General features: G+C 38.2%; 4 protein-coding genes and 1 long non-coding RNA gene across 14 annotated transcripts; 4 read left to right on the top strand and 1 right to left on the bottom strand.

Moving 5' to 3' along the window:
* The first annotated feature begins 7310 nt into the window (after nt 1-7310).
* GBP5 (guanylate binding protein 5) lies at nt 7311-30194 on the top strand. 3 transcript variants are annotated; one of them, XM_012464816.3, is made up of 12 exons: nt 7312-7581; nt 12395-12665; nt 20306-20514; nt 21013-21140; nt 22345-22454; nt 22718-22914; nt 23280-23522; nt 24574-24854; nt 25589-25801; nt 26672-26774; nt 27062-27243; nt 28634-30194. In XM_012464816.3, exons 3-12 carry the CDS (start codon nt 20325-20327, stop codon nt 28745-28747), a joined length of 1761 nt encoding a protein of 586 aa, XP_012320239.2. In that variant the 5' UTR covers nt 7312-7581; nt 12395-12665; nt 20306-20324; the 3' UTR covers nt 28748-30194. The 3 variants fall into 3 exon arrangements, with proteins under 3 accessions (XP_012320242.2, XP_012320239.2, XP_012320238.2); XM_012464815.3 differs by lacking the exon at nt 12395-12665; XM_012464819.3 differs by lacking the exons at nt 12395-12665; nt 25589-25801 and having other exon boundaries at nt 7311-7581.
* Nucleotides 30195-47886: 17692 nt separating this feature from the next.
* On the top strand, nt 47887-68502 carry GBP4 (guanylate binding protein 4). Of its 2 annotated transcripts, XM_064372600.1 has the most exons (12): nt 47887-48033; nt 49504-49698; nt 52095-52222; nt 54699-54808; nt 55010-55206; nt 56595-56840; nt 57784-58064; nt 59313-59525; nt 62802-62904; nt 63360-63553; nt 64421-64656; nt 68209-68502. In XM_064372600.1, the coding sequence occupies exons 1-11, from the start codon at nt 47910-47912 to the stop codon at nt 64637-64639; spliced, it is 2010 nt and encodes a 669-aa protein (XP_064228670.1). In that variant the 5' UTR covers nt 47887-47909; the 3' UTR covers nt 64640-64656; nt 68209-68502. The 2 variants fall into 2 exon arrangements, with proteins under 2 accessions (XP_064228670.1, XP_012320234.2); XM_012464811.2 differs by lacking the exon at nt 68209-68502 and having other exon boundaries at nt 64421-67372.
* Nucleotides 62700-73742, bottom strand: LOC105725680 (uncharacterized). 6 transcript variants are annotated; one of them, XR_001109334.3, is made up of 4 exons: nt 73715-73737; nt 73191-73248; nt 68653-68784; nt 62700-62980 (listed from the first exon to the last, which is right to left on the bottom strand). It is a non-coding gene; the product is annotated as an uncharacterized LOC105725680 (long non-coding RNA). The 6 variants fall into 6 exon arrangements; XR_001109335.3 differs by lacking the exon at nt 73715-73737 and adding an exon at nt 70182-70332 and having other exon boundaries at nt 73191-73250; XR_002477726.2 differs by lacking the exon at nt 73715-73737 and adding an exon at nt 70182-70310 and having other exon boundaries at nt 73191-73250.
* Nucleotides 73743-73841: 99 nt separating this feature from the next.
* On the top strand, nt 73842-113475 carry LOC105725677 (guanylate-binding protein 7). Of its 2 annotated transcripts, XM_012464813.2 has the most exons (12): nt 73842-73966; nt 80290-80498; nt 84293-84420; nt 90308-90417; nt 90619-90815; nt 92478-92723; nt 93464-93744; nt 97696-97908; nt 100264-100366; nt 107430-107623; nt 108479-108701; nt 113361-113475. In XM_012464813.2, exons 2-11 carry the CDS (start codon nt 80303-80305, stop codon nt 108695-108697), a joined length of 1887 nt encoding a protein of 628 aa, XP_012320236.2. In that variant the 5' UTR covers nt 73842-73966; nt 80290-80302; the 3' UTR covers nt 108698-108701; nt 113361-113475. The 2 variants fall into 2 exon arrangements, with proteins under 2 accessions (XP_012320236.2, XP_012320235.2); XM_012464812.2 differs by lacking the exon at nt 113361-113475 and having other exon boundaries at nt 108479-109782.
* Nucleotides 113278-140513, top strand: GBP2 (guanylate binding protein 2). The gene is made up of 11 exons (XM_012464814.2): nt 113278-113542; nt 119230-119436; nt 119956-120083; nt 120936-121045; nt 123468-123664; nt 124005-124247; nt 127248-127528; nt 128816-129028; nt 138288-138390; nt 138683-138876; nt 140292-140513. The coding sequence occupies exons 2-11, from the start codon at nt 119247-119249 to the stop codon at nt 140406-140408; spliced, it is 1776 nt and encodes a 591-aa protein (XP_012320237.2). The 5' UTR covers nt 113278-113542; nt 119230-119246; the 3' UTR covers nt 140409-140513.
* The last annotated feature ends 3666 nt before the right edge of the window (nt 140514-144179 follow it).

Genomic DNA, 144179 nt, shown 5'->3' with positions numbered 1-144179 from the left:
AGTCCCTAGGCTACACACAGCATGAGGACCCCAGGCCTAGCCCAGGAACCCACTTTTTCCTCCTAGGCTTCAGGGTCTGTGATGGGAGGGGCTTCCATGAAGACCTCTGGCATGCCCTGGAGACATTTTCCCCACTGTCTTAGGGATTAACATTCAGCTCCACATTATTTATGCAAATTTATGCAGCTGGCTTGAATTTCTCCTCAGAATATGGGATTTTCTTTTCTCTCATATTGTCAGGCTGCAAATTTTTTCTGAACTTTTATGCTCTTCATCCCCTGTAAAACTGAATGTCTTTAGTAGCACCCAAGTCACCTCTTGAATACTTTGCTGCTTAGAAATTTCTTCCACCACGTACCCTAAATCTTCTCTCTCAAGTCCAAAGTTCCACAAATCTCCAGGGCAGGAGCAAAATGCCACCCATCTCTTTGCTAAAACATAACAAGAATCACCTTTGCTCCAGTTCCTAACAAGATCCTCATCTCCATTTGAGACCACCTCAGCCTGGATTTCATTGTCCATATTGCCATCAGCATTTTGAGCAAAGCCATTCAACAAGTTGCTATGAAGTTCCAGACTTGGTACAGCAATCATAGCATTGTGTTCAGAGAATTCATGGCCAGGGCTCCAGTCCTTCAGAGGTGGGCTAGCATGAAACTAGCCAAGCTAGGGCCAAGTACAAAGATGTGGTGAGAAGCCGAGATGCCATTACCAGTATGTGGACTCAGAAATGGGGAACATGGAAGCCAAGTCATAAGATGTGGCTGCTCGCTGGGTTATAGGAGTTCAGGAATGAGGTAGTAGTCAACTTGTTAATCTTGCAGAACTATAGTGTGTTGGCCTTCAGAGGCTGAAGTGTTGTCTACAAGTCACAGTGTACTTTGAGAACAAATGGTGGCCTGAGGAAGAGACTGGGGCCAACTGATCCAGCTAGAGAAAGTTCAGTTGTGGAAGGGAACACAGTGAATCAGCAGAGCAGGGCTTCTCAGTGAGACCACCTACTTCAGTATCCCCTTTTGCAGACAAGGAAACTTAAACACTAAATAGACATTTTCTAATAAAAAAAGTATTTTTAGCATTTGTGACATATTTCCAAACACATTATCAGGGGTTACTTAGGTTTTATCATACTTTTACTGCCATCAATAGTGATCATATGTTTTTGTGTTTCTCTGTCAAGAATGTCATATATCATAAGCTTTGTGAGTTCTTCATTATTAGGAAAAGTCTTTATTTTGCATGTATCTACAAATGGCAATTTTTCTTTATGTAAAATTTGGCCAGGTGTGGTGGCTCATGCTTGTAATCACAGCACTTTGGGAGGCCGAGTGGGCGGATCACCTGAGCTCAGGAGTTTGAGACCAGCCTGGTCAACATGGCCAAACCCTGTCTCTACTAAAAATACAAAAATTACCCAGGCATGGTGGTGTGCACCTGTAATCCCAGCTACTAGGGAGGCTGAGGCAAGAGAATTACTTGAACCTGGGAGGCAGAGGCTGCGGTGAGCTGAGATAGCACCACTGCACTCCAGCCTGGGTGACAGAGCAAGACTCCATCTCAAAATAATAATAGTAAAATACAATAACTTTCTACATCACCAGATCATTTCTATAACATTGTTTTCTATAGTGTTAGGGATGAGAAGTTTGATACTCCTTACACTATAAGTAAATAGTAGTCCACTGAAAAACAATTATTTTTGGACTTTGAAAACTGCACCAGGATACATATAAATATTCATCTTTTAAGATAATGTTCTTATAGAATTCTTTAATTATTTTTTAGAATCCTTTTGCTTCTATTACTCCACCTGGAATTCCTATAAGGCAGATAATGCACCTCCTGGATTTATTCTTTGTGTGTTTTCTTTTGTGGTGTGTCTATATTCACTTGCTATGCTTTTGAGGAGAATTTCTTGATCTAATTTTCTTAACATTAATCAGTTTTGAGCAGCGTGGTTTAAGTGCACACCATTGTACCAGTGAACTGTGGTCAGTAGGGAGATGATCTGTTACAGTTAGTAACTGAATTAAGTCTCCATCTTGACTTTGTGTTGTATTTTACAAATATTGAATAGACCACAGGTTATTTGTTCACTCACCTGTTTGTTAATTCATTTAAACAGTATTTATTAAGTATTTGTTTTATGCTGTGTAGCATTTGAAGTGCTAGAGATAATAGTGATGAATAAAGCAGGTACAAAGACCCATCACATGAAACTTTCTAAAGGAGCTACAGAGGAAATAAAGAAATAAATAAATCAGTAAAATACATCAGATGATGATAAGTGCTATGGAAAGAAGAAGGAAGAAATAAAAATTTGGGTCAGAGGAAGACAGAAATTTGTGAATTTGAGTGTTCATACACAATACTACACACCATTGATGTCTGGGGAAAAGTTTGAAAGAAGAGAGTGAGTAGCAGTGTATATCTGAAGGAAGAGCTTTGTAAGTACTACAAATAGCATGTGCAATATCTTGGACTGGGAACATCTTTGTCCTGTGAAGGAATAGCAAGAAGGCAGCAACATGCAGCAGGAGGTGAGGTGCAGAAGAGGTTAGGTTGCCTGGTGGTTGCTGCTACTGCAGTTTCATCACTTGAAAAAACAAGCAATGCCCTGTGCTCTAAAAGGTTAAAATCAGCTCTAGTTTCTTCTTGTGGTCAAGGTAAATTATACTTGCCTGTGCTCTGGTTACATATTGCTACTTATAAATACATCAAAATTTAGTGACTTGAAATAAAAATTATTTTATTGTAGTTTTATAATATAGTGTTATGCATACAGTGATTTCATTACTGTGTCAGTCAGAAACTCGGGTTAGGCTTGACTGGGTGATGCTTTAGCACCAAATGGTTCCAGCTGCAGACACTGTGGTATTTAGTTAACAGATGCTCTGATCTGGAGGGGCCAGGATTGCCTCACTTACATGTCTGTGGCCTTGATGACAATGGTTAGAGGCTTGAGCCCATTTGTCAATGTCAACTAAAGTGCATACATTTGGTCTTGTCTCTTCAGCACGATAGTCTTAGGGTAGTTCGACTTCTCACATGGCAGATTAGGGACCCCAAGGAACATTCTTAGCTTATTATTACCTTTTTCTATGGCTTTTCAGGCAATTAACAAATGTCAGCTGACTCTAACATCCTTATAATTACCAAAGACCCATACTGTTTAAGTCCCACAGCCTAACCCATGCTTCATTTTCCACTTCATCTCATTCCAGTTCACTTACATGTAGGAAGTTACCACCTTTCCGCTTATTGCTGCCAGTATAGACTTTATGGATCTTTGGCCAATTAGTGATCCACTCTAAAATACCAATATGCAGTTTCTAGGAAATCAGGTCAAATACATCCAGCCTATCCACACTAGGCAACAGTTGGGAAATTCCCATTGTTATCTAGCTTAGTCACTTAATTTCATTTTCGGTTTCTGTTTCCCACAGAGAATTTTTAAAAATCCCCCTTTCTGTTAGATCATCTTTTGTATTCAGATAGTCTACTTTCTAGAGCAGGAAAAAAAGGGATGTGGAGTTGCTTGCCAGGATCTCCATTACCACCTTTCTTTTTCTGTGTTCTCCCAAATTCAGAGCCTGAGAGAAAGGCCTGACTAAAAATAGTTTTCATTAGAAAAATGATCCTAAGAGAAAATATAAAGGAACAGGATAGAGGATCATGGAAGTAAAACAAGGAAGGAGGATAGACCAACAAAATAATATTATTGATTTGGTCACCACTGTGGATGACTGCTACTCCATTTCACCACAGGTTTCTAAAACATGTTATGAGAGGCACATCAGAATGGAACACACAGAAAACAAAAAGGAAAAGCATTTCCTCATTGGCTCCTGTTATGCATAATAACTTTCTCACAATTCTGTGTTGTATATGAAAAGGTGTTGAACAAGTTCTTGCTGGCATGCTAATTGCAGAAGCATCAAAAATATAAAGCCAGCAATGCCTGTGCAAAGCTGCTGAAATGGTGATATCAACAGAGGATATAAGAAGATATGAGGCCAGTGGAATTTTCAAATTTTTACAAGATGTTTTCAATACACCTGAGAACCTAACACCGGGCATAAAATTATCTGACTGTTCTAATTCCAGTGTTTGGGTTTTCCTATTTTTTTGTCTGAAAATATCTTTATTTTTAGTTTTAATACTAATTAATTTTTACAATAGTTAGAATTTTACTTGGATTTTTTTTGTTTGCTTTTATTTATAAAATGCTATTTGTATAGAGTTAGGGAGTACAAATGCAGGTTTCTTACATGCCTATATTGTGTAGTGATGGAATCTTGGCTCTTACTGTATCCATCACCTATATAGTGAACATTGTACCCAACAGGTAATTTTTCCACCCTCGCCCCACTTCTACCCACCTATCTTCTATAGTTTCCAATGTCTATTATTTAAAGAAAGCAAATTGAAATATATTGCCATTGCAGCTAGGGATGGCCTCTAAAGATATCGTTGTGAAATGTTCTCTGTGGACAGATTTTAAATCGTTAACAGGTAAGAAAATTTGTGCAAAGGAAAAGGTGGGCTGAAGTAAGGCTATATACAGAATCTTGAGCAGTGGAGAATGGTTTATGCAGTTGGCCTTGGCTTAGAAGGGGCACAACTGTAGGATCAGATATTAAGAGGTTTATAGGTAAATCTCTAGGCGTGGCTGTTTAAAGTGTGTGGATCTTTACGTCTTAAGTCAATATCAACCAGAGAATATAGGTTTTAAAGAGACACTGAACAACCAGGTGGCTAAAATTACTCATCCAGTAGATTTGAGCCAGCCTTTATCCTCAGTTACCCAGTGTTTGCACAGAATAGATATGGTGGCAGGGATGAAATCTTTGCATGGACTCATCAACCTGGGCTCATTTTCACCAAGGCAGTCTCAGTACATGTTAAATATTATATTGGCCCAAAGTTGATAAAAATTGACATTGAGCCTTCAGTATGTTACCACCCTTCAAGAAGACCAGCCAGACCACTAGATGTCAAGGTAATCACATCAGTCTTTTTGCATCCTGGAGGAGGAGGCCGTTTTTTGTTTGTTTGTTTGTTTGTTTGTTTGTTTTAACAGAAGTTGATATAAATTCTGGGTATGGATATTCCCCTGTTTAGAGTGGTTTGCCCAGCATCTATTCAAGGACTTGTGGTGTCTGTTGAAATGTCATAAAATCCTACTAAACATCAGCTTAGAGAAAGTTTTAAAAGTTTTGACTTTACAATAAAGAGGCACAACAGTGCAAATGTAACCATGGAATCCACTAGTCCTTACACGTTATCAAAAAGCTGCCAGCCTAACAGAAATTGGAATGGCCAGTAGAGATGAAGCTAAGATACACTGTGGGGTTGGGGATTGCCACTCAGTAGGCAGCGTGTAATTGGGTAACTAAAGGATATTCTATGCTAGCTAGAATATATGAGCCTGGGAACCAAAGCTGAGTTAAGAGTATTCTCCGTTGAATCACTTGTGAATTTGTGATCCATTGTCCAGTCCACTGGGCTAGAGGGTCAATTTTCAGGGTGATGTTAAGCAGTTTTTCTACCAGTGATCATAATAAAGTTCTACTAAATCTGAAACTACAGCTGCCACCTGGTCATTTTATGAATTTCATGTTTGTAGACAAACCAGCAGTCAATGGAAAGGATTGATCTACTGGCAAGCTTAAATGATTATGGTTTCTGTGAGGAAATAGTATGTAATGGAAGCAGGGAAGAGTATGGCTGGCACTCAAAGGATTCTCTGGGATACTCTTGGTGCTCCCATGGCCTGTTAAGATGTATTGGCAGTAACCAAGGCTTTATTGAAGCACAGAAATAGGTTTTCTTGTTTCTCAAGAAAGAAGAATTGTGTCTCTCCACTGAGAAGGCAACCTAGACAAGCAGAACTGCTGGTCAAGTATAAGCAAAACCTAGAATGGGTAATAGAGGGGAAGATCTTGAATATCAATTATGATCATAAAATCAGTTGTAGCAGAGAGGACCACAGCTTAACCTTTCCAATCGTGTATATATTAAAACAAAAACAAAAACAAAAAACCTAATGACCAGCCACAAAACTGAAAAAGCCATTAAGGAAAGGTTGAACTTTGCACAAGATAGAGGCAATATGGATGGGACTCCCGTAGCATCTGTGAAGGCCATCTCTCCTCGTCACTCACCCTTGCACATTCCAATGGCATCTCACTGCAAACATCAAAGATCCTTCATCTAAGGATTTTATCTCAGCCCACACGTGAGCCAAGTCAGGAGTGCAAGGAAGTTACACTTTCAGGACCAGTCCCTATCCAGAAGTGAAAGGAAGTTGGAAGAAATGTACCCCAGGTTTCTAACCCATCCAAGAGGGAAATTGGAGGCAGGTTTTACATTGTTTCCTAGAGTCACCTGAGGAGATCTGAGCTCCTGTTCTCACAGCAAAACCTGCCAGATATGTTCCCAGTCACTGGCTTTGTTCCATTCCAGTTTTCACTTTCCTACTCTCCTACCCGGCTTCTTATGAGCACCTTCCAAATAAATATCCCTTGCTCACAAATCCTTGTCTAGGCACTAAACCTCCAAAAATACAGCCGAACAGCCACTCTGTTCATTGTAAAATAAAGATAGAGAAAACTGTCTTGTAGGATTAAAATCAGGATAATATGAGATATTTAGTGTCCAGATCTTCGAATCTATTTATTAAAAAGGATCAATGATAATGATTATGATTATGATTATTCACCCAGCAAACACAAAAGTCTATAATAAAGTGCTTAGCTTTCAACCTTAAGATCCATTTATTAGTAGCTCTGTGATTTGGGGTAAGTTACTAAATGTTTCTGTGTCCCAGCTCTTGTAAAATTGAGAGGAAACATTTGTTGGAAGAATTAAAATAGGAGAATCCACACAAAGTAGTGAAACCTGTGCAGGGGATATTACAAATGTCTAATAAATAATATCCTTGTTATCATTCACTGTGTATGTACTAAGTGCCAAAAACTTTGTCCTTGCCTGTGAGTTAAAGTTGTCAGCTATTGAACCTACTATGAAAGTAATAAACTTAGTCCTGTGTGAGTGGATCTAACATTTCACAACATTAGACTTCAAAAATCATAAGAGCTTTATCCCTGACCTACTGCCAAACTGGCGATTAATGTCAACATATTTCAAGCTAGCTTTGAAATACCACATACTTTGAACAATTGTGAAAGATCTCAAAGTTCTGTTTAGTAACAACTTGTAGTTTCTAGAAAGTCAGGTCAAATACATCCAGCCTATCCACACTAGGCAACAGTTGCGAAATCCCCATTGTTACCTAGCTTAGTCACTTAATTTCATTTTCGGTTTCTGTTTCCTATAGAGAATTTTTAAAAATTCCCCTTTCTGTTAGTTCATATTTTGTATTCAGATAGTCTGCTTTCTAAAGCAGGAAAAAAGGGGTGAGGGGAAATAAAGACCCCAGGACTGAGTGAGGAAAAAGTACATGAGAAATCACCACAGCTAAAGCAAGGGACGAGAGTTCGAACTCTTAGCAAGTTCTCATAGAAGCAGCTTTCTTACTAGCTCTAAAAGACCTCTTCTTCCGATTTTATAGTCAAGGTAAGATTGGGGCAAGGGGGGAAGAGATCTGCAAGGTTCAGCTGGTTTCAAAAACATTCTCAAAGGCTAGGATGCAGCTTAAGCTGATGTGGTATATCAGACTTCAGTAAAAACTAAGCAAAATTAATTATCAGCTGTGCTTGCCTCCTTCTGAATTAGACACCAATGTGTGTGATGATTAAACTAAGAGTTTGAAATGCCTTCAAAATATTTTTCTTCCTTTGCAATTTTATGACTTATTGAGGATTATAATTTCCACTTAAGTTACCTTTGTCCTTCATAAAATCTGATTCAGCTGGTTTGAACTGCAGCACGAAAGTGTCAAGAACTATGATTGTTATTATATTCATGAGAAAGAACAATGAATAAGATGCAAATATAAATAGCTTACTAACATTGTTAAAGACAAAAAAAAGTGTTGAATCCCAGAGAGAAGTTTCATGAAAACAGCAGTATATTTTTAATCATCGTCTTTTACTTTGTTCTCCCTTTAGAAATAGCCCTGACTGAGGTTGCTTATTAGTTTAAGGAGATTTTGGGCTGAGACGACAGGGTCCTCTAAATATAATCATGTCGTCTGTAGAGACAATTTGACTTCCTCCTTTCCTAATTGAATACCCTTTATTTCTTTTTCTTCCCTGACTGCTCTGGCTAGAACTTCCAGTACTATATTGAATAGGAATGGTGAGAGAGGGCTTTGTCTAGTGCCAGATTTCAAAGGGAATGCTTCCAGCTTTTGCCTATTCAGTATGATATTGGCTGTGGGTTTGTCATAAATAGCTTTTATTATTTTGAGATACATTCCTAGTTTATTGAGAGTTTTTAGCATAATGGGCTGTTGAATTTTGTCAAAAGCCTTCTCTACATCTATTGAGATAATCATGTGTTTTTTGTCTTTGCTTCTGTTTATGTGGTGAATTACGTTTATAGACTTGTAAATGTTGAACCAGCCTTGCATCCCCGGGATGAAGCCTACTTGATCGTGATGGATAAGCTTTTTGATGTGCTGTTGCAATCAGTTTGCCAGTATTTTGTTGAAGATTTTTGCATCTATGTTCATCATGGATATTGGCCTGAAGTTTTCTTTTCTGATTGAGTCTCTGCTGGGATTTGATATCAGGATGATGTTGGTCTCATAAAATTATTTGGGGAAAATTCCCTCTTTTTGGATTGTTTGGAATAGTTTCAGAAGGAGTGGTACGAGCTCCTCTTTGTATGTCCAGTAGAATTTGGCTGTAAACCCATATGGACCTGGGCTTTTTTTGGGTGGTAGGCTCTTAATTGCTGCCTCGACTTCAGACCTTGTTATTGGTCTATTCAGGGTTTCGACTTCTTCCTGGTTTAGGCTTGGGAGGGCGCAAGTTTCCAGGAATTTAGCCATTTCTTCCAGTTTTAGTGGTTTGTGTGCATAGAGTTGTTTGTAGTAATCTCTGATGGTGGTTTGTATTTCTGTGGAATCTGTGGTGTTATCCCCTTTATCATTTTTTATTGCATCTATTTGATTATTCTCGCTTTTCTTTTTTATTAATCTGGCTAGTGGTCTATTTTGTTGATCTTTTCAAAAAACCAGCTCCTGGATTTATTGATTTTTTGAAGATGTTTTTGTGTCTCTATCTCCTTCAATTCTGCTCTGATCTTAGTTATTTCTTGTCTTCTGCTAGCTTTTGAGTTTTTTTGATCTTGCTCCTCCAGCTCTTTCAATTTTGATGATAGGGTGTTGATTTTATATCTTTCCTTGCTTCTCATGTGGGCATTTATTGCTATAAATTTTCCTCTAGACACTGTTTTAAATGTGCCCCAGAGATTCTGGTATGTTGTGTCTTTGTTCTCGTTGGTTTCGAAGAACATCTTTATTTCTGCCTTCATTTCATTATTTATCCAGTCAACATTCAAGAGCCAGTTGTTTGGTTTCCATGAAGTTGTGTGGTTCTGAGTTAGTTTCTTAATCCCGAGTTCTAATTTGATTGCACTGTGGTCTGACAGACTGTTTGTTATGATTTCCATTCTATTGCATTTGCTGAGGAGTGATTTGCTTCCAATTTTGTGGTCAATTTTAGAGTAGGTGTGATGTGGTGCTAAGAAGAACATATATTCTGTGGATTTGGGGTGGAGAGTTCTGTAAATGTCTATTAGGTTTGCTTGGTCCAGGTCTGAGTTCAAGTCCTGGATATCCTTGTTAATTTTCTGTCTTGTTGATCTGTCTAATATTGACAGTGGAGTGTTAAAGTCTCCCACTATTATTGTGTGGGAGTGTAAGTCTCTTTGTAAGTCATTAAGAACTTGCTTTATGTATCTGGGTGCTCCTGTATTGGGTGCGTATATATTTAGGATAGTTAGCTCTTCCTGTTGCATTGATCCTTTTACCATTATGTAATGCCCTTCTTTGTCTCTTTTGATCTTTGTTGGTTTAGAGTTTATTTTATCAGAGACTAGGATTGCAACTCCTGCTGTTTTTTGTTCTCCATTTGCTTGGTAAATCTTCCTCCATCCCTTTATTTTGAGCCTGTTGTATACTTGCATGTGAGATGGGTTTTCTGGATACAGCACAACAATGGGTTTTGACATTTTACCCAATTTGCCAGTCTGTGTCTTTTGACTGGGGCATTTAGCCCATTTAAATTTAAGGTTAATATTGTTATGTGTGAATTTGATCCTGCCATTTTGATGCTAGCTGGTTGTTTTGCCCATTAGTTGATGCAGTTTCTTCATTGTGTCGATGCTCTTTACCATAAAATCAATATACAAAAATCACAAGTGTTCCTATATACCAATAAAAGACTTTAAAAGAGCCAAATCAAGAATGAACTGCCATTCACAATTGCTACAAAGAGAATAAAATACCTAAGAATACAACTAACAAAGGATGTAAAGGACCTCTTCAAGGAGAGCTACAAACCACTGCTCAACGAAATAAGAGAGGACACAAACAGATGGAAAAACATACCATGCTCATGGTTAGGAAGAATCAATATAGTGAAAATGGCCATACTGCCCAAAGTAATTTACAGATTCAATGCTATCCCCATCAAACTACCAATGACCTTCTTCACAGAACTGGAAAAAACCACTTTAAACTTCATATGGAACCAAAAGAGAGCCTGCGTAGCCAAATCACTGTTGGTGGGAGTGTAAATTAGTTCAACCATTGTGGAAGACAGTGTGGTGATTCCTCAAGGACTTAGAAATAGAAATTCCATTTGATCCAGCAATCCCATTACTGGGTATAGATCCAAAGGATTATAAATTGTTCTAGTATAAAGACACATGCACACGTATGTTCATTGCAGCACTGTTTACAATAGCAAAGACTTGGAACCAACTCAAATGCCCATCGATGATAGACTGGACAGGGAAAATGTGGCACATATACACCATGGAATACTATGCAGCCATAAAAAATGATCAGTTCGTGTCCTTTGTAGGGATGTGGATGAACCTGGAAACCATCATTCTCAGCAAACTGACCTAGGAACAGATAATCAAGCACCATGTGTTGTCACTGATAGGTGGGTGTTGAACAATGAGAACACATGGACACAGTGAGGGGAGCAGCACACACTGAGGTCTGTTGAGGCGGGGACTAGGAGAGGGGCAGCGGGGAATAGGGAGTTGGGGAGGGATAACATAGGGAGAAATGCCAGATATAGGTGATGGGGATGGAGGCAGCAAACCACATTGCCATGTGTGTACCTATGCAAAATCCTGCATGTTCTTTACATGTACCTCAGAACCTAAAATGCAACAAAATATATATTAAAAAAAAAAAACTGGCAACATAAGGAGACCTCATCTCTGAAAATAAAAAATTATCCAAGCATGTTGGCACACACCTGTGGTCCTAGCTACTTGGGAGGGTGAGGTGAGAGGATTGCTTGAGCCCAGGAGGCTAAAGATGCAGTGAGCTGTGATCACACCACTGCACGCTAGACTTAGTCATAAAGAAAGACAATGTGTCAAATATTCTTGTGCCCCATAATGAAGTATGATAGTGGCACAAGAATAGACAAACAGGACCGGGCAAGGTGGCTCACACCTGTAATCCCAGCACTTTGGAAGGCCAAGGCGGGTGGATCACAAGGTCAAGAGATCGAGACCATCATGGCTAATGTGGTGAAACCCTGTGTCTACTAAAAATACAAAATTAGCCAAGCATGGTGACGGGCATCTGTAATCCCAGCTACTCAGGAGGCTGAGGCAGGAGAAGAAAAAAAAGAAAAAGAAATAGCCCTGACTATTCTGTATGCTATTGGCTGTGAGCTTGTCATAATTAGCTCTTATTATTTTGAGATACGTTCCATCAATACCTAGTTTATTGAGAGTTATTAGCACGAAGGGTGTTGAATTTTGACAAAGGCCTTTTCTGCATCTATTGAGATAATCGTGTGGGTTTTGTCATTGGTTCTGTTTACATGATGGATTATGTTTACTGATTTGTATATACCGACACATCCCAAGGATGCATCCCAGGGATGAAGCCGACTTGATCTTGGTGGATAAGCTTTCTGATGTGCTGCTGGATTCAGTTTGCCAGTATTTTATTAAGGATTTTCTCACCGATGTTCATCAGAGATATTGGCCTGAAATGTTGTTGTTGTGTCTCTGCTAAGTTTTGCTATCAGGATGATGCTGGCCCGATAAAATGAATTAGGGAGGATCCCCTCTTTTTCTATTGTTTGGAATAATTTCAGAGGGAATGGTACCAGCTTCTCTTTGTATCTCTGGTAGAATTCGGCAGTGAGTCCATCTGGTCCTGGGCTTTTTTTGGTTGGTAGGCTATTAATTACTGCCTCAATTTCTTTTTTCTTTTTTTCAGTGTATTCCCAGCCCCGGCTGCTTTACTGCTAAAAAATATATACACACAGGAGCAGAGTTTCCAACTCTTTTAACAGTTCCTTTTTACGTCAAAGAATTACACTTCTTCTGCAAAAAACCCATAGATGCATAAATTAAAAAGCAAGCTACCTTTTGAAATACTTCAAATAATATTCAATGAAATTCTTTTTAACATTATACACCAATGGTGCAATGAAGAATATGCAGGACAGCAAGTAAACACAATGAGCAACTCTTATTCCTACAAGGCAGTAAGTAAAGTATAATGTGAAGGACAGTCTAAGATAATCTTTCTGGTTGTAAGAGATGGGTGGTTTTAAGATAAGTGCCAAGACTGTTACTGTTTAAGGATTGATGATCATGTATTGCCAGAATACCTTTCTTACCCCTAGGAGAAAAATTTTTTTTACTCATGGAATGACATATCATCACCAAGGGAGAAAAAAACCTGAAAACTGTTGGTAACTGAGATAACTATTCTGACTTTAAAGAAGGTTTAGGAGTTCATGGAGAAATCTGTGATGTTTGGTTTTCCAAAATTAAGTGTTTTAATGTGTCTAGTGGAATAATCAGAATAATTTAAAGAAACTCTATTCTTAATCTTTACTGGCCGACAGACATGCTACCAGTAATTGGGGAAGAGAAACTATATTCAGGATATGACATCTCACTTTGTATATTTGAATGGAAACCAAACATCACGATGACAAGAAGTCTATTACCATTCCATTTTATTCATTCCCAAAGTTATTTGTAGTAAAATCCTACAGGAAAGAATGTGAAATAAAAATAGTTTTCAAAAAAAATGTTTTTCAATCATGCAACCTTGAATATACCTAGTGAAAATCATTTAGTCTAATCTTGAGTTCCATTTAGGCTTCTTTGAGACATCATGAATGCCATTTGTACGTTATTTGTCATAATCATTTGTACTTATATAAGAATTATTTTCAAAGACAGAAATTTTCTCAAGGAAAATTTTGAGCTGCTATAGGCTGGGTGCAGTGGCTCACTCAGCACATTGGGAGGCTAAGGGGGACAGATAAGATAAGGCTGGGAGTTCGAGACCAGTCTGGCCCACATGATGAAACCCATCTCTACTAAAAATGCAAGAATTAGCTGGGGTATTAGTAATGGTGCATGTCTGTAATTCCAGCTACTCAGGAGGTGGAGGTTGCAGTGAGTCAAGATTATGTCACTGCGCTCCAGCCTGGGTGACAGAGTGAGACTGTTTCAAATGAAACTCAGCCTTCAGCTTGCAAAATGATATCTTTATAATTAAGCAAACACAAAAGACCAATGCGAGTTGCTTCTTTCTTCCTGGAGAAGTTGGCAGGATAACTGGAATCCTAGGAACTCCTCTGTGTTGAATTTGCCAAGTCCTGAGTTCAGAATTTTGTTTTTGAGATGACTATAAAAGCACCTAAAGGTCAAGGAAAATTTCTTTCTGTGATAAGAGACCTTTGCTTTAGTGTAGATGACCATTTTCCTCAGTAAGGTAGGGATGAAGAATGTTCTGTTAGTTCCTTTCCTCTGGCTGATCTCTTTTTTTCAGAACTTGTTAGTAGTCTATTCAGGGATTCAACTTCTTCCTGGTTTAGTCTTGGGAGAGTGTAAGCGTCCAGAAATTTATTCATTTCTTCCAGATTTTCTAGTTTATTTGTGTAGAGGTGTTTATAGTATTCTCTAATGGTAGTTTGTATTTCTATAGGATCAGTAGTGATATCTGCTTTATCATTTTTTACTGGGTCTGTTTGATTCTTCTCTCTTTTCTTTATTAGTCTGGCTAGCAGTCTATCTATTTTGTTAATCTTTAAAAAAAAAAAACACCTCCTGGAGTCATTCATTTTTTGAAGGGTTTTTCATCTCTTTATCTCCTTCAGTTCTGCTCTGATCTTTGTTATTTCTCGTCTTCTGATAGCTTTTGAATTTGTTTGCTCTTACTTCTCTAGTTATTTTAATTGTGATGTTAGGGTGTCAATTTTAGATCTTTTCTGCTTTCTTCTGTGGGCATTTAGTGCTATAAATTCCCTTCTAAACATTGCTTTTGCTGTGTCCCAGAGATTCTGGTACATTGTATCTTTGTTCTTATTGCTTTCAAAGAGCTTATTTATTTCTACCTTACTTTTGTTATTTACCCAGTCGTCATTCAGGAGCAGGTTGTTCATTTTCCATGTAGTTGTGTGGTTTTGAGTGAGTTTCTTAATCCTAAGATCCAATTTGATTGCACTGTTGTCTGAGAGACAATCAGGCAAGAGAAGGAAATAAACGGTATTCAAATATGAAAAGAGGAAGTCAAATTGTCTGTTTGTTGATGACATGATTGTATATTTAAAAAAACCCATCATCTCAGCCCAAAATCTCTTTAAGCTGATAAGCAACTGCAGCAAAGTCTCAGGATACAAAATCAATGTGCAAAAATTACAAGCATTCCTATATACCAATCGTGATCTCCCATTCACGATTGCTACCAAGAGAATAAGATACATAAGAATATAACTTACAAGGGATGTGAAGGACCTCTTCAAGGAGAACTACAAGCTACTGCTCAAGGAAATCAGAGAAGACACAAACAAATGGAAAAACATTCCATGCTCATGGATAGAAAGAATCAGTATTGTGAATATGGCAATACTGTCTAAAGTAATTTATAGATTCAGTGCTATCCTCATCAAACTACCATTGATTTTGTTCACATAATTAGAAAAAACTACTTTAAATTTCATATGGAACCAAAAAGGAGCCCATATAGCCAAGACAATCCTAAGAAAAAAGAAAAAAACTGGAGACAACACTCTACCTGACTTCAAACTATACTGCAAGGCTACAGTAATCAAAACAGCATGGTACTATACCAAAACAGATATATAAACCAATGGAACAGAAGAGAGGCCTCAGAAATAATGCCATACATCTACAACCATCTGATCTTTGACAAAACTGGCTAGCCATATGCAGAAAACTAAAACTGAACCCCTTCCTCATACCTTATACAAAATTAACTCAAGATGAATTAAAGACTTAAACATAAGAACTAAAAACAAACAAACAAACAAAAAAAGCCCTGGAAGAAAACCTAGGCAATATCATTCAGGACATAGGCATGGCAAAGACTTCATGACTAAAACACCAAAAGCAATGGCAACAAAAGCCAAAATTGACAAATGGGATCTGATTAAAGAGCTTCTGCACAACAAAAGGAACTGTTATCAGAGTGAACAGGCATCCTATAGAATGGGAGAAAATTTTTGCTATTTTTCTGTGGGTCAAGATGGCTAGAGGGAGACCTATGTTAATTCTAGGTAAATAATTATAAGCTTGCTTGGCTTAGAGTACACTGAAGTTTATACACCAAACTAAACTATGTTATTGGTGCAGTTAATTAGAAATCAAGTGGCAACAGGAAGCCTAAGGTAAAGACCATCCAAGAGCACAGTAACACCAGGGAACATCTTGGGGTGGTTGCAGAGCAGACAATACTGCTCTGGTCCCACGAATGTCTTTTCAACATGGAGACTGCATGAGGGTCTTATAAAGAGGGCTTATGCAAAGATCTCTGAGAAGGGAGGTAACCTCAACTCACAAGATCTGGGAGGATATTTGCAGATAGGAGCTGGCAAGGAGGAGAAAAGCCTTGCAGGGCAGAGATAATAAATACCTCAGGCTCTGCCTAGGTTCTCAGAATGTGAAGTGATTTTAATTGCTGTATGTCCTTAATGCTCAGGAGATAAAAGCCCCTTGATGCATTGAGTGTAGTCAGACCTAGTGGCTCCTCATCCAATATACTTCTGATGCAGCGGCACTATGATAAGGTGATAAACTCAGAGTACTAGTTTAGCATGTCTTAGAAGGATCTCAAGTGCTCTCCTTCCCACCCCGGCATCTTACCTACCCCTTCACCCTCCCCTTCCACACCCATAAGATCAATGAGATTATTCACATAATAAAAGTGTTTGGAGCTCAGAACTTGGGGCCAATGCATTTCCCACACTTGTGTTGGTCCCCTGGACCCATGCTGTAAATTATACTCTTGTGTCTCTGTCTTTATTTCCTTTTCTCAATCCCTAGTCACTGCGGGGACTAAGGGCACCCATGTACAGATTTGGGGCTGGTACCCAACATTTATCCATCTGACAAAGGGCTAATATCCAGAATCTATAAGGAACTTAAACTAATTTACAAGAAAAAAAACAAACAACTCCATCAAAAAGTAAGCAAAGGGTATGAAAAGACACTTCTCAAAAGAAGACATTTATGCAGCCAACAAAGATGAAAAAATGCTCATCATCACTAGTCATTAGAGAAATGCAAATCAAAACCACAATGAGATGCCATCTCACACCAGTTAGAATGGCAATCATTAAAAAGTCGGGAGACAACAGATGCTAGAAAGGATGTGGAGAAATAGGAAAGTTTTACACTGTTGATGGGAGTGTAAATTAATTCAACCATTGTAGAAGACAGTGTGGCTATACCTCAAGGATCTAGAAATAGAAATATCATTTGACCCAGCAATCCCATTACTGGGTATATACCCAAAGGATTATAAATCATTCTACCTTGAAGACACATGCACACTTATGTTTATTGCAGCACTGTTCACAATAGCAAAGATTTGGAACCAACCCAAATGCCCATCAATGATAGATTGGATAAAGAAAATGTAGCACATATACCACATGGAATACTATGTAACCATAAAAAAAAATGAGTGCATGTTCTTTGTAGGGACATGGATAAATCTGGAAATCATCATTCTCAGCAAACTAACACAGAAACAGAAAACCAAACACCACATGTTCTCACTCATAAGTGGGAGTTGAACAATGAGAGCACATGGACACAGGGAGGGGAACATCACACACCAGGGCCTGTCAGGGGGTGGGGGCTAGGGGAGGGATAGCATTGGGAGAAATACTTAATGTAGATAACAGGTTGACGGATGCAGCCATGGCACGTGTATACCTATATAACAAACCTACATGTTCTGCACATGTATCCCAGAACCTAGACTATAATAATAAAAATAAGTAAAATAAAATAATACTTTAGTAAAAAAAAAAAGAGGAAAGAAATAGCCCTAACTTAATTCATGTTGGCTTCTTGGCATCTACTCACTTAACTAACCCCTTTTGTGTTGGCTTCTGTTTCTACTACTTCTTGCCTTTACAACTATAAATCACCTAATTTAACAGTTGCCCAACTGGACCCCTCAATACTGTCTGGCAACTTTGTTCACTCCTTGAAATTCTCTCCTTTGAATTTTTTACCATGACACATACTTCAAGCACTTTGTACTTGTTTGATTTCCATTTATATCCTTAGTAAGAGCCTTTTCCTTTTCATCCAAATTCAAACCAAAAACTATGCAAAATAAGCAAAAGCCAGCAACAACAACTACATATACATATGCAGGCACAAAACCCAAACTATAATTGTATGGTTGAAAACAGATGTTTTCTTTCAGAAATTCTTCCACTACCACTTCTGAGCATTTTCTCTTATTATTTTTTGGCAGTTTCCTTCTTTGCACTCCTAAAAATCTCCTGCAGCTCTATCTCTCTCTTTCATAAACCAGCAGTGATTACTGATGTTAATAAATAGTTGTTTATCTACTTTTAGTGTTTTAGAAAACAAGCTAAAAGAGTTGAGTAAAATGCCAGAGAGATACAGATAGCCAGTTGCAGGGCTGGGGTTGGAAATCAAGTCCTATTTACTGAAAGGGCAAAATGTGCATTTTGTGCATGTATTCTGAACCATTCTTGCATTGTTTTTATTTGCAAAAGGTTTTAGGACTCAAACAGGGAGATTGCATCCCAGAGCACTAATCGCAGGCTGTTATGAATAACAGAGCAACAGTTATGTTTGTGGCTTGAACACGTTAAATCTGCAATAATGTTTTAGAAATTTGGCTTCACTAAAAGCATTAAAGATACTATCCAGAAAACATTAGGGTATAACATGTAAGATACTATTATTAATATAGATATACAGTGCTATTGTCATTCGTAAGGAAGTCCGAACAGTCAAATTTATTCCCTTTCCCACTAGTGACATCATCCCAATGCAGAAGATCTTGTAAGTTCTCAATGTCTGCTTACAGATCTGGCTTACGTATCTTCTGTTTTTCTAGCTAATTGCTGTAGATCATCACTGCAAGATGCCCATATCTTTCTAGTGTAAAAATTATTCTGGCCTCTGCTGCATGCAAATCAGGCAACCAGAATTCTACAAATATAAGGTACTAATAGTGCATTGAAAGTGGATTAGAGTGAGAAAAGAGTTGGCATTTGAGTCTAAATTTATTGCAGAATTGCTTCTTTCTGGATCAGGCTAGTACTAGGCATTTTCTGACTCCCATGTCTTAGTGCTACACCATTTGCAAATGGATCTCCTATTATCTGCTGCCAAGCAGCTTCTGTTTTAATGTATGTGTCAACATAATGATTTCCAGGGCATTAGCTATGAGGAAGCAGGGAGAATGGGTCTTTATAATTGAACAATGACAGTTTTTACAATCTGCCAGTAAAGATATGGAGAATCCAGACTTTTTCATTGTAAGATTTTAGTGAAAGAATGGGTCAAACAGATGGCGAAGTTTTTAGCTTCTTTAGTAAATAAACACCTTTAAAATGGAAGGAAACTATGATAAGGCTGTTGGGAGCATTTGAGAGCAGGCCTTAAAGAAACTGGCCATAAACAGAATATGTACAGCACTGTGACATACTCATGATGGCAGTGCCGCATATTGCTAGAGGTTGTTGGTTTACTGGAGCCGGGGAAGAAAGACCTGACCCGCCCTTTGGCGGAAGACGGCTGGGGGGGCTTCTGAACCATCAACAATAGCATGAGAGACAGGTGCCTTAACAACAAATTCCAGCTGCAGTAGATAAGTGAGCCAGAACCTGTTTCTTTCCACTCAAAAATGCTTTGTTCCCTTTGAAGAATGTTTTTGGTTAAATGATAATTATCACTTGCTTGCTGTCAATAAATGTGTGGGTGAGACTCTGTTCCAAGGCTCTCAGCTGGGAATGCTGAGGCCCCCTGTCTGTCCCACACCTTTTTGCTCTCTACCTCTGTGTCTGTTTCTTAATTCCTTCAGCGCCACCTGGTTTGGGGTCTCTGCAACAGAGCTGGTCTTGGCAAAGGCAAAGTAGAAAAACACATTTTTATGACATTTGCTTGTTCTCATATAGCTTAAATTTTTTTTTAACCAGATTCTTCAGGTTATAGGGATTGATGCTCAGAAGTTAGAAAAAAACAAACAGATTAGGTATTGTTAAAGGAAGTTGTTTTATTCGTTCAATCAATCATAAAATAATCATTCATCGAAGTTTTGGTTTAATAAAGCACATTAATAACTATGTAAAAATTTAAGCATATCTCTAAGAAGCAAACAACTGTGATTTCTTAGATAATGCTGCATAATGACTTGGTATTATTTAATGTAATGCAGTTTGACCGGACATAGACCTAACTAAGAAAAAAACGATGTTGACATAAAGTAAAAGGAACAGTGTAATATATAAATAATGTCATAAAGAATTAATATAGCGACCCAGTGTGGTAAAAACTAAAAAACATAAGTAAGCCAAAAACCAGTAGAATAAGAGTTAGATTCAAATTAGTTGATTAATACAGGAAATGGATTTCTGTATGCCTATCAAATACTTAAGAACCAGTAGGGTAGCCATAGTAGACCTATAAAACGCCTAGGACTTATTTTACTGTGGCTCTCTTTGCTATCTCTTTTTATTTTTAAACAATTTCTTTCAGAAACGTAGGCAATGCTGGGAAGTAGTATGTCCCCGGGTTCAGTAAGTAAAATGACTTTCTTTGCTTATTAAACAAACACTAGAAATCCCATCCCATCCCATCTGTTCTGTTGCAGGAAAAGTAACATCCTAGACATGGCTCCAGAGATCCACATGTCAGACCCTGTGTGCCTCATTGAGAACTTTAATGAGCATCTGAAGGTTAATCAGGAAGCTTTGGAGATACTGTCTGCCATTACGCAGCCTGTGGTGGTCGTGGCGATCGTGGGCCTCTATCGCACTGGCAAATCCTACCTGTTGAACAAGCTGTCTGGGAAGAACAAGGGTGAGTGGCACCAGAAAACCTCTGCCAAACCCTTCTGTCCATTCACACAGTCACCATCCAGTACAGGGAAGTGAGGAGAGAAAGTAAGACATGAGGATGAATATTAAAAACCAATATTTAGGCCACAGCTGGTCTTTTTATCTTCTGAAAGATGAAGGGCAGTTCTCTGTTCCTGACAAATCACCTCTTTTTTTTCATTGTCTTAATTTCTTCCTGTAAATAGTATAATACATTCTCCTTGTAAGACATCAATGAATAATTTCCATATACCTAATTATAAACTAGCAGCATTCTATACTGTAATATTTTTTATTTAAATATCAAAGTTCCAACCTATGGTATTTGATATTATTTTTCCATTTCTATATCATCATTCAAATCAATACTGGTTGTACTTTCTGCTACCTCATCTTGCTTTCCTTAAACCCAGCTGAATGATCAAGCAAATCCCCAATTTCCAGTTTCTCTTCTATTACAGCCTCTTACTCTCCCTGGCAGGCTTCTCTGTTGCACCTACGGTGCAGTCTCATACCAAGGGAATCTGGATATGGTGCATGCCTCATCCCAACAGGCCAAATCACACATTAGTTCTGCTTGACACTGAGGGCCTGGGAGATGTAGAAAAGGTAAGGAAGAAGGATTCCTTTTTAAACCTCCTAATCTCCGAACAGTCTTTCCACAGGGAGATTTTGGGTTTATGTTTGTAAATGTGTAGTTCCACTTGACCAATGTATATCCCCCATTGTTTTCCTTTGTATTTTTAATAGTCAGAGTTTGGAAGCATGAAGTAAGAAAATACATTTATAAGCCAGAATCAGAACTGTGCTGATGTTGAGCTAGGCAGTTAACTCAAATTCAGAAAGATGGTGCAGACAAAATTACTGTTACAAACCTGATCCTGCGATTATACTAGTTAATAGTGGGTGCTATTCTTAAATGACCTTGTGTTCCAGTCAAAGCTCTAGCACTTGTAGCTTTCTGACTTTAATAAGAGAAGTAACTCTCTCCAAATGTCCTATTTTCTCTTTGGTCTTTCTTATTCAACTCACTACTTAAAAACAGTAGGTACATGGGCCTTTCCTAGTTATATGCTGGTAAGTACTTAACAACCAGCTCACTGACAAAAAAACAACAACCATGATCTCTGTAGCACTTGACTATTTTCTGAATACTCCCATCATAATTGATTTCAAGCTACCAAAGTGAATTCACTAAACTCAGACTTGGGAAGACATGTACACAACTGGCTGTCATGAGTTGGTATGAGGCGGCTTCAGCACACGCCTGGATCTTTCTCTTGAACTTCCATTGTTTTCTTGTGTTTTTATTTTCTTTGTTTTTGATTTGTCAGGACTCGAAGATGATAAGCCACAATTTGAGCCTCAGTTTCCTTACCTGCAAAATGGAGATAGTAACTATAAACCCATCTCACAGCATTTTGTTAGAATTTGATAAGATCATTAATGTGAACTGCATTATTGATGCTAGTTATTCAATAAAATAGGTATATGTACTGTGTATATAGGCCAATTTTGTTTTATGTGTTGGAAAACCTCAGTTTTAAGTACTCTGATCACCCCACTAACTTTAACTTTCCCTTTTGCAAATATTTAACAGTAGCTATAAGAGGAACTGGTGGGTTAATAAGATATGGATCAGTATAAAATTATCAATGTTAACAAGAGAACTATTCAAAGTTAATATTTCTAACAATCTTTATTTGTCTTGTTTCAAAAAAAAAAAAAGGCTTTATACACCAAGAGCCTATTTTTAAATATTGCTCTTCTGGGAATCCCATGAGACATGACTTAAATTTGGTCTAACTTCTAGGCTGACAACAAGAATGATATCCAGATCTTTGCACTGGCACTCTTACTGAGCAGCACTTTTGTGTACAATACCATGAACAAAATTGATCAAGGAGCTATAGACCTACTGCAGTATCCTTCTGTGGTACGGGGTGGCATCAAACTCCGAGAAAACTTTTCTCTTTACCAGATGCGTGTCTGTGAGACCTTGTGAATCACAAAAATCGAAACATGATAAACATTGAAAGTACAAAGAAAGGAGTCCTTATATTTACTGACAAAATGATAATTTGGTTAAGACTCATAGGGAAAAATAAAGGTTTGGGGAGACATGGAATTAAGTATGGGTTTGGATACAGTCCTATTTCTGTTAGTTTTCTTTAATTGCATCTCAGCAATGTGACAGAACTGACAGATCTGCTCAAGGCAAGAACCTCGCCTGACCTTGACAGGGTTGAAGACGCTGCTGACTCTGAGAGCTTCTTTCCAGACTTAGTGTGGACTCTGAGAGATTTCTGCTTAGGCCTGGAAAAAGATGGGCAACTCATCACAGCAGATGCATATCTGGAGAATTCACTGAGGCCAAAGCAAGGTAACAGGGACTTCAGTTTTGGAAAGATTTATAAAAAAGTATTCTAAGAAATTATCTCTTGTTTGTTTAGGTGGTTAAATTTATGGATTTCTATATATGTTCACCTAGTTCTCCTACAAATAATGAATATTATTAATTTATAATGAACAAGTAGGTTCAATATTAAGTTGCATTACTGCCCGATTCTTAGAAAAAATTTCTTTTCTTTGTGACTTTCCCTGATTAGTTACCTTTTTTCTGTTTCTTAAGATTTATGAAGACATATTAATCTGGGTGACATCAAGTGAAAGGACATTTATTTGAAGTAAATAAGTGAAAATGAATGTAAATTCTATGCTAAATAAATCCTATTTTTTATTCTCCAGGTAGTGATCAAAGAGTTCAAAATTTCAATTTGCCCCGTCTGTGTATACAGAAGTTCTTTCCAAAAAAGAAATGCTTTATCTTTGACTTACCTGCTCACCAAAAGAAGCTTGCCCAACTTGAAACACTGCCCGATGATGAGCTAGAGCCTGAATTTGTGCAACAAGTGGCAGAATTCTGTTCCTACATCTTCAGCCATTCTATGACCAAGACTCTTCCAGGTGGCATCGAAGTCAATGGATCTCGTGAGTATAATTTTTAGGATTTTCCTTCAATTTAATGTAAACGATAATGGATGCTTTTAATAAGATTATACTTGCAGTATCAATAATAATCACTACTGTGAAAATCATATGTATCATATTTATTAAGTTTCTGTGGGTATCACATATTACTAGTGTGTGTTTTTTGTAGTAATACCTTTAAAGTTACATAAAATAGGGATAAAACCTGAAGATAAGATAAAATTAAAGATCTATTGAACTGGATTAATCCACACAGGCTGGCAGCATTTGTTCAACAACTATATTGGATTTTTATTATGTGTCACAGTCTTTGATAGGCACAAGATGAGCAAGACATACATGTTTACTGTATAAGTGAAACTTCATTGATACAAACTTTAAACAAAGGCTCCAATTGTCTAAAACCCTAAAAGAAATCTAAGCAGACTTCTGAGTCTAGTTTTTCTTAAGAACTCTATGTCTCAGAACTCTGTAAATAATTGCTACATTATAGGAGGAAGTTGAGTGGAAACAAAAGCCTGCAAATGACGAAGACATAATATAACAGGAAAGTTCAAACAAACATTAAGAGAAACCTGGTTTAAATTGCTTACTTTTTACTTTTTCAGAGAAGGGTAGCTATCATCCTAGCTTAATTATACTAAAGTAAAATAGAAAAAGGAATTCTGAAGAGAACAGAAAGCTGAGGAAAGAAAAGGGCAACATTGAAGGGACAGAAGTCTATAGCAGTGTATTCAAATGAATATGCTTGACTTTTATATGATCATCTTCTCATTTCTTCATCAGAGAAGGATGAAATGTGGACAATCACAAACATCTTAAAATTTCCTCTTTTCTTATTTGAACACAGTTTCCTTTCCCAAAGAATGAAAAACTTGGCTTCCTGATCACACAATTTCCCAAATAAACTTATTTGGGCAACTTGACTACTGTCCATAATGCTAAAAAGTTTCAGGCAATGTAACTATTAAATGTACATTCTCAGAAATTACTATATTGATCATATTTTCTTTCTTTACAAATCATATAAACATTTCTTTCTTCCATGGAGGTCTGAAGAACTTGGTGCTGACCTACGTCAATGGCATCAGCAGTGGGGATCTGCCCTGCATGGAGAACACAGTCCTGGCCTTGGCCCAGATAGAGAACTCAGCTGCAGTACAAAAGGCCATTGCCCACTACGACCAGCAGATGGGCCAGAAGGTGCAGCTGCCCACGGAAACCCTCCAGGAGCTGCTGGACCTGCACAGGGCCAGTGAGAGGGAGGCCATTGACGTCTTCATTAAAAACTCTTTCAAGGATGTAGACCAAAGTTTCCAGAAAGAATTGGAGGTGATATTTTTGTTTTTAGTTCATGGGGATTATGGTCAATAGAAGACAAAGTATTGCTATGAATGATAAAACAGAATTTAGTTAAGAAAAGAAATTCATACTAGATTGGAAAACAATAATCAATATATAGCCATGATACCACTTTTATTCCGAAAACAAATGAACATGTAACTACTCTGGACTCTGTAGATTCTGACATTTTCACATATGCACACATTTACCATGTTATACTCATGGACTAAATTTTAATTAATTTCTGCCTTTAAACAATTGCATTTATAAAGTATTAAATTTCCTTTATTAATCAAGCATACAGAACTACCAATTGAATCCACTAAAATATGATGCATCCAGGATTAATAGAATAAGTTGTTATCCTTCCAGCCAACTATTCTACTCCACTTTATCATTGGAAATCCCAAGTAAAACACTGAAATAATAAAAGAAATGTTGTAGGCTGAATTTAAAATTAAAACATGAAGCTAGAGGTCTGTGGCATGAAGATTACACCTAAAGCAGAAATAACAAGAGATTCAAAACCAAAAGTAAATGTTATTTTTCTATAGAGTATCATCCTTGGAATTTTTCCAGGTTTGGTGGGAAGGATATAGTCTTGCTTATATGTGTCTTCCTCTAAGTTTCTAGAAAAAAATATAGATTCTTTTTGAGAATTATTGCCAGAAATACTGAAGTATTGCTAACATCTTTTCCATGGGTTTTTAATCTATTTGAAGACTCTACTAGATGCAAAGCGGAATGACATTTGTAAACAGAACTTGGAAGCATCCTCGGATCGCTGCTCTGCTTTACTTAAGGATATTTTTGGTCCTGTAGAAGAAGCAGTGAAGCAGGGAATTTATTCTAAACCAGGGGGCCATAATCTTTTCATTCAGAAAATGGAAGAGCTGAAGGCAAAGTACTATCAGGAGCCTAGGAAAGGAATACAGGTATCCCTGGTTCTACCTATTAATTGTGGAGAATTCCTGAGGGACTTCTTAGAAAAAAACAGTGAAAACAGGAAACATGCCATGTATACGGGCACACAGACGAGATTTATTGCTAACAGTAAAACGGTCCTAGCAGTAACCGTTTTACTGAATAAGCGTTCATGGAAAACAATGTGCCTGGTGTTGGTGTTCCTAGCACGGAATTTATACTCTAATGGTACCAGTGGGATTAAATTGAACAATCACCATAATCACCAGACTTGTTTTGTGAGCATCAACATTCATTGCAACAAAGAGGCCTTTATGTTCATATTGGGCAGAATCCCAATACTTGAAACTAACTTAAGAAGCACCATTGGCTTACACAAACTAAAAGCAAAATATTTAAATAGTTTAGTTTAGTTTCAAGTATAAATACATTCAGGAGTTTAAATAATAATATTCATTTCCTCCTTCCTTCTTTCTGTCATTTTCGTTTCCTTTTCCTGACCTAATTGGCTTCATTTCCAGGCAGGCTCACCCCACATGACAATAAAGATGACACCAACAGGTCCAAGCTTAACTAGTCCTTACTGCCCTCAGTCTCAGGGGAAAGAATAAATCAGCATTAATCAGCCTTTCAAGCATAAATAAGTCTTTCAAGCACACAAGCATCACCAATTTTCATACTGTTTGTGGTGTTTTTCTACCTGTGAACAAGTCCTTTGCGTCTAGTGGACTTACATGCTCTGACTGACCATGGGGTCATGCCCAAACTTGTGACAGGAGAGGGTGTTCCACAAGCCCCTGGAAAGAACAAGACTTAAAGATGTTTACAACGTTCCTAATCACCATTTCCTGCTTCTAACTGCATGTTTTTGGGGTTGCTAGGCTGAAGAAGTTCTACAGAAATATTTAAAGTCCAAGAAGTCTGTGAGTGATGCAATATTACAAGCCGACCAGGCTCTCACGGAGAAGGAAAAAAAGATGAAAGGTGAGAAGAAAGTGGAAATGATGCAAGATAGAAAAAAAACCTCAACAAATTTTAAATTAATTTAGCCTGGTCCTCATAGGATCTTAAACTAGCGCAAGAATGGCAAAGATACTTCTTAGCTCCTCAGGCCATATCTGACTGTGGCGTGATCCTGCATTGTGGTTACCTGGAAAGGAAAAACCACCCCTGGGAATTTTCTCCAGGAAGCTGGAACAATCACAAATAAAAGTGGGAGGCAGAAGGAAGGGACACATTAATCCTAGAGAAGTTTATCTTTTTCTCTTCAGAGGAACAAGTGAAAGCAGACGCTGCAAAGGCTAACGCAAGAAGGTTGGAGGAGATTCAAAGGTGGAACCAGCAAATGATGCAGAAGCGAGAGAGAGTCCATCAGGAACAAGTGAGACAAATGGAGAGAGACAAACAAAATTGGCTGGCAGAGCTACAGAGGACGCAGGAACAACGGATGCAGGTATTCATCAACTGTTTCATCTCTCCCCTCCCTGTAATCGTGAGAGTATGAAGCAGTGGGAAAGGGAGAGGCAGCATGCTACTCTGGCTCTCAGCAAGGAGTCTGGAGCCAGAATGCCTGCGTATGAATCCAAGCTCCACCTCTTAGTAAGTATATGGTTTAGGCAAGTTATCTATCCCCTCTGTGTCTCATTTCTCTCTTACGTAAAATGGAGACAGTGATGATATCTATGTAGGGTTATTTTGATAATGAAATGAGTTAATATTTGTGTTCAAATGGTGCCTGGTACAGAGTAAGCACTATATGTTGTTAAATAAAAACCAAGGCATTTCTAGGCTGCAGTGATTGGTCTCTCCTGTTAACTTGTTAATTGCCCTGGACGATCTTTTGCTTTGGTCATAGATACTTTGTAAATTTGATTTCATGTTACAGTGTCTATGCCCCTGTTCTTGTCTGGATCATCTCTGTTCCGAAGGCCTTTAATCTGCCAGTTTGTTTCATCTAGTCGTTTAGTTTTATTTACCAATCACTGTCAGTAGTTACCACTCTCCAGTAGTTCTTATTTATCAGTTATTGTCATAGCACTTTACATGCATCATCTCATCTAATTCATTCACTGTAAAGCAGAACTACTGCGTCTTCATTTTTCTGATGAGATAAATGGGGTTTCAAAGAGATAATACCTGCCAACATCACACAAGCCTCGTACATTAACAAAACTGCCTTCCAAATGAGTAGAATCTGCAGTTTTACTTCTGCACACCTAGTGTGAAATTCCTGTGTCAGCACCCCAATGAGACAAATGACATCCTACTTCTCCTTGGCTTGCCAGTCTGTAGGTACTAGTTCTTCAGAAGTTACTCTAAAATATTTCTGATTGTAGCTCCTTCTGAAAGAGCAGTATGAGCAACACGTGGTTATTTGTGTCTTCACTCTTTTCTCCTGCTTCTGCTGCCAAAACTGTGGTGACCTGAACAAATTATCTCATCTAAGGATTAGAAAGCCCACCTGATTCCATGTCATTTAGATACAATGTTTTTGTTTCAACCTCTTCTCTTAGAAATATATCTAACATTCTCCTACGTGTGAATGAGAATTGAAGTCAAGATGTGACTAAGATTGCCCAAGGAAATTGCGTGGTTTAAGGGAGAAGGAGCTTTGGTATGCAATCCTAGGGATACCAATATTCCAGGGGTGAGAAATGACAGTTTTGGAACTAAAGAAAGACAAGGGGGATGAATAATTACAGAAATAAGTTAGATGTACTTGAATGGAAGAGAGATATTCAGGAACCGTTTATTGCTACTGTAAGTGAAAAGAAGTAAGTACAAGTGAGTGATTTAGGCAATCAGAAGATGTTTGATCTTACTTTCTATTTATCACACTTCAGGAACAAGCTGCACAACTCAGAGCAACATTCGAAGCTGAAAACAGAAGACTTCACCATGAGCTCCAGTATCTCCAGAGGAATGTTAATAATGACGATCCATGTGTCTTACTCTAAAGTGCTAAATGTGGGAGCTTCCTTTTTTGACTCTTTGTCCCTGATGACACAACGGAACAAGGAACTACAGAACTTGGGACAATCAACATTTAAATAAACTTTATAATTATTTTTTCAAACTTTCATATAGAGTTAAAGATTATGATGCTGGTATCTGGTAAAATGTACATCTCAATAATCCCGTAGTTTAAATGATTATTGCTTCCTTTAAAAGATAATAAGTTATATAAGAGGCAATGAATCGCTGCCTTCATTTATGCGTGATATTGGGATGGTTTCATCAGGAGATGCTTTCTCTTGCATCTCAATGCCATCTGTCTAATTTCTCATATTTGTCTCAGGGTATTTTGTTACCTAGAGCAGCGGTTCCCAACCCTCGGGCCACAGACTGGTTCTAGTGTGTGGCCTTTTAGGAACCCTGCCGCACAGCAGGAGGTGAGCAGCAGGTAAGAGAGCATTGCCACTGTGGGTAACCCCCCCATGGGCACCGAAGAAGAAGAACTGTCCAGACCCCAGGCACAACTAGTCCCTGAAGAATATCTTAGTTTATAGTGTTATTGCTCAGCTGTTTCCTTTATATAATCATTCATGTATAATCATATATTAGTTTATAGAATTAGTGCTTGAAGTGTAACTTACTGCTTACATATAGCTAGCATACTTAGTCCTATGTAATTTTTCTATATAATCATGTAGGTATTGTAGTCAGAGCTGTACTGACACATTTAGTGCTGATTTATATAATCCTTCTATATAACCATATAGTAGTTTGTAGTAGGAGGAATGCCTAGAGCAGTCGCAGAACAGAAGCAGTACATGGGAAAACAGCCAGACCAGGACGAGAACCAAAGATCCAGGCAGTGGCATCCCTGCCTGAAAGGGCATATGCTGTATGGCAGGCTTGGAGCAAGTGCCTCTCCTCCTGATAAAGGAGTTGTAGTACCTTGCATCCAGTTCCTGTGGAAAGTAGGCCTCAGGCCTGAGATCCTGGAAGTAACCGAGGGAGAAGAACCCCTCTGGTGTGACCAGTCACAGCGGCTGTACACCCTGTCAGTCTTTTCTCGCTTCTGTGCTAGCTCAAAGAATCCTCCCATAAATATCTTAAGAACACAAGTCCGTCAGCTCTCACTGCATTAAGCTTACAGTATCCTTCTATTAGAAATCCTTTGAATTCTCCAGCCCCCAGATAAGAAGTGTTGCACACGACACCTGTTGCACACAGCCCCCTCCTTGCCTCGGTGACCTAATGGGGGTGGACCCCTTTTCTGTACATGACCCTCTACTCCTGCACATGGCCCATCTCTCTGCCCAGGTGACATAATGAGGTGGTCCCCTTGCTTGTAACTCACGTGATTATGTTATGCCCTATTACTAAGCCTATAGATGATGACCTCAATCATGACCCTGCCCCCTGCTTGTAACTAATAAATTGTGTGAAAATATCACATTTTCTGTATGCATTTGTCCGTTGATGGATACTTAGCTTGCTTCCTTTGTAGGGACATTGATGGAGCTGGAAGCCATTATCCTCAGAAAACTAACACAGGAATAGAAAACCAAACACTGCATGTTCTCACTCATTCAGGAGCAGGTGGTTTAACTTCCATGTACTTGTATCGTTTTGGTATATCTTATTTGCACTGATTTCTATTTTTATTGCACTGTGGTCTGATAATATAGTTGGTATGATTTTGATTTTCTTGAATTTGTTGAAATATGCCTTGGTGTTGAGCATGTGGTCATTCTTAGAGTATGTGCCATGTGCAGAGAAGAGAAATATGTATTCTGTTGTTGAGTGAAGTGTTCTGTAGATGTCTATTAGGTCCAATTGGTCAAGTGTTTAATTTAAGTACATGATATCTTTGTTAGTTTTCTGCCTTGATGATCTATCCAACACTGTCAGTGGAGTGTTGATGCTTCCCACTATTATTGTGTGCTTGTCTACATCTCTTCATAGATCTCTAAAAACTTGTTTTACAAATCTGGGTGCCCTAAGGTGGGTGTATTTATATTTAAGACATGTACATCTTCTTGTTAGATTGAAGTCTTTATAATTATTTTATGTCCTTCTTTGTCCTTTTTGTTCATTGTTGGTTTATAGTCTGATTTGTCTGATATAAGAATGCACTAGATCTTTTTGTTTTCTGTTTGCCTAATATATTTTTCTCCATCCCTTTACTTTGAGCCTATGGATGTCATTACTTGTGAGATGGGTCCCTCAAATACAGGATACAGTTGAGTCTTGCTTCTTTATCCAACTTTTTACTCTGTGCCTTTTAAGTGAGGGAGCCCATTTACAGTCAAGATCATTATTGTATGTAAAGATTTGATCCTGTCACCATACTGTGAGCTGGTTGCTATGCAAACTTGTTTGTATAGTTGCTTTATAGTGTCAATGGCCTATGTACTTAAGTGTGTTTTTTTAGGTGCCATGGTTAGCACTCCCTTTAGGACCTCTTGTAAGGCAGGTCTCGTTGCAACAAATTATCTTAATGTTTGCTTGTTTGAAAAGGATTTCATTTCTCCTTTGCTTATAAAACTTACTTTGGTAAAATATTACATTCTTGTTTAGAATTTTTTTTCTTTAAGAATGTTGATAATGGGCTCCTAATATCATCTGGCATGTAAAGTTTTGGCTGAAGGGTCCACTGTTAGCCCCACAGTTTCCTTTGTAAGTGACTTGGCCCTTATCTCTAGCTGCCTTTAAGATTTTTTATTTTACATTGACCTTGGACAATCTGATGATTCTATGTCTTGAGGATGTTTATCTTGTATAGTATCTTATAGGTGCTCTCTGAATTTTTGAAATTTGTATGGCAAACTCTCTACTAAGATTCAGAATATTTTCTTGAACTATATCCTCAAATATGTTTTCCAAGATGCTTGCTCTCTTTCTCTTTTCAGGAGTGCCAATGAGTCATAAGTTTGGTCTCTTTACATAATCCTATATTTCTCAGAAGTTATGTTTTTAAATATTTTCCTTATTTTTGTCGGTCTGTGTTGCTTCAAAGGAGCAGCCTTCTAGCTCAGATTCCTTCCCCAGGTTAGTCTATCCTGTTCTTAATGATTCCAGTTGTATTTTGAAATTCCTGTAGTGAATTTTTTATTTCCAAAAGTTCAATTTGGTTCTTTATTAAAATAGTTATGTTCTCTTTCAACTCTTGTATTGTTTCACTGTTTTACCTGGATTAAGTTTCAACTTTCTCTTGTATCTTGATGAGTCTCCTTGACATCTGGATTCTGTCTTCTATGTCTGATATTTTAGTCATTTCAGTGTGGTTAAGAAAAATTGCTGGGGAGTTAATGCGATCATTTGAACTTAAGAAGACACTGACTTTTTTAGTTTACTGAAGTTCTTGCACTGGATTTTTTCACATTTGTGAAGGCTGGTGTTTCTTTATTGTCTAACATTGCTCTCCTTCAGATTGGGCTTTTTTTTTTTTTTAAATGTTCTTTACTGCCCTTAAGGTTTTAATTGTGGTGCAAATTGGGTGTAGTTCAATGGCTTCATTTCTGGATGCTTTCAGCGGACTATGGCTCAGCTACGCATTCCTGGACTGTGTTCTAACACTATATGTCTGGGACTGGGCCTTTTACTTTGTCATCTCAACCCTTGAGTTTGAGCCCTGACTGGGCTGGCATGGCCAAATACTCCCAGACCACTGGAAATGGCACTCCATTGGGGGCTGTGGCAAAAGTACACTGTAGGGGTGACAAGGGAGCTGCGGGCATAAGCGTTCCATCACGATGGTAGGCGAGCCATGGTCAGAAGCACTCCTGTGGAGCAACAGTGGGATCATGAACAAAAAGCTGTCAGCAGAAGCACTCTGGTAGGGCAGTGGGAGCATCCAGTGAAAACACTATTGTTATGGCCACTGGGAAAAGCACTCTGGTGGGGTGGCTGAGGCTACACTGTGAGCTGGCAGGATCAGACAGGGACTCTTAGAGGCACTGGCAGTCAGAGAGGCATGTAGATTAAACTCACTCTGGTGCCATGGCAAAGACATCCCTGCTCTCTCCAGGTTTAGCAGATTACATGGGTCAGTGCCACTTACAGAAGTATAGAGAACCTTGGTGAATGGGCACCTGTGGGCATGTTTGCAACAATGCCCATGCCAGACCACCTGGGCTCTGCACAGATTTATGTTCTTTCTTTGCCTACTCTCAAAGCAGTTCCCTTTGCCCACTCAAATGTACATGAGTGTCATAGAGTCTCATGCAGCTACAATTTTAGAAGTCAAAGGCAAGAGTAGGTAGCTCTGGTTTTATTTCACTCGCCTTTTTCTTGGGAACCATACAGGGCTTAGAATGTGTCCTGATGCTTGGCAATACTGTGCAAGGTCCCCAGCCTCCTCCCACTTCAGTCTGGCATCTAGGTCATCTCTCTATCCACTCTCAGTACATTTTCTCATAAAATCTGTTTGGAGTATGCCTGTTTACTCAATACTCTGGTCTCTCTCAGTGGGAGAAGTTCTTCCTGAATGTGTCTAGTCAGCCATCTTGTCCTCCCTCCACCAATGATTTAAATTGTCATGTATGAATTAAAAACATTAAAGAAAAAATAGAATAAACAATGTTACTAGAAGGAGGTGGATTTTTAAGAAAAGGAAATTGTATGCTACATAGAGTTTTGGGGATTTTCAAAATGCTTATTATAAAATCCAGTAAAAATTTTTAAAAGTGAGTGGTAACTTGACATATACCCTTAAATTACTTGGCTCATTCAGGCCTAGAGTCACTGGTGGTTTCCTACATGGATGCCATCAACAGTGGAACAGTCCCTCGCTTGGAGAACCCAGTTACAACTCTGGCCCAGCATTAGAACTCAGTGATTGCTCAGAAGGCAACCAACCACTACAGCCAGCATACGGCCCAGTGAGTAAGGTTCCCTACAGACATACTCTAGGAGCTGCTGGAGGTGCATGTAGCCTTTGAGAGGGAAGCCATTGCAGTCTTCATGGAGTTCTCCTTTAAGGATGACAAGCTGGAATTCCACAAAGAGCTCATGGTAATTTCAGTATTTCTCCTTCTTGATTCCTCCCTTTCTAAAATGATGCCTAAAATCTGCTTTTCTGATTCCATGGTTCATCCCTTATTTGTGGTAGGAGGTGCCTGGATTCTTGTGAGTGACAAGGTCCTACAGTGTGACAGATCACCCTTTTTCTAAAAAGTAGCCATTTAATTTATTTTCTATTGTTACAAAACAATTTATTATAAATGTAGCAGCTTAAAACAGCAAACATATATCAGCATACAGCTCTTTAGGACAGAAATCCAGCACAAGGTGTCTGTTCAGGGCATCCTGAAGCTGAAAACAAAATGTTGGTCAAACTGAGTCCCCATCTGCAGGCTCTGGGGAATCCTCAAATCTCAATCAGCTTGTTGACAGAATTTAATCCCTTGTATTATAATTTACAAGTCCATCAAAAAATTGTTTGCTATATATCTTCTAAGCGAGGGACTGTTCCACTATTAATGGCATCCACGTAGGAAACCACTAGTGACTCTAGCCCTGAATGAGCCATTGGAAGGATTAATGAAGGGTTCCAAACCCTTTACAGAGGAAACTTACTGAGTGGATTGCTTTCTCATGCCTACATTTTTATCTATAGCAATAGAAATCCACCGAAGAAACTCTACTCTCAGCCATGTCGAACTTTCTATTGCTCATTATTAATGGGTAGATCACTGTTCATCACAATACAGCTGAAAGAACCATGCAGTTTACAGGGTTCAACCCCATCATATTACAGTAAATGAGCCTGACATCAAAGAAATTAAGAGTCTTCACAAGATTATACAAAGAATTGGTCAGAAATGAGACTAAAACAAGTTTCCCAACTCCTATATTTTCCATGTTCCTGTCCACTCTAAGGCCATCAGACTTTTGTTCATTGATTAAACAATGTGATTGCTTTTGAGCTAAGTACAGGGGATTCAAAAACTAAAGTCATTCTTTTGTTATTAAGATGCTAATGATCTTTCCTGAGATACAGATAATTAGTCAATTAAATATAGTGTGATAAGGATTATCTGGCATAAGCATATAGTAAAAATAATGACGATGATGATAATAATAAGACTAATAATGCAGCCACAGATTTAGCACTCTCTTTCTATACCATGTGTATAGTAAGTAACCCAAAGTTAGGTGCTTCACATGAAGTTACAGATTAGCTCTCAGAATATTAGGAATTACATGCTACTATTATCCACATTTTACGGTTGAGAAATGTGACACCCAGAGGTATTAGTGAATTGCAAAATCACAAAGCCTGTAATTAAGAGGACTGGTAGAGTAGTTTAGTGTACTTGACAGCCACTCAAAACTCAGAAGGCAGCTCAGGAAAGCTTTCTATAAGAGGAGACAGAGTGTCAAGATGAAGCAGCAGATGTTATCTGGGCCAAAAAGGTATAGCTGAGCATCCTGGCAGAAGTAAAGAATATACAAATACATTAATGTTTTGCAGAAACACATTAACCTTGTTGGCTCCTGTGGTGCGTAGAACTTGTAATTGATATCACAGTCATGGAAGAAAAGGAAGTATGGAGGATCTTAAGGAAGAAGCAAAATGTAGAAGGTCAGATTTGTGGTTTTACAGAACAATACTTTACCCAGCAAGACAATCTTTGGGGCAAGATATTTTTCTGCTCCTTCTTGTTTCCACTGTAGTAGAAAATTGGGGAACCAGAGAGACCAATGAGGTTACTGGAGGATTAATTTAAGGTGTATGCCGGCTCACTAGATTCGCAGCCAAAGGACTGAGTGCAGGACAAAGAAACCAAGTGTCTTTTATGTATCTTAAGGTGTGAAAAGTAGCCAGTTTACAGAAGCAATAACAAAAGCAGTTAATCAGTACAGTGGCAAGCTTACACATGACTCTTGGTATGCAGGCCAGGTGGCCTTATCTTGAGCCCAGGCTAGTCCAGACTGGTCCTGCAGGGTTCTGTACTGACCTCTTCTTTGATGTTTGCAGCTCTATCCTGTTTGGACATTTCTCATGGCCTTCACTGTGTCATTTAGATACAAAACAGGCAAGCAATACATGGTAAATTCTTAGGCTTACTTATATTGAGACCAGGTTTTGGGGCATGGGGGAGGCTCAGCTGCTGCCCCGCTAGGATGTGTTCTTCCAGGCTCTTGGTCCCTCACTCACCCAAGAATGGGAGGGAGGACCCCGCCAGGTGCAGTGCACTCGTGAGTAAATATAGGACCCCAAAGAGTTTTGCAGAAAGTGATTTATTTAGGCAGAGAGAAAAAGGAAAAAGAAAATAGAGAAAGAGCAGCTCTCATGTGTTATGAGAGGGGATGCAGATATGGAGTCTGCCTGGAGGAGCGAGAAGGGAACTTTTAACCTGGGAGCAATTCCTGCCTCATTCAAATTTTCTGTCCTATGAAAGGAGTTTCTTTAAACTTCCACTGAAGTGATTGATCTTTGATTATTTTCCCATGTGTGTAAAAGTTAAACAAAGACCTCTAAGTTCTTGCATGGAGATGTGGGTGGAGGTATGGCACTGGGAAGTTCTTGCCTTTGAAACTATGGCCCCTTGGGGATCCAGGAAGAGAATGCATGTCCTCAATATCAGGAGGGTGGAGATGTGGGAGAAAATGTATGTTTTTCTCCAGATGGTGAGGGAGTATTGGGAAAGTCTTCAGAGCACATTCCCTTGAGCTCTGGCTTCTGAGATAACGTTAACAAGGTTTCTTGCCAAGCCTGAGCCTGTTGACTATCTTTAGACTAACACAGAGAGCTTGTTTTTCTTCTTTGTATGATTTTATTCTTTTTCTTTTCTTGCATTTCTGCCTCACCACAGGCGAATGAGGCACTCTATCACTTCCTGCAGTCACAGGTAGCAACAGAAGAGTCCATCCTACAGTCAGATGAAGCCCTCACCACTGGAAGGAAAGCCATTGCAGGTATAGGGTCAAAGTTCAGGTCAAAGAAAAGCAGGTAGATTCCTGAAATGCCCTCTGAGAGACCTGACAGGAAAACCTTTCTAAAATGGAGAGCTTCATCTCCTCCTGTGGTTCTCATAATCTGCTAAATCTGAAAATAACAAGAGGAAGCATGTGGTTGTACATCAACAAGACAGTCAGATAGATGTTATTAGAATTAGCATAAGTGTATAATACTATTAGAAATGGCATAAGGCTGCTCACCAAGAGGGGTACGATTATTACAACAACCAACTGGAAAGCACAACATGCCTTTTAACCTTATTTTCATTATGGCTTCTCGATAAGGCCTGGAATAGTGCCTAGGATGGCTTCTAAAGTCTAATCCCATATTTATAAAGTTGGTGAATTAGAAGGAACAGACTTTTCAGGGCCAACTCAACATTTGTTGAATCCTTTCCTGCTGTCTATTGTTTATCTGCTGGGCTAGGATGAACTAGTTGTAATTATGTGAGTTAATCTCTTGACTCTAGGCCTTTGCGCATCGTATACAGACTTCTTTAAATACGCCTAGCTTCCTCAGCCCAACATCTTTTACTCCTTAGCCTTTGTTTCTCTTTAAGTTTTCCTATTTCCTCACTCTAAGCCTGAGTATTGTATCCCTCCTCTGTGCTACCATTGTGCATTCAGTGATTCCTGACACAGAAATTTTTATTGTGAAAGTTGTGATTGTGAAAATTGAAATCATCTGTTTACACTGTCTCCCTTACATCTGTTTATCTCAGGTATTTGGACTTCATCGTTGATCTTTAGCTCCCAGTATGAAGTCCACCACAAAAACACCAAGTGTTCAAAAAATGTTAGTTGAATAAGTACTTGTGACATCATCCAATAGGGCTCCAATTTAGCATATCCTCACTGCATTAGCTGCTCTGTGAGGTTCTCAAAATAATAGATACAATCTTAGAAATTAGTGCAGAGTTAATCAAGCAAAAAGGATATAAACACGCATCTGAATCTGCTGCCTTGTTTTTGCTAAGGGAACAGACTCACCATGTGCTGTTTTCCTCAAGTTTCTTACCCATGGGAATTACCTAGCAATAAGACCCTGTCTTTAACTCACAGCACAATGATTACTTTTAAATAGTAAAGAAAGTACTAGACTCATGCGAACTTTCCATTTCCATTATAGCTCTTCTTTCACTGCAGGGTGTTTCTGCTGAAATAAAACCAAGCTTTTTATATGAATAGAGGATCAATTTCTCACTGAAAATGATGCAGGCTGACAGAGGGGTGGAATATATACGTTGTTCATAAAGCTGCCAAACAGTAACACTGTGATTGCTCCCCATTTCTTCCTTCCTTCTACAGTCTTAAGAATACAGCTCTGCTTTCTTGAGGGTATTAAGGCAATGTATAACTACTTTCCAAGTTTCTCCAACTAAAGTCACTGGAATGAGAAGTCTTGCATCTGAGCTAGTCCCCATCGATCCATTGGTGTCTGTTCCTTGTCTAGTAGAAGGAATGAGGAGGCAGTAATGAGTTCTGCTTCCCTAAAATGTCTCCCCAGCATACATGACGAAAACCTGCAACCCTCATGAGCTTCTGTATTACTCAGTTGCCTCTTCTTCAGGACATACCATCGATGATGTGGCATGAAGCAAATTATATTAAGTTAGGGCTGGATGACGGGAAAAGGCACAGTTGTCCAAACCTGCATTGAGGGACAAGAAAGAGGGATAATAGCAGGGTGTTTCAGAGAATAGCATTAGAGACCTTGTTTTGCTTTGTTTTTTTTTCCAAATCATTTACACAAAATGCTAGAATTCTATACCCTTGTTTTAGAAGAAGCTTCTTTCTCCAACTATCCATTCTAAAAATGTTTTTAAAATCTTATATTCTAATTTTCATTCTGCTTCCTTAGCCTCAATGCTGAACGACAGGAAGCCTTTCTCTATAGGGGATCAGCCCCATTGCGATTACAACAAAGTGACATATTTATTACAGCAAATTCACGAAGCTAGTTCACTGCATCACATTTTGTGCAGTATCATTTTCAGTTTCTTTTTTTCTATATTTCTCTATGACCAACAATATCCAAAAGTGCCTTCTGCATTATTTTTTAGCTTTCTGTTACTGTGGCTATTGACTTTGTTTTTAGTGTAAGACTTTTATATGCCTATAAATCTTGACTCTAGACAGAATTTCTTATGTACCCCCAGATTTATAATGCTGAAGATTTACGCTAAGAAGATAACTGAATTGAAACTGCTTAAAGCCTTTCTTTCCAGGAACCCCATGCAAATCTGGTTATCATCAATTTAGTGTTCCATCTCCTTGTGTTTCATGAGATTCATGATGTTAAATAAGATTCTTTCTATTCTGCAAATACATGTCAAGGTCCAAAATCTGAGAACACTTGGATTCAAATAACCATTCATTTTGTTACTGGGAATTTTGCATTGGGATTTTTTTTTTTTTTGACCCAAAGAGATGAACAAAGCTGGAGCTCTGGATCAGAAATTTTGGTTTTTGTGATAGTGAATGAAGAATTGCAGACTAACACCAAAATGAACACTTAAAGCAAAGTTTATTGAAGCACAGAAATATACTGTTAAAGGAAAGCAGGCTGATTTCTGTGAAGTGAAATCAACACCTCTTTACAAAACTTCAGTTGCTTATATGAGGTTTCTGGGGAAGAGCTGAGGTTTGAGGTGTGTCTGAATGGCAAGATAATGTTGTTTGATTGGCAGATTATGGTTATATAACTAAAGCTAAACTGTACACGTTCCTACCCATTAAAACCTACAGTTGGAGGGGCAGTGGGGGTGTGTGGTGTGTAAAGTCCATGTAAATTTTATTATTATAATAATAATACAATAAGCTTGGAGTGACCGCAAGGACACGGTTTTATGCTATTGGGTGTGCCTCACTTTAGGGGATTTCTACCTGTGCCCTAGTTTCTCCTTTGACAGGATATGTTGCCCTCAGGCTTTACCATAAACCTCATTTGTTAGGGTGAACTTCCGACTGTTTGGAGTTGAATTCACATGGGCTAGAGTCTGTCTTAGTGACAGGCTTTCTGCTATCCTTTTTTATCCCCTCCCAGCTGCTAATGTTTCTTTAACCACCTCACAATTTCATAGCAAAGTGCTGGACCAGCTTTTACAGAAATAAATTCGTAGGCCATTCCAATTCAATCAAGCTGGCACTTATCAGCCTCTACTATTTTAGGAAAACATTTTAATTATAATTCCTTTCTTACCAATATACTGTTTTATTTGTTGTGATAAAAAAGTCATAACACAACTAACTGTCATAACCATTTATTAACACATAGTTCAGTTGTGTTAAGTATTATGTTGATGCAAAAGTAACTGCAGTTTTTGCCATTACTTTTAATTTATGCACTTACAGTTTGATAATTTTTTTTCACAGTTAGGGGAGCATTTTTCTGGGATAGCTGGGCCACTGAGTAGCCTACATACACTATTCAGGTTTGGGATGTAGTGCATCAGGTGTGTCCCCTGGTAGAAATAGCCCTTTTCTAGGAAGCAAGATATCTGGAACCACAAGCCTAGATTTTTAGGTATAGACAGCACAAATTCCCTCCACCCCTAAAGAAATTACAATGAGTGATGGTAAGTAGGACCACTAGTCTCTTTACCCTGGTCTCCAAACCTATATATCAGACCTGTTGGGTACACCCCAACTGACAATTACTGTGAGTTTAAGTTGTTTGCTACAAGCTGAAAATGGTATCCCATTCACATAGAGGAGCATGTTGAAACTGGTCATTCAGTTACATTTTTAAAAGTCTACTTCACAGCTCTATTTGGCCACCAAATTTTAAATGGTCTGGTATATGGTAGAATCAATGGAATCCTAGTCACGTGATTTTAAATTCATTCTATATTGTGTAAATGGTGAAACCCATCCACAAGAATAGGGGAAGGGTTAGGAAGATCCAAGATGGCTGGTTAGGAGCAGCTCAGGATTGCAGCTCCCAGTGAAAGCGCAGAGGGTGAGTGGACACCGCATTTCCAGATGGGTTTTTATTGCTCACAGACCAGGAGATTCCCAGGCAGAGGAGCCCCACGGGTCACCAGCCCGGCTGTTTTGGCTGGTGCAGTTGTTTTGGCCGGCGCGGCTGTTTTGCCGGCACCCTGGTGCGGTGGTTCCCGGTGCAGAGTAAACAGGACTGGGTCCCCTGTTAGCCAGCAAGGGGAGCTCTGGGAAGGCAGAGTCGCTCATTCATCTGATTAAAAAAAAATGGGGACTGAAACAGGGAGCCAGGCCAGGAGATTCCTGGGCAAAAAAGCACCACGAATCTCAGTGCCACTGTTTCAGCCAGCGCAGTGGGTCGCTGCACAGGAAATCACACAGATCCCAGCACGTTTTCAACAGGCGACTAGAACACCTGGGAGAGAGTCAACTGTTAAACTAAAAAGAAAAAAAAAAAGGCTCTGAGGCAGGGAGCCAGGTGATCAGGCTCAGCTGGTCCCACTCCCACAAAAGAAAAAAAACAGCAATTGGAAATGCTCTGGGTTGAGAGTTTCACAGCAAGCACAGCTGAACCCAGGACGGTCCAGCTCTGTGAGGGAGGGGCGTCTGCCATTACCAAGGAACTCCACCACTACGGAGGTAGTCTGTCATTGCTGAGGCAGCCTGCCGTTGCTGAGGCAACCCGCCATTACAGAGAGAGTCCGTCATTACAGAGGCGGGCCACCATTGCCAAGGCAGTTCTAATACACTCATATAAACAGGACTGCAGGGAAGTTCACATGGCAGCTGGGCGGAGCCCACAGCAGCTCAGCGAAACCTCTGCAGGAAAACAGTGACTAGGCTGCCTCCTTGATGGGCAGGACAGCCCTGAAAAAAAAAGGCAGCAGCACAGCAGAAACTCATAAATTTCAAAGCCCTAACACCCCAGGACAGAACACCTGGGAAAAAAAAGGGGTTTATGAGTTCTGCTGCAGCAGACTTAAACGTACCTGCCCAGCAGCTCTGAATGAACAACAGAGCTCACACCTCAGCATTTGAGCTCCTATAAAGGACAGACTGTCTCATCAAGCAGCTCCCTGACCCCCATATATCCAAAGAGTCACCTCATAAAGGAGGACTGACATTTGGCGGATATCCTTCTGGGACAAAGCAGAAGAAGAAACTGGTAGCAACTCTTACTGTTCTGCAGCTGCTGCAGGTGATCCCCAGGCAAGTAGGGCCTGGAGTGGACCTCAGCAGTCCTACAGCAGAGAGGCCAGACTGTTAGAAGGAAAACTAAGAAACAGAAATAACTTCATCATCAACAAACAGGATGTCCACTCAGAGACCCAATCAGAAAGTCAGCAACTACAAAGACGACAGGTGGATAAATCCACAAAGATGGGAAGAAACCAGTGCAAAAAGGATGAAAACACCCGAAACCAGAACACCTCTCCTCCTACAAGGCATCACAACTCCTCACCAGCAAGGGAACAAGACTGGGTTGAGAATGAGTGTGATGAAATGACAGAATCAGGCTTCAGAAGGTGGGTATTAAGAAACTTCCGTGAGCTAAAAGAACATGTTCTAACCCAATGCAAAGAAGCTAAGAACCTTGAAACAAGATTTGATGAAATGCTAACAAGAATGGACAACTTAGAGAAGAATATAATTGAATTGACGGAGCTGAAAAACACAACACGAGAACTTCGCGAAGCATGCACAAGTTTCAATAGCCAAATTGACCAAGCAGAAGAAAGGATATCAGAGGTCGACAATCAATTCAATGAAATAAAACGAGAAGGCAAGATTAGAGAAAACAGGGTAAAAAGGAATGAACAAAGTCAACAAGAAATATGGGACTATGTGGAAAGACCTAATCTACGTTTGATAGGTGTACCTGAATGTGACGAAGAGAATGAATCCAAGCTGGAAAATGCTCTTCAGGATATTATCCAGGAAAACTTCCCCAACCTAGCAAGGCAGGCCAATATTCAAGTCCAGGAAATACAGAGAACACCACAAAGATATTCCTCAAGAATAGCAACCCCAAGGCACATAATCATCAGATTCAGCAGGGTTGAAATGAAGGAGAAAATGCTAAGGGCAGCCAGAGAGAAAGGTCGGGTTACCCACAAAGGGAAGCCCATCAGACTCACAGCAGATCTCTCAGCAGAAACCCTACAAGCCAGAAGAGAGTGAGGGCCGATATTCAACATCCTTAAAGAAAAGAACTTTCAACCTAGAATTTCATATCCAGCCAAACTAAGCTTCATAAGTGAAGGAAAAATAAAATTATTTGTGAACAAGCAAGTACTCAGAGATTTCATCACCACCAGGCCTGCTTTACAAGAGCTCCTGAAAGAGGCACTACACATAGAAAAGAACAACCAGTACCAGCCACTCCAAAAATACATGAAACGGTAAAGAGCATCAATACAATGAAGAAGCTGCATCAACCAATGGGTAAAACAGCCAGCCAACATCAAAATGGAAGTATCAAATTCACACATAACAATATTAACCCTAAACGTAAATGGACTAAATGCCCCAATCAAAAGACACAGACTGGCAAATTGGATAAAAAGTCAAAACCCATCAGTGTGCTGTATCCAGGAAACCCATCTCACATGCAAGGATACACAAAGACTCAAAATAAAGGGATGGAGGAAGATTTACCAAGCAAATGGAGAGCAAAAAAAAGCTGGAGTTGCAATTCTCATCTCTGATAAAATAGACTTTAAAGCAACAAAGATCAAAAGAGACAAAGAAGGACATTACATAATGGTAAAAGGATCAATGCAACAAGAAGAGATAACGATCCAAAATATATATGCACCCAATACAGGAGCACCCAGATACATAAGGCAAGTTCTTAATGACTTACAAAGAAAATCAGACTCCCACAGAATAATAATGGGAGACTTTAACACCCTATTGTCAATATTAGACAGATCAACGAGACAGAAAATTAACAAGGATATCCAGGACTTGAACTCAGACCTGGACCAAGAAAACCTAATAGACATTTACAAAACTCTCCAAGTCAAATCCACAGAATCTACATTCTTCTCAGCACCACATCACACCTACTCTAAAATTGACCACATAATTGGAAGTAAATCACTCCTGAGCAAATGCAAAAGAACGGAAATGATAACAAACAGTCTCTCAGACCACAGCGCAATCAAGTTAGAACTCAGAATTCAGAAACTAACCTAGAACGGCACAGCTTCATGGAAACTGAACAACTGGCTCTTGAATCTTGACTGGATAAACAATGAAATGAAGGCAGACAGAAAGATGTTCTTCGAAACCAATGAGAACAAAGACACAACATACGAGAATCTCTGGGACACATTTAAAACAGTCTCTAGAGGAAAATATATAGCAATAAGTGCCCACATGAGAAGCAAGGAGAGATCTAAAATTGACACCCTATAGTCTAAATTGAAAGAGCTAGAGGAGCAAGGTCAAAAAACTCAAAAACTAGCAGAAGACAAGAAATAACTAAGATCAGAGCAGAACTGAAGGAGATAGAGAAACAAAAAACCCTTCAAAAAATTAATAAATGCAGGAGCTGGTTTTTTGAAAAGATCAACAAAATAGACAGACCACTAGCCAGATTAATAAAAAAGAAAAGAGAGAATAACCAAATAGATGCAATAAAAAACGATAAAGGGGATATCACCACAGATTCCACAGAAATTCAAACCATCATCAGAGATTATTACAAACAACTCTATGCACATAAACTGGGAAACCTGGAAAAAATGGATAAATTCCTGGACAGTTGCCTCTTCCGAAGCCTAAACCAGGATGAAGTCGAAACCCTGAATAGACCAATAACAAGGTCTGAAGTCGAGGCAGCAATTAAGAGCCTACCACCCAAAAAAAGCCCAGGTCCAGATGGGTTCACAGCTGAATTCTACCAGACACACAAAGAGGAGCTGGTACCACTCCTGAAACTATTCCAAACAATCCAAAAAGAGGGAATCCTTCCCAAATCATTTTATGAGACCAACATCATCCCGATACCAAAACCCGGCAGAGACTCAACAAGAAAAGAAAACTACAGGCCAATATCCATGATGAACATAGATGCAAAAATCTTCAATAAAATACTGGCAAGCCGATTGCAACAGCACATCAAAAAGCTTATCCACCATGATCAAGTAGGATTCACCCCAGGGATGAAAGGCTGGTTCAACATACGCAAGTCTATAAACGTAATTCACCACATAAACAGAACCAAAGACAAAAACCACATGATTATCTCAATTGATGCAGAGAAGGCCTTCGACAAAATTCAACAGGCTTTTATGCTAAAAACCCTCAATAAACTAGGTAACGATGGAACATATCTCAAAATAATAAAAGCTATTTATGGCAGACCAACAGCCAATATCATACTGAACGGACAAAAACTGGAAGCATTCTTTTTGAAATCTGGCACTAGACAAGGATGCCCTCTCTCACCACTCCTATTCAATATAGTACTGGAAGTTCTAGCCAGAGTAATCAGGCAAGAAAAAGAAATAAAGTGTATTCAAATAGGAAAGGAGGAAAGTCAAATTGTCTCCATTTGCAGACGACACGATTGTATATCTAGAAGACCCCATTGTCTCAGCCCAAAATCTTCTGAAACTGATATGCAACTTCAGCAAAGTCTCAGGATACAAAATCAATGTGCAAAAATCACAAGCATTCCTATACACCAACAGACTTAAAGAGAGCCAAATCAAGAACGTACTGCCATTCTCAATTGCTACAAAGAGAATAAAATACCTAGAAATACAACTAACAAGAAATGTAAAGGACCTCTTCAAAGAGAACTACAAACCACTGCTCAACGAAATAAGAGAGGACACAAACAGATGGAGAAACATTCCATGTTCATGGTTAGGAAGAATCAATATTGTGAAAATGGCCACACTGCCCAAAGTAATTTACATATTCAACACTATTCCCATCAAACTACCAAAGACCTTCTTCACAGAACTGGAAAAAAACCACCTTAAACTTCATATGGAACCCAAAAAGACCCTGCATAGCCAAGTCAATTCTAAGCAAAAAGAACAAAGCGGGAGGCATCACACTACCGGACATCAAACTATACTACAAGGTAACAGTAATCAAAACAGCATGGTACTGGTACCAAAACAGAGATATAGACCAATGGAACAGAACAGAGGCCTCGGAGGCAACACAATATATCTACAACCATCCGATCTTTGACCAACCTGACAAAAACAAGCAATGGGGAAAGGATTCCCTGTTTATTAAATGGTGTTGGGAAAACTGGCTAGCCATATGCGGAAAGCAGAAACTGGACTCCTTCCTGACACCTTACACTAAAATAATCCAGATGGATTAAAGACTTAAATGTAAGACCTAACACCATAAAAACCCTAGAAGAAAATCTAGGCAAAACTATTTAGGACATAGGCGTAGGCAAGGACTTCATGACCAAAACACCAAAAGCATTGGCAACAAAAGCCAAAATAGACAAATGGGACCTAATCAAACTCCACAACTTCTGCACAGCAAAAGAAACAGTCATTAGAGTGAATCAGCAACCAATAGAGTGGGAAAAATTTTTTGCAGTTTACCCATCTGACAAAGGGCTGATATCCAGAATTTACAAAGAACTAAAACAGGTTTACAAGAAAAAAACAAGCCCATTCAAAAGCGGGCAAAGGATATGAACAGATACTTTACAAAAGAAGACATACATGAGGCCAACAAACGGATGAAAAAATGCTCATCATCACTGGTCATTAGAGAAATGCAAATCAAAACTACATTGAGATAACATCTCACGCCAGTTAGAATGGCGATCATTAAAAAAGCTGGAGACAACAGATGCTGGAGAGAATGTGGAGAAACAGGAACACTTTTACACTGTTGGTGGGAGTGTAAATTAGTTCAACCATTGTGGAAGACAGTGTGGCGATTCCTCAAGGACCTAGAAATAGAAATGCCATTTGACCCAGCAATCCCATTACTGGGTATATATCCAAAGGATTATAAATCATTCTACTATAAGGACACATGCACACGAATGTTCATTGCAGCACAGTTTACAATAGCAAAGACCTGGAATCAACCCAAATGCCCATCGATGATAGACTGGACAGGAAAAATGTGGCACATATACACCATGGAATATTATACAGCCATCAAAAATGGTGAGTTCATGTCCTTTGTAGGGACATGGATGAACCTGGAAACCATCATTCTAAGCAAACTGACACAAGAACAGAAAATCAAACACCACATGTCCTCACTCATAGGCGGGTGTTGAACAATGAGAACACATGGACATAGGGAGGGGAGCACTACACACTGGGGTCTGTAGCGGGGAAATAGGGGAGGGACAGCGGCGGGTGGGGAGTTGGGGAGAGATAGCATGGGGACAAATGCCAGATATAGGTGAAGGGGAGGAAGGCAGCAAATCACACTGCCACGTATGCACTATGCAACAATCTTGCATGTTCTTCACATGTACCCCAAAACCTAAAATTCAATAAAAAATATAAAAAATAAAAATGAATAATTTGCAAATGTTTAATCAGACAGTATTAAACAAATAGGAAGATCTAAGGGGTAGGCACAACTGGGGTATCATTACCAATTTATTCCAGATAGAAGATTTCCTAAATTCTGTTGACAAACTGACTAGTCATTTCAGGAACTGAGTCCATTTTTCTGCTAGCCTGGGTAAGACTCTTAATTATAAATTATGCTTTGTATGGTCCAATCATCCTGCTGTCCTTCACAAAAAGTCCAGCTTCAATGAAATGTTTGTACTTTGAAAGAGAAGTGCTTGCCACCACTGCATCTGGGCAATAATATTAGGCGATACATACATATCCATAGACACACACACACACACACACACACACACACACACACACACTCATTTTATGGTTAACAAAAACATAACTTTAAAAAGAGATGAGAAACAAAACTAGATGAGCATGTAAAAAAAGAAAAAATTAAAAGCAAACAAAAACTCAAACTTCTTCCCTGAGAAAATTACCCCTGAAAGACAGGGAGTAGATGAAACAACATTCATGTCTGCTGCTCTATATTCATTTTGGAGGCGAAAGATACCTAAGCCAAGGGTGGAAGAGGGATAAACCTGGGTTTTAGGAGCCTGGTATGGAGGTACCAGCACTTTCAAGCTCCTTTAGTTTCCCGTCTTGACAAAACAGGAAATACCTCCCTGCCAAACTCAAGTCCTTTCAATTTTGTTTCTCCTAAACCCTTATTTGGATGTCTGTAAACCCGGCTATACTTTCGGCTTGTAAAAACAGTCTGTTTGCCGAGGAGCCAGACGCAGGAGGACAGATCAAGGGGCGAGCAAGGGCAACTCTTCACGTTGCAGCATCCGCGCCACGTAAGTTCGCTCCTAAGCTTTACCTTTCAAGTATATTGGGTTAAAAAACACTCAACAACGAACTCCCAAGCGCAGGCTCCACACGGGGAGGGTAGAGACTTCACACTGGCGGGTGACGAAGGCAGCGGGGGGACCTCTCGAGGAAGTCGGTTGCTGCTTGAACCCCTGAGTGCTTTGCTCCGGGGGGCTCAGCACGTGGTCCTCAGGCGGCGACTGGGCGACAGCGTCTCCAGGATGCGCTGCTCCTCCTCGTGCTTCCTCCCAGAGCTGCGGCTAAGATCCCTGCTTGGGTCGCGGAGGAATGGGGCCTGAAGTCCTTGCTCCCCAAATCATGGGGTCGCTTCCTCCCTCTTCCGTTCTCCGGCATTTCCCGGCTGCCCGCTGCCGGGACACTGGGGAAACAGAAGATCCTTGCCACTGACTATTTAAATCCTTAATAGTTATGACTCTATTTTTGTATGAGCCACATTTAGCATTCCAGCGATGCTACAGAGCTGCATTATGTGGAATTTCAGACTCATTCTCACTCATCAACTGTTTAAAATAAGTTTAAGGTTTAATCATGTTTGATTATCATGCTGTTTTTAATACGTAGCCCATGCAAGAAGTACATCAGAATAACAGGTACTGCTTGAAACAGGGTCCCAGGCGTTTTTAATCATCACTCCAGATAACTGTTCTGTATTTTGAGAGAGAGCTACATTCTTTATCTCTTGTTCCTTCTTTCATGATTGTTCCTCTATCCAGCCTGCTCCTGCTTTTACCAATTCACTAAATCTACCTTCATCAATATCAATCAATGATCAGTTTCATTTTGTGTCTTTTCGCAGGCCTTCCCCGACTACCCTTAATATACATTCAAATCCCAAAACGCCATATCCCTATTCCCTGCTCATTTTCTCCTGAGAAATACCATCTAGTATACATATACACATTTTTTTGCTTGTTTGTTTTATTAATTTTATGTCCCCCACTACAATAGAGCTCAAAGAGGCAGGATTTTGTATCAATTCTCTTCCATGCTTAATACTGAGAACTTAAAATGGTGTTTATTAGCACATGGTAGGTACTCAATACTATTTATTAATTAATGAGAGAGCAAATTCTTCTGGAATGCCTGGAACATTTTCTCACCACTCATCTCCTTTATGTAACATCCTGCCTCTACTTATTCCAAGAGTTTACTTTACTTGGGGCTCTGTCATAAGTGCCTTGATTTTCCTATTCTATTTTATGCATCACCTTGACAAGGCATTTTTAGCGTTCTTGTAAGAATCATAAATAATGTACATAAAGCATCTGTACTAGTCCTTGACATGCTAAACTAAGTATTTTTCCATTGGAAACATACAAAATGTAGAAATTTGATATACCATCCCACAAGCAGAAAACTGATCTGTATGTGCCTTGGGTAGCCCTTACAGATGACTTTAAGATCTTGTATTTTATTGTTTTTTTTCTGGATTACAGGTTACCCAGAATCCGAATCCATCATGATGGCCCCCATTTGTCTAGTGGAAAACCAGAAAGAGCAGCTGACAGTAAATTCAAAGGCATTACAGATTCTTGACAAGATTTCTCAGCCCGTGGTGGTGGTGGCCATTGTAGGGATGTACCGTACAGGAAAATCCTATCTCATGAATCGTCTTGCAGGAAAGAACCATGGTGAGTGTGGCCCTGTGACAGGTGCCATTTACTTGGAACCAGTGATAACATAGTTGATCACCTCCTCTAGGGTCATCCTAAAGAAGAGCATGACTTCTCCCAATGAAGAAAACTTCTAATTCTCTCACCACTAAATTTACAATCTCAACCATACGTGTGTGTGTGTGTGTGTATGTGTGTGTGTGTATCACTCTTTTGTCCAATAGTAAAGAACCATCTCAACCCTATCAAAAGATCCATTCCATGGATCTTCTTGATCCCATCTATGCTCACCTCTTAGGGGGCTCAGCTCCAGCAATTATTCCCTTTCTTTCCCATTCATCACTTTTGTGTAGGGTACCTGGTCACTTCAAATAGCACACAAACATGGTTTAATAGACCCTGATTTAAAAATAAATAAGAAGGATAGGCAGCATAATTCTTGTGTATCCTCTATTTAAATTGGGCTACCATCCAATTTCTTGCTTCATTTTGTAGCAAAATTTTGATAAATTATACTTTCTTCTATTTAGTTTTTCTAATATGTGAACTATGACACATAGAGAAGAGTACGTACAGCATACTTGTACAGTGAAGTTAATAAAGTGAATACGTGGGTAATCACCATTCAGATCAAGAAATAAAACATTCCTAAACATCCAAAAATCATACACTGTCGTACCATCTCTAGAGCTCACCAGTATTTTTGTTTTCAGGGCACATTTGTTTGACTCTTGGTTTTTAAAAATGGTTCTGCATAATATATATGCACTCTGAAAAATAGTTTAGTTTGGTCTGCTTTTAAACTTTACATAAAGGAATTTATATTGTGTGTATTCTTGGATGTCTTGTTCCTTTGCTCAATAAGAAGTACATAAGGTTTCTCCAGTTACCATGTGTACCCATTTTTATACCCTCAGACAGTATGCCACTACCTAAGGACAATATATTTATTTGTTGTTAAACACTGATATTTTTCCAGTTTTTATCTTTAAGACTGTCATTAATACTCTATTATTTATATCCATTAATACTCTGTTACTTATGTTTATATCCTGTTGAACATTGGCATTTTTCCAGTTTTTATCTTTAATGAATAAGGTTGTCATTAATACTCTATTATTTATATCCTCTATTAATAATAAAAATATATAATTATTATTATTATATAATTATTATATAATAAATATATATATTATATAAAAATATATATATTAAAAATAATAAAAAATATATTAAAAATAATATATAATTATTATTAATAGAGGATATAAATAACAGAGTATTAATGACAACCTTATTCATTGTTATTAATGAATATTAATAGAATATTAATGAATAGTAATTGTCATTAATGAATATATAAATAATAGAATATTATTAATACTCTATTATTTATATATTTATACATTTATATTTATATATTAAAACTTCCCTTGTGTAATATGCTCAGAAGTGGAATTTCTGAATCAGAGAGTAAGTAAAATTTCTAGATAAACTCAAATAGCTTTTCAAAAAAAATTTTTTTTTGAGACAGAGTCTCACTCTGTCACCAGGCGCCAGGCTGGGTGGCGCAATCTCAGCTCACTGCAACCTCTGCTCCCGGGTTCAAGCAAGTGAGTGTCCTGCCTCAGCCTCCCGAGTAGCTGGGACTACAGGTGGGCGCCACCATGCCCAGCTAATTTTTGTATTTTTTAGTAGAGACAGGGTTTCACCATGTTGGCCAGGATGTTCTCAATCTCTTGACCTCGTGATCCACCCACCTCGGCCTCCCAAAGTGCTGGGATTACAGGCATAAGCCACTGTGCCTGGCCAGCTTTTCAAAATTTAAATGCAATTTAGATGCTTACTGGCAGTGATTGAGAATTTTACATCCTACAAGAAATTCAATAACATAAAGCCTTTTAACTTGTACTGACATGTTGAATGTATTGTTACATATTATTTATTTCGCATGTTATTTATTTCATTGTGAATAAGTTTAAGCACCTTTTCACATATTAGTTGCAATTTTCATTTCTAATTTTTTGAAGGCTTTTTAAAAAATTTTTTGATATCAGGTTTCTCTTTTGGTTCTTACTGACTTTTAACACAATCTGCCTATGACTCTGTTAGGTGCTCCTGTTTTTAAAGACCATGCAGCCATTTCTTCCCCCTAATGTCCTACTTCCTCTTTGGCTCAGCAGCTCGGCACCATTAGGGACTGAACCTCCGTCTACTAAACAAGTTTAGGAAAGAAAACAAGTTTGAGAAAATTCTTAATACATGTAAAGATTGGATTAGTTGTCCTGGGTGAGATGGAAACAGCCCTTTTCCGCTGCCAGACACTTAAACATTCCTACAAGTTTAACTGACGTAAGCCTGGGACATCGAGTCTATCCACTGTTACTGTTCGTTATTTTTCCTCTTCCCCGCAGGCTTCCCTCTGGGCTCCACGGTGCAGTCTGAAACCAAGGGCATCTGGATGTGGTGTGTGCCCCACCCTTCCAAGCCAAACCACACCCTGGTCCTTCTGGACACTGAGGGCCTGGGCGATGTGGAAAAGGTAAGGCAGAGAATCACTGCTCATGGTTGTCCTCTCATCTTTTAATTTTTCAGCTCCATTCAACTTCTGTACATATTTCTGTAAACTCGAATCTAATTATGAATAATGAAGCTAAATTCTGTTTTCTGAAACTTCCTTATTAATTTCAAATACTGAGGCATATATAAGAATAGATCTTATTTAACACTGGGTTGAATGATATAATTTAAGAAATATGTATTGAAGAGATGAATTCTAGGGCTCTGTACTACAGATATGACAGTAAACAAGGTAAAGGCCAAGAGCCTAGTTGTGAAGATGAGAAATATGGGGTGTGATCAGTACAGAGTTTCACAGTTGCAAACAGTGAGAAACTAGTTCAGTCATTCAACTAAGAGAAAGCTTCTTGAAGAAAGCTATAACCCATGGGACTGATGGGCTCTACTATTTAAGACATGTGGGGTTGGAGGAGGGGACCATGTAAAAATAGGGTTTTACTGAAGGAGTCTGTTTCAGTAATTTTCAGAAAAGCATTAATTTTATCATTAACATTTCGGTCCAACCCCCTGAACTTTGGAGATGAATTCTGCATGGACTTCTTTAATAGCGTGAATTAGACCCACAAAGAATATTGTAAGTGAGATAATTTTAGTTATTTTGTCTTAAAGTGTTAGGTGCAATCTGTCAATTCTCCTTATTTGAATTAGTCTCAGTCTGAATTGAAAGTAGCAGCAGTAGATCTCTGGCTTCCGTTATTGAAAAAAAGCATGGAAGTTGGGGGAAGGAAGCACAGACTTAGCAATATGAACTTTAAATTTCAGTATTAAAAGTCCAAATTATTCTCTTAGTATAATACCAAAGTGAAACATTTATTCTTAATATACTGTAGTTTTCATAAACTTCTTTTTATCTAATTGAATTTGTCAAGAGATCAGAACATATCAAAATGTAAACTGATGGCAGCAGCAGAACTACTCGCTGACCTTAGAACTTGTGATGTGATTTGAGTACCATTTAATTGGTGGGAGTGTAAACTAGTTCAACCATTGTGGAAGACAGTGTGGCGATTCCTCAAGGATCTAGAAATAGAAATTCCATTTGACCCAGTAATCCCATTACTGGGTATACACCCAAAGGATTATAAATCGTTCTATTATAAAAACACATGCACACGTATCTTTATTGTCGCACTGTTCACAATAGCAAAGACTTGGAACCAACCCAAATGCCCATCAATGATAGACTGGATGAAGAAAATGTGGCACATATACACCATGGAATACTATGCAGCCATAAAAAAGGATGAGTTCACGTCCTTTGCAAGGACATGATCGTTCTCAGCAAACTGACACAAGAACAGAAAACCAAACACCACATGTTTGAGAAACACATGGACACAGGGATGTGAACATCATATACTGGGGTCTGTTGGGGGGTGGGGAGCTAGGGGAGGAATAGCAGGGGGTGGAGATATAGGGGAGGGATAGCATTAGGAGAAATACCTAATGTAGATGAGGGGGTGATGGGTGCAGCAAATCACCATGGCACCTGTATACCTATATAACAAACCTGCACATTCTGCACATGTACCCCAGAACTTAAAGTGTAATACAAAAAAGAAGTTCACACGCACACACGAAATCCTTTCATATCTTACCATGAATCTTGTTTCCAGCCTCCTCTTCCACTCCAGCCTGCATACTTACTGCTTCAAGCAAGAGAAATAACTGTGTAATACCTTTTTATGACCATGCTCTGACAATTCTGACTTGGCTTCTATTGATCTTTCCGTCTACGTTATTCCTTCTTCTTCACAAGTCCACACTCTATCAACTCTTGAAGTGCAGTTATTTTCAAACTGCTGCAAGCATGTGCCTGTCACACATAATCACTTCTTGCTCCTAAATCCACAGAGTAACTATTCACATTTATGTGCCTCCTCCTCCTTTCTTTCTTATACTTTATAACTTTGGGTTTTACTCCCCTAGCAGTGATTATTATTCTGATTGAATTTGTATATTGACATGCTTATCTGTTGCTCCAGAAAGTCATCTTCTTGAGGGCAGGGACTGTCATGAAGAACTTTAGAGCCACAAAACCAAATGCAGAGTCTACATTTTGTCAGAAGCACAATGAATAGTTTTTTTAACTTAACTGAATAGCATTTGAGACCTTAATATGCCATGAGTGAGAAAGAAATTGCAATGGAATAATTGCATGCTGATTACTTGACACCTATTATATTCTAGGCACTTTATTGAATATTTTAATCACAATGTCATTCATTTTGGTTAGTAGCTAAATGAACTTACAGCCTGAGAAGGATTAATGTAAAATCTAAATATGAAGTTTGAATTTAACATCGCCTTCAACATTTATTTATCCTAGTTTTCAACTATCGGACAGCTGAAATAGCTAATGAACAACCAAATGAATGAATGAATAAATGAATGAATGAAGAGAATACTCCAAGTCCTTTGCTCTATATTCTTTCTAGGGTGACCCTAAGAATGACTCGTGGATCTTTGCCCTGGCTGTGCTTCTAAGCAGCTGCTTTGTCTACAACAGCATGAGCACCATCAACCACCAGGCTCTGGAGCAACTGCAGTATCCTTCCAGGAAGTGAAGAGCCAGGTTTTATGGAGTTTAGGGGAACGGAAACTGATAACTGTGTCTTCTTTGCTGTGACCCAGTTGTCCTGGTTGAGTAAGAAGAGACACAGTGCAAAAGGGAATGTTTATAAAACTTTTTTCTAAGTGAGATGTTGAAATAATGGTATAGGGTGTTACTCCTTAGCTAAGATCCCAGCTACGTGACTGAACTAACAAAGCTAATCAGGGCAAAATCCTGCCCCAGGACTGATGAAGTTGAGGACTCCAGCGAGTTTGTGAGTTTCTTTCCAGACTTTATTTGGACTGTTCGAGATTTTACCCTGGAGCTGAAGTTAGATGGACACCCCATCACAGAAGATGAGTACCTGGAGAATGCCTTGAAGCTGATTCCAGGTATCAGAGCACGGCCTGGAATGGGGAAGGTTCAGTAGTGGGTGGGATCAACTAAGACCTGCCATTCAGCACCTGACACAGACGTTTATATTAGACTGGATTGAGGCCCATGCTCATGGTGGTTGGTGATTGACAAGTGATTATGATTCTTGTGGTTATTTTTACTTGAAATTTCCCAGAGGCTGAAGTTTAAATTCATTGAAGAAATTTAAAACTCAAAATTCTATCAAACGATTTTAGACCAATGAGTACCATGAAAAATATATTGAAGATTACAATTAATATTATCACATCCTAAGACTTATATATTTGTGTTACTTATTAACTTCAAGTGTTCCTTCTACTCTATTTGGAGAAAAATAATAATTTGGAAGTTGATAAACACAGAATCACAAGAAGTCAAATGATCTAATTTTGGAAATACATTTCACTCTGTCTGTTTTATTAGCCTGGGTAGTTATATCCTTTAGATAAAAAAGAGATTTATACAGTAAATCATTCAGAAAATTAAAAAAATACACTTACATATGCTTCCAGTAAGACTGTCAAATCCTTCATTTCACTGTTTTCATAACATCACCTACTTCATTCTACAGACTCATACAATATATTGTCAATCTATTATAAATTTGTTAAACAGATGGTATTTAGCAGAGTGAATGCTGGTTGGCACCTACAATCAATATCCATCTTTGTTCACTTTTTCATCCTTTCAACAAAAGTTTATTTTGAATAATCTATATATGCCCCAGAATCCCTCTGCAAGACAATGTCAGACCTAATATAATCTGATATTGAAAAGTGGCAAGGTCTCCAAGTTACATCTGGATTAACTTTAGATTGTTCAGATAAAGAAGTATCTAAACATATTTATGGTGTTTATAATTTGGGGTTCTGATTTTGAAATATTTTTTACTTTTATTACTGTCTTGGTGATCATTCACCTTCTTCATGATATTTTTCTTAGCAACATCTTATCCTTATTTCTACCATTACTTCAATTTAGGGCCCATGTTTCACTTCTGACACAGGACTGTAATATCAGTAAAATATTTCTGGCAAATTTCTTCTTTAGTTAATCATTCAAAAACATTTAATAAATAGTCTACCAGCTACCGTACAAAGGCCAAGGAAACCAGTCATAAGTTTCTTCATCTTGTGATAGATGTCTCCTCTTCCTCTCCAGTTCTTTCCTGACTCTCGGTCCTGTACAAAAATTGATTTTCCATGCCTTGGTTGGATTAGCACAAGGCTGTTTCGTATGATTGCATACAACAAAATTTACAAGGCAGAGGAGCTGCAGGGATGCAGAGATCCCTGGAAAAGTCCTCAGCCCCCTTGACTGCAGGCTGTCTCTTCAATGAGCATTCTTTTTTATAATTCCACAGGCACGAATCCCAAACTTCAAAATTCTAACATGCCTAGAGAGTGTATCAGGCATTTCTTTCCAAAACGGAAGTGCTTTGTCTTTGACCGGCCTACAAATGACAAAAAATATTTAATTCATATGGACGAATTGCCAGAAGAAAATCTGGAAAGGCTTTTCCTGAGGCAATCAGAATACTTCTGTTCTTATATCTTCACCCATGCAAAGCCCAAGACCCTGAGAGAGGGAATCATTGTCACTGGAAACCGTGAGTCTTCTTTGTCGCAAAGCATGTCTGTGGTCCAGGGTGTGTTGAAGCTGTCGTGATTCTGCAAGTTTGTCAATAATATTGTTTATTTCTATATAGGAATGCAGGCAGACCATGCCACACATAGAAATGAATGTTTCTTAATTAAAGTTTACTCATGAGAATTTCTTGAGGCCTAATATATCTCACAAAATTAATACACTAATGGCGTAAACACAAACTTCTGAGGAGAGAAATCTACATGATGAGGAGAAGTCCTATAGGGTTAGTGTTTCTCAGTGAGGATATATAATATATTTCATAAATTTACATTAGTCAAGAAATCAACATGAGGCCATGAGTTCCATGCAAGCTCATTGAGAGTTAGAGAAACAAATTTAAATGTTATATTAAGTACGGGGCTGGCATCATGGCATGAAACCTGTGGAGTCATCCACTCCTCATGGTGAGATGGGCCCATGCTTGATTCAATAGTCTATGTTGCTGTCTTCAAATAAAAATTGCTGTCTCCAAATAAAAATGCAAGTTCCCTTGTAAAGAATATCTGATGAAATGAGGGGACTTGCATTTTTATTTGGAAGTAGGACTCACAAATTATATAACTTAGTTTCCCTGCATACAAACTCATTTATATGGCATTTAAATGGAAATGTACTTTTCCATAAAACACGAAGACATGTTGGTTGCAATGAGTAATTTAATTTTGTAATGTGAATCCAAGAGCCATATAAAACAGAAAATAGGAAAAATAGGGATCTTATTATAAATTCCTCAAGGAACTCATAGAGGAAGATGAAAAAGAAGGAGAGAAAGAATAAAGAAGAGGAGGAGGAAGAAACGTCAAGATAATTAGAATTTTTGTAATTTTTAGAATGCTGATTCCTAAAACTTGTATAAATAATGAGTGAGAACTATAAATTTTCCTTAAATATATGTGATTCAGGGCTGGGGACTCTGGCGGTGACTTATGTAGATGCCATCAACAGTGGAGCAGTGCCTTGTCTGGAGAATGCAGTGACAACTCTGGCCCAGCGTGAGAACTCAGCAGCTGTGCAGAGGGCAGTTGACTACTACAGCCAGCAGATGGCCCAGCGAGTGAGATTCCCCACAGACACACTCCAGGAGCTGCTGGATGTGCATGCTGCTTGTGAGAGGGAAGCCATTGCAGTCTTCATGGAGCACTCCTTCAAGGATGAAAACCAGGAATTCCAGGGGAAGCTTGTGGTACTTTTAGCATTTATCCTCCTGATTTCAGCTCTTCCGAAATAATGCGTAAAGTCCACCTTTTTGGCCCCATGATTCATCTCCTTACCACTGTGGAAAGAATATGGTTTCTTGTGAATAATAGGGCTCTATGGGCTAGAGGCCACACTTCTTCTAGAGGATGGTCACTTTTTTTCTATTCCTGCAAAATAAATTATCATGAGTTTAGCAGCTTAAAAAAACACATGTTATTAGATCATAGTTCTGTAGGTCAGAAGTCCTTGTCAGAGTGTCTGGGTACTCTGTTCAGTGTGCCACAGGCTGAACACAGTGTTAAATGGGCTTAGATTTCATATAGCGGCTCTGGGTAAGCCCATCCATCTTCAAGTCAGCAATGATGCATCAAATCCTTCTGTTTCTAATTGCCCTGAATTCCTCTTCTCACACCAGCTAGAGAAAACCACTTTTAAGGTTTTCTCATGTGATTAGGTCATGCCCAACAGGGCACACTTCATTTCTTAAAGTCATCTTGTCCTACATAACATAATCTAATCACGGAGTTGGTATCTATCACATTCATAGGCCCAGGAACTATGCAGATGTGGATACCAAGGAATGAGAAATCTTATGGGACATCTTAAATCTATTTACCATAGGCATGTTTACTGAAAGTTTGTCTTTCGGCCTGTCTCAGACTAACTTAAAAGTAACAATAACCTCTTAATTCATAATAATAAAATCCAACAGGACTGTAACTAACAAATACAAACAAAAGAAAATTCTGTTCCTGTATCCTCACATATTCAAACTCTTATTGAAGGAATATAGAGATGGTTCATTTTTCTCATCAGAATATACTTAATTCATTACTGGGGAGTTGATTTTCCATGCCCATATTTTTATACAGAGCAATCTATGTTTTCTGGGGAAATTTTACTTCCAGCCAAAATTCAACTTTTTACTGCTCATGGTTGGGAAGTTTGGTCCCTGTTAATCATACTATAACTAAAAGAACTATAGAGTTTATGACTTCTAACTACACGAATTTGCAGATATTGTGCCTGACCCCGGGGGAGTTAAGGGGCTTTCCACAGGTCACACAGATAAATGATCAGATAGTTGGGAACAAAACAAGTCTTCTGACTCTTGGTCTACACCATATTCCAGTTCACTCTGAGGCCTTCAGACTACTCCTTCCAAGAGGATCACAGTTGGACCTTCCCTTCTAACACCTTCTTTCTACTGTTTTTCGCTACCTTTCTCTGGCAGGGCACCATAGAGAAAAAGAAGGAAGACTTTGTGCTGCAGAATGAAGAGGCATCTGTCAAATATTGCCAGGCTGAGCTTAAGCGGCTTTCAGAGCACCTGAGAGAAAGCATTTTGAGAGGAATTTTCTCTGTTCCTGGAGGGCACAGTCTCTACTTAGAAGAAAAGAAACAGGTTGAGCAGAACTATAAGCTAGTGCCCTGCAAAGGAGTTAAGGTGAGGAATAAGGGGAGTGGGGGATGAATAACAGAGGATAGTCAGAGGGTCTTTGTTGACCCTTTTGAAAATCTAAGAACATAGCACTGCGTATGGAGAGGAAGCAGAACATGATGCTATCTTGGCATTTTTAGTATTTAAATCCACAATTAGTTAGATACTCTTAAAGAAACATTTCTTCTCCAAGAGGATTTAACATCAGGAATCCAGATGAAAAAACTCACTTATCATATTTATTAATTAATGGGATAGTTTTTGTGCTAAGTACAGAGGATACCTTATGAAGCAAACAACTTTGTTTTCCGAAGCATATTGTCTTACCTGAGATGAACAAATTAATACTCGACTGGCTATGGTACCATTATGGTTCTCATACTGGTATGTACTAATATGATGATGATGATAATGATGAACAGAGTGGTTCACACACACTGAGCATTCACTTCCTATGTCAGAGGAAGTGATTTTGTTGGATTATTGGTTTGATGCTCAGAATAATGTAAATTAGGTACCACTGTCTTCCACAGAGCCAGTTGAGAAATGTAATGCACAGAGAGGTTAATAAGGTGCCTAAGACAATGCAGCCAGCAAGTGATGGAGCTGATAGGGCCGATCTATGTACTTAACAGCCATTGGAAATTTTGAGGAAATTTTTGTCCTGTATTCCATGAGGACTATACCAACTTACGTTCCTACCAACAGTTTCTAAGAATTCCCTTTTCTCCATATCTTTGCCAACATTTGGTATCTTTTGACTTTTGGATAATGATCATTCTAAAATGTGTGAGATAAAATGTTACTGTGGTTTTGATTTGCATTTCCCTGATGATTAGTGATGCTGACTATGCTTTCACATACCTATTGTCCAGGTCTTCTTTTCACAAATGTCTGTTTAGGTTCCTTGCTCATTTTTAATAGGTCTATTGGTTTATTTTGCTATTTAGTTATATGACTTCCTTTTGTATTTTAGATATTAACTCCTTATCAGATTTGCAAGTGTTTTCTTCCATTCTGTATGGAAGAAAATTCTTTTACATTTTATTGTTTTCTTTGCTCTGCAGAAATTTTTAGTTTGAAGTAGTCCTACTTATTTTTGCACCTATTGCCTGTGCTTTTGATGTCAAATTCAAAAAACTGCTGCCAAGGCCAATATCAAGAAGCATTTTCCGTCTGTTTTCTTCTTGAAGTTTTATGGTATCTGGTCTTACAGATAAATCTTTAATCTGTTTTTAGTTGATTTTTCTGTATAGTGTAAGATAAGGGTCCAGTTTCATTATTTTGAATATCCAGTTTTCCCTGCCCCATTTGTCGAAGAGACTATCCTTTCTTTAGGTATACTCTTGTCACATTTGTTGAAAATTATTTGATCGTATATATGTAAATTTCCTCCCTGGCTGTCTATTCTGTTCTGTTGGTTTGTTTATCTGTTTTTATGCCAATACTATGCTACTTGATTACTGTAGCTTTGTAGTAGATTATGAAACAAGGTAATTCAATACCTCCAACTTTGTTTTTGTCACTCAAGATGGCTGTGACCATTCAGGATCTTTTTTGTTTCTATATAAATTTTAGAATTGGTTTTCTTATTTCTTTGAAAAATTCACTGGAAATTTGATAGAGGTTGCATTAAATCTATAGATAATTTGGGGTAGTATGGACATCTTAACAATATTATTTCTTCCAATTAATGAACATGGGATATCTATTTATTTTATATTTTCTTTAACTTCTTCAACATTTTATAGTTTTCAGTATACACATCTTTAACCTCCTTGGTTAAATTTATTTATAAGTATTTTATTTCTTATGCTGTTATAAATGTAATTTTCTTATTTTTCATATAATATTTTATTAGTGTATAGAAATGCAACTGATTTTATATGTTAAATTTGTATCCTGCAACTTTAGTCAACTTAGTTTTAACAGCTTTTGGTGGACTTGTGGTATATTTTCAATAGAAATAAAATCCCAATCCTGAAGAGAGATTTGTACTCCTATTCATTCCAGCATTATTCATAACAGCAAGATATAAAACAACTTTATATATATATGTAAATATATATATATATTATTGCACTTTAGGTTCTGGGGTACATGTGCAGAACATGCAGGATTGTTGCATAGGTACATTCATGGCAATGTGGTTTGCTGCCTCCATCCCCCCGTCATCTATATCTGGCATTTCCACCCATGTTATCCCTCCCCAACTTCCCTACTCCCCACTTTCCCTCCCCTATTCCTCCACAAAAACAATTTTTGTTTATCCACAGATAAATACATGTAAAAATGTGACACACACAAACATACGTATGTGTGTGTATACATACATATATAATAAAATATTATTCAGCCTTAAAAAGAAGGAAATCCTGACACTTGTGGAATCATCGATGAACGTGCAGAAATTTAGACTTAGTGAAATAAGCCAGACTCAGAAAGACAAATATGGAGTGACTCACGTTTATGTGAATGAGAAAAAAAAAGCTGAACTCATGTTAACAGAGAGCTGAATAGTGGTTATCAAGGTCAGAGAGGTGGGGGAAAAGGGGAAATAATGATTGAAAGTAACTAATATTCGGTTATAGTAAACACTTTCTGGATACCTAAGTACAGCATAGTGACTATAGCTAAAAAAAGAATTATACTTGGAATTTGCTGAAAGTAGATCTCAAGTGTTCTCAACAAAAGAAAACTCTATGAGATGATAGATATGTTAATTGGCTTGGCTGCAGTAATCATTTCACATATATCAAAACATCATGCTGTACAACTTAAATATACACAATTTCCATTTGTAAATCATTCCTCAATAAAGTAAGAAACAAAACTCAGAATGCACCCTGAAAAAGCTTCCAGGAAGAGTGACTGGGAATGCTAGTTGACGTATCCATAAAGGTTATCCTAGTCATGAAAATGTAGCACAGCTTCCAAACAGAAGAAAAAGATTGTGCAATACTGCGAACAACTGAGAATGTGTGTTTGTAGAACTGCCCATTTATGTTGTCAGGTTGTCTGTATCCTGGAGTGGATAGTGAGCAGCATCCCTGGGAAAGGAAGCTGGACAGGTAGAAGGGAGGCTGCTGCACATGGTTTTTATGTCTTAAGAAAGAGCTTGGACTTTTTGTTGTGGCTGTGGAAGAAAAGAAATAACTGGGATCTTAAGAATTATGCAAAGTTTGCAAGGTTAGATTTGTGACTTTATTGAACAATAATTTCATCATCATAAGTTGAGATCTTTGCTGCCTGACAGGTCTTTGTTCTTTCTTGTCTCCTCAGGCAAACGAGGTCCTCTGGGATTTCCTGCAGTCACAGGTGGTTATAGAGGAATCCATCCTGCAGTCAGACAGAGCCCTCACTGCTAGAGAGAAGGCCATAGCAGGTACAGGGGCAGGGCTCTCAGAGGGGTTGGTAGTTTCCTGCAGTGCCTTCTTGCTGATCACACCAAAAGATATGAGCTTCAAAAGTCATAAACATTCAGTTAAAATATTAATAAGTTCTGCATACCAAATGTATAGCATAGCGACTATAGTTAAAAAATTATTGTATACTTGGAATTTGCTTTCTCTTACTATAGATGAAGGAGCTTCTTCCTACTATGGAACATATACTCTGCTAAATCCCAAAATCTCAGGGGGATTGGGGTTGAACCTTCAGCCAGTGTCTTCACATCACATTATTCAACATTCTCTTCCAGACATGGCTAGTGGGAGAATTCAGAGATTCCCAATCCCTCACTTTTGTGCTTTTCTCTAAGTCAGTTTGATCTGAGCTCAGGAGGGCAAAACTCAGGCATAACTGTCATTTTCTTCCTTCTCTAAAACCTTTGTGGAATAGCGGAGCAGTCCATGAGGGAGGCAGCTGAGAAGGAACAGGAGTTGCTAAGACAAAAACAGAAGGAGCAGCAGCAAATAATGGAGGCTCAAGAGAGAAGCTTCCAGGAAAACATAGCCCAACTGGAGAAGAAGATGGCGAGGGAAAGGGAAAACCTCCTCAGAGAGCATGAAAGGATGCTGGAACACAAGCTGAAGGTGAGTCTCAATGAAGCATGGCAGTGCTTGAGGGACAATGCCCTGCTTCTTTAGGAAAGGAAGGACCAAAGTTGTAGGCACAGTGACGATCCCAGAAGGAAACCCAAAAGTTGTATGTTTCACGAAAATCTCAAATACATCTGAATTGTACTGAAGCCTGTTAAGTCTACAAGACTCCAGCATCTTCTTCATGTTAGACTTTGGAGAGTACACATGACATCCCCCAGGGTATCGGGCTGCTGTTTGTGGTGATTACAGGATGGTCTCACTGTCCCCCAATTAAATAGGACCTGAGTCCACCAATCCTTGGGATTTGGGGCACAACCATCAAATACCTGAAATAGATCAATCTGGGTGAAAGTTTCAGATTTGGCTTGATAAGAAATGGCATTGAAAGATCAGTAATTGCTCCACTTGTTTCTGTATCTGCCTGATTCATCCTATACAACTAGAGTAAAATACATCCCTTGTCCCAGCCTGGAGCTTGACAACCAATGTTTTATACAGGGTCAGCAGTCCCTATTATTTGCTAGATGAGCATGGCCATGCTACATCAGTGGAAATTAGAATTAATTAGAATTAAACCTGCATTCCCTCTCAAAGGGCATTCTTTGTGCTGGAACAAAGTTTCTTCCCACCTCCAGTGAGATGTTGCTTAAGGAATGTCACAATGGTATAAACCGTGTATACTCCCACTATTCAGGCCCAACCATCTGGAAATGTTAGACAAACTCATCAAAGAGTTTTTTCTAAGATAATAGAGAAATAGACACATATATGCTTAACTGTTGAATTTGTTAAACACAAAACTCTCACTCCCAGCAGAGAATTGGGGATTTTCAAACATGGACTATTCCCCTTTTATAGGTACAAAAAGAAATGTTTATTGAAGGATTTGAAAAGAAATCTGAGGAGTTAAATAAAGAAATTAATCGACTGAAAGAAGAGATTGAAACAACCAAAAATGAAGAACCCTCAGTGCTTTCAAAGATCTTTGACACGGTTGGCAATATAATGATTGCAGTTCTACCTGGGGCTGCTAAGCTATTTGGAGTAGGGATGAAATGTCTTGGCTCACAGGTTTAAGAGCCTGAATATTTCTGGTAAGGAAATATAAAATGAGGTTTATTTTATTTTAATAACATAACACTTTTGATCATTTTGTAAGTATATGTGTTATAGAAGTTTCATGCAAGAAAAGTTTAAAATTAAAAAGTGATTATCAAAGAATATCAGGGTCTGACATCCACAAAAAACAAACTTAATTTTGATTGAACTAAGAATTTATAAAACTGGGAAACAAGTCAGAAGTAGTGGCATTATTGCTAGAAAAGCTTTAAGTAAAGCAGAAAGGCAACTAGTAAGATTAAGAAGCCATTAATAATTTGCAATTTATATTATAGTTACAGAAATAATTTCAGTTATAATTAACTCTTGCAAATTAATGAGAAGAGAGCAACACCACAATTTTTAAATTTTTTTTTAACTTTTAGATTCAGGGATACATGTGCAGCTTTGTTACACAGGAAAACTGCATGTCATAGGGGTTTGGTGTGCAGATAATTTTAAAACACAAGTATTAAGCATAGTACCCAACAAGTTTTTTTTCTGATTCTCTCTCTCCTCCCAACCTTCACCCTCATGTAGATACCAGTGTCTCCTGTTCTTCTCTTAGAATTCATGCGTTCTCTTTGTTTGGCTTCCATTTAGAAGTGAGAACGTGGTATTTGGGATTCTGTTACTGTGTTAGTTCGCTTATGATAATGACTTCCATATTGCTACAAAGGGCATGAGCTCATTTTTTATGTCTGCATAGTATTCAATGGTATTTGTATATACCACATTTTTATTATCCAGCCTACTGTTAATGGGCATCTAGGTTGATCCCATATCTTTGCTATTGTGAATAGTGCTGCAATGAACATACACATGCATGTGCCTTTATGGTACAATGGTTTATATTTCCTTGGGAATATACATTCCTATGGGAATAATGGGATTGCTGAGTCAAATGGTAAGTCTAAGTTATTTGAGGAATCACCAAGCTGCTTTCCATAGTGGCTGAACTAATTTACACTCCCACCAATAGTGTATAGGTTCCATTTTCTCCGCAATCTTACCAGCATCTGTTATTTTTTGACTTTTTAATAGTAGCCATTTGGACTGGTGTAAGATGGTATCACACTGTGGTTTTTGATTTGCATTTCTATAGTGATTAGTGATGCTGAGCATTTTTATATGCTTTTTAAATGCATATATGTCTTATTTTGAAATCTGTCTGTTCATGTTCTTTGCCCACTTTCTTTTTAATGGGGTTGTTTTTTGCTTGTAAATTTGTTGAAGTTTCTTATAGACTCTGGATATTAGATCTTTGTTGGATGCACAGTTAGCAAATATTTTCTCCCATTTGATAGATTGTCTGTTACTTCGTGGATAGTTTTGTTTTATTTTCTTTTTGTTTTTTGAAATAGGGTCTCACTTTACCACCCAGGCTGGAGTACAGTGGCACAAACATGGCGTATTGCAGCCTCAATCTCCCAGGCTCAAGCAGTTCTCTCACCTCAGCCCCCCAAGTTACTAGGACAACTACAGGTGCTTACCATCACACAGAGCTAATTTTTTGTATTTTTTTGTAGAGATGGATTTTGCCATCTTGCCCAAGCTGGTCTTGAACTACTGAGCTCAAGCAATCTGCTTGCTTCAGCCTCCCAAAGTACTGGAATTTAGGCATGAGCCACCACACATAGCCAATAGTTTCTTTTGATGTGCAGAAGCTCTTTAATTTAATTAGATCTCATTTGTCAATTTTTGTTTTTGTTGCAATTGCTTTTGTTGTCTTCCTCATGAAATCTTAGCTAAGTCTTATGTCCAGAATGGTATTTCTTAGGTTATTTTCCAGAGTTTTTATAGTTTAATGTTTTATATTTAAGTCTTTAATGCATCTTTAGTTGATTTTTGTATGTGATGTAAGCTGGGGGTCCACTTTCAAATTCTGTATATAGCTAGCCAGTAATCCCAGCACTATTTATTAAATGGGGAATTCTTTCCCCATTGCTTGTTTTTGTCAGCTTTGTCTAAGAAGAGATGGTTGTAGGTGTACAGCATTATTTCTGGGCTCTCTGTTGTGTTCCATTTATTTATGTGTCTGTTTTTGTACTAATACCATGCTGTTTTGGTTACTGTAGCCCTGTAGTATAGTTTGAGGTTTGGTAACTTGATGCTTCCCACTTTGTTCTTTTTGCTTAGGATTGCTTTGGCTATTAGGGCTCTTTTATGTTTCCATATGAATTTTAAGATAGTTTTTTTCTAATTATGTGAAGAATGTCATTGGTGGTTTGATAGAAATAGCATTGAACTATTTGTTCAACTCAACATTTTAGGAATTTGTTTCAGCTGTCTAGTGCTCAAGACTTGCAGCTAGAATAAACTCCTTGTAATTCTACAAGATAGGTATATTCTCTTGACTATGGGCCTTTTCACAAGAGACACAGACTTCTTTAAACAGCCCTGCTTCCTCATTCTATGTCCTTTATTTACCAAGCTATGCTCCTATTCATGAGCACGGAATGTTTTTCTATTTGTTTGTGACATCTCTGATTTCTTTCAGGAGTATTTTATAATTCTCATTTAGATAAATTTCACCTACCTGGTTAGCTGTATTTTTAGGTATTTTATTCTTTTGTGGCAATTGTGAATGGGATTGCATTCCTGATCTGGCTCTTGGCTTGAATGTTATTAATACCACATTTTTGAAATAGACAAAAATATGAGAATAAAAATGTTTAATTTTGCTGACAATAAAAATTTTTCAGAGGAAAACTGTGAGGTTCTTGTTTCAACTCTATCATGGGCATGGAAGAACAGGACACTGAGCTGACAGATTTGGGAAAACTGTGTCTCATATTAGCTAGTGAGAGTGTGAACTGTTGGAATTATATATCAAAAATTTAAATTCATGTACATTTTTCTAGCAGTTCTACATTGGGTATTTGTATAGTACATATAAATATAAATACATATTTAAATATATATATTTATATATAATATTCAAATGTCTATATTTATTAGTAAATAAATATTTATATTTATAAATATATAAATTTATATTTATATATAATATATATTTATAAATATTTATATTTATAATTTTTATATAATTATTTTATATTATTAATATATATTATATATTATATATAAAATATGTATATAAATTATATATTATATATAAAATATATATATAAATTATATATATAATTTATATATTTATTAAATATATAATATATTATATATTTAAATAATTGTGATTATTTAAATAATTATATATTTAAATAATTGTGATTATATATTTAAATAATTGTGAAATTGAAAATGTTTATTTACTTCTCTCTACCACCTCTTGATCTCAGGTGCTTCATCTTCTTCATCAATTTATCTTTAGTTATAATTACAAAAGCCAGCGCAGAGGCTCAAGTGTGGGTTGATTAAGTACATAGTCCACCCTCCAGTAGGTCCCCAATTTATCATATCTTTAAGTGTATTCCCAATCTCTAGAGGTCTCAATATAAAATACATAATCTTAGGACATGCAGAAAAGATTCACTGAATCAGAAAGAGCATGCACACTTGTCTGAATCTGCCACCCTGTTCTCTCTGAGGGACTGGACGCCCATGGGCTTTGTATTCTTCAACCTAGTGGAGGGTGTCCAGGTTCTTGGTATCTTGAACAAAGAATTGGATAAAACGCACAGACAAAGCAAGAAAAATGTGAAGCAACAACAGCAGAGATTTACTGAAAATGAAATATACTCCACGGCGTGGGAGTGGGCCCAAGTATAGGGGCTCAAGGTTCTGTTACAGAATTTGGGAGGGTTAAATACCCTCTAGAGGTTTCCATTGTTTACTTTGTGTAAGCCCTATGTAAATAAAGATAATATTTCCTGAAATGTGAATTGGCCTCATGTTCCATTCCTCCAGATCATGTTTTCCTGCCTCATTTTCTCCCTGAGAGATGTAATCCCCATAAATCTTTATGGGAGGTGGAGTGACCGAGGATCTTTCTTTTGTAACTGCTTCATGCTGGCTTGGGGCATAGTCCCTACCTATTGGGGATCACGGGACTCTTGCCTTTCTCTGTCTAGTGGAGGCAGGGTAGTTTCTTGATGGACAGGGGTGGTGTCTTCACCAGGAACTGGCTGGAATGTTTGTTGCATCATCATCTGAAGCTTGATGGTCTAGGTGAGAGGAAGTGAATTTGGTTAAAAGATTTAACTTAAACTTCAGGAGGTGGACATCTATGCTGTTAAGAATGTTTGTGACAGAAATTTGCAAGAGGAAAAACAAAACCTGGTTATTCAATTAATTTTTTGTTCCACTTAGGTTAGTAGTTTTATACAAGAAAATTTGGTTATTTCTGTGGCCTACCATAACTAAACATAATAACCACAATTGTAATTGATAGCATACACTTAGACATTTGAATTTTAGACATCTCAGACAATTTTGGGACATATATTAGCATTATTCACAAAAATATAACCTAAAGAAGATTGAACATAATTCTGGCAATCCTATGTACCTAAATATGTTAAATAATCCTGTTTGCCTCTTTTGTGGATGATTCAGGGGCCTCCTGATTCATCCAAAAAGCCAGCCATCAGGAAAGACAATGTTGAAACTGAAGTTTGATTTTGGGAAGGCTGTTAAGTATGTTCAGAGTTTAAAACACTTGATGTTATGAAATAGAATTCTAGATGACCATGAACTATTTATTTTGCCAAAGTGATGACTCAGAAATTTTAAAGAAGAAAAATCTTTTATAACCCTTTATAAATTTTGCCAAAGAGCAGATTAGTGCTTTAAGAAAACCTTGTTGTTTAATGTTCAGTTTACAGAAAAACCATATTTAGTCAATATGTTCACACAGATAATTTCTTTTGCAAGATTAGTTTTTAGAGACCTTCCACCACTTGTTTGAACTTTTAGTTTTTCTTATCTATTTTAAAACAATTCTTTAACGGTAGGCAAGAATTTACCTTTCCATGCCTCCTTAAAACCTTTAAAACACACACACACACACACACACACACACACACACACTCTCTCTCTCTCTCTCTATTGTTCTTACACACCTTGCATGTAAAACTACTTTAGAAGTCTCAAGTATGCCTTATAATGGTCACTCTTAGTCATTTTAATTTTAATGCAAAACATGGTAAGTTATGTTAATTATGTACTAGGTGCTGATAAGGTTTGAATATTTCCAGCATAGTTAGGAGCAGCCAACTCCACATGTCCTCAGTCCTTACCTAGCTGTAAAGCAGACAAGTCAGGCAATTTTCAAAAGCCAAAGAAGCAGTTTATGACCTTAAGGCATTTAGCAAACCTAATATTTGAACATAATTTAAAGCACATGTTTACATTTTGAAGACATTTGAATTTTACCAATAATCTTTAAATCGTCTTTCTTTCCCAAAGATTCCTCAGGTCACATGAAGTAAATAAAAGGCATTGCACTATTTACTTTTCTGACAAAATATTTGATTTAAGCTCTTATTATTATTAAATCAATTAATTAAAGCTCTTTTTTATTAATCAATACTTAACAGGGGAGATGAGCAGTGACTTTTACCTTTCATTTAACCAGTTTGCACAGGCAGAAACAGGCTAGAGTCTGACTGGTAAGAAATCCTTGCCCTTTTGCCAGCATGTCAGGTTTCTGGGTTCTCTCTCCTTGAGGAGCCCTAGCAACCCTGTTCAACTGTATGCAGACAAACACATTGCTGTGAATTAAGAATATTCACAAATAGTTTACAAATTTTGGGGAAATTAGGCAGAGAGAGATAATATGACTCAAATTCTATTGAGAATATACTCAACACACTTAAAGTATCAGGAAGCCTAAAATCCAAAAAGTTAGTTTAAGGTTAGAAGACTGGTGTGTTCCATCAATTCCTGTGGGCCCAACAGAGGTAGCCAAGGAATTCCAGATAAATGGAACAAATGATGACTTCCTAGAAATTCATAGGAAACACAATAACTATTCACAGAAACAAATAAGAAATTTAACTATATCTTCAAAAAACTACCAAACTGCCAATACATTTGTTTACAATACTTCTTACTTTAATTTAATCAGGGCTAAGAGCTTTAACTATGAAAATGTTAATTAGCCAAATGTCTACAATTCTCTATCAGGTTTTAAAGAATATTTTATTATTTAAACTTTTCCACATCTTTTTGCCCTTCTTAGTGGTGTCTCAATACATTGTTTCATACATAACCTTTTAAAATCCATAATCTGAACTAACGTTTGGATAACTTCTGAATTAGACAAAATTATTTTTTCTCACTAATAGTATAACCCTTTCTGGCACATTTGGTTTACAGAATTATGAGTTAACTAGAATTCTTTTCCTTAGTAACCTAAAACTTCAGTGAAATCCTAAAAAGCAAGAAATGCCCAACTATCAGATATGGGCATTTATAGGTAAGAACAATTCCACAGTTTTAGAAACAGATTTCCCCATATCACAACCTTAATTGGAAATTACCCATATACTAAATGAGCATCAAAAATAACTTTTAAGATTTTAATTTGCACAAAAAGTTTACCTAAAACATTTATCCTATTCATTGTACTCGATTCTTTCACTTTTAACAAGCAAGACATGAGATATCAATCAACATATGTAAAATGAACATTGGTTCAGTCCAGAAAAGTGGGACAACCGAAAGTGGGGAGGAGGCTTAGGGGCTTCCAGGTCACAGGTAGGTAGAAAACAGAGAGTTTATTCTTTAGAGTTTCTGATTAGCCTTTCCAAAGAAAGCAATCAGATGTGCATTTATCTTAGTGATCAGAGGGATGACTAGAATGGGAGGAACGTTTGTCCCAAGCATTCCCAGCATGAATATTCCCTTCAGCTTGGTGATTTTGGGGGCCCACAATATTTTCCTTTCATAAATTACTCTCATTCATCAAAAGAAAGCATAGAAACCAAGATCATCTTGTATTAGCTGTGCTTATAGTTTTATAACCTTCTATGCCAGACACTGACATCTCAAAATATCAAGCAAAGACAAACAAAATCCAGATAAAATGTATGCTGACAATTCTGAAGACATTTCTATTTTTATTCTACTAATAATTTTAAAGCCAACTTGTTTAGTAAAGTTATACTTAAATCACATGAACTTGAAAATTGCTTAGACTTACTTAATGTGTGCTTTTTTACTCATAAGCCAATTTGCTAGACACAACATACAACAATAAGTATACATACAAATAAACATATCTAGACATGTATACATACACACAAATGAAGATCCAATAGTTGGGAACCTTAGCAATGAGATAGCAATACAAACTTGCTGGTTTTACTTTGTTTTCCGCAATAGATAATCCAATGAAGGCTGTTGTTAAATACACTAAGTTCTAAATTTCTCTTCAAAAATCAATATGTCCACATTTTCAGTTTCCCTGTTCTTTATTCTTCATTTTAAAGTTTAACTTACCTGTCTCTTTGCCCCTAGTTTCAATAAACAAACTTCCTGCCAGCTCTAATCAGTAGTTCACATCTGTTCCCCTGGTTACCTGCACCTATTCCTCTTGCCAAAACCGCACTTTCCCCTCACACATCCCCCTCCTAACCCACATATTTAGAGTTCTCACTCATCCTAGTCACCTGCTCCATCCTGAGTCACTCCTGGTCACCTGCTCCATCCTGAGTCACCCCTGGTCATCTGACCTGACCTGAGTCACCTTTAGTCACCTATTCCATAACCGTCTTTCCTGCTGAAACTGCTTACCCCAGGGGTAGTCTAACTCGTACCCTGCTCTCTTTTAAATAGCCAGTCAGAATTAGCTTAGACTGTCTAGTCCAACCCTAGCCAATAGGGGAACAACACAGCAGTACAGCTACCTGCATCAGAGATTAGAAACCCTTCCCCTCCTTTGTTCAGGTGTGCTCTCATCATTGCTCCATCCATGAGATGCATCCTTCTATAGAAGTAAATTGCCTTGCTGAGAAAATTTATATTTGAGTGCTATTTCTTTTGCAGCACCAAGAGTTTATTTCTAACAGCTGTGAAACAAAATTTTGGGTACAGCAGTTTCCATGGCAGTTTGATTTTTAAAGGTCAAACCTCCCTGGACTCCAAAGATCACTGGGGCCAAACAGCACCAAAAGAGTATCACACGTTAATCAGATCCCCTGCTTAGAACAGCAGCACAAAGGTCTGGATACATCCAACTCCATCTAACTTTCCCATCAAACAGTAAAATCCAGACTCCAAACAGTATTGCAAATCCAAGAGAAAATTCTAAAGATGTCTCAGTACTAGACCTCAGAACCTCTGCAGAGTGTGTCCCCTTTGGAGAGGTTGAGGTCTGGGGGTTCCCCAGGGTGTTCCCCTGTGGGGTCCCACCTTAGAGTGTCAGATGTCTCTGACCTTAGGTGGGCACCAGTGCCATGTACATGTTTTCCCTCCAGATGCAGTGGCCTACTGTGAGCTTTATAAGGATAGCCATAAACTGTAATGATAGGAATTAGAGGTTGAGTGGGCTTTTTTTTTTTTTTGTCCTTAGCCAATAGAGTAGGGGAAGGGAAGAATTTAGCATAAGAAAAAAGGTTTAGGTCACCTGAAACATATGTGCATTTCTTCCAGGCTGTGCCATCTGTAGGGATCAGAGACCACAACTGGAAAAGATTTAAAAAAAAAAAAAAAAAAAAGAGTCCTTCCCCCTTCCAGGCAAAGCAATTTTCCCCATTGACTCCTTGGCCTTCAGGCAACACTAGGGAGTAAGCCCCAGTCAGTTGCCCTCAACGTCCAAGGAGCTGCTATGAAGCAGCCACTGAAAAAGAAAGATAGGAGAAAAAAAAGGGAAGACTCTGGTCCCTTAAGTGAACCCAGCAGTGGTGGTTAAGTGCTTCCACGTGGAAACTCCTTAGTTTCACTGGCCACAGCCAGAAACCTGCAGTTGCCTTTGTGTTTGGGTGCTGCCCACCAAGGGTCCTGAGTTGGAAAGGAAAAGACATGGAGAGAGAGAGAGGGAGAGAGAAAGAGAGAGAGAAAGAGAGAGAGAGAGAGAGAGAGAGAGAGAGAGATTCCCTTGTATGGAGCAGAAAGAAAAAGGAGAAAATGAATCCCAAAGTTTGGGCTTACCTCCTCCTGGCTGACTCACCAAATGTGTTACTGGTAGAGGGTGTCCAGATTATTGGCATCTCAAACAAAGAATTGGAAAATCTGGAAAGCCCCATGACTTTGGAGAGGTAAGGTAAAAGTCCAAAGTTCCAGCAAGAAAAAACAGGGAGAAAGCAGTGCAGCCAAATTCAGAACTAAAGAGAAGAGAATAAAGACTTGTAACTTTCTCATTGAAGCTGCCTCCTTCCCAACTCTGGAAGATCTCTACTCTGGGTAAGACTAGGACTTATAAAGATTTAAAGATTTATAAGCATTCATTAGTTTTCTCTAAGTTGACCATCCCCAAGATAGGCTCCAGTTGAGCCAGCTGCAGAATACAAGTCCTGATGAAATCCTGGCCTTAGGTGGCTGCATGTCATGTCCCTTTGTGCACTCTAATTCCTGCTGGGTTGAATTAGGCTTCAGTAGAGGTGGAACAGATACTCAGAGAAACTAATGTTCTAGGATTGTTATTTCTTTTCTGACACCATCTTAAATTACCGTTGTCTTCAAATATCTGCTTAATAGACTCTGTCACTTTCTTTATTGCCAACTTTTATAGCTCTAGGTAAATGAAGGTAGGCAACTTGGGATCTGCAAAAAGAGGCAACACATTATTGTAACTGAGGAGCTTGTAACATCTTTGTGCCACCACATTTTCTGGCCGGTTTCTATTTTATGGTAGCATAGTGCATGCTACAGAATTGGACAGACCCTTCCTCTATTCTCACTCATCTTTCATAGATACTCACTCTTTTCAGTTTCTAGTTTACCCTTCTTACTTGCCAGCAGATCCTGTAGACCACTGCTCTAGGAGGAAATGGGTCATGATCACAGAAAAATAAAAGATGTTTTTGCCATCTTCTGCTGAAGCAATGGGAAGCCAGATAATTCAATATAAGCCTCCAGTGGAACAAGGCAGAAGTAACCAACTCTATAGTGGAAGCAAACCACTCTTTATTATAGGATAAGAATGAAAACTGCAGTATCTATCATATGCATTTACTTGTATCTTAAAGAGATTATATATTTTGTATCATGATCACATAAGTTACAAGGATTTAGACATTTAACTTGAAAACACAAAATTAAAGCATTACTACAGGAAAGCTTTTCACTCTTTTTAACTTTGCAAAAATGATCAAAATACTCAAAGTATCAAGCTTTGGATAAAGATAGTATGATTACAATTGTGCATAGGCTACTCTCAATACAGCAGAGATCAGACAAAATACAAGCTATGGTTTTTCAAAGAATGTTTCCTGGTGTGACTTCATCACATGGAATAATTAAAAACAATATGCAGGCTGATATACATGGAGGTAATGATGAATCAATCTTAAAATGCAGAGAGTTCAAAATCTGGTAATATAATTGAGTCAAAAATCAACAGAGTACATGTCAGGAATGAGCTATCAGGCTTGCATGAATAACATGTGAATGCTGAGGCACAGTGAGAAGAAGCCACTGGGTAACCTGAGTCCCACAGTCTGACCAGACCGTGTCCACAGAGGGGCTTAGAAGAAATCAGGACCAAGAATGGGTTAGAATGGTATCTATGTTTCAAAGTATAGGGATGTGTATGACACAATATTCCGCAGGTGAAAATTACTATTACTGTATACATGACCTCAGCAGGCTCAGCTTTGCTCAGTCCAAAGATCTAAATGTGAACATGAAAAGCTTCCAAAGAAAATTTTGTAATTAATTCAAAAGAGCAAGAGTGGGACACCTAGGAAAAATTCCATTTTCTGGAAAATGGCATACAGGATGAACTGGTGGGAATGCAAGCTTGTACAACTATCTGTAGAGGAAATTGGCAATATCTAAAAAATTATATGCTCTCATCTTTTGACCAAGCAATCCCACTGATAGGAATCTATCCTGAAATTACTCCTGTAACTATATAAAAATACACATGCACAAACTTAACAGAATTATTCATTACAGCGTTGTTTGTAATTGCAAAATATTTGAAACAATCTAAATGCTCATACATTAAAGAGTGATTGAATAAACTGGGGTATAATCCACATAAAGGAGTAGATACACGTTAAAAGGATTTTAAAAGTTTTCTATGAACAGATGTGGAGGGATTTCCAAATTTCTATATGATGTGATCTTCATGTTAGAAAATATGAATAAGAAAATACGTATATTCTCATTTGTGAAAAGAAAATCCAAGAGGGGTAAACCAGAAACTAACAAGATTGGGTATCTATGGAGGATGGGTCGGAATGTGGTAGAAAGAACAGAAGACCACTGCAATGGGAGTAGAGTGCTAAGAGGGAGGAAAAGTGACACTTCTCTGACTATAACTTTTTGGAAACCTTTGAATTTCAGAACCATAATGTTTCACAAACTCAAAAAATAAATCATACTTAAAATCAACCAAGATACCAAGATGTGAGGGAGGCCACAATGAAACACAAGCAGTAACAAATGTGACTGTTTTACAAATGCATAATTTAACCATACTGAAGAGGGTGGAGAAGTAAAAAAACTAAGCCAAACAACTTTGGAATGCAGTGTTTTGAGTGTGTATATAAAGCTAAAGACAAAAAGAACGGCACTAATAATTTTCTGTAGTAAGTAAATTTATTTTTCCACACACTTATTACCAATTTTGAAACTACTATATGAAAATACTAGGATTGAGCAAGGAAGCAAATGTATTATGTATTAGGAGACCAAAGTGTGGCCGGGCGCGGTGGCTCAAGCCTGTACTCCCAGCACTTTGGGAGAACGAGGCGGGTGGATCACAAGGTCAAGAGATCGAGACCATCCTGGTCAACATGGTGAAACCCCGTCTCTACTAAACATATAAAAAATTAGCCGAGCGTGGTGGTGCGTGCCTGTAGTCCCAGCTACTCAGGAGGCTGAGGCAGGAGAATTGCCTGAACCCAGGAGACGGAGGTTGCGGTGAGCTGAGATCGCGCCATTGCACTCCAGCCTGGGTAACAAGAGCGAAACTCCGTCTCAAAAAAAAAAAAAAAAAAAAAAGGAGACCAAAGTCTAGCTTATTTAGAGAAAATAGTTTAAAGAGGAAAGCCAAAAGCTTGAATAAGCTCACATGTGTTGGACTGGAATTCGAAATAACAACAGAATCTCAAGCTTTATTATAGAAATGTTCAGATAAAAAATAAACATAGATGTGTGTATATATGTGTTAGCATTCATACATATATTTCTTAACTTTGCCCCTGAGTGGGTCTAGAAATAATGAGCACTCTAGAGTGCTATCTTGGTGTCAAGGTACCACTATCCAATGAAAGAAACCAAAGATATTGGGAGAAATGGTGAATTTATTCTAGGGATAAAGCAGGAAAAATACAGATATTTTTCCTAGAATATGTTGTTCGGTCAAAAAGGAAAGAAGCACTAAAAATATGATGGTAGCATTAAAAAAAAAACAAAACCTAGGATCCAGCTTGAAGAAGCTCTCAATGGTGAAATCTAGGACAAGTTGAGTAACAAAATAAATATTGATAGTAAAGTATTGACACCCTCAGAATAAAACTAATATCTCTGAGTCTGCACTGATACAAATAAATGATTAAATCAGCAAACAAAAAGATAAAGAAGTAACAGCCCTTGCTCATGGTACAACTACAGTTGATAAATATAGAAATAATGACTATAGTAGAAAATCCTTTTTAGTCAAACACCACAAAAAAATCATAAATAAAAACTAAAAGTAGTGGCTGAAAAAAATAAAGTATGATAAGATTATATCTGCAGTCTCCAAACTGTTTCTCAAAGTGGAAACTTTTTCTGTTTCTTTTGTTCTTTAAGCTCTGGGGTACACGTGCACATCCTACAGGGTTGCTGCATAGGTACACACATGCCATGGTGGTTTGCAGTCTCCATCCCCCCGTCGCCTACATCAGGCATTTCTCCCAGTGTTTTCCTTTCCCAGCCTCCCCACCCCCTGTTGTCCCTCCCCTACCCCCCAACTCCCCAACCAACCCCAGTGTGTGATGTTCCCCTCCCTGTGCCCACCTGTTCACGTTGTTCAACACCCACCTATGAGTGAGAATATGCGGTGTTTGGTTTTCTGTTTTTGTGTCAGTTTGCTGAGAATGATGGTTTCCGGATTTATCCACATCCTACAAAGGACACAAACTCATCATTTTTTATGGCTGCATAGTATTCTATGGTGTATATGTGCCACATTTTCTTTGACCAGTCTATCATTGATGGGCATTTGGGTTGGTCAGGTCTTTGCTATTGTAAACAGTGCTGCAATGAACATATGTGTGCATGTGTCTTTGTAAGAGAACGATTTATAATCCTTTGGGTATATACCCAATAATGGGATTGCTGGGTAAATGGAATTTATTTTTCTAAATCCTTGAGGAATCACCACACTGTCTTCCACAATGGTTGAACTAATTAACACTCCCAACAACAGTGTAAAAGTGTTCCTATTTCTCCACATCCTCTCCAGCATCTGTCTCCAGATTTTTTAATGAATGGCATTCTAATTGGTGTAAGATGGTATCTCAATGTGGTTTTGATTTGCATTTCTCTAATGACCAGTGATGACGAGCATTTTTTCATATGTTTGTTGGCCATATAAATGTCTTCATCTGCAAAGTGTCTGTTCACATCCTTTGACCACTTTTTGATGGGTTTGTTTGCTTGTTTTTTTCTTGTAAATCTACTTTAGTTCTTTTTAGATTCTGGATATTAGCCTTTTGTCAGATGGGTAGATTGCAAAAATTTTTTCCCATTCTGTTGGTTACTGGTTCACTCTAATGCTTGTTTCTTTTGCTGTACAGAAATGTTTAAGTATAATTAGATCCCATTTGTCTATTTTGGCTTTTGTTGCCAATGCTTTTGGTATTTTAGTCATGAAGTACTTGCCTATGCCTATGTCCTGAATGGTATTGTCTAGGTTTTCTTCTAGGGTTTTTATGGTGTTAGGTCTTATGTTTAAGTCTTTAATCCATTTGGAGTTAATTTTAGTGTAAGGTGTCAGGAAGGGGTCCAGTTTCTGTTTTCTGCACATGACTAGCCAGTTTTCCCAACACCATTTATTCAACAGGGGATCCTTTCCCCATTGCTTGTTTTTGTCAGGTTTGTCAAAGATTGAATGATTATAGATGTGTGGCATTGCTTCTGAGGCCTCTGTTCTGTTACATTGGTCTATACCTCTGTTTTGGTACCAGTATCATGCTGTTTTGATTACTACAGCCTTGTAGAATAATTTGAAGTCTGATAGTATGATGCCTCCAGCTTTGTTGTTTTTGCTTAGGATTGTCTTGGCTATGCAGGCTCTCTTTTGGTTCCATATGAAGTTTAAAGTGGTTTTTTCCAGTTCTATGAAGAAGGTCAATGGTAGCCTGATGGGGATAGCACTGAATCTGCAAATTACTTTGGACAGTATGACCATTTTCACAATACTGATTCTTCCTAATCATGAGCATGGGATGTTTTTCCATCTGTTTATGTTCTCTCTTATTTCCTTGATCAGTGGTTTGTAATTCTCCTTGAAGAGGTCTTTTACATCCTTTGCTAGTTGTATTCCTAGGTATTTTATTCTCTTTGTAGCTACTGTAAATGGGAGTTTGCTCATTTTTTATGGCTGCATAGTATTTCATGGTGTATATGTATTCTAAATTTCAGAACCATGTTTGGCTCTCTGTCTGTTATTGTTGTATAGGAAAGCTTGTGATTTCTGCACATTGATTTTGTATCCTGAGACTTTGCTGAAGTTGCTTATCAGCTTAAAGAGGTTTTGGGCTGAGATGATGGAGTATTCTAAATATATGATCATGTAGTCTGCAAAATGGAAGCTTTTTAGTGACAATGTGGCACATAACTCTTTATGGTGGAGAAGTCCAGCAGCAAGCACTTTAACCAAGTGATCAAAGTTAAGGTCAAAGCACCAGAAGAAGTCATGTCAACATCATGAATCCATTAATATAAGAACTGAAAATGGCAGAGCATCACTTCTGTGACATTTGCAAAAGAAAATGCATAACTTCAATCAATGAGAAAATATCAGAAAAACCCAAATTTAGGGCTATTCCTCAAAAACCACAGGCCAGTACTCTTCTAAAATGTCAAAGACATGAAAGATAAAAAAAGAGTAAGGAACTATCAAAGATGCAAGGAAACCACAGAAACATAATGACTAAACACAATGAGGGATCCTGGATTGGATCGTGAGCAGAAGGATGTTAGTGGGAAACTGGTGAAATGTGAATTAGGTGTGTAGATAGTTATTACTGTATCAATGTTAAAATCCTGGTTTCAGTAATTGTTCTATGGTTATGTAAAATATTAACATTAGGAGAAGCTAGGGAAATGGTTTATGGAAACACTTCATACCTATTGTGCATCTTTTCTGTAAGTCTATTTCAAAATGAAGTTATTTTAAAGGTAGCTAGTGGACCAGTCTATAGGACAGCCTTATAGGGCCACAGGTCTTCTTAGAAATGCACAAGAAAGAATATTCAAGAACAGAAAATAAAAATTTATGCCCTATTGTAGAATTCAGCTTAACTGAGTGACCAGACATTACTTTCCATTTCATTTTTTCCTTGCAGACAAGGGGTCGCCATGACCATGGCATCAGAGATCCACATGCCAGGCCCAGTGTGCCTCATTGAGAACACTAAAGGGCATCTGGTGGTGAATCCAGAAGCTCTGGAGAACCTGTCTGCCATTACACAGCCTGTAGTAGTGGTGGCAATTGTGGGCCTCTACCGCACAGGCAAGTCCTACCTGATGAACAAGCTGGCTGGGAGGAACAAAGGTAAGTGACACCAGCAAAGCTTGGATGAGCCCCATCTGTCCAGTTACACAGTCAATATCCAGTAAGAAGATGAGATGAGAGACAGTTGGTGTTGGGGATACATATTGAAAGCTAACTTTGAATTCATCAATGAACACTTTACATTCACTATGGAGGATTTAAGTCAACTGACTCTTCCCACTTTGTCTTTATTTTCACAATTCATATATAAATAAGGTATTAATAAAAATTAACTTAAATAATAATACATTATTAAATATTTACTAAAATGTTCATGTAGTCATAGCAAATTTCCACAGAACTTTAAGATAAAATGAATGTTTCAATCCATGTTGGATATTCTAATTTCTGTATTTCCATTTTTTGTAATTAAGGTCACTATTAGTTATAATTTCTCTTATCTCTTTTACATGAGACTGTTGTCCAGTGTCAAGCAATCAGTGTGGCTTATAAAGCACCAGGCTACCAGTCAGAAGGCTGATGTTAAAGTATAGTCTGCATGTCTTTCCAACTAAGTCAATCAGTTATCATTTCTACTTTTCAGTTTCATCATTCAGGAAATGAGTGATTTGACTACCATACCTTGAGTTCTTCTGTCAACTCAAATAACAACAGATAGTCACTCTCCAAAGAAATGAATATATTCAGGAATAAGCAGGGGATTTATAAATTCTGGAAATGCATGCTATGACAAATCATGAGCTCATCCGGAAAGGTTAAGGGAGTGAGAAACTTTTAAAGGCAAAAAGGAGAAGTATATGCCAGTTGATGTAAAATGAAAGTTCATTGGTTTACAGGATCATATTGCAGGTGGTGACATGCACACTGGATCTTGCTTGAGAGACTTTTATGGATATAACCCTAACTGAAGTTTTATGGATATAACCCTAACTGAAGTTTTATGGATATAAACCTAACTGATATAACCCTAATTAAAGTTTTCTGGATATAACCCTGATTGCAGCAAGTAAGGCCACTTGCAAGGTTGTGGTTAGGACTGGCTATTACTGGAAGTACAGAAGTAGCCTTTGTTGTAAGGCTGTAGTTTGTAAATGTCCTTGATGGCAGTTCCCACTACAGGAAAGTATACATGAAAGCCCTTCCTTCATGAACTCCTGACTCCATTTTGTTAGAGTTTGGCATAAGTGACTCCATTTTGCTTCTGACAACCTTTGCATTTCTCCCTTTTATCAAGATCTTTCTCTGAAACATCTCTGATCAATCATCCTGTAGTTATGTAGTATGTGTTCCTTAGTGCTAGATGCACTTGATTTTGTTGGTTTGGTCCCAAGTCAGGGGAAAGTGATTGGTGACTGGGAGTCAGTTTCAAAACCCTTTTAGCCACATTTGAGCAACAAGGAGGTTTGGAAAGAGTGAGTTTCAGGCTAATTCTACCTGGAATTCATTATTAAGTCAATTTTGTCAATTCCACATTTTTGGCATATTCTTTCAGTGCTGAGCCAGCATTATTCTGTTAGGAGTACCATTTCTGCAGAAGTTGGACAGATAACAGGTACATAGCTTAAAGAAAATAATACAAAGTAAAACCAACAGGAGCATAAAAAATTCATTTTGGACAATGGTTCTGAACCAAGAGCCCAATTAAACAAATTAAAAGACCATGTGGAACTGGGTAAGATTTTTAGAGGCATTGAGTCTTTTATGTAGTTTGGTTAGTGATTCTATTATTTAGTATCTCCATACAGGGTTAAATCAAAGCTGAGAGTGCTAACTCTGTAAAAAGAGATCACTGGTACAATTTGAACAAAAAATTGTGTCAGAAATATTGCCAAAGTTATTCACTACATGGAAGAATGCACCTCTTAGGTCGTGTAAAGATTTGGGATTCATGCAGACCAAACAAAATATTAAACCAGGCATGCAGAAGTAAACAGAAACAAAAGAGTATTCACCAGAAGGATAATGTTCTTATCTCATGAAGGGCTTGCCAGAAAAGACAGCCTTTTTTAGGCTAAGAAGGCATTCAACGCCTTTTATTGAGGTGACCTTATCCAAATAAGATCCTGAACTAGACAAAAAGAAGGAATTTTAACCCAAGAGGAGACTCGACAGGGCAGAAAAGGTCAGCTGTGGAAACGAAGAGATCGAAAGGCTCAACACGTGAGTACCACGCATGGTTTCAGGGGCTGCTGATCATTCTAAGATGAGCTCACTTTGGGTCCTACTTCTGGTGTTAGATTACATCCAGCTAAAATACCAACAGAGAAAGTAGCTCTCTAAAGAGATGAGTTTATTTAAGAATGAGCAGGTAACCATATGCGTACTGAATTCGGGTATGAATGCTACAATAAATAATAGGTTCATCCATGGTGGTTGAGGCAGTGGGAAACTGAAGACAAAAAAGAGAAGTACATGCAGGCTGTTCTGAAACAAAAGTTTATTCATTTACAAGAGCTTACTCACAGGAGTTAACATGTGTACTGGCTGTTGCTAAATGAGCCAGTACAGAAGGGACCCTGATTGCAGGACCCTGATTACAAGTTACACTACTTGCAACTTTACAGTTAGAACTGGCTGTTATTGGAAAGATGTCTTCATAACATTAGCCTTTGTTGCAAGATGGTGGATTGGCAGCATCCTCAATGGCAGTTCCCATCACAGGAAAGTGTGCATGAGAACTTTTCCTTCATGATCTGCTGACTTCATTCAAGTTTGGCATAAGTGACTCCATTTTGATGCTGACAACTTTCACACCTTCTGCCAATTCTAGAACTCTTTTACTAGTCCAAGGCATAACTTTTTGATTCCTGCTGTATTCTAATACCTCACGGATTTTCTTAAATTTTTGGCTGATTTTTGTCATTGTCCATCTGAAACACTTAAGTGAGTTCTGTTACTAAATCTGGTCTACTTGGCTACATATTCTGGGGTTCAAATCACAGACTCCTCAACTACATTTCAAGATGTTACTCTCACTACTCCACTCCTGGAAACCATTTCAACAGACTGTACTAGAGTGGATGCCTTAACAGTGTCCTTTCCATGTCAGACTCTCCTCCATTTGGAGGTCTTTCTGTTAACGTGACACCCATCTAAGGAAAAAAAGTCACTACATGAAGATGAACCCTTGTCTCAGCACTTGGAGCTCTTGTCTCAGCCCCCTGTCTAATTTCACTTATGCATGCATGTGTTTTCTTCCTCTTCAGTGTCGCATAAAATATGCACAGGTATCTCAGTCTTTGTCTGCCCCTATGACAGAATAATTAGACAGGGTAATTTATAAATACTACAAACTTATTTCTCACAGATCTGGAGGTTGGGAAGTCCAATATTAAGGCACAGGGAGATTCAATGTCTAGTGAGGGCTTGTAACTCACAGAGGTGGTTTCCCACTGTCCCCAAATGACAGAAGGGGCAGGAGGAACAGTGAAACTCCCTCAATGTCTTTGATAAAGGTATTAGTTTTTTAACTGAGGGCATGACCCTTTCCGATTTAACCACTTCTGACTTCTTAATATCATCATTTTGGGATTAAGTTCTAACATATGAATGGGGTATTGGAGGGACTAACAATCAGACTATAGCAACAGGTTAGTAGAGTTTACATTAATTCTGCAATATTTGAGCTTATAGAGATATGAGGTGAATAGGGGACCCAAATACTTCTTGAGAAAGTCATTTGTATAAATAAGGATTGGATTAGTCATCTTTGCTAAAATGAAAGCAACCATTTCCCCTACCAGGCACTTACATTCCTATACATTTAACCAGTATAAACTTGGTCTGCCTGGATTCTCCTGTCACTATGTGTTGTTTCTCCTCTTCCCTTGAAGGCTTCCCTCTGGGCTGCACAGTGAAGTCTAAAACCAAAGGCATCTGGATGTGGTGTTTGCCCCACCCCACCAAGCCAAACCTCACCCTGGTCCTTCTGGACACTGAGGGCCTGGGTGATATTGAAAAGGTAAGACAGAGCCATAGAGAAATCTTCTTTACCTTTGATTCTCTGTTTATGTTTTTATGCATACCATAAATCCAACTTCTGTGGCCTGTTCCTAAATCACAATTCTGACTATGGGAAACAAAGCTAAATTTCATTTCCTAGAACTTACTTTCTTGGTAAGCTCAAATATTTTGGACTATTGGTGATAGATCTTCCTATTTTTAACACTTGGATGAATTATAAAATTTAATAAATACCTTCTGCATAGCAGAAGTCTAGGGCTGTTTGCTAAATACAATGTCCTGAATTTCAAAGCTATATGCTAATCAGTGAACCAGGTAAATGCTCAGAGCCTAGTGGCGAAGACAACATTGTGATCAGTTAGAGTGCTCAGATGTTGGAAGTGAGGGCCTAACCCAATGGTACAATTTAAGAGAAGCTTCCTGGAAGAAGCTGTAACCTTCTTCCAGGGAGTGGGATCAATGGATGCTACTAGCTAAGGTGTGTGGGGTTCATAGGATTGGAGGTAGAAATCAGGAAAACGGAGTTTCACTGAAATAATCTATTTTGAAATGCATAGAAAAGCACCAGCTAGCCAGGCATGGTGGCTCACGGCTCTAATCCCAGCACTTTGGGAGGCCAAGGCAGGTGGATCACCTGAGGTCAGGAGTTTGAGACCACCTTAGCCAACATGGTGAAACCCCATCTCTACTAAAAATGCAAAAATTAGTCAGGCATGGTGATGGGTGCCTGTAATCCCAGCTACTTGGAGGTTGAGACAGGAGAATTGCTTGAATCTGGGAGATGGAGGTTGCAGTGAGTTGAGATTGCGCTATTGCACTCCAACCTGGTGACAGAGTGAGACTCTGCCTCAAAAAAAAAAAAAAAAAAAAAAAAAAAAAACACCAGAAAAAGAAAGGAAAAGAAAAGAAGAGTGCCAGATACACCAGGAACATTCATAAAAATTTTTGCTCAATTTATTGGGCTTGGATATGTAGTCATCAATGACTTCCAGAACAGCGTGAGCTAGACCCACAAAAAATTTGTAAATTGGATAATTCTAGATAATTTTGCTTTATAGTATTAGGTGCAGTCTTTTCCTTTATTTATATTAGTCTGAGTAGAAATTGAAAATAGGGTTGGTCAGAAACGACAAGGGGGACGTTACCCCTGACCCCACACAAATACGATATTATGAAAACCTCAATGCACATCAACTGGAAAATCTACAAGAAATGGACAAATTTGTTGAAACACAAATTTTCAAGACTTAAACAGGAAGAAATTGAATCGCTGAACAGAAAAATAATGAGCTCTGAAATTGAGGAAGTAATAAATAGCCTACCACCACCACCAACAACAAAAAAGCCCAGAACCAGATAAATTCGTAGCTGAATTTAACAGATATACAAAGAGCTGATAGCTACTGAAACTATTCCAAAAAATTGAGGAGGAGGAACTCCTCCCTAACTCATTCTGTGGGGCCAGTATCATCCTGATACCAAAACCTGGAAGAGATACAACGGCAAAAGAAGAAAACTTCAGGCCAATATCCTGGATGAATATCGATGCAAAAACCCTCAACAAAATACAGGCAAACTAAATCCAGCAACACATCAAAAACTTATCCAACATGATCAAGTAGGCTTTATCCCTGCAATCCAAGAATGGGTCAAGATATGCAAATCAATAAATGTGATTCATCACATAAACAAAACTAAAGACAAAAACCACATGATTATCTCAATAGATGCAGAAAATGCTTTCAATAAAATTCAAAATCCACCCATGGTAAAAACTCTTGATAAACTGGGTATTGAAGGAACATAGCTCAAAATGATAAGAGCCATATATGACAGACCCACAGCCAACATCGTACTAAGTGGGCAAAAGCTGGAAGCATTCCTCTTGAAAACTGGCACAAGACAAGGATGCCCTCTCTCACCATTCCTATTCAACATGCTATTGGAAGTCCTGGCTAGGGCAATCAGAAAAGAGAAAGAAATAAAGAACATTCAGATAGGAAGAGGGGAAGTCAAACTCTCTTTATTTGCAGACAACATGATTATATGTCTAGAAAACCCCATAGTCTCAGTCCAAAGTCTTATTAAGCTGATAAAAAAAAAACTTCAGTAAAATCTCAGGATACGAAATCAATATGCAAAAATCACTAAATTCCTATATACCAACCACAGTCAAGCTGAGAGCCAAATCAGGAACAAACTCCCATACATAATTGCTACTTAGGAATACAGCTAACTAGGGAAGTAAAAGATCTCTCCAACGAGAACTAAAAACAACTGCTCAAATAAATCAGAAATGACACAAATAAATGGAAAAACATTCCCTCCTCATGGATAGAAAGAATCAATATTGTTAAAATGACCATACTGCCCAAAGCAATTTATAGATTCAATGCTATTTCTATTAAACTACCATTGAGATTCTTCACAGAATTAGAAAAAAACCATTAAAAAAAATTCATATGGAACCAAAAAAGAGCTCAGGCAAAAATAGCCAAGACAATTCTAAGTAAAAAGAACAAAGCTGGAGGCATCATGCTACCTGATGTCAAACTACGCCACAGTGCTACAGGAACCAGAACACATGGAACCGGTACAAAAACAGGCACATGGACCAACAGATAACCCAGAATTTAAGACTGCACACCTACAATATCTGATCTTTGATAAACCTGAAAAAAAAAAAACAAGCAATGGGGCAAAGATTCCCTATTCAATAAATGGTGCTGCGATAACAGACTAGCCATACGCAGAAGATTGAAATTGGACCCCTTCCTTAGACCATATACAAATATTAACTCAAGATGGATTTAAGACTTAAATGTGCAACCCAAAACTATAAAAACCTTGGAAAACAACCTTGGCCATACCATTCAGGACACAGGCACAAGCAAAGATGTCATGATGAAGATGTCAAAAAGCAATTATAACAAAAGCAAAAATTGACAAATGGGATCTACTAAACTAAAGAGCTTCTGGACAGCAAAAGAAACCATCAACAGAGTAAACAGACAACCTACAAATGGGAGAAAATATTTGCAAACAATGCATCTGACAAAGATCTAATATCCAACATCTACAAGAAACTTAAACAAATTCACACACACACACACACACACACACACAAAACATTAAAAAGTGGCCAAAGGACATGAACATGAACAGACACTTTTCAAAAGAAGACATACATGCAACCAACAATCATATAAAAAAGCTCAACATCACTGACCAGTAAGAGAAATGCAAGTAAAAACCACAATACTATCGTGATCACACCAGTCATAATTGTTGTTTATTAAAAACTCAAAAAATAACAGATGCTGGCTAGGTTGTAGAGAAATACAAATGCTTATACATTGTTGGTGGGGGTGTAAATTAGTTTAACCATTGTGGAAGACAGTGTGGCAACTCCTCAAAGACCTAAAGACAGAACTACCATTCAACCCAGCAATCCCACTATTGGGTATGCACCCAAAGGACTGTAAATTGTTCTATTATAAAGACACATGCACACATACATTCATTGTGGCACAATAGCAAAGACATGGAATACTATGCAACCATAAAAGAAGAACAAGATCATTTGCAGGGCATAGATGGAGCTGGAGGCCATTATCCTTAGCAAATTAATATAGGAACAGAAAACCAAATACCACATGTTCTCACTTATAAATGGGAGTTAAATGATGAGAACACATGGACAAATAGAGGGGAACAACACACACTGGAGCCTATTGAAGGGTGGATGATGGGAGGAGGGAAAAAATCAGGAAAAATAGCTAATGGGGACTTGGCTAAATAACTGGGTGATAAAATAATCTGTATAACAAACCCTCATGACACAAGTTTACCTATGTAACAAAGCCATGTGTTGCAGTATGAAAGCCAAAACATACTAATTATATTTTCTTTTTTTTAACTTTTATTAACTTTCATGGTATTTCATTAAGTTCAGAGACACCACTGAACTTAAAATATTTCTTAACTTCTTTATTTTATTTTATTAAGTTCAGGGATAAGCCTGAACTTAAAACAAAAGTTTAAAAATATATAATTAGTGTGTATAGGCTTTCATACTGCAAAAATCATAAATGTGTGTGGGGGTCTCATTTAGAAACAGTGAATTTAAAGATACAGTACTAACATTATCAATCATCATTTCAGTATACAACAAAGATAAAATATTGATTTAAAATAGATTGTCTTTGGGAGGCCGAGGCGGGTGGATCACGAGGTCAAGAGATCGAGACCATCTTGGTCAACATGGTGAAACCCCGTCTCTACTAAAAATACAAAAATTAGCTGGGCATGGTGGCGCGTGCCTGTAATCCCAGCTACTCAGGAGGCTGAGGCAGGAGAATTGCCTGAACCCAGGAGGCAGAGGTTGCGGTGAGATGAGATCGCGCCATTGCATTCCAGCCTGGGTAACAAGAGCGAAACTCTGTCTCAAAAAAAAAAGAAAAAAAAAATAGATTGTAACTTGCATAAATTTTTTTATTTGCAAGAGAATAATCATTCAAGGGACCAGAATATACAAATATATACGTGCTTGATGGAAGCAAAATTACTTGTTGGCCTTGGAATTTGTGGATTTGGTTAAAATTTAATTCTATTTAAGGGATCTTCATGTCTTGCCCTAAATATTATTCCCAGCCTTGTCTTCTCCACATACCTATTCACTCACTCAGTTGAATTAAATAACTCTGTAATACCATTATATGATCACACCCTAACAATTGTGACTTGGGTCCCGTTGGGTCTTTCACCTTTTTAATCCTTTCATTTCCACAAGTCCTCATTTTATGTACTCCTTAACGTCCAGCTCTTTTCACCTACTGCCATCTTATTCTAGTTAGACATAGTAACTTCTTGCTTTGAACTCAGAGAGCGTTTGTTCCTCTTTATTTTTCTTCCTTCCCACTTCCCATTTTTTGGATTTTTTTTTTTATTATGACTTTGGTTCCACTCCTGGCAGAAATTATCATCTTGGTTTTATTTTTATATTGACAACCGTATCTGCCACTCCTGAAAGTCGTCTTGTTGTCATTATGGAACTTTGCATACACAAAACCAAAGGCAGGGTTTGCATTTTGTACATAGTCAAACAATTTTTGGTAAATTTAATTAACATTTGCATTCCTCACATAGCCATGATTAAGAAAATCTGCAAAGGGATTATTGTTCACTAGTTACTGCAGACTTGCTATGCTGTAGTCACTGTATTAAATATTTTACACCTTGACAGTGTCAATTGCTACTTTTAATATCTAAAGAAAGTGAAGCCCTGAGAAGATCAATATAAGTGGCAAAAATATGGCTTGACATTAACATGATCTTCAAAATTCATATTATATGCCCTTCTATTCAGCTTTATATCCTACAGATAAAAAAGTGAATGAAAAACCAAATGAATGAATTAATAAGTGGATAAATTAAAAGGAGACTCCTAAGTCCTAACTGTAATGTGTTTTCTAATGTAAGGAATAATATCAGATCAAGTTTGGAAGAATTTAAGTTTGTCCCAAACAAAAAGTAGAGACTGTCATTCAGGAGACTTCAAACCAAGATGCTCTCCTTATAATAGTTAAAGCACAATTTATAAAGCATAAGGGAAGAAAAGCTTTCATTTATCTTGTGATTGGCCATTATGCATTAACAGTAATTTTATGGCAAATAGAAATGTTTAAACTGCTTTTTCTATATCTGGTTTATTTAATGTGACTGAATCAGAGTGACAAGCATATAAAGCTTACATTTGTGTTTCCTTTAGACACAGCAATTTGGGAAAACTGAAATGACTTAAGTTTTATCTACATGGATACTAGTAGTTGACCTTCAGGTGTATCTAAACTGTGGCCTCCATTTTTATTTTTCTTTAACCCTAGAGTGATCCTAAGAATGACTCATGGATCTTTGCCCTGGCTGTGCTTCTAAGCAGCTGCTTTGTCTACAACAGCATGAGCACCATCAACCACCAGGCTCTGGAGCAGCTGCAGTATCCTTCCAGGAAGTGAAGAGCCAGGTTTTATGGAGTTTAGGGGAATGGAAACTGATAACTGTGTCTTCTTTGCTGTGACCCAGTTGTCCTGGTTGAGTAAGAAGAGACACAGTGCAAAAGGGAATGTTTATAAAACTTTTTTCTAAGTGAGATGTTGAAATAATGGTGTAGGGTGTTACTCCTTAGCTAAGATCCCAGCTACGTGACTGAACTAACAAAGCTAATCAGGGCAAAATCCTGCCCCAGGACTGATGAAGTTGAGGACTCCAGCGAGTTTGTGAGTTTCTTTCCAGACTTTATTTGGACTGTTCGAGATTTTACCCTGGAGCTGAAGTTAGATGGACACCCCATCACAGAAGATGAGTACCTGGAGAATGCCTTGAAGCTGATTCCAGGTATCAGAGCACGGCCTGGATTGGAGAAGGTTCAGTAGTGGGTGGGATCAACTAAGACCTGCCATTCAGCACCTGACACAGACGTTTATATTAGCCTGGATTGAGGCCCATGCTCATGGTGGTTGGTGATTGACAAGTGATTATGATTCTTGTGGTTATTTTTACTTGAAATTTCCCAGAGGTTGAAGTTTCCATTCATTGAAGAAGTTTAAAACTCAAAGTTCTATCAAACGATTTTAGGCCAATAAGTACCATGAAAAATATATTGAGGATTACAATTAATATTATCACATCCTAAGACTCATATATTTGTGTTACTTATTAACTTCAAGTGCTCCTCCTATTTGGAGAAAATTAACTAATAATTTGGAAGTTGATAAACACAGAATCACAAGAAGTCAAATGATTTCATTTTGGAAATATATTTCATCCTGTCTATTTTATTAGCCTGGATGGTTATATCCTTTAGAGAAAAAAAAAGATTTATACAGTAAATGATTCAGGCAATTAAAAAAATACACTGACATATGCTTCCAGTAAGACTGTCAAATCCTTCATTTCACTGTTTTCATAATATCATCTACTTCATTCTACAGCTATATTGTCGATCTATTATACATTTGTTAAATGGATTGTATTTAGCAGAGTGGATACCTGTTGGTACCTACAATATCCATCTTTGTTCATTTATTCATCCTTTCAACAAAAGTTTGTTTTGAATAATCTATATATGCCCCAGAATCTCTCTCCAAGACAGTATCAGACCTAATATAATCTGATCTGGATATTTTCTGTCTCCAACATTTTCCCCAGATGCATCTTGTCCTCGTTTTTAGCAATTACTTTATTTTTAAGACCAACATTTCATTTCTGACATGGGGACAGTAAGATTGAGAAAGTGTGTGATGCTATGTAAAATTAGCCAGAAAGAGGAAGAAAAATACTACAGAACCTCATTTATATATGGATTGTATTTTAAAACGTGAAATACATAGAAACAGAGAAAGAACAGTGGTTACCAGGGCACGGTGAGGGAAGAAATGAGGACATGTGGGTGAAGGATACAAACTTGAAGTTATACAGGGTGGAAAGTCTAGCGATCTAATATACTGCAGGAGAACTATCATTAACAATATTGTATTTTACATTTAAAATTTACAGAGATTGGATTTTAGGTACTCTTACCAAAAAAAAAAAAAAAAAAAAAGGGAAGGAAAGTAAGTTTGGAAGATGTTAGATATATAATTTGCTTACTTAATAATAATTTCACTATATACATGTAATATTGAAACACCGTATTATAACACTACAAATATATACACTTTTTAAAGAAAGTACTTCTTATCATATTTTAGTTAATCATAATTCAGCAAACATTTAAAAAATTGTCAGTCTACCAAATATCATACAGTGGCTGAAGAAACTAACCATAAATTCCTTCACTTAAGGTGGATGCCTTCCCTTCCTTTTGACTCTGCTCTGTGCAGAAATGGACTTCTTGTACCTTAAGTAGATTAGCATTAAGTTTGGTTGCATGAGAGGACAGAGTAGATTCACAGACACAAGAGACTGTAGTGATTAAAGCAAGGAACTCTGGATATGAAAATCTCAGGCTTGCCCAAAAGCTGTTCTTCAGTAGTCACTTTTTCACTAATTCTGCAGGCAAGAATCCCCAAATCCAAAATTCTAACAAGCCCAGGGAGTGGATCAGGCATTTCTTTCCAAAACGGAAGTGCTTTGTCTTTGACCAGCCAACAAATGACAAAAAGCTCTTACTCCATGTTGAAGAAGTACCGGAAGATCAACTGGATAGTGATTTCCAGGTGCAATCAGAAAACTTCTGTTCTTATATCCTCACGCATGCAAAGACCAAGACCCTGAGAGAGGGAATCCTTGTCACTGGAAACCGTGAGTCTGTTTCTCTATATGGGTGTTTATTGAGACCTACTGTATCTCAAAAACTAGTAAACTAAGCTTATGAGCACAAACAACTGGTAAGGAGGTAACATCCATGTTATGAGGTGTGGAATAAGTGAAGGATATTTTTCTCAGTGAGGATATAAATGATGTATTGTGAATTTGGACAAAACAGAAAATAAGTAGCATGTTGTGAGTTTTTGCAAGCCTATTGAGATTTAGAGGTACAAAATTCAGTGTAATCTCATATAGAAAATTGACTTCATGAACATGTTACCTGTGCAGTCTTTTAGGGCCCTGTGCAGAAAAGAGCTTCTCACAGGGTTTAATGTTCTGTCACTGTCTTAAGAGTCTTTATAAAGGCACCTGCATTTACATTCAGAACTATGATCCACAAATGATATAATTTACTTTGCTGAATAGCTGCTTTTAAATTTTTACTTAAGCAGAAAAGTATTTCTTCAAGAAACACTTGTACATATTGTTCGTGATTAGTAATTAACTTTGTAATGTGACAAGTTGGAGAAAAAAGAGAAAGAATAAATAGGAACAGCAGTGATGTTATTGTAAGAAAGTGGATTCATAAAAAGTAGTAGTAGTAAGAGTAGAATTAAAAGAAGGAGAAGGTGGGAAAATTCATGTTACGTAAAGTTTTTTGTGATTTTTAGAATGCTGATACATACCACTTGTAAAACAATGAGTGAAAATGTTCTATCCATTCCCTAAATTAGGGCTGGGGATGCTGGTGGAGACCTACCTGGATGCCATCAACAGTGGAGTGGTTCCTTGTTTGGAGAACGCAGTGACAACTCTGGCCCAGCGGGAGAACTCAGCAGCTGTGCAGAGGGCAGCTGACTACTACAGCCAGCAGATGACCCAGCAAGTGAGGTTCCCTACAGACACACTCCAGGAGCTGCTGGATGTGCACGCCGCCTGTGAGAGGGAAGCCATTGCAGTCTTCATGGAGCACTCCTTCAAGGATAAAAACCAGGAATTTCAGAAGAAGCTTGTGGTAATGTGTGTTTGTATTTTTTTTCTTGACTCCTGCCTTTCTGGAATGATACTTAGAGTCCAACTTTTTAATGCCATGGTTCATCTCCTTCCTGTGGCAAAAGGAGCTTGGATTATTTTATGTGACTCAGTTTAATGGGCAACAGTTTTCTATTTTTCTAAAATATAGGAAATTTGTTAATTTTCTATCCTGCATAAGAAATTATGATTTTAGCCCATTTAACCACACATTTATACAACATACTAACTACAGTTAATAAAAATGGATTGCATTCTTGAAAATTACTAAGAGAATAGTATTTAAGCACTCTCACCACAAAAGAAGAAAAATATTTGAGATAATATATATGCTAATTAGTTTGATTTAGTAGTTTCATAATCTGCACAAGTTAAACAGAACTTTTAACTTGTACAGACTATGTTACATTTCATGTTACATTTCAAAATAACATGATGCAAGCATTATACATATACCATTTTTATTATTTTATTTTAAAAAGGTAAAATAAACACTTGCCTGACTCTGAGTGTGAAAAGAATGTATAAGCTCACAGCTCTATAAGTCAGAAGTTCATTTCAGGGCATCTGTGTGCTCTGCTCAGTGTATCACAAGCTGAAAACAAGGTGTTGATTGAGCTTACTTCTCACCTGTATGCTCAGGGGACCCTCTCTCCATCTTCAAGTCAGCAATGATGCATCAAATGTTTCTCTTGTTTCTAATCTCTCTGGCTTTCTCTTCTGCCTCAAGGTAAACAAAAAAGCTATGCTTTCGAAGAGCTCATGTGATTTGGTAATTCTTTTTTTCTTTTTTTTGTCTGTATTTTTTATCTTGGTCATTTGACTAGGTATGCAAGTATGTAGTGATGCCTTATTGTGGGTTTAATTTTCATTTCTTTCTTTTTTATTATTATACTTTAAGTTCTGGAATACATGTGCAAAATATGCAGGTTTGTTACATAAGTATACACGTGCCATGGTGGTTTGTTGCACCCAACAACCCATCATCTACATTGGTATTTCTCCTAATGCTATCCCTCCCCTAAACCCCCACCCCCTGACAGGCCCCGGTGTGTGATGTTTCCCTTCCTGTGTCCATGCATTCTCATTGTTCAACTCCTACTTATGAGTGAGAACACACAGTGTTTGGTGTTCTGTTCCTGTGTTAGTCTGCTGAGAATGATGGTTTTCAGCTTCATCCATGTCCCTGAAAAGGACATGAACTCATCCTTTTTTATGGCTGCATAGTATTCCATGGGTTATATGTGCCACATCTTCTTTATCCAGTCTAACACTGATGAGCATTTGGGTTGGTTCCAAGTCTTTGCTATTGTGAACAGTGCCACAATAAACATATGTGTGTATGTGTCTTTATAGTAGAATGATTTATAATCTTTTGGGTATATACCCAGTAATGGGATTGCTGGGTCAAATGATATTTCTGGTTCTAGGTCCTTGAGGAATCACCACACTGACTTCCACAATGGTTGAACTAATTTACACTCCCACCAATGTGTAAAAGCGTTCCTATTTCTCCACATCCTCTCCAGCATCTGTTGATTCCTGACTTTTTAATGATCACCACTCTAACTGGTGTGAGATGCCATCTCATTGTGGTTTTGATTTGCATTTCTCTAATGACCAGTGATGATGAGCTTTTTTTCATATGTTTGTTGGCCGTGTAAATGTCTTCTTTTGAGAAGTGTCTGTTTATATCATTTTCTCCCTTTAGATGGGTTTTTTTTTTCTTGTAAATTTGCTTAAGTTGCTTATAGACTCTGGATGTCAGCCCTTTGTGAGATGAAAAGATCGCAAGAATTTTTTCCCATTCTGTAGATTGCCTGTTCACTCTGATGACAGCTTCTTTTGCTGTGCAGAAGCTCTTTAGTTTAATTAAATCCCATTTATCAATTTTGGCTTTTGTTACCATTACTTTTGGTATTTTAGTCATGAAGTCTTCACCCGTGCCTATGTCCTAAATGGTATTGCCTAGGTTTTCTTCTAAAGTTTTTATGGTTTTAGACATTACATTTAAGTCTTTAATCCATCTTGAGTTAATTTTTGTATAAAGTGTAAGGAAGGAGTCCAGTTTCAGTTTTCTGCATATGACTAGCCAGTTTTTCCAACACCATTTATTAAATAGGGAATTTTTCCCCATTGTTTGTTTTTGTCAGGTTTGTCAAAGATCAGATGGTTGTAGATGTGTGGCGTTATTTCTGATGATGGGGTTTTCTAAACAGACAATCATGTCATCAGCAAACAGAGACAATTGGACTTCCTCTCTTCCTATTGGAATATCCTTTACTTCTTTCTCTTGCCTGATTGCCCTGCCTAAAACTTCCGATACTATTTTGAATACGAGTGGTAAGAGTGGGCATCCTTGTCTTGTGCTGGTTTTTAAAGGGAGTGCTTCCAGCTTTTGCCCATTCAGTATGATATTGGATGTAGGTTTGCCATAAATAGCTCTTATTATTTTGAGATATGTTCCATCAATACCTAGTTTATTGAGTTTTTAGCATGAAGCGGTGTTGAATTTTATCAAAGGCTTTTTCTTTTTTTTTTTATGTCTTTTTTTTTTATTGCATTTTAGGTTTTGGGGTACATGTGAATAACATGCAAGGTTGTTGCACAGGTGCACACGTGGCAGTATGATTTGCTGCCTCCCTCCCCTTCACCTATATCTGGCATTTCTCCCCATGCTATCCCTCCCCAACTCCCCACCCCCCCCACTATCCCCCCTCCCCCCCAACAGACCCCCGTGTATAGTGCTCCCCTCCCTGTGTCCATGTGTTCTCCTTGTTCAACACCCGCCTATGAGTGAGAACATGTGGTGTTTGATTTTGTGTTCCTGTGTCAGTTTGCTGAGAATGATGTTTTCCAGGTTCATCCATGTCCCTACGAAGGATGTGAACTCCCCTTTTTTAATGGCTGCATAATATTCCATGGTGTATATCAAAGGCTTTTTCTGCATCTATTGAGATAAATCATGTGGTTTTTGTTATTGGTTCTGTTTATGTGATGGATTATGTTTATTGATTTGCCTATGTTGAACCAGCCTTGCATCCCAAGGATGAAGCCAACTTAATCGTGGTGGATAATCTTTTTGATGTGCTGCCAGATTTGGTTTGCCAGTATTTTATTGAGGATTTTCACATCAATGTTCATCAGGGATATTGACCTGAAATTTTCTTTTTTTTGTTGTGTCTCTGAGTAATTATTAAATACTTTCTTGAGTATACTCAGTACTACTTGAATACTCTCCATTTCTAAAAGTCAACAGATACCATACAATGCTACCTAAACACTGGAGTACACTCCATCATATTAATAAGTCCAGGGACTATGGAAACCTGGGGGTGGGGAGGAGGAATCCTGGGGGACATCTTAAATCTGCCGTTGGCACTGTTAATGAATATTCTTCTTTCAGTCTGTCTTTTACCAGTCCCCAATTGACAGAAATCTCTCTAGTACATATTGAGAAAACCCAGATGTAATCATAATTTACAAACTTAAGCAAAAAAAAATATGTTCCCATATTTTCACATGTTAAGGTCCTTTTCAGAAGAATTTCAAGAGTTACAAGCTCTGTCCAGAGTAAAATCGAGTCATTACTGGGAAGTGATTATACCGGAAGGGTTGATTTTCTATGTACACATTTTATTCATAGCAATCCATGTTCTCTAAGGACACTACTACTGCCACAACTGAACTGTCCTTTGCTTATCGTTCATAGTTAGATCACTGTTAATCATCCTTTTCCTGAAGCAAAGATAGAGTTACACAGTCATGCAGAGAATTGATCAGAACTGGAACTAAAACAAGTCTTCTGACTCTTGGTCTACACCAGATCCCAGTCCACTCTGAAGCCATCAGACTACTTCTTCCAAGAGGATCATAGTTGGACCTTCCCTTCTAACAGCTTCTTTTACTGTTTTTCCCTACCTTTCGCTGGCAGGACTCCACAGAGAAAAAAAAGGAAGACTTTGTGCTGCAGAATGAAGGGGCATCTGTCAAATATTGCCAGGCTGAGCTTAAGCGGCTTTCAGAACACTTGATGGAAAGCATTTCAAGAGGAACTTTCTTTGTTCCTGGAGGGCACAATCTCTACCTAGAAGCAAAGAAGAAGATTGAGCAGGACTATACACTAGTGCCCAGAAAAGGAGTTAAGGTAAGAAATAAGGGGAGAAGAGGACGAATGGCAGAGGATGGTCAGAGGGCCTTTGTTACCCCTTCTGAAAAATCTAAGAACACAGTACCATTTATGGACAAAAAGTGAAGCATGGTAATATCTTGATATTTTACATCTTAAAATCCATTATTATTTAGCTACTCTTACTAAAACAAAACTCTTTTTTTTTTAACCAAAGAAGATTTAAAATCAGAAGTTCGGGTGGTCATTTAAAAGTGTGTGGCAACTTCCCCCACCACTCTCTCTCTCTCTTGCTCCTGCTGTTTTTGTCATGTGACAGGCAAGCTACCCCTTTACCTTCCACCAGGAGTAAAAGCTTCCTGAAGCCTTAACAGAAGCCATGTTTCCTGTAAAGCCTGAAGAACTGTGAGCCTGTTAAACCTCTTTGCTTTATAAATTACCCCTGAATTTAAAAAAAATTTAAATGTAGGTTCTAACTCTATACCTAAATCATTATTGTTCACTCACACTGAAACAGTAGTGTCCAAAAAATTATTTTAAATTCAGATCAGACAAAAATAAATAGCTACTTGTAATCCTTCTTGGAAAGATACATATATCAAATCAGAATTTTTTTTTACTTCATAAGTCCCTGCCAGTTAAAGAGAAAAAAGTGCTTAATTCTGAACTGCAAAGTCTTTTGCATTCTCAGAACCAAGCCTAGTACTGGTCAGGTGATTTCAATTATCAGAGTTTCAATTTCCTCACAAAATGAAAAGAAGGTGACTGTCTAATATTTAAAAAGTCAAAATTCTGAGTGTTGACAAGAATATGAAGCAATTAGAATTCTCACACATTGCTAATGAGGTATAAATCAGTACATCAATTTGGAAAACTGTTTAGTTTTCATTGCTAAAGTTGAAAAACAAAACCCAGTGACTCAGCAAATCCATTTCTAGATGTACACATTCACTTAAAAGACAGGGACAGAAATGTTCATAACAGCATCATTCACAATAGCACCAAACTGAAATTTTACCCTAATGTCCATCAACAATAGAACAAATAAACAAACCAGTATATTCACATAATGGAGTCCTATATCACAATGAAAATGAATAAGCTACAATCACATAATAAGAAAAATAAATACATTACCCAGTCTTAGGTATTTGTAGCAATGCAAAAATGGTCTAACACACCCATGAATCTAAATTTTTTTTGAAAGAAAGGATCAAGGAAAATAATCACCAAAAAATACCTAGGTCCTTCCTTCTGTGATGGGCCCCACCCACCCAAATTTCAGTCACTCATCACATATTGTCTAAGGTATTTATGCCTCTTTTTCCTTCCCATGTTTGACTATTAAGTCTATGTGGTGTTGTATTTTCCTTGATTGGTAATTTCCCATATTTGATAGCCATGTTACTCTCTTAAAGTTTCAAATTCTATAGTTTCTCAGGCCAGGTACAGTGGCTCACACCTGTAATCCCAATGCTTTGGGAGGCCAAGGCAGGAGGATTGCTTAAGACCAGGAGATTGAAACCATCCTGAACAACATAAGACTTCCATCTCTACAAAAATTGAAAATAAAATTAGCCGGCTGTGGCAGCACACATCTGTGTTCCCAGCTACAAGGGAGGTTGAGGCAGGATCACTGCTTCAGAGCAGGAGTTCAAGGTTGGAAGTGATAGTACCACTGAACTTACATTTGGGTGACAGAGTGAGACTGTCTCAAAAAAGAAAAAAAGTTTCTCAACTGTTTAATTTTCAATTATATTCACCACTACTCTTGTAAATAAGCTAGTTACCGGTTCAGTCTTTAAGTTTTAACTTTTTAAATTAAATTTGAATACATTGTTTACTTTTAATGAACTATTAGCATTCTTAAAAGTTATCAAAAGTTAAAAAATAAGTAAATAAATAAATAATTAGCCTAGAAAAGCTTCCAGCAAGGTAAAAGCTATTAATAGATATTATCCTAATTTAAAAATTAAATTTAAATTTAAATTTAAATTAAATCCTAAATTAAAAAGGGTAGACAGCCATTCAGGCAGAAGGAAAAGAAAGCAAATAATGCAAACTATAGAGGATGTGTGTTTGTAGAACTGCACAGAAATCTGGTTGTCTGCACCCTGGGGTGGGTGGTAAGCAGCATCCCTGGGAGAGGAGGCTGGACAGGCACAAGGGAGGCTGCTGCACAGGGTTTTCATGTCTCAGCAAAGAGCTTGGACTTTTTGTTGTGGCTGTGGGAGGAAAGAAACCACAGTGGAATCTTAAGAATAATGTGAAGTTTACAAGGTTAGATTTGTGGCTTTATTGAACAATAATTTCCTCATCACAAGACAAGATTCATGCTGCCTGACAGGTCTTTGCTCATTTTTGGTTCCTCAGGCAAACGAGGTCCTCCAGAGCTTCCTGCAGTCACAGGTGGTTATAGAGGAATCCATCCTGCAGTCAGACAAAGCCCTCACTGCTGGAGAGAAGGCCATAGCAGGTACAGGGGCAGGGCTCAGCTCTCAGAGAAATGGGTAGGTTTTTGCAATACCCGCTTGATGTTCAGAAAAAACTGTTTTCCTTATACCAGGAGTTTTCTTCTCATAGAGGACACATGCTCTGCTAAAACTGAAAATAAGGGGAGTTGGGATTGAACATCCAGCCACTCAGTTCCTTCCCACAACATTCTTAAACATCCTCTTGCTAACATGAATAGTGGGAGAATTCAGAGATTCCCAGTTCCCCACCTTCGTGCTTTTTTAAAAGTCAGTTTGGCCTCTGAACTCAGGAGAGTAGAACTCAGACCAGACTGTTACTTTCTTTTTCTTTTTCTTTCCAACTTTTATTTTAGGTCTAGAGGGTACACAAGTAGGTTTGCTGTATGAGTAAATTGTCCGTCATGGGGATTTGTTGTACAGATTATTTCATCACTCAGGTAATGAACATAGTATTCAATAGGCAGTTTTTCAATCCTCGCCCTCTTCCCATCCTCCACCCTCAAATAGGTCCTGGTGTCTATTGGTCCTTTTGTGTCCATGTGTACTTAACATTTAGTTCCCATTCATAAATGAGAATATGCAGGATTTGGTTTTCTATTCCTGCATTAATTCGCTTAGGGTACTGGCCTCCAGCTGCACCCACGGTGCTGCAAAGGACATGATTTTATTCATTTAATGTCTGTGTAATATTCTAAGGCATATATGTACCACATTTTCATTATCCAGTCCACCATTGATAAACATTTTGGTTGATTCCATGTCTTTGCTATTACAAATAGTGAGCAATGAACAGGTGCGTGCATGTGTTTTTATGATATAATGATTTGTTTTCCTTTGGGTATATACCCAGTAATTGAATTGCTGGGTCAAATGGTAGATCTGTTTTAAGTTCTTTTAGAACTCCAAACTGCTTTCCATAGCAGCTGAACTAATTTACAATCCCAACAGCAGTGTATAAGAATTCCCGGGCCAGGCGCAGTGGCTTATGCCTGTAATCCCAACACTTTGGGAGGCCAAGGCAGGCGGATCACCAGGTCAAGAGATTGAGACCATCCTGGCCAACATGGTGAAACCTCGTCTCTACTAAAAATAGAAAAATTACTGGGCGTGGTGATGCAGGCCTGTAGTCCCAGCTACCCGGGAGGCTGAGGCAGAAAATCACTTGAACCGGAAGGCGGAGATCGCAGTGAGCCTAGATCGCACCACTGCACTCTAGCCTGGGTGAGAGTCTCTCTCAAAAAAAAAAAAAAAAAAGAATTCCCTGTTCTTGAAAATCTTGCCAGCATCTGTTATTTGTTGACTTTTTAATAACAGCCATTCTGACTGGTGTGAGATGGTATCTCACATGGTTTTCTATTTGCATTTTCCTAATGATTTGTGCTGTTCAGCATTTTTTGATATGCTTGCTGGCCATGTGTATGTCTTCTTCTGATAAATGTCTGTTAATGTCCATTTCTCGTTTTTTTAATGGGGACATTTGCTTTTTCTTAATTTCTTTAACTTCCTCATAGATTCTGGATATTAGACTTTTGTTGGATGCATAGTTTGCAGACATTTTCTCCTATAATGTAGGTCGTCTGTTTACTCTGTTGATAGTTTCCGTTGCTGTGCATGAGCTCTTTAGTTGAATTAGGTTCCACTTGTTAATTTTTTGTTTGGTTGCAGTGGCTTTCAACGTCTTCATCATGAAATCGTTGCCATTACCTCTGTCCGGAATGGTATTTACTAGGTTTTCTTTTGGGGGTTTTATAGTTTTAAGTTTTACCTTTACATCTTTAACTCATCTTGAGTTCATTTTTTTATATAGTGAAAAGAAGGGGTCCAGTTTAAATCTTCTGCATATGGCTACCCAGTTAACACAGCATCATTTATTGAATACGACATCCTTTCTTCATTGCTTGTTTTTGTCAGCTTTACCAAAGATGAGATAGTTGTAGGTGTGTGATATTATTTCTTCTCTCTCTAACCTTTTTCATTGGTTTATGTGTCTGTTTTGTTTTGCTTTTTGACCAGCACCATGCTATTTTGGTTATTGTAGTCTTGTAATATAGTTTGAAGTCTGGTCATATGATGTCTCTGGCTTTGTTCTTTTTGCTTATGAGTGCCTTGGCTACTTGGGTTCTTTTTTGGCTCCATATGAATATTAGAGTAGCTTTTACTAATTCTATTTTTTAAAAAGTTAGTGATAGTTTAATATGAATAGCACTGAATATTTAAATTACTTTGGGCAGTATGGCTATTCTAATGGCATTGATTCTTCCTATCCACATGCATGGAATATTTTTCCATATGTTTGCATGATCTCAGATTTCTTTCAGAAGTGTTTTATAATTCTCATTGTAGAGATGGTTCACCTCCCTGATTGGCTGTAAACCTAGGTATTTTATTCTTTTTGTGGCTATTGTGAATAGAATTGTGTTCTTGATGTGACTTTCAGCTTGAATATTATTTGTGTGTAGAAATGCTACTGATTTTTGTATGTTGATTTTTTTTTTTAATTCTGTAACTTTGCTGAAGTTTTTCAGATGGAAGAGGCTTTGGGCAGAGACTATGGAGTTTTCTAAGTACAGAATTCTATTGTCTATGATGACAGATAGTTTAACTTCCTCTCTTCCTATTGGATAACTTTTCTTCCCCCTTGCCTGACTTCTCTGGCTAAAACTTCCAGTACTATGTTGAATAGGAGTTGTGAATGTGGGCATCCTTGTCCCATTTTGGTTTGAGAGTGAAATGCTTCCAGCTTTTTCACATGCAATATGATGTTGGATGTGGAGTTTTCATAAATACCTCTTATTATTTTGAGGTATATTCCTTTGACGCCCAGTTTGTTGAGATATTTTAATATGAAAGGTTGTTGAATTTTATCAAAGGTCTTTTCTTTGTCCATTGAGATGATCATGTGGTTTTTGTTCGGAGTCCCGTTTATGTGAGGGATCAATTTATTGATTAGTGTATGCTGAATCAACCTTGCATTCCAGGAATAAAGCCTAATTGACAGTGGTGGATTCACTTTTTAATGTGCTGCTAGATTTGGGTTTGCTAGTATTTTGTTGAAGATTTTTTCATCCATGTTCATCAGGAATATTGTCTTGCAGTTTTGTTGTTGTTATTATGTCTGTACTGGGTTTTTTAAATCAGAATGATGCTGGCCTCATAGAATGTATTAGGGAAGATTCCCTCCTCCTCAATTTTTTTTCGCAATAGTTAAGTAGAATTGATACCAGCTCTTCTTTATATGTCTGGTGGAATTGGCTATGAATCTGTCTGGTCCAGGGCTTTTTCTGCTTGGTAGGCTTTTTATTACTGACTCAGTTTCAGAACTTGTTATTAGTCTGTTTCAGATTTCAGTTTCTTCCTGGTTCACTTTTGGGAAGTTGTATGTTTCCAGGAATTTATCCATTTCTACTAGGTTTTTTAGTTAGTGTGCATAGCAGTGCTCATAATAGTTTCTGAGGATTTTTTGTATTTCTGTGGAGTTCGTGGTAATGTTCCTTTTGTTGTTTTTTATTATGTTTATTTGGATCTTCTCTTTTATTGTTCTTTTTTTTAGTCTAACTAGAAATATATCCATCTTATTTATTCTTCCAAAGAACCATTTGTTTCATTGATCTTTTGTATGGTTTTTCTTGTCTCCATTTTGTTCGGTTCAAGTCTGATTTTGGTTATTTCTTGTCTTCTGCTACCTTTGTGCTTGGTTCACTCTTGTTTTTCTAGTTCCTTTAGGTGTGATGTTAGGTTGTTAATTTGAGATATTTCTAACTTTTTGCTGTAGTCATTTAGTGCTGTTAGCATTCCTCTTAACATCACTCTAGCTGTGTCTCAGAGATTCTGGTATGTTGTATCTTTGTTTTTATTGATTTCAAATAATTTATTTCTGTCTTAAATTCACTGTTTACCCCAAAATCATTCAGGAGATTATTTAATTTCCATGGAATTGTGTGGTTTTGAGAGATATTCTTTGTATTGATTTCTGTTTTTATTGCACTGTGGTCTGAGAAACTTGGTATGATTTTGGGTGTTTTTAATTTGTTGAAAATTGCTTTATGATGGAGCATGGGGTCAACTTTAGAGTATGTTCCATGTGCAGATGAGATGAATGTATATTCTGTTATTGTTGAGTGGAGTGTTCTGTAGATTTCTGTTAGGTCCATTTTATTCAAGTGTCAAGTTCAGTCCTGAATATCTTTGTTAGTTTTTTCACTCAATTATCTGTCTAATATTGTCAATGGGGTGTTGAAGACTCACACTATTATTGTGTGGTTATCTGAGTCTCATCATAGGTCTCTTTGAACTTGTTTTGTGAATCTAGGCTTCTCTAGTATTGGGTGAATATATATTTTGTATAGCTAAGTCTTCTCTTTGAATTGAAACTTTTATCATTCGGTAATGCCTATCTTTGTCCCTTTTGATTATTATTGGTTTGGAGTCTGTTTTGTCTGAAATAAGAATAGCAACCCCTTCTCTTTTTGTTTTCCATTTTTTCTTCATCCCTTTACTTTGAACCTATTGGTGTAATTGCATATGAGATCGGTCTCTTGAACATAGAAGACAGTTGGGTCTTATTTCTTTAAGCAACTTGCCACTCTGTGCCTTTTAATTGGTGTGGTTAGCCCTTTTACATTCAAAGTTAATATTGATGTGTGTGGAACTGATCCACACATATCCTCATGACATGGCACGACAACATGTCATCATGTTGACAGCCGGTTGCTATGTTGACTTGATCGTGTTGTTGCTTTGTAGTGCCAGTGATCCATGTACTGAAATGTGCTTTTGTGGTGGCCGATAATGGTCTTTCATTTTCATGTTTAGCACTCTTTTCAGCACCTTGTGTAAGGCAGGTCTGGTGGTAACAAATTCCCTTAGCATTTGCTTGTCTAAAAAGAATTTTTTTTCTTATGAAGCTTAGTTTGGCTGGATATGAAATTCTTGCTTGGAATTTCTTTTCTTTATGAAGGCTGACTATAGGCCTCCAGTCTCTTTTTGATGCAGGGTTTCTTCTGAAAGTTCCATTGTTAGCTTGATGGGATTCCCTTTGCAGAAGACCTGCCCTTTTTTCAAGCTGCCTTTAATATTTTTTCTTTCGCATTGATCTTGGAAAATCTGATAACCATCTCATATGTGTTGGGGATAGTCATCTTATATAGGATCTCACAGGGGTTCTCTGATTTCCTGAATTTCAATTTCAACCTCTCTAGTGAGGTTGGGAAAATGTTCATGGGCACTATCCTCATATATTCCAAGTTGCTTGCTATCTCTCCCTCTCTTTCACAGGTGCCAATGAGTCATAGGTTTGGTCTCTTTACATAATCTGATATTTCTTTCAGATTTTGTTCATTATTTTTTATTCTTTTTTCTTTATTTTTGTCTGATTACGTTGGTTTTAAAAATGGGTTTTCAAGCTCTGAGATTGTTTCCTCATCTTGGTCTATTCTACATTTAATATTTTTGATTGTATTATGAAATTCTTGTAGCGTGCTTTTCAGCTCTATCAAATCAGTTTGGCTCTTCTTTAAAATGGCTATTTCATCTTTTAGTTCTTGAGTTACTTTACTGAATTCCTTCAGTTCCTTGGATTGTATCTCAACTGTCTACTGTGCATTGATAACCTTCATTGCCATCCAGATTCTGAATTCCATGTCTATTATTTCAACCATTTCAGTTTAACCAAGAAACATTGCTGGGGAGCTAGCGGACTCATTTGGAGGTAAGGAGCACTCTGGATTTTTGAGTTGCCAGAGTTCTTTCACTGGTTCTTTCTCAATGGTGTAGGCTGATATTCTCAATGGTGTAGGCTGATATTTAGTCTTTGAAGTTGCTGTTTCTTTCATGAAGTTTTTGGCTTTTATATTATTTTATTCCCTTGAAGATTCAACTGGTATAAATTATGTTCAGTTGACCAGATTTTTTTTCCGGATGATTTCAAGGGGCCAAGGCTCAGCTCAGCACCCCTGGGCTGTGGGCTTGAACCTTAGTAGGCTGGGACCAGGCTCAAGGCTTTGTTTTCTGGCCCTTCTAGGTTAAGCACCTGCTGTGCTGCAGGGGCCAACCTCTTCCTGGTTAATTGGCAACAGCACTCCAATGGGGGGTGCTGGCAAAAGCACTTTCTCAGGGCAGTGGCAGTGTGGTCCATGGCCGTGGGTGAGTGGCAGCAGCAGGGCAGCAGTGCTGCAGGTTCTGTGCATGTGCATTGGTGGTGGCAGGTTGACAGGGTCTGCACACTTGTGTGCACCAGGAAAGCAGTGGTGAGAGGCTGCAAGCGAGTGTGTGCCAGCGAAACAGTGGGGAGAGGGTGCATTGAGTGCACACTGGTGTGAGCCCACCTGCTGAAGCTCTATGATGGTTACATGGGGTATGTCAGCAAAGAAGATATGGTGGTAGCTTCTGGGAAGTTCTTCAGTTTGGCAATTGAAGTTGTACTTGAAGTAGATGCAGCCAGGCAAGAACCATGAGAGAGGCTGACAGACTGGGAGGTGCTCAGATCATAGTGGACCCATTCCACAGGCAAGATAGCCCAGTTCTATCCAGGACCAATAGTCGACAAAAGCCAAAGCCATATATTTGGGTATGGCAAGTCTTGGGGGATGGGAGTTCCTGGTTGTGCTCCACTGGAGCCATTCCTGTGCCAAATATCTAGGCTCCACACTGGCCAGGGTCCTGTCCCTATCAACTCTCCAAGCAGTTCTCTTTGCCAGCTCAAACATCTATGGTAGTTGTGGGGTATCCTAAAGCTAGGATTCCAGAGGCCCATGGTGAGAGTGGGCCCCTTTGCACCAATTTCCCTCGCCCTTCCCCAGGAACTGCTCAGGATTAGGACTGAGTCTTGGTACTTGGCAACCCTGTGCAAGGTTCCCAGATTTCTTTCACTTCAGCCTCGGGTCTGCATCCTTCCTTCATCTGCTCTCAATGCCTTCCTTCTGAAGTCCTGCTTGGAGTGTATCAGTCTTCTTTATGGTCTGACCTCTCAATGGGAGAAGCTCTTCCTGACTGCATCTGCTTAGCCATCATAGTTCTTCTCTCACCTGACTGTTATTTTCTTCCCTCTGTGAAACCTCTGTGGAACAGCTAAGCAGGCTAAGAAGCAGGCAGCTGAGAAGGAACAGGAGCTGCTAAGACAAAAACAGAAGGAACAGCAGCAAATGATGGAGGCTCAAGAGAGAAGCTTCCAGGAAAACATGGCCCAACTCAAGAAGAAGATGGAGAGGGAAAGGGAAAACTATATGAGAGAGCTGAGAAAGATGCTGAGTCACAAGCTGAAGGTGAGTCTGATTGAAGCTTGGCAGTGCTTGCGGCACAATGCCAGTTCCTCAGTTAGGGAAGGGCCAAAATTTTGAGCCAGTCAAGATTCCAGAAGGAAACACAAAAGGCATATATTTCACTTAAATTTCAAATACATATGAATTCTACCGAAGCCTGTAAATCTACAAGACTTCCGCACTTTCTGTCATGTTAGACTTTGGAGAGTACACATGACATCCCCCATGGTGCCAGGCTGCTGTTCGTGATGATTATAGGATGGTCTCACTGTGCCCCAATTAATTAGGACCTTAGTCCACCAGTCCTTAGGATTCTCAGCACAACCATCAAAAGGACCTGAAATAGATCCATCTGGATAAAAGTATCAGATCTGGCTTGATATGAAATGATACTGAATGATCTCTCAAATTGCTCCATTTGTTTCTGTATCTGCCTGACTCATCCTATACAACCTGAGTAAAATATATTCCTTGTCCCAACCTGGAGCTGGACAATCAGCATTTTATACAGAGTCAGTGGGTCCCCATTATTTGCCAGATGAGCATGGCCATGCTACATCAGTGGAAAGGGGAATCCATTAGAATTAAACCTGCATTCCCTCTCAAAGGGGATTCATTGTGCTGGAATGAAATTCCTCCCCACCTCCAGTGAGATGGTGCTGAGGAAATGTCATAAAGGTATAAATCATGAATATTCCCACCATTCAGGTCCAGTCATCTGGAAATATCAGACAAACTCATCAAAGAGTTTCTAAGATGTTAGAAACAATGTGTTTAACTAATGAAATTGTTAAATACAAAACTCGATGACTCTTAAAAATTGGGGATTTTCAAAAGTAGGCTCTTTTACTTTCATAGGTCCGAGAAGAACCGCTTACTGAAGGATTTAAAGAGATATTTGAGTTGTTAAATGAAGAGATTAATCGACTGAAAGAAGAGATTGAAACAGCTGAAAATGAAGAGCCCTCAGTGTTTTCCCAGATTCTTGATGTGGCTGGCAATATATTTATCGCAGTACTACCTGGGGCTGCTAAGCTAGTTGATTTAGGGATGGAAATTCTTAGCTCATTTATGTAATAGGGTAAGAATTCCTGCTAAGAAAATTATAAAATAAGGTTTCTTTTGTTAAAATGGCATAACACTGTTGCTCATTTTAGAAGTATATGTGGTATTGCAGTTTCATTTAAGAAAAGTTTTAAATTAAAAAGAAAATTTCAAAGAATATGGCCTGAAGTCCATAAAAACAAACTTAAATTTGACTGAATTAATAATTTACAGCAATGGGGGACAAGTTGGAAGATAAAATTATTCCTAGAAAAGATTTAAGAAAGCAAAAAGACAAATGGTAAGATGAAGAAATCATTCTCAATTTGTGTTATAGTCACAGAGATAATTTGTTATAATTAGCTCTTGTAAATCAGTGAGAAGAGAGTAACACCACATATCTTAAACAGGCAAAAATATGATAATAGCAATGTTTAATTTGACTCACAATAAAAGTTGTGCAAAGAAAAACTATGAGGTTCTCACTTCAATTTATGATGGGCAAGAAAGAACAGTTTGACAGGGCACTGAGCTGGCAAGGGTTTGGTGATATTGTCAGTGTCTCATGTTCGCTAGTGAGAGTGTGAACTGTTGGAATCATATATGAATTATCTAAGTTCACATACATTTGATCTAGCATTTCCACATTTAGAAATCTATCAAACAGATTGATTTACTCAAACTGAAAATGGTGTATATAATAGTATACATGTTGCACCATTGTCGTAATGCCAAAAGACTGAAAAAAACATTAAAGTCCCTCTTTCAGGTAGTGATAAGGGAAATCTTGGGAAATTCTAGGAATACTCTACAGCCACTAAAATGAAGGGAGAAGCTCTATTTGAACTAATATGAAAAGTCTCCAAGATGTATTATAAGTAAAAAAAAAAAAAAATGAGCAGGAAGCGTGTATAATTACTACCACTGAATTTAGAAAATAATGAATTTGTGCATATATTACTATCTCCTTCTGGAAAAACAGAAAATAATCTAGTATACATGGTCATAGCAGGAATGAACTTGAATAGTTGAGGCAAGAAATGAGAAGATAACTAATTTCACATCATATATTCTTCTGTGCCTTTATTTTTTAATAAAAATTTATTGCATTAATGTTATATTTATTGTCTTTGTTGAGTGCTTTAGGTCAACAAATACAGATTTCATTTGGTTCTTACTATAACCTTGAAGGACAAATGTTATTATCTTCAGTTTGTGGATAATAAAAGGAAGATAGTGAAATTAATCTATTTGCCCAAGATCATTGGTTAGGTTACCAAGTTATTACCTCAGCTTGTATTTCATAACTCCAATTCCACTACATAGACTTTAATATCAAGGAATGGAAGAATAACTCTTAAACTGAGTTGTCAGACATATCAAAAGCAAAAGAAACATACAATTGTCAGGATGAAGACAAATATAATATACCTAATTGAAAAAATAGGACCTATTAAAGGATTTTATACTACTTATAAAGTCTTATTTTCTTGTATTCCAAATAGGGAGCCCTATTTAATTACAAAGAATTACTGCCACAGCATGGATTTGATCTTTGATCTAATTTTTTCAAGATTTTGTGAGACTAAGCAAACTCTTATGAAAATCTCTTGTTCTTTCCTCTTCCAAGGCATTATGAAGCCAGAAAAAAAAAGCTCCTCTGATTTGTGCACTCCAGAAGTCTTTCACTCTTTTGTCAATATGGTTTTGTCCCTCTCTCTTGAGTCTTTCTATACACTTGTCCTCTTCATGCAGGCAGCATTAACTAGGGTGACTTTAGCACCATAATAAATTACATTCTATTGTAGCACCTCTACCAACACCACAAGCATGTAGCCTCCACCTCCATCCAGTCTCTCAGGGAGCCGAAAACACTTTTATATGCTAACCCACCAAGAAAAAAAAAATCATACTTTGTGATCTTCTGTGTCTTTAATATTTTATATGAACTTATTATTAATATGTCTTTAAACAATGATTAAAATTAAAAAGGAAATAGTAATAAATGAATGGGAGAGTTCCCATGATAGGAAGAAAGTTATTTATACCACTAGAAATAGCATAAGTCAGCTCAACAGGAAAAGCTGGCTCATCAGAACAAGGAACTAAAAAGGGCACACGACATGCATCCTAATTTTGTTTTTATTATGACCTTTCAATAAAGATTTCAAAGTTTATTCCAAAGTATATTTTCAGATACAAAGTCCCCTGGGCTGTTGCTTGGAAAGGTCTCTAAATGCTGTCTCACATTTATAAAGACGATGAAGTAGATAGAAATTTTTTCTTCAACTCAACATTTTAGGAACTTGTATTGGCTCTCTAGTGCCCAGTGCTTGAAGAACTCGAATGAACACCTTGTAGTTCCATAATCTGGGCATATTCTTTTGACTGAGAGCCTTTGCACAAGGGACACAGACTTCTTCAAACCCAGCTTCCTCACCCTCTATCTGTTATCTCTCAACCCCTACTGATCCTTAAAGGGTCCTACTTCCTGACTTTCCAAGGCTAAATGAGATGCCCTTCTCAGTGTTGCCATGGCACCATTTCGTCACTCCTACCATTGAAGATGGTATATAGATGTAATATTAAAAGTGCCTATTTACTTCTGTCTACCACCTTTGATCTCAGATGCCAGGTCTTCTTCATCAACTTGTCTTTAGTTCTCAGCACAAACTCACCACATAAGCTGAGGTGTGGGCTAAATACATAAGCTACCCTCCAATACATCCACAATTTACCATATGTTCACTGTATTCCCAATTTCTAGAGCTCTCAAAAATAAAGGGCACAATTTTAGAAACCAGTGCAGAAGGGAGTCACTGAATTGGAAAGAACATGCACACTTGTCTGGATCTACTCTGTTCTCTCTGAGGGACTGGACACCTCATGGCCCCTGTGTTCCTCAAGCTTCTCACCTATGATAATCACCCCAGAATGAAGTTACTGCCTTTGGCTCACAGGGCAATTACAATGTTTAACATAGTGAAGGAAGTGCCAGAAACTTAGAGAAAATGGGCTCTTTCAGCTAATAAACAAGTATTCATCTGCATTTACTCTTTTTTCTTATTATTTTACTTTAGGTGCATACTATATCTGGCATTTCTCCCCATGTTATCCCTCCCCACCCTCCCCTCCCTCCCCACCCTCCTCATTTACTCTTAAACTATACATAATTCACAAAGATTCAGTTGTCCCTGGAGCTATTTTTTGGTTCCCTGATACAAAAGACAGATTTTATTGTTGAGAAGAAAAGAAGCAGCTGATTTCCTAGCATTGCTTCTGTTTTGAAGTAACCCTGCTCTACTTTCACTTTCCACACATGTGCGCATGCGTACACACACACACACACACACACACACACACACACACACGATCTTACTCTCTTCTCTCATTGTTTATTTTTTTCTCTTTCTTTTAGAGACAGCATGGAACAGAGATATAATGTGATATTAATTAAAATGATTTTTCAAGTTAGAATCTCACATAATGACTTGCTAGTTTGCAGTTGCTCAATGGCTTAGTTTGACATTAATCTCTTTCTCTTTTTCCTCCTTAGACAAAGGGAATAACAAAGACTCCATATTTTGAAGCAGCATTATGTTGTTTAAATAATATATGTAAATAATCTGGCCTAGAAAGCAATTGATAAATAAGAAACGTTATTGTTGTTCACTCACCAAACGCAGAGGCATTTTAGTGAAGTGGTTGATAGTATGGGTTTTGGAACAAGACTTGGGTTCAAATATTACTTGGTAACTCTGTAATATTAACAAGTTGTTAAATTTCTTGGTAACACTGAAATTTGGTGTAATTGTTGTAGAATGCAAGGGGGAATGGGTGCAGTGGCTTAAACCTATAATCCCAGCACTTTAGGAGGACAAGGCAGGACAATCACTTGAGACCAGGAGTTGGAGACCAGCTTCACAACATACTGAGACTTCATATCTAACACACACACACACACACACACACACACACACACACATGCTGGCGTAATGCCTCATTTGTAGTTTCACCTACTCTGAGCCTGAGGCAAAAGAATCACTTAAGCCTAGAAGTTTGACGTTACAGTGAACCGTGATTATGCCATTGCATTCCAACTTGGGCAACAGAGCAAGAACTTGTCTCTAAAAAAGAAATAAATACAAAATAAAAATACAATGGTATGACCTACATAAAGATGTTATCACTGTGTCTGTATCAAGTGTGCAATAAATGAGAGTCACCTTCATCAATATTTATTATTTATTAAATGTTAAGCATCAGGACCTGGGTTAGGTGCTAATAATCCAAAAGTATATAAGACATAGATATTCCCTCAGGGCACTTACAGTGCTCAAGCTAATATTCAAGGTAATTGGACCTAAAAAAAATATTATATGAGGCTTTCTCATCCACATGCTTCTCAAACTGGCCCACAAACATGAGATAAATAGAACTATTTTTTTTAAATAGCACTATTTTAAATGACCCAATGAAGGGATTTAAAAAAATTAATACTGCAAGCAGCCTCTAAGATCTTTTCCAATAACGAAATAGCAACTTCCTGGTTGAGAAATCATGACAAACCCTCTTACTAGCACAGCTGCCAGCAATTCCTTTCATGGCTAATGAGTCACTGCTTTAGTTAATACTTTCTGTTTCATATTAGTTCATTCCTTTGCAGAGGTTACCTCTTTTTCTTGTCTTTCATCAGGTCTCTGAAGAAAATCTGGGAAGCCCCGGACATTGGAGGGGCAAAGGAAAAGTTCACAGTTGCTGAGAGAAAAAAGACGGAGAAAGCAGTGCCGCCAAACTTAGAAGAAAAGAGAGGAGGATAAGAATCAGCTTTCACATTGAAACAACCTTCTTTCCAACTCTAAAGGATTTCTGATTTAGGTAAGACTGGGCAGGTTGGGAATCTATTTACCAGGGTTCATCAGTTTTATCCAAACTGACCATTCCCACCATAGGAATGGTCAGACTACTTATGGAGGGAATGGTCCCTCCATAGATGGGAATGTTTCCAAATTGTTATTTCTTTCTTGACACCGTCTTAAGTTAACTTATCATTATCAGTATCTGCTTAATAAAGTTAGGACTCCATCACATTCACTTTGCCACTTTTATAGCTCTAGGTAAATGAAGGTAGGCAACTTGGGATCTGCAAAGAGAGGGAACAAGTTTTTATTTTTGTTTTTGTTTTTGTAGGAGACAGAGTAGATGTTACTTTCATTCCTCTTAAATCGTTGAAAGAACATAACGCTTACAAAGCACTGCATCTACCAACCAGTTCATCCACCTTTTCTTTTTTTTTTTTTTATTGTATTTGGGATCTGGGGTACATGTGCACATCCTGCATCCTGCAGGATTGTTGCATAAGTACATACATGCCATGGTGGTTTGCTGTCTCCATCCCCTACCCCCACACTCATTGCCTACATCAGGTATTTCTCCCGGTATTATCCCTCCCTCTCCTCCCTGCCCCCCACCCCCGCTGTCCCCTCTCCCCTTCCCTCCACCCCTGCCAGCTAGCCCTGTGAGTGTTCTTCCTTTCTCTGTGTCCAAGTGTTCTCATTGTTCATCACCTGCCTATGAGTGAAAACATGTGGTGTTTGGTTTTCTGTTCTTGTGTCAGTTTGCTGAGAACTATGGTTTCTAGGTTCATCCATGTCTCTACAAAGGACACGAACTCATCTTTTTTATGGCTGCATAGTATTCCACGGTGTATATGTGCCACATTTTCTTGTCCAGTCTATCATCAATGGGCATTTGGGTTGGTTCCAGGCCTTTGCTATCTTAAACAGCGCCACAATGAACATACGTGTGCATGTGTCTTTATGATAGAACGATTTATAATCCTTTGGGTGTATACCCAGTAATAGGATTGCTGAGTCAAATGGAGTTTCTATGTCTAGATCCTTGAGGAATCGCTACACTGTCTTCCACAATGGTTGAACTAATTTACACTCCTACCAACAGTGTAAAAGTGGGGAACAAGTTATTATAATTAGGGAGCTTATACAATGTTTGTGCAGCTACTTTTCTGAGTCAGTCATTGATTGAGTCCCATTTTAAGGTATTATACATCATGCTATAAATGAAACAGAAGTCTTTGCAGAAGTCTCTGTGGGCCATTGCTGTAAGAGAAAATGGGTCCTGATCACAGAAAAATAAATGGCTTTTTTGCCATTGTCCCCTGAATATATGGGAAGCAGATAATTAGATATAAGCCTTCAGCAGAGCAAGTCAGAAGTAATCAACTCTATATTACAAACAAAGCACTCTTTATTATAGGATAAGAAGGAAAACTGTAATGCTTATAGTCTATGATTATATGTTAAAGAAATTAGGCATTTTATATCACAATCATTTTAAATTACAAGGATTGTGATATTCAAGGTAAAAACAAAAATTAAGATGCTACTACAGGAAGGCTTTTCACTCATTTTATTTTTATTTACTTATTTAATTTTTATTTTCAACTTTTGTTTTTATTTTCTTGAAAATTAGATTTTCACATAATTTATAGAATCAAACAATTCTGTGAGACATGCTCTAAAAAAAAAATCCTCCTAGTAACCCCCCCACCTTTACCTCTTCTCTTTTTCAGTAGCAACCACTTTTAATTATTTTAGCTGTTTCTTTGTTATTTACCTCCACATATAAAAATAACAACCTTGTATTTCCTACCTTTTGAATTTCCAATTTTAGGTATCATATAGGGAAAATAAGGATTTAAGTCTTACTCATCATCTCCCATTCCTTTATCACACACCACCTCACCACTATTACTACCACCCACATTCACACAAACTCTGTCCCATGATCCCCTCAATATAATTATATCATACTTCTCTTTAGATTAATACTCAGTGTTTGCATTAGTATGACAATTTCAATGTTATTTATAGCATTGACACTATAGGTATGAATGATATAGATATACTATCTTTACTTTTCCTTTCTTGAACAATTTTGTTTTTCCTAAAGTAATGCTTTTCTCTGTTTTGTTTAGTTTTCTATTTGTTACTAATTCAGGCTCTATTTTCCCCCTAGTAACTTCCATTCCTTTCTGGAATTCATATTATTCAAATGTAGAATCTATTAAGGGGGGAGTAACGTAATTATCTTGTATTTTCTCTCATTTATTTCATCTCCATTTTTACGGGTTTTTTTTTTTTTTTTTTTTTTTTTTTTTTTGCTTTAAGAAAGATTTTCTCAACTTTATCTTATGAGCTTTCTATTGAATTTTATTTATATACTATAGTTTTAATTTTCAAAAGATATGTCATGGTTTGAATATTTTTGTCCCCTCCAAAACTCACATTGAAAGTTAATTCCCAACAGTGTAACAGAGTTGGGAGATGGGGCCAAGTGGGCAGAGCGCTCATGAACGGATTAATGACTATAAAAAGAGCTTCTGAGAGTGAGTCACTCTGGAGGATGAAGGCTCCAAGGCACCATCTTGGAAGTAGAGACCAGGCTCTCCCGAGACACCAAACCTGTTAGCACTTTGAGATTAGACTTCCCAGCCACCAAACTATGAGAGAATATATTTCTATTCTTTAGTAAATTATCAACTATCAAGGCCTGATTAAACAGGATATGCCTACAATTGTGTATATACTGCTGTACATGAAGCAGAAGTCACACAAAAAACAAGCCCTGGTTCATCAGGGAATGTTTCCTGATGCTGGCTTCATTACCTGAAATAACTGAAAGCAATATGCAAACTGATGTACATGCAAGTAATAGAGAATCAATCATAAAGCACAGAAAGGTCAAACTCTGGTAACAAAATCTGTTGATTTTCTATATGTTAGATGAGAGATATCAAGCTTGAGTAAGTAACAGGTAAATGCTGATTCACAGCAAATATTAAGAACCAGTGATGGGCTATGGTAACTCAAGGGGCTTCCTGCGTAGTGAAAGGAAGAAGCCATTGGGTAACCTGAGTCTCACAGTCTGACCAGACCCTGTCCACAGAACGGCTTGGAAGAAATCCAGACCAAGGCTAGGTGAGAATGGTATCTATGTTTCAAAGTATGGAGATATGTACGATACAAGGTTCCTCAGGTGAAGGTTCCTATTACTGTACGCATGAGCTCAGTGAGCTCAGTCCAAAGATCTAAATGTGAATGTGAAAAGTTACCAAAGGAAATTTTGTAATTAAGTCAGAAAATGTGACATACCTAGAAAAAATTCATTTTCTGAACAATGAGATACAAGAAGATCTGGTGGGAATTCAACCTGGTACATCCTTCTGGAGAAGAACTTGGCAATAGCTAACAGAATAAAATGCTCTTACCTTTTGACCCAGCAATCTCACTTATAGGACACTATCTTAAAGTAACTCCTATAGCAATATAAAAATACACCCTCACAAGGTTAGCAGAGGTTTTCATTGCAGCATTGTTTGTAATTGCTAAATATCTGAAACAATCTAAATGTCTATACATAAAAGAATGGTTGAATAAACTGTGGTATGTTCACATAAATGGAATAGATGCCTGTAAAAGGAACTGAGAAATCTTCCTATGAACTGGTATGGAGAGATTTCCATATTTCCACATGATGTGATCTTTATGTTAGAAAACGTGAATAAGAAAACATACATGTATATGCTTATTAATGAAAAGAATGTCCAAGAAAGGTAAACTATAAACTAACAAGATTGAATATCTGTGGAGGATGAGTGGGCATGAGGTGGAAAGAATAGAAAGACAGCTGGAATGGGAATGCAGTGCTAAGATGAAGGGAAAGTGACACTTCTCTCACTACAGCTTGTTGTAAAGCTCTGACTTTCATAACTGTGATATTTCGCATACCCAAAATGAATACATACATACTTAAAATCAACCAACAAACAAACCTAACTATATTACGGATAAATGATTTAACCACACCAAAGAGAATAGAGAAGGAAAAGGTAGTCTAAGCAACTTTGGAATACAGTATTTTGACTGTATGTGTAAGACCAAAGACAAAAAGAACTGTTAACTAATAGTGCACTCTAGTTAGCAAATTTATCTTACAAAGACTTATGAGTTAGTAACTTTAATTGTATGTAGTAGAATTGAGCAAATAATTTATTATATGTAATGACATACTCAGAGAAAAGATTTTAAAAACAAGGAGGGAAAGTATGAATAAATTTTGTTTTGTTGAATTGGAATTAGAAGTATCAAAAGAAACTTAAGCTTATATATAGAAATGGACAGATAAGAACTAAATGTAGATGTTTGTATTCGTGTGCTAGTATACAAACATAGATTCCTTAATTTTCCCTGTGAGAAAGTAATGACTAGAAGTAATGACTACACCTGGTGTGATATCTTGGTGTCTACGTACCAGTATCCAATGAAAGCAACCAGAGCCTTTGGGAGAAATGGTCAATTCTAAGGCTGAAGCAGATATTAGATAAGCCTGCCAGAAGGAAAGAAGCAGTGAAAATATGATGGAAGCACGTCCAAAGAATTTGGGCTCTAGCTCGAAGGCGCTCTCAGTGAACTAATCTGGGACGAGTTGAGCAATGAGATAAATAATGATAGTAAAGTGTTACCCGGATGATAAGATAAATATCTGTAGGTCTACACTGATACAACTAAATGATTAAATAAGTAAATAAAATAAGTGAAGGAGAAAGGGCAGTTCTTGCTCACGTTAAAACTCTAATAAATGTAGAAGGAATGATGAGAATAGAAAATTACCTTCAGTCAAACACAACAGTAAGTTATAAGCAAGAATTATCAATGGATGCTAAAAACCATGACTGAAAAATTATGAAAGTATGATGAAACTTTATTTGCATAGTCTTCAAAGTGTCTCTCCAAATGGTATTTTTTAGTGACAAAATGGTACATAACACTTTGTGGTGGAGAAATCTGCCAGAGACCACCTTAACCAAATGATCAAAGTTAAGGTCACAGCATTAGAAAAAGTCATGTGAACATCATGAATCCCTTAATAGGAGACACTGAAAATGGCAGAACATCACTTCAGTGACATTTGCAAATTAAAATGCATAACTTCAATCTAGTAATAAAGAAACATCAAAAAAATTGAGGGATGAATATTCTACAAAATCACAGGCCGGTCAACTTCTAAACTGTCAAAGACATGAAAGACAAAGAAAGAATGAGAAACTATCAAAGATGCAAAGAAAATACAGAAACATAATGACTAAATGCAATGAACAATCCTGGACTGATCATGAAGCAGAAGGACATTAGCTGGAAACTGGTGAAATGTGAATAAGGAGTGTAGGTTAGTTATCATTGTATTAATGCTAAAATCCTTGTTCTATGGTTATGTAAAATTTTAACCTTAGAGGAAATGATATACGGGAACTTTTCATACCCATTGTACATCTTTTCTGTAAGTCTATTTCAAAATAAGGTTATTTTTAAAGAAAGCCAGTGGACCAATTTGTAGGACAGCCTTAAAAAGAAACAGGGCTTTAAAAAATGTATATGAAAAAAAGTTCAAGCATAGAAATCAAAAATGTAATCCATATTGTAAAGCTCAGCATGACTAGCTACCTAGAAATTGCTTTCTATTTCATCTTTTTCCTTGCACAAAAGGGAACAACACCCTGGACATGGCTCCAGAGATTCACATGACAGGCCCAGTGAGCCTCATTGACAACACTGAAGGGCAACTGGTGGTGAATCCAGAAGCTCTGAAGATCCTGTCTGCAATTACGCAGCCTGTGGTGGTGGTGGCGATTGTGGGCCTCTACCGCACAGGCAAATCCTACTTGATGAACAGGCTGGCTGGGAAGAACAAGGGTGAGTGACGCCAGCAAAGCTCTACCAAGTCCCTCCTGTCCGTACGCACTGCGAGCATCCAGTCTTGGAATGTGAGAGTAGAAAGTTGGAGCTGCGAATGAATATTGAAAGCTAACTTTTAATCCATTAATGGGCTCTTTACATTGACTTTGGAGGATTACAGTCAGCTGACTCTTTCTTATTATGAAAACAAAAGTATTTATTTTCCCATCTGAGAGTATAAATGTGCCTTTCTGGAAGGAATATGTTAATAAATAAACTTCCATAATAATACTTATAAAACATTTATTAAAATGTTTATGTAGTGACAGCAAGCTTTCAATGAACTTTAAGGAAAAATGAATGTTTCAGTGTGTATTAGATATACAACTTTCCTATTTACTGGATTGTAATTAAGATTTATGCCAGTTGTATTTTCTTTTATCTCTTTTACCTTTAATTATGTTGACTTTTATCTCAATTTCCAGAAACACCTACTAATTAAACTCTTCTCTCTTTTATCCTCTCCTCCTTTTGCAGGCTTCTCTCTGGGCTCCACAGTGAAATCTCACACCAAAGGAATCTGGATGTGGTGCGTGCCTCATCCCAAGAAGCCAGGACACACCCTAGTTCTGCTTGACACTGAGGGCCTTGGAGATATAGAGAAGGTAAAAAAGATAAATATTTTTAAAATTTCACTTAGGTAGATTAAAATCTACATAAACAAGGTCAGATCAATAACCTCTTTGCACTATCACTCCTACTCCATGATTTAGGACTCTGGTTAATTATGTTAATATATCCTTTTTTTAAAATTGATGTGGTGTAAGCATTCAGAGTATACAGTAAGTTCAATTGATTAATTTTGGTAAACCTATAAAATCATGGCTAATAATGTTTTCAGTCATTTTTCTTTCATGTTATAGTGAAATGTTTTGGTAAGGCTGCCGAAGGTGCTTATAAACTTCAGTAGACATTTTAAAAACATGTCTGACTTTTTACAGTGGGAACCCATAAAGGTGGTAAAAATTTTCACATCTACAGCAGCACCAGTAGAAAGAGAAGCAAAGTGTAAAATCTAATGATAACATCTTTGTTCATTAAGGATAATATATTACTACTCTTATAAATCTTAGACATAGAAAGCTGTTACTGAAGGAGCCTCTTTTAACTACTGTGTAAAAATTTCTTACCATGATGTACCATGGAAATGGACTAGGGTCATAAACTAAGTTTAGGATACCAGTTTGAATTTTATTAGCTGATCAAAATAGCTTCTACTACCAAGTGCTCATGTGTTTTCCACTAACATATACATTTATACATAATATCTTAAAGTATACATCATGAATATTACAAATTTGCTCTACAGATGGAAAAATACTGCATAAAGAAGTGAGTTACCTAAGTTTTCACAACTAGTAAGAGACAGAGTTGGAGTTCAGTCAGTCTTCAGCTATCTGAATTGATTGTACATTCTGCTAGTCACTCTTCTGTGTGGCTTCTACAATAACTTACAGGGTGACAATGAGAATGACTCCTGGATCTTTGCCCTGGCCATCCTCCTGAGCAGCACCTTCGTGTACAATAGCATGGGAACCATCAACCAGCAGGCCATGGACCAATTGCAGTATCGTTTTTTGTAGTCCAGAACAGCATTAAACCTAGAAAATAACAGCTTAATTTTTTCACCAGGTACAGAGGCAAACAGGTACTGAAGAATTCATAAGTCCCCTCTTTAGTAAATCTCATAATGCTGAAAATCTCATTCTATCTCAATCTCTACCAGAAGTTCAAGTCTTCCTGGTTATATATATCCTTAGACATTCAGCCACCCAAGACTCTGTATATCATCTATCTGACTTAATCTCCTATCCCTGTCCAAACCCTCAATGTCCTCCAGAACTCATGGTCTTACTTTTGCAATTCTCTATATTCTTATCATCTGCTCTAAGTTTTGCCTTCTAACTGATACCTAGCTATACACTATAGATTCTAATTCTGCTACAGGCCTCTCCAGTGGTCTTAGGTGATAATTATTTTTTATACCATACCTTGCATATCATAAGTGTAAGAGATGAGTTAGGTATCCTTCTTCCTCCATGTTAGAGTTATGGACACCTTCTCATTCCTTTACCATTAAAAAGAGAACCTTCTTTAATACATATACCCTTTGACTATGCCACATTCTTTGTTGCAATTATCTAGCAACATTCCAGTAAATACATTCTTCATTTACTAAAGATTTTAGCTCCTAGTGTCCTTTTAGAGAAGAGCAACCAATAGACAATTATCTAACACCCTGGTGTCTCAGTTCATCACCTTATTGGAACTCTCCACCCTTATTATTATTCTCCACTCTCATACATTACCTAACCTAGTTCATTATCAATGACCTCACCGTTTCCATTAGCTTAGTTTCAAGCATTACACTGAATTAGATTTCATCAAAGTCACCATCGTATTTGTATGTGTAATGCACAGTTCTCACCTCATTTGATCTTCCAGTCTTCCAGAAGCCTTTTTTTTTTTCTCTAGAAGCATTTGATAAATTTGATCCCTTCCACCTTCTGAAATGCTTGTTTCATTTGGAATTGGCTCCTATTAGAACACCATAGTTTCCTAATTTTTCACCTTTCTTATTGGTAGACTTTTTCAAATTACTTTGCTGCATCCTCTTTCTACTTTTAGCCTCTAAATATTATAAATCTTAAGTTCTTGTGCCTCTTTTCTCTTTCTACTCCCTGTCCCCAGATGATCACATCCAGCCTCAAGGCAGTCAGTAGCACCAATATGTCAATCACCATCAAATTTATATTTCCAAGTATGAACAAATTCAAACTTTTTTATCTAGCTCCTCATGCAACATCTCCATTCAGATGTGTAAGATACATCTTGAGCCTGAAATGTACAGAACAAACCTTAATTTTTCTGTCCAAAATCATTCCTTCCCAGTCTTTCCAATCACAATAAATTCCCACATCATTCATAGAAGTGCTTAGATCAAAAACTTAGGAATCATCTTGGATGATTCCTTTCCTTATGTCCTGGAAATTATTAATCATCAAATTCTTTCAGCTCCACTATCAAAATTATTTTCCTAGACTGGCCAATTCTCACTACTTCTTCCATGATAACTCTAAGTTTTCATTGCCTCTCATCTTGGTTATCTTTCCAACTACCTAATTGTTTTTTGTTTTTGCTTTGTTTTGGTTTGTTTTGCATATGCATTTGACTCACAGAGGCAATGCCAGCCATTATAATTTTGTTAAAAAATATCATACTATGTCCTCTCTTCACTTAAAACCCACCAATGACTTCCTATTAACTTTTTATTCAATTTCAAACTTCTTACTTTGGTTTACAGAGCTTACATATCCCAACCTCTATTTATTTTAAGGCTTCTGCCCTACCACATGGGACTTCCTGATATATGTTGGGCACACTCAGTGATTCCTATCTAGGGGCTTGCAGGTTCTGTGATCTCTGTCTGCAGTGCTCCTTCAGTGGATTTGTATATGACTGGCTCCTTCAATTCCTTCAGATCACTGCTCAACTACAATGTCAGAGATAATTTACCTGGAAAACTACATAAATCAGCACCACATGCAGATACACACGGTTATTCTCTGCTTTTCTTATTGGTAGATTTGGGAGATACCAGAGTGCTAGATGAGCGTCTATTGGTTGCTAGTTTCTAAAAATACAGTAGGAGGTAGTTGCCCAGTTAATTTTTCTTCAAGACAATTGTTATCAATACCTGATAATTTATTATATTTTTATTTACTTGTTCATTGTTTGTTTCCGTGATTAGAATGTAAGCTCTATAATGGTAGCATTGTCTCATTCATTATAGTATTCTTAGTCCCTAGGACAGTGCTTGTTTCGTAGTAGGTGCTCAACAAGTGTTTGTGAGTGAATGAATTCTGTAAATAAATGTTTGTGAATGAATGAGCTAATCAAAAGAAACTGAATTATTCTAGGTAAGCATTAGGATAAAATGTAGTGTAAAAAGTGGCATTTTCTGTAATTTTCTTAACTTAGCGTCTCAGTTATGTGACAGAGCTGACAGATCGAATCAAGGCAAACTCCTCACCTGATAACACTTATGTAGAAGACTCAGCTGACTTTGTGAGCTTTTTTCCAGCATTTGTGTGGACTCTTAGGGATTTCTCTCTGGAGCTGGAAACAGATGGAGAACCCATCACTCCCGATGACTACCTGGAGCTTTCACTGAAGCTAAGAAAAGGTTTCTGGGTCTAATGGTTGTTGGGTTAATATGTAGAGAGCAGACAATATCAAAATGACCATTTCTGTGTAGTACTAAAAATTATAATTTTTAACTGTGTTTTCCTGACTGTTGCTAAAGGAAATGGAAATATTGCTTAACTATATCAGTTGGAACCAACTTTAAATTGCATTACCTATCTCTTCTTGGAGACTTTCCTTTCTGTACCTTTTTAATTGTTTATTCTTCCTTCCTCATTAATTTCCTCCTTACATGGGCTTTGTGAAAATTATAAAATTGAAAGATTATATTCGAAGTAATTAATCTGAAGTTTTATTACCTCTAATTTTCACTCCTATAGGTACTGATAAAAAAAGTAAAAGCTTTAATGATCCTCGTTTGTGCATTCGAAAATTCTTCCCCAAGAGGAAGTGCTTCATCTTCGATCGGCCCACTCGGAGGAAGTACCTTGCCCACTTGGAGCAGTTGAAGGAGGAAGATCTAAACCCTGATTTCATAGAACAAGTTGCAGAATTTTGTTCCTACATCCTCAGCCATTCCAGTGTCAAAACTCTCTCAGGTGGCATCACAGTCAATGGACCTCGTGAGTCACTCTCTCTACTGACGTCCTACCTGGACTTTCTCTTTCCACCCATTGTAGAGGATAAAATGGAATGCATAAGGGTCACTTCTGACAAATTAATAGTTTATTGATGGCAAGGAAAACACAACATGAAGGTCATACTATAAATTTTACTTGAAAACTAAAACTATAGTATCATCTCATATTCCTTGCAAGGAGAATAAAGAAAAGAACTAGAATCTAATTCTGCTATGGTTAACTTCTCCAGCAACTTCTCAGCTCCCTCTTAATAAAATAAACTCAGGATATATATAATGAGCAACAAAGAAAAAAAGCAAATACTATGTGTAAGTTAGATTTTGCCACTAACTGCAGCACAATTCTCTTGTTCAGCAATTCAGAAATATTTAGGGAATGCCTGTAATGTAATGTACCAACCACTGGGTATAATGATGGATAAAAGAAATGTGACTTTTATCCTCTTTCCAGCATAATAAGAGCAAAAGATACTTTTGTAAAAAGTAAAACAAAAACTTATAATGATAAATAGTGATTAACATAATGCATGAAAATAGTAGGCTGCTATGAAAGAGTAAAGGGAGGGGCAGGGAGATATAATTTAGACTGTGAGAGAATGCTTGTCTGTGAACGTCATATGTAAGATGAGAACTTAAAAATGATTGATTTGGCTGGGTGTGGTGGCTAATGCCTATAATCCCAGCATTTTGGGAGACTGAGGTGGGTGAATCACTTTGAGCTCAGGAATTTGAGACCAGCTGGGCAACACGGTGAAACCCTGTCTCTATTAAAAATACAAAAACTAACCCAGCATTGTGGCTCACACCTGTAATCCCAGCTATTCAGGAGGCGGAGTAGGAAGGATCACTTGAGCCTGGGAGACAGAAGTTGCAGTGAACCGAGACTACACCACTGCACTCCAGCTTGGGAGACAGAGTGAAATCCTGTCTCAAATACATGCATACATATATAAATATATATAAAATAAAAGATTAAGAGCTAACCAAAGCACATAGAGAAATAGCTTTACAGCAAAAATAATGTCGTGGAAATGCCCAGGGCAGGAAAGAACTTTGCAGCTTCAAGAAAATAGAAGACAGGGGCTTGGCACGGTGATTCATGCCTGTAATCCCAGCACGTTGGGAGGCCAAAGTGGGAGAATTCCTTGAGCTTTGGAGTTTAAGGCCAGCCTGGTCAAAATAACAAGACACTATTATCATGAAAAAATTAAAAATCAGCCAAATGCGTGGTGCATGCGTAGAGTCCTAGCTACAAAGGAGGCTGAGGCAGGAGGACCCAGCATGAGCCCAGAAGTTCAAGGCTATGGTGAGCTATGATTATGCCCTGCACTTCAGCTTGGGTGACAGAGCAGAATTCCATTTCAAGTTCTTCTAATGAAAATAGAACAAAGACAGGTGATTGGAACAAGAGTAGACTGAAAAAGAGAGGTGTCATAATTAGAGAAGTATAAAGGGGTCAGGTCTTGAAAGGACTGGCAAAGAACTTTGAGGAGATTAGAGTTTGTCTAAATTCTAGGGAAGAGTTTTTGGCAGTTAGGTAAAGTTATCTAACTTATGTTTATACATATCTTTCTGAATATTTTGTAGATAATTTGTTGGAGTGGTGAATGGGAGAGAATGAGAGGATGGATGCTATTTGCAGTGGCTGAGCAATAAATGGGCATTGGGTTAGTCTCAGATTATGGCAGTAAAAATGGTGAAAATGGACAAGATCCAAACATATTTTGGATATTAAATCTAAAAGGCCTGTTGATGGAGGGAATATGGATTTATGAAAGGAATAAGAAGGAAATGCCAAGCCTATCTCCAGAGTTTTAAGTTTAGCAATTGCTTTAATGGCTGTGTTATTTAATGAGATCAGGAGAAGAAATAGTTTTTCAGAGTGGATGAAGTTTTTATATTTAGATTATTTAATACTGAGTTTCTTCTAATTTACACAGTAAGGAATACAAAAAGTACATTAAAAATAAGGCACAAGGCCGGGCGCGGTGGCTCACGCCTGTAATCCCAGCACTTTGGGAGGCTGAAGCGGGTGGATCACGAGGTCAAGAGATCGAGACCATCCTGGTTAACATGGTGAAACCCTGTCTCTACTAAAAATACAAAAAAAAAAAAAAAAATTAGCTGGGCATGGTGGCGCGTGCCTATAATCCCAGCTACACAGGAGGCTGAGGCAGGAGAATTGCCTGAACCCAGGAGGCAGAGGTTGCGGTGAGCCGAGATCGCGCCATTGCACTCCAGCCTGGGTAACAAGAGCGAAACTCTGTCTCAAAAAAAATAAAAATAAAAATAAGGCACAAAACTTATTTTTAATCCAAAGCTCAAAAGAAATGTCAAGGCAGGAAACAAAATATACCAGCCATTCATACAGATGGTACTTAAAACTACAGAGAGATGAGAAGGTCCAGGATTTAGTCACAAATAATCACCTCTTGTTTGTGACCAACCACTCCAGTTCACCTGAGATGAGGTCTTCCTGGCATGTGAGACTTTCGGTGCTACACCCAGCAAAGCCCTGACAAACTCAATGAGTGTATACCCTGTATGTAGTTCTGACGAGAGAATATGTAAGAAGACATGTTTACCTAAGCCAGACACAGGACTAGTGGCCTGCACCACTAAAATTAATGAAAATAAAAAAGGCTAAGTTTTCTTATTGACCTTTTTCATAAATTAGAAGTGAAGAGAAAAAGGGAATAGAGGGAGAGATGAGAGAAAAGAAAGTTAAGAAAACACCTTAACCTAGTATCTCAGCCACAAAATATCCTATTCTATTCATTTCAATATCTTCCTTTTGAATGAAGGAATTAGGAAAGAGTAACTTTAATTTCCTCTGTGACTAGAGATTAACAAATTATTCCATTACTATTCTTTATCCAAAGATTCTTTAAAACTATTCTTCGTGACACTCACTTCAAAAGCACACAAAATACTCGGTCCCAGCAAGCGATAGACACATTTTAAAAAAATTTCCCTTTTGCAGGTCTAGAGAGCCTGGTGACGACCTATGTCAGTGCCATCAGCAGCGGGGATCTGCCCTGCATGGAGAACGCAGTCCTGGCATTGGCCCAGTTAGAGAACTCAGCCGCAGTGGAAAAGGCTGTTGCCCACTACGACCAGCAGATGAGCCAGAAGGTGCAGCTGCCCACGGAAACCCTCCAGGATCTGCTGGACCTGCACAGGGACAGTGAGAGGGAGGCCATTGAAGTCTTCATGAAGAACTCTTTCAAGGATGTGGACCACAAGTTCCAGAGGAAATTAGGGGTATATTTGGTGTTCTACATCGTGAGAGGCAGAAAAACATGGGCCCTTCTTGGGAGAATAATTCTTTTTAGACCCCAAAATAGTTGCACTCAGTTATGTGTACATATTTGAAATAATTATTAAAAGACTAGAATATGCATAGCCTTAGACCTTTAAAAATGGCACCTAAGTTTTACAGAAACTCAGTTTTGTTAGTTTTTCCTCTCTGGGTGCCATATTTTAAGAAAGTAAGTAGATTGCACAACAGCATTATTAAAGACTATGTTATTTTTTCCTTTTAAATTAAAAAAAAAACATTGTTTTTATGTTCCCTGGTAATTATCAGTGGGGGCTAAATTATTTTTAAATAACCCTAATAATGTGTTGTTTTTTAAATGTAAGCCAATGGTAAAATATTCAGAAAGCCACAAAAGAGAAATTAATTATATAAATTATTAGAGAATGTTTTTAACGTCTGCCTCATTCCAAGTGAACGAAGTATTTTTGCATGAAGAATGACCACTTAACAAGTGAAAGCTGTCTCTCTAGCTAGGAAGGCAGGATCTCATAAGTGATACATTGCTACATTCAGAGGTTCTGGTGAAGCTAGATAGCTGATGTCAGCAATTGTCACCCTTCCAACCTAAGGAGGAAAAAGAAAGTTTCTTAGTTATGTTATCTTAAGTGATTTAATGTAGAAAAATATGCTGTTTTATGAAACTTTCTAAATACTGACAATACCTATGTTGAGAAAATATTCTCATATTGAAGAATGTACTAAATAATCATGTACTCCTTACTGAGCACTTCTAAAAAAGTCTCTGGGCCAAATACCTTATATCACCGCATATAACCCTGCAGAGAGATTGATGAGATAGGTATTGCTCCTCTGTTGTACAGACAAGGAATCCTCAGTTCACAAAGGTTGTGTGTCACGAGCCACAGTGTAGTGGATCTGGGAACTCTAGGCAGGCTGCCTGAATCCAATGTTTCTGCTGAAAACTATTCCTCAAATGAGAGACTTGAAAAGACAAAAGTTTCATATGAAATAGTGTGTGCTTTGAGACTCATTCTCTGAAGCAGGAAATCTGGAAGAAAGGAGCTTTAGGAAATCACAAACGGAGAAGTAGATAAATTTCTGCAACAAGCACAACTTAGGGATATTCTAGGATCTAACAGCAAGGTGAGGAGCATGGCCCTATTTAGAGGCCACAGTTTCTTCAAGGAGAAGCATTTCCCAGTCTCTACATAGTTAACATCCTCCTCATGGCTTTACTGAAACATCTGTGCTGTTTTGTCACTTTACAGGCCCAGCTGGAAGCAAGGCGAGATGACTTTTGTAAGCAGAATTCGAAAGCATCATCAGATTGTTGCATGGCTTTGCTTCAGGATATATTTGGCCCTTTAGAAGAAGATGTCAAGCAGGGAATATTTTCTAAACCAGGAGGTTACCGTCTTTTTATTCAGAAGCGGCAGGAGCTGAAGAATAAGTACTACCAGGTGCCAAGGAAGGGGATACAGGTACTACACAGTGGGTACCATTTCTTGGGACGTGCTGAGGGGACACTTTCAAAGCCCACTGGCAAGAAGGTAAACGGCACTGCAACTGGTGCCTAGAGCCTCTGCCTTTCATTTTTCCATTTACTGATTCAGTAAGAGAGCCCACCATGAGAGAGAGAGCAAGTTCCTCCTTGGAAGCACAGATGTAGCCCTCAAAAAAGGTTTATTGAATTGACTCATTTATTTATTCATCCAGTCATTCAACAATTATTTGTTTTGGCCTAACTATATGCCAGGCACTTGTCAAGTTGCTGGGGATACAGCAGTTAAAAAAAGAAAAAAGAAAAATAAAGGGCCAAGCTCTCTCAAAGTACACACAGGCAATTAGCAAATTATAGCTTATGAACAAATAGTAATAACAGTTAACATTTATGTTGCACTTACTGTGTTCCAGGAACTGGGCTGAGAGCCTAGTTCATTAATACTAAGAACAATTATATAAAATATGTATTTACTAATATCCTAAATATGTAGTTTTTTACTTTTTTGCTTTTGTGAGTACATGGTAGATATATATATTTATGGAGTGCATGAGATGTTTTGGTACAAGTATGAAATGCATAGTAATCACATCATGGAAAATGGGGTATTTGGTCACTCAGGCATTTATCCTTTGTGTTACAAACAATCCAATTATACTTTTTCAGTTATCCTAACATGTACAATTTAATTTTTATTGACTATAGTCACCCTTCTGTGTTATCAAGTTTTATGCTATCAAGTATGTTGTGCTATACTTATTTTATTCATTTTTCTACTCTGTCCTGGGAAGGTGGAGCTTTACTTATAAGTCCCTGAGGGGCTGCTGCCTTTTTTCAGAGATGCCCTGCCCAGCAAGAAGGGAGTCTATTCACAGTCTGCCTACAGAGACCTTGCTAAACTGCCACAGGCTCCGCCCAGCTGCTGTGTAAACTTCCCAGTGACTGTTTACACAGGCAAGGTTAGAGCCACCTCAGTAATGGTGGACACCCCTCCCCCTACCAAGCTCAACTGTCCCAGGTCGAACTCAGACTGCTGCGCTGGCTGCAAGAATTTCAAGCCAGTGGGTCTTAGCTTGCTGGCCTTTGTCGGTGTGGGACCTGCCGAGCCAGATGACTTGGCTCCCCGCCTTTTGCCCCCTTATTTTCAGGGTAATAAGCAGTTCTGTGTCACTGGCCCTTCAGGCACCAGCTAAAATGGCTGCCTAGTTTTGTGCTGGAAACCAGGGCACTGGTGTTGTAGGCACCAACAAGAATCTCCTGGTCTGCAGGTTGTAAAGACCATAGGAAAAGTGCAGTATCTGAGCCGGAGCCAGAGAGCCAGAGTGTCCAGTAAAGTCCCTAATGGCTTCCCTTGGCTAAGAGGAGGAGTTCTCGAGCCCCTTGCAGTGCCCTGTCCTGCTTTGGTTTGTCTTCCTTGGGCTTTGCCCACTTTCTAACCAGTCCCATTGAGATTAACCTGGTACCTCAGTTGGAAATGCAGTCACTCGCCTTCTGCATTGCTTTCGCTGGAAACTGCGCATCGGAACTGTTCCTATTCGGCCATCTTGGCGGAAGTCCCTGGATCTTGGTTTTATAAATCCATTCAGCCAGTCTATGTCTTTTGATTGGAGAGTTTAGTCTATTTACATTTAACTTCACTGTTGATAAGTAAGGACTTACTTTTGCCATTTTGTTATTTGTTTTCTGGTCTTCTGTTGTTTTTTCCCTTCCTGTCTTCCTTTTAGTGAAATTAACTTTCTCTGCTGATATGATTTAGTTTCTTATTTTCTTCTTTAGTTTTTATTTTTTGTGTATCTGTTGTGTGTGTTTCAGTTTGAGGTCGCCAGGAGGCTTGCAAATATCATCTTATAGCCCATGATTTTAAGCTGATAACAAGTTAACACTATTTGCATAAACAAACAAACAAAAAATGAATAAAAATTCTACACCTTAACTTCATCCCCCCACTTTTTTAACTTTGTTGTTTCTATTTATATTTTATTGTACTGTGCATGTTTTAAAATGTGCTTTAATTATTATTTTTGATTGGTTTATCACTTAGTCTTTTTACTTAGGATAAAAGGAGTTTACATACCACAGTTACAGTGTTATATTATTCTGTTTTTCTGTGTACTTACTATTACCAGTGAGTCTTGACATTCAAGTGTTTTCTTATTGCTCATTAATGTCCTTTTCTTATGACTGAAGTACTCTCTTTAGCATTTCTTGTAGGACAGGTCTAGTGTCAACGTAATCACTCAGCTTTTCTTTCTATAGAAAAGCCTTTATTTCTCCATGTGTGAAGGATATTTTCACCTGCTATACCATTCTAGAGTAAAAGGATTTTTCCTTCAGCACTTGAAATATGTCAGACCACTCTGTCCTGGCCTATAAATTTTCCACTGTAAAGCCTGTTGCCAAACATATTAGGGTTCCATTGCATGTTATTTCTGCTTTTAGGATCTTTTCTTTATCTTTGACCTTCGGGTGTTTTATTATTAAATGCCTTGAGGTTAATCCTTTCTTTGGGTTAAATCTTCTTTGTGTTCTGTATCCTACTTGTACTTGGATATTGATATCTTTCTCTAGGATATTGATATCTTTCTCTGCTATTATTTCTTTTAATAACTTTCTAATTCTATCTCTTTCTCTACCTTCTCTTCAAGGCCAATAACTTAGATTAGTCCTTTTGAGGCTATTTTCTAGATCCTATAAGTGTGCTTCATCATTTTTTATTATTTTTCTTTTGTCTCCTCTGTGTATTTTCAAATAGCCTGTCTTCAAGTTCACTAATTCTTTCTTCTGCTTGATGAATTCTGCTATTAAATGACTGATGCATTCTTCACTATGCCAACTGCATTTTTCAGCTCTAGAATTTCTGCTTGTTTCTTTTAAACTATTTTAATCTCTTTGTTAAATTTATCTGGTAGAATTCTAAATTCCTTCTCTGTGTTATTTTGAATTTCTTTTAGTTTTCTCAAAACAATTGATATGGTTTGGCTGTGTCCCCACCCAAATCTCATCTTGAATTGTAGCTTCCATATTCCCATGTGTTGTGGGAGGGAACTGGTGGGAAATAATTGAATCATGGTGGCAGTTTCCCCATACTGTTCTTGTGGTAGGGAATAAGTCTCACAAGATCTGATAGTTTTATAAGGAAACACCCTTTCACTTGGCTCTCATTCTCCCTTGTCTGCCACCATGTAAGAAGTGCCTTTCACCTTCTGGCATGATTGTGAGGCCTCCCCAGCCATGTGGAACTGTGGGTCCATTAAGCTTCTTTTCATTTATAAATTACTCAGTCTTAGGTATGTCTTTATAAGCAGTGTGAAAACAGACTAATACAGTAAATTGGTACCAGTAGAGTGGGGCACTGTTGTAAAGATACCCAAAAATGCAGAAGCAACTTTGGAACTGGGTAACAGGGAGATGTTGGAACAGTTTGGAAAGCTCAGAAGACAGGAATATGTGGGAAAGTTTGGAACTTCTTAGAGACTTGTTAAATGGCTTTGACCAAAATGCTGACAATGAAACCAGACTGAGGCAGTCTCAGATTGAAATGAGCAACTTGTTGGAAACTGGAGCAAAGGTGACTCTTGTTATGCTTTAGCAAAGAGACTGGTGGCATTTTGACCCAGCCCTAGAGATTTGTGGAACTTTGAGAACTTGAGAGAAATGACTTGGGGTATCTGATGGAAGAAATTTCTAAGCAGCAAAGCATTCAAAAGGTGACTTGGGTGCTGTTAAAAGTGCATTAAAGTTCAGAAAATTTTCAGCCTGACAATGCAATAGAAAAGAAAAAAACCCATTTTCTGAGAAAAAATTCAAGCCAGCTGCAGAAATTTGCATAAGAAACTAGGAGCCCAATGTTAATCACCAAGGCAATGAAGGAAATGTCTCCAGGGCATGTCTGAGGTCTTCAGGGCAGCCCCTCCCATCATAGGCCCAGAGGCCTAGGAGGGGAAAATGGTTTTATGGGCCAGGCCCATGGCCTCTCTGCTATGTGCAGTCTAGGGACTTGATGCCCTGTATCCCAGTCACTCCAGCCATGGCTAAAAGGGTCCAAGGTGCAGCTCCAGTCATGGCTTCAGAGGGTGCAAGCCCCAAGCCTTGGCAGCTTCCATGCAGTGTTGAGCCTGCGAGTGCACAGAAGTCAAGAATCAAGGTTTGGGAACTTCCACCTCAATTTCAAAGGCAGTGTGGAAATGGCTGGATGTCCAGAAAAACACTTTGCTGCAGGGGTGGGACCCACATGGAGCATCTGCTAGTACAGTGCAGAAGGGGAATGTGGGGTTGAAGCCCCCACACAGAAGCCCCACTGGGGCACTGCCTAGTGGAGCTGTGAAGAGAAGGTCACCATCATCCAGATCCCAGAATGGTAGATCCACCAACAGCTTGCACTGTGTATCTGGAAAAACTGCACACACTCAATGCCAGCCCATTAAATCAGGCAGAAGGGGGCTATGCCCCACAAAGCCACAGAAGCAGAACTGCCCAAGACCATGGGAATCTGCCTCTTGCATCAGTGTGACCTGGATGTAAGATGTGGAATCAAAGGAGATCATTTTGGAGCTTTAAAATTTGACTGCTCTGCTGGATTTTGGACTTGCAGGGGCCTTTAGGCCCTTCATTTTGGCCAATTTCTGCCATTTGGAATGGGCATATTTATCCAGTGCCTGTACCCCCGTCGTATCTAGGAAGTAGCTAACTTGCTTTTGATTTTACAGGCTTATAGGCAAAAGGGACTTGCCTTGTCTTAGATGAGACTTTGGACTGTGGACTTCTGAGATAATACTGAAATGAGTTAAGACTTCGGGGACTGTTGAGAAGGCATGATTGGCTTTGAAATGTGAGGATGTGAGATTTGGGAGGGGCCAGTGGCAAAATGATATTGTTTGGCTGTGTCCCCACCCAAATCTCATCTTGAATTGTAGCTCTCATAATTCCCATGTGTTGTGGGAGGGAGCTGGTGGGAGATAATTAAATCATGGTGGCAGTTTTCCCCATACTGTTCTGTGGTAATTAATGATTCAGATGAGACCCGATGGTTTTATAAGGGAAAGGTCCTTTCACTTGGTTCTCATTCTCCTTTGTCAGCTACCATGTAAGGTATGCCTTTCACATTTTGGCATGATTGTGAGACCTCCCCAGCCACATGGAACTGTGAGTCCATTAATCCTCTTTTCCTTTATAAATTACCTATGTCTTGTGAGAATGGACTAATACAGTGTAATAATGGACCAATACAACAACTATTTTGAATTTTCTACCTGAAAGGTGACATATCTCTGTTTCTACAGAATGTGTCCCTAATGCTTTATGTAATTCATTTGGTGAGGTCATGCTCCTGGTGGTCTTGATACTTGTAGATGTTCATCTGTGTCCGGTCATTGAAGAGTTAGGTATTTATTGTAATCTTCGCAGTCTGTGTTGTTTGTACCTGTCCTTTTGGGAAGGCTTTCCAGATATTCAAAAGGACCTGGATATCATGGTCTAAGCTGTATCTGCTTTGGGGGCACCTAAGCCCAGTAACACTGTGATTCTTACAGACTCATCGAGGTATTATCCTGATGGTCTTGGACAAGATCTAGAATTCCCTGGACTACCAGGCAGAGAGTCTTGTTCTCTTCTCTTACTTTCTCCCAAACAAATGAAGTCTCTCTCTGTTCTGAGCCAACTGGAGCTTGGTGTAAAGTGAAACAGGCACCCCTGTGGCCACCACTAGCATTGTGCCAGGTCAGACCGGAAGCCAGCATAGCACTGAGTCCTTCCTGAGGCCTGCTATAATAACTCCCTGACTACCTCTTGTGTTCACTCAAGGCCCTGGGGCTCTACAATCAGCAGGTGGCAAAGCCAGCCTGGCCTGTGTCCTTCACTTCAGGACAGAGAGTTTCCTCAGGCCCCTAACATGTCCAGAGATGTCATCCAGGAGCCAAGGACTACAGTCAAAAAACCTTAGAAATCTACCTGGTGTTCTATTGTACTGCAGCTGAGCTGGCACTCAGACCATAAGATGCAGTCTTCTTCCCTCTCCTTTCCAAAGTCAGAGAAGCTTCACCCCATGGCCACAGCCACCACAGGCCCATGGGGAGTACTGCCAAACTACCACCAATATTCTCTTAAGACCCAAGGGCTCTTTCGTCAGCTTGTGGTGAACACCGCCTAGCCTGGGACTCTCCTTTCAGGACAAAGGGCTGCTCTCTGGCTCAGAAAAGGTCCAGAAATGCTATCTAAGATCAAAGTCCTGGAATCAGGTACCCTAAGAGCCTGCCTGGTGCTCTACCTGCTTGTGGATGAGCTGGTACCTAAAGTGCAAGACAACGTCACCAGTACTTTTCCCTCCACTTTTCTCAGGCAGAAGGAATCTCGCCCCATAGCCACTACAGCTGGAAATGTGCTTCAGTCTCACCTGAAGCAGCAAGTCTCAGAGTCCCACCCAGGGCCCTCGACATATTACCTGGATATTGCTCCTGGTGGTGGATCCTACCAGGACTGGGTCCTTCTCTTCAAGGTAGCAGATTCCTCTTGGCCCAGGGTGTGTCTAGAAATGTCATCCAGGAGGGCCTGGAACAGGGGCCTTATGACTCTGACTGATACCCTAACCTGCTATGGCTGAGCTGATATGCAAGATGCAAGACAAAGTCTTTCCCACACTTCTCTTTCCTCTCCTCAAGCAAAAGGAAAGGGTCTCTTTTGGAGCCACAAGCCTTGCAGCCTGGGGTTAGGGCAGTAATAATGCCAGAACTCTCTTAGCCACCCTGACTGCTGTTTTAGTAGGTTATGTGCCTCCTAGTCCACTGACTCTGGGCCCAGTTCAGCACGAGGACTCACCTAGGAGTTACAGTTCTTGTGGCCTAAACTGCCCTTCAGGTTTATCGAGCACCCCAACCACTTCAGCCTGCAGCAGTGAGGTTTGTAGGAATTCAAATTCCAACCACTGGATCAGCATTTCTACTCTGGCTAGGTCTGATTTAAATGGCCCCTTCATGAACAGGTGTCAGCTGAGTTTGAACCTATTTTGCTTTCTGTTTTAATGGAGCAGTATTGAGGTCAATGCCTCACAATTGTTGTGCTCTCCCTCTCCCTAGACACAGAATCACTCTCCACACCACACTGCCTCTGCCAGGGGGTAGCAGAGGGATGGCATCAGCGATTCATGATTGTTTTTTCTACCTCTTCAGTGCCTCTTTCAGTGATATTAAGACAAAACCAGTTACTGTCAGTGTGCTCCTGATTTTTTGTTCTCATAAATGTGCTTTTTCTGTGTTTAGGTAGTTGTTAAATTGGTGTCCTTACTGGGGGGATGATCAGTGGAGACTTGTATTTTGCCATCTTGCTTTGCCCTCTCAACAACCCAATTTTATATAAAAAAATTGAGGTACAGGGAAGTGCAAGGACTTACCAATATCACACAAGTGATGAATGATACGGCTTGAATGCAAATTCAAGTAGCAGAATCTATGCTCTTAGCAAGTCTTCTATGCTAGCATACTGAGGTTACATCAGTTACAATTAGGTTTGGCTATATATTATTTAAAATGAAAAAACAACAGTGGCTTTAAAAGGTAGAAGTTTCTTTCTTGCATGTATGTAAGAAATCAGGAAGAGGGAGCCGAATGCTGCTACGATGACGTCACATTCACCTTGATCCCAGGCCCTTGTTCTGCTTCAGCCCCTTAGTGCATGGCCTCAATCTTCCATGTCAACTTATGCTCTAAGATGGTTCATAGAATTTCAGCCTTTGGTTCCACATTATAGGTGGGGGAAAAAAGGAAAAACAAAATGTAAAAGGGCTGTGAGTCAACTTCCTTTAAAGAGATTTTCAAGACGTACTATATAACACTTCTGAGTATATGTCATTGGCCAGAATTTAATCATATGGGCACCTCAGCTATAAGGGAGGTTGAATAGAAAAGATAGTATTGGCTGGGTGTGGTGGCTCACGCCTGTAATCCCAGCACTTTGGGGGGCCAAGGTGGATGGATCACCTGAGGTCAGGAGTTCAATACCAGCCTGGCCAATATGGTGAAATCCCGTCTCTACCAAAAAAAAAAAAAAAATACAAAAATTAGCCAGGCATGGTGGCAGGTGTCTGTAATCCCAGCTACTTGGGAAGCTGAGGCAGGAGAATCGATTGAACCCGGAAGGCAGAGGTTACAGTGAGCTGAGATCATGCCATTGCACGCCAGCCCAGGTTACAGAGTGAGGAAAAAAAAGGAAGAAAGGAAGAAAAAAAAGAAAAGACAATATTTTACCTTGACCTGCCATGTGCTCAGATGGAAAAAAAAAATCACAGTTCTGTTACAAAATACACAGAGGAGAATGAGATTTAGAATGCCTCTAGCAGTCCCTGTCACAGTGACCAAAAGCACTCTGAAGAAAAAGAAAGCAGTATCCAGGTACAGAAGAGGAAGTAAATGTGCACCAATTTTATGTGTATGTTCTTACAGAAGGCCTCTCAGATCAGGTCAAGTTTCAGCAGAATCTTCAAAGAAGTTAAAGAGTGAGCCAACTGGACTCTAGGAAAAGAAAACTTCAAATAACAGAAATGATCCTGATACATAAATTGGCTTGTGTCCTAGGAATAGCAAGAAAGCTAATATGCTGGCAGGTGGTGAATCAAGGAGTGATTGATGAGAGATACATTCAGAGGAGCTGTCAGAGACCAGAGGCCAGACAGGGGAGTATGTTGAAATTCAATGAAAGAATTTGAATTTTTTTTTTTTTGATGAATTAGAAAGTCAATAGAGGGTTTTGAGTATAAGAGTGGTATGATTTTTCTTTAAATAATATAGTGAAACTCTGGCTGCTCTGAGGAGAATGGACTGTAGGGAAAAAAGAGTGGAGGCAGACCAATTCTGAAGCTTTAACAATGATCCAGCCTAGAGGTGATGCTGTGTTGGACCAGGGTGTTTGGATGAAGCAGGTGACAAGGGGTGGGTTCTGACTGTATTTTGAAGCGAAAGCTAACACAATTTGCAGATGATTGCTTACCGGATATGTGAGAAAACAAAGATAACCAAGATATAGTTAGATCAACAGAGTTATTAATTACTAAAATTGGGGTGATTGGGAAGGAACAGGTTTGAAGGGAGATCCAGAGTTGTATTTCAGACCTACTAAATTTTAAATACTATTTGAATTATAAAGTGAATTGTTACATGAGTGGTAAAATTAAATTGAATTAGCAGATGTATTGCAGGGTTTTGTGCTAACCCATAATCACTCTTTCTTCATTCTACCTTCCTCTGTATAACCAGGCTGAAGAAGTGCTGAAAAAATACTTGGAGTCCAAGGAGGATGTGGCTGATTCACTTCTACAAACTGATCAGTCACTCTCAGAAAAGGAAAAAGCAATTGAAGGTGAGAACAGCTGAAAACACTATAGATGGTTGGAAAATCCTCAAAATGTTAGTTAGCAATATTGGTCCACCTAGAATTATTATTGTAGAGAAAGAATGGCAACTATCATTCATAGTTCTATGAGAGTTTTCTTAACTAATGTGTGTGATCAGTGGTTTTCTGGTTATCCAGAGCAAAATTACAAGAAGTTTTCTCAGTAACGTGAGAATAAGAAAAACAAAAAAGAGTGAAAGGAAAAGGGAATACCTGCAATTGAATATTCATGTTTTTTCTGCTTATTTTTCTTCCCCAGTGGAACGTATAAAGGCTGAATCTGCAGAAGCTGCAAAGAAAATGTTGGAGGAAATGCAAAAGAAGAACGAGCAGATGATGGAACAGAAAGAGAAGAGTTATCAGGAACATGTGAAACAATTGACTGAGAAGATGGAGAGTGATAAGGCCCGGTTAATGGCGGAGCAAGAGAAGACCATCAATCTTAAACTTAAGGTATTCAATTGCATCATCTCAATTTTCTCTTCCAGTGCCCAAATCGAAAACAAAGTGTAAGGGTGAGAACCTAATGCTTCCCAAAAAATTTTCTAGCCCGGACACTACTACATTTTTCATTCCCTGTTTTAATGCTAGTCATCTCTAGTTAGTAAAGATTATTTACTTTCAGGATAATATCACATGGAATACTTTGTTATGCTGTCACTAATAAACATTGCTAGGCACTGCACAAATGTTTTACATTATGTGATCGAATTTTCCTCTAATGGCAAAGGAACTATTATTTTCTCATGTGCTAAATGAAGAAATTATAATTTCATGAGCAATAAGTAACTTTTCTGCATTGGACTACTTCGAGAAATATCTGATCAGTCTTTCCTACTAAGAGGGATCCATAGGGATTTTGTTTCTGTCATGCCTGCTGTAACTTTATGTCTAGAAGCACTGTTATGAGTAGAAAGATTCCCTAACTGGGCTGGGCATGATGGCTCACACCTGTAATCCCAGCACTTTGGGAGGCCGGTAGGGGGCGGATCACCTGAGGTCGGGAGTTCAAGACCAGCCTGACCAACATGGAGAAAATGCGTCTCTATTAAAAATACAAAATTAGCTGGGTGTGGTGGTGCATGCCTGTAATCCCAGCTACTCAGGAGGCTGAGGCAGGAGAATTGCTTGAACCTGGGAGGCGGAGGTTGCAGTGAGCCAAGATCACATCATTGCATTCCAGCCTGGGCAACAAAAGCAAAACTCCATCTAAAAAAAAGAAAAGAAAAGAAAAAAGAAAGAAAGAAAGATTTTCTAACCATCTACCCACTTAAACACACTGGTTAAGTGCCCGTGGTGCCAATATTTTCTTGTTCTCTGGGCTCTTTTTCACATTTATGTTTGCCCAGAAATACCCTATGGGCCACTGTAGGCCCTGATCTCCTATTTATTTCTGTTATCTCTGAATTTTGGAAACTCGTACTAAATTCTCCAATCAAACACTTACCCTAGTCTTGAGTTATGTAGTAACCTATCAATTGAAAATCACCTATCTTTCATATCTTCCTAGATATATATTTGAGTCCATACTACACAGATCAGAAATGAACAAAAAGAGAAGAACAAGAGTTTTCCGGAAAGACTGTGTTGCATGTGTGTGAAGGGTAAAGGGACTGGAGAATAAAATGCTGGGTCACTAATAGTTTAGAACCTGTAGGACAACATTTCTGAAGCTAAAGAAATCATAGGAAAATTATTGGCAGGTATTGGAGACTCAGAAGAGAGTGATAGAATGGAAAGTAAGGGAAAAAAAATTTCAAAAACAAGTGTCAAAAATTCTTGAAGGATCAATATAAGTACCAAAAGGGGAACTAATTTGGTGAAAGTGTGTTAAACTGGATGGGTTAAGTCTCCACTTTCCCTTTTAGGAACAGGAACGCCTTCTCAAAGAGGGATTCGAGAATGAGAGCAAGAGACTTCAGAAAGAGATACGAGATATCCAGATGAGAGGCGTATCATCGGGCCCAACATGTAACATACTCTAAAAGTCCAAGGAGCAAAATTTGCCTATCCAGCTCCCTCTCCAAGGAACAAGATGAATGAGCAACTCCAGTGTGTCGAACAACTGCATTAAACTTAACTCAAAATCATGATGCGAGCATTTTTGTTGAACCATAAAGTTTGCAAAGTGAAGGTTAAATATGTGGTCTATGTTTTACCGACAGAGCAATTCAATTCATGTTTATTTATAGACTAACTTTTAATATGATCTTTAACTAAACCCTATATTTGAAATCATGCACAAGGACTCAAGAGAGATATTGACAACTGGAATGCAGTCAATGAGATATCATGCAGTTTCTGTTCAGGGTAGATTTTTTTCTCTCATATGCACCACCCTTCTGTATATTCAGTCCCGTGCTCTTATTCAGAGATTTACTATGATCCTAGGATAGGGCTGGAGTGTTGTGAATATGATGAAAATCTGATGAGACCAAACAAACCATGGGGCACAGTTAAGCATCACTCCTACCAAGTGGCCTTTGTATGGCACCCTGGCTGCAAATGAAGGAGATCTGGGACACTTAACTAGGCCTTAAAGTACAGACAGTGCACAGTTCTGTTGGGGTGAAGGCTGCATGATCTATGGGCACTGGCAGAGAAAGTGGTTGCCTCTGTGCAGAATGCATATATGAGTAGAGGCTCCACCTTCTCTGTCCATATAAACCCTCTAGGTAATTACTGCCCCATTCCCAGGCCACCTAGATTTCTCTCCTCTAATCTCCCTTTCTTAGTCTTTTCCATTTCCTGAATTTTAGAGAATTACTTCTACAACCACAGAAAGGAAAGCTTTAACTCAAACTCACATTACTTTCCATTTTTCTGAGGACCATGACTATAATTCTGTAAAGCCTAAAACTCGACTGCGTTTTTCTCTCTGCCCCTCTGCTATGACATATATACTCAAAGCTACTCAGAATAAATGCCTTGCTAGGGCAGAAACAGATGACAGATCAAAAATATCAAGAATAATTCATTAATACAAAACATCCTACTCCAATTGTTTCAGGGTGTGTATTATTCAGAGTTCTTCATGGCAGATAACAATCTGCTCAGCAATTTAAGTAAAAAATAATCTAATTTTTAAGACCATTAAGATGCACACAGATACTCCAGAATTGTGAGGGGGTCATACTCTACAGCTATTCTACCCAGAATAATACTACCATTGTAAAGGCATCTCATGAGAAAACGACACAGCTACCATGACCCGGCACCATGATCTCTAGATGAAATGCTAGAAGCTTCTCCAATGTCACCTATGAGTAAATGGATGCCACCACTTTGCAGTAAACAAACACACTCCTACCCCATGAAAAGTTGCATCTTGAGTTGCTTACACCTCCAGCTAAGCCTCAGAAAAGTCAATGTGCAGGGAAGAATCTAAATCATACGCCTATCCATGGGGAAGTCTGAGAATTAGAATTTTTTTGTCTTCTAATTTGAAGGTAGAAACTAATAACGTGGGAAATTTTCCTCTAGGTTTAAGTCAACCAGTTTTTCCAGGTAGATGTCAGGAGATAAATCTTATAGCAGGAATAAAATAAGACTTGTGTTAGTATTTTTGTGTACATCAGGTATAATACTCTTCTCATCTTTTTCTCTGTCATGATTTTTCAATGTTTTTTTATTTTTTCCACTGTTGTTTTATGCCATGCATTTTGTTAACATTCTTTAAGTTATTCTTAGCCTTTAACAATGATACTTAAGAAAGTCTTAATAGGACTATAGAACAGGTACTCCCTACTCCCCAACCCTCCCAAAACAACATAACACATTAGTTCTTTTGTATTTAAGATTTATCTTGTTTATGCCTCAATTTAGGTATCGTTCTTACTTTTTAAATAGCTAGTATTTTGTATCTAGCTCTGTGCGAGCAAAAAGCAACTATATTCTTTCTTATAATCCCCCTTTTACTTAATCAGAACATTTTTTCCTGTTTGTTCATTAGTCACTCTCAGATAAATGAATAGTCTCTCTTTCTAAATAAAAACAAAATACCATTTGACCTAAATTTGTAGATGTCTCTCTGAGTTTTGATTTAAAGTTTCTCTCGTTATATCCTGCATCCCCTCAGGTCCCACTCATTCACACAGCCCAGGCCTGATTCAGCCTTACAGGCACACAGTGAGAAAGGAGTATGGCTTTTTTTTTCTTTTTTTTTCATTTCCAGCTCTACCTTCCACAGGGTACACTAGCTCATGTTTATGATACCTTCAAGTTGTAACACTAGAGTCCCGGGAATTAAGGAAAAGAAAGCCTACATGATACATAACTGATCTGGTGTTGTCACCTTCTGGTGGTGGCTTAAGTCCTTAAGGATGATTTGGGTTCTTTGCTGATTCCCCCCTCCTGGACCTCCCAATAGCACATCCCTATTGTAGTCCACTTCTGATTCCTTTCCTCAAATTTTCTCTTCTAAGGATCCACTTATTCCTTATATGCTTGATGTTGAGATCAATGCACCTTGACATGTTGACATCTGCCTTCAGGATGACCCAAGTCCAGAATACCCCAGTGATTCTACCCAGGAGAAAAGCTCATGCACATCTACCTGCCACACACTGCAGGGACAGGAGGCCCCCAATTCTCTTTTCTTTCCTACTTGGCCACAAACCATTCCACCCCAGATTATCACTTTTAAATGTTTTTAGGCATGAATCGGGCACCAGGACTAGTGTCCCCAAATCCCAAAGAGCACATATCAGCTTTTCAAGAGAATCTTTAAGTGCCATTGCTACTTTGTTTGTAAAGGTAGTAAGAAAGCAGCACCTCTCATTGCCCTATGAGGAAAATAAGCCAAGATAAAAAGGGTGGGGACCAGTGCACACCAATAACTCTCTCAAAAGAATTCTCTGCTGCTAATCTATTCTGATCAGTGTCTTAATCTCATCTTATATTCCCTGGATGCAACTTGGTGTAAGACCTACACAATCTCTCCATACTATTCTTTTAGAAAATGAATAATCAAACTTTCAGATTTGGAGGGGAAAGGTAGAGATAAATAGTGCCAGATTGTTCTAGTCCACTTTCATTTCTAGTCTACTTTCAGGAATAAGGAGCAGTGATTAAACATAATTTAACCATTTTTTTAAACAAACTGAGTTATCATTTGAACCAAGTGCCAGAACCTTGTGGCATTGTGAACTGGCATAAAATGTAGTTTAAAATCTTTGTGGTATATTTGCTGTAAAATGAGGATGATAGTACTTGCATCACAATCTGGTACTGAGGAATAAATTAAATTTAATAAATAATAGCTATAAAGAATTTAACACAATGCCTGCAATATAATAGGCACTAAATGTAATATGCTGCTGCTGCTTCTTTTTTTTTTTTTTTTGAGACAGAGTCTTGCTGTCTCACTCTATCATCCAGGCTGGAATGGAGTGGAGTGGTGCTATCTCAGCTCACTGCAACCTCTGCCTCCCCGGTTGAAGCGATTCTCCTTCCTCAGCCTCCCGAGTGGCTGGGATTACAGGCACACACCACCAGGCCTAACTAATTTTTGTATTTTTAGTAGAGATGGAGTTTTGCCATGTTGGCCAGCCTGGTCTGGAACTCCTGACCTCAGGTGATCTGCCTGCCTTGGCCTCCCAAAACACTGGGATTACAGGCATGAGCCACTGCGCCCAGCTGAATGCAATATACTTTTTATTATAACTCTAACCCGGGCTTCAATGCTGCAAATATATTTCATCTCGGTAATATTTAAAGACTTCTTATTAAAACAATATGCCATTTTCCACCTCTCA

The sequence above is a fragment of the Aotus nancymaae genome, unplaced genomic scaffold (assembly GCF_030222135.1).
Source record: "Aotus nancymaae isolate 86718 unplaced genomic scaffold, 86718_ANA_hifiasm-v0.15.2.pri h1tg000007l, whole genome shotgun sequence".
Lineage (NCBI taxonomy): Eukaryota > Metazoa > Chordata > Mammalia > Primates > Aotidae > Aotus > Aotus nancymaae.
Note: the sequence above shows the minus strand (reverse complement) of the source record. Positions and strands in the feature narration are given on the sequence as shown.

Coding starts and splice junctions, on each gene's coding strand:
- GBP5 (XM_012464815.3), top strand. CDS start 20,325: ATGGCTCCAGAGATCCACATGTCAGACCCTGTGTGCCTCATTGAGAAC. Junction 22,455..22,717: donor GGAGCTATAGACCTACTGCA/GTATCCTTCTGT, acceptor ATTGCATCTCAG/CAATGTGACAGAACTGACAG. Junction 24,855..25,588: donor GTTTCCAGAAAGAATTGGAG/GTGATATTTTTG, acceptor ATCTATTTGAAG/ACTCTACTAGATGCAAAGCG.
- GBP4 (XM_064372600.1), top strand. CDS start 47,910: ATGTCTGTAAACCCGGCTATACTTTCGGCTTGTAAAAACAGTCTGTTT. Junction 49,699..52,094: donor TCTTGCAGGAAAGAACCATG/GTGAGTGTGGCC, acceptor TCTTCCCCGCAG/GCTTCCCTCTGGGCTCCACG. Junction 58,065..59,312: donor AATTCCAGGGGAAGCTTGTG/GTACTTTTAGCA, acceptor TTTCTCTGGCAG/GGCACCATAGAGAAAAAGAA.
- LOC105725677 (XM_012464813.2), top strand. CDS start 80,303: ATGACCATGGCATCAGAGATCCACATGCCAGGCCCAGTGTGCCTCATT. Junction 84,421..90,307: donor GCCTGGGTGATATTGAAAAG/GTAAGACAGAGC, acceptor CTTTAACCCTAG/AGTGATCCTAAGAATGACTC. Junction 100,367..107,429: donor TGGAGAGAAGGCCATAGCAG/GTACAGGGGCAG, acceptor TCTGTGGAACAG/CTAAGCAGGCTAAGAAGCAG.
- GBP2 (XM_012464814.2), top strand. CDS start 119,247: ATGGCTCCAGAGATTCACATGACAGGCCCAGTGAGCCTCATTGACAAC. Junction 123,665..124,004: donor TTCACTGAAGCTAAGAAAAG/GTTTCTGGGTCT, acceptor TCACTCCTATAG/GTACTGATAAAAAAAGTAAA. Junction 127,529..128,815: donor AGTTCCAGAGGAAATTAGGG/GTATATTTGGTG, acceptor GTCACTTTACAG/GCCCAGCTGGAAGCAAGGCG.